General features: G+C 33.0%; 20 non-coding genes across 20 annotated transcripts; all 20 read left to right on the top strand.

Moving 5' to 3' along the window:
• The first annotated feature begins 2373 nt into the window (after positions 1-2373).
• Positions 2374-2492, top strand: LOC137235942 (5S ribosomal RNA). The gene has a single exon (XR_010948144.1). It is a non-coding gene; the product is annotated as a 5S ribosomal RNA (ribosomal RNA).
• A 3156-nt stretch (positions 2493-5648) lies between these two features.
• Positions 5649-5767, top strand: LOC137235941 (5S ribosomal RNA). Its single transcript, XR_010948143.1, has one exon. It is a non-coding gene; the product is annotated as a 5S ribosomal RNA (ribosomal RNA).
• A 4979-nt stretch (positions 5768-10746) lies between these two features.
• Positions 10747-10865, top strand: LOC137235940 (5S ribosomal RNA). Its single transcript, XR_010948142.1, has one exon. It is a non-coding gene; the product is annotated as a 5S ribosomal RNA (ribosomal RNA).
• A 5411-nt stretch (positions 10866-16276) lies between these two features.
• LOC137235939 (5S ribosomal RNA) lies at positions 16277-16395 on the top strand. The gene has a single exon (XR_010948141.1). It is a non-coding gene; the product is annotated as a 5S ribosomal RNA (ribosomal RNA).
• A 5410-nt stretch (positions 16396-21805) lies between these two features.
• LOC137235937 (5S ribosomal RNA) lies at positions 21806-21924 on the top strand. Its single transcript, XR_010948139.1, has one exon. It is a non-coding gene; the product is annotated as a 5S ribosomal RNA (ribosomal RNA).
• A 5424-nt stretch (positions 21925-27348) lies between these two features.
• On the top strand, positions 27349-27467 carry LOC137235936 (5S ribosomal RNA). The gene has a single exon (XR_010948138.1). It is a non-coding gene; the product is annotated as a 5S ribosomal RNA (ribosomal RNA).
• Positions 27468-32878: 5411 nt separating this feature from the next.
• LOC137235935 (5S ribosomal RNA) lies at positions 32879-32997 on the top strand. The gene has a single exon (XR_010948137.1). It is a non-coding gene; the product is annotated as a 5S ribosomal RNA (ribosomal RNA).
• A 5406-nt stretch (positions 32998-38403) lies between these two features.
• LOC137235934 (5S ribosomal RNA) lies at positions 38404-38522 on the top strand. Its single transcript, XR_010948136.1, has one exon. It is a non-coding gene; the product is annotated as a 5S ribosomal RNA (ribosomal RNA).
• A 5407-nt stretch (positions 38523-43929) lies between these two features.
• Positions 43930-44048, top strand: LOC137235933 (5S ribosomal RNA). The gene has a single exon (XR_010948135.1). It is a non-coding gene; the product is annotated as a 5S ribosomal RNA (ribosomal RNA).
• Positions 44049-49472: 5424 nt separating this feature from the next.
• On the top strand, positions 49473-49591 carry LOC137235932 (5S ribosomal RNA). The gene has a single exon (XR_010948134.1). It is a non-coding gene; the product is annotated as a 5S ribosomal RNA (ribosomal RNA).
• A 5424-nt stretch (positions 49592-55015) lies between these two features.
• Positions 55016-55134, top strand: LOC137235931 (5S ribosomal RNA). The gene has a single exon (XR_010948133.1). It is a non-coding gene; the product is annotated as a 5S ribosomal RNA (ribosomal RNA).
• A 5411-nt stretch (positions 55135-60545) lies between these two features.
• Positions 60546-60664, top strand: LOC137235930 (5S ribosomal RNA). Its single transcript, XR_010948132.1, has one exon. It is a non-coding gene; the product is annotated as a 5S ribosomal RNA (ribosomal RNA).
• A 5394-nt stretch (positions 60665-66058) lies between these two features.
• LOC137235929 (5S ribosomal RNA) lies at positions 66059-66177 on the top strand. The gene has a single exon (XR_010948131.1). It is a non-coding gene; the product is annotated as a 5S ribosomal RNA (ribosomal RNA).
• Positions 66178-71474: 5297 nt separating this feature from the next.
• On the top strand, positions 71475-71593 carry LOC137235928 (5S ribosomal RNA). Its single transcript, XR_010948130.1, has one exon. It is a non-coding gene; the product is annotated as a 5S ribosomal RNA (ribosomal RNA).
• Positions 71594-76987: 5394 nt separating this feature from the next.
• Positions 76988-77106, top strand: LOC137235926 (5S ribosomal RNA). Its single transcript, XR_010948128.1, has one exon. It is a non-coding gene; the product is annotated as a 5S ribosomal RNA (ribosomal RNA).
• A 5280-nt stretch (positions 77107-82386) lies between these two features.
• LOC137235925 (5S ribosomal RNA) lies at positions 82387-82505 on the top strand. The gene has a single exon (XR_010948127.1). It is a non-coding gene; the product is annotated as a 5S ribosomal RNA (ribosomal RNA).
• Positions 82506-87929: 5424 nt separating this feature from the next.
• On the top strand, positions 87930-88048 carry LOC137235924 (5S ribosomal RNA). Its single transcript, XR_010948126.1, has one exon. It is a non-coding gene; the product is annotated as a 5S ribosomal RNA (ribosomal RNA).
• Positions 88049-93472: 5424 nt separating this feature from the next.
• Positions 93473-93591, top strand: LOC137235923 (5S ribosomal RNA). The gene has a single exon (XR_010948125.1). It is a non-coding gene; the product is annotated as a 5S ribosomal RNA (ribosomal RNA).
• A 5407-nt stretch (positions 93592-98998) lies between these two features.
• On the top strand, positions 98999-99117 carry LOC137235922 (5S ribosomal RNA). Its single transcript, XR_010948124.1, has one exon. It is a non-coding gene; the product is annotated as a 5S ribosomal RNA (ribosomal RNA).
• A 5420-nt stretch (positions 99118-104537) lies between these two features.
• LOC137235920 (5S ribosomal RNA) lies at positions 104538-104656 on the top strand. The gene has a single exon (XR_010948122.1). It is a non-coding gene; the product is annotated as a 5S ribosomal RNA (ribosomal RNA).
• Positions 104657-107903: the final 3247 nt, after the last annotated feature.

Genomic DNA, 107903 nt, shown 5'->3' with positions numbered 1-107903 from the left:
ATGAATATTTGCAATAACTTTAATATGTGAATTTTAATTAATTTATTAAGATGAAAAGTTTATCAAATGTAAATGGTACGTAGCACTGAAATGAAAACATTTGTCATCCATCTTTTCGCTGCGCTTCTCAAATTTTAAACAGAGTATCGCATTCTATGCGCTTGTATAAAAAAGTATAAATAGTGAGTTTGTGCTTTGTGTGCTTAAATTGATAAATATTTTCAAGTGTTAATAAAAGTTTAAATAAAATAATTAAGTGAAAATGTCTGACACAATCGCTGTTGCAAATGTTAGCTCACCAGTAGCTGCTTCTGCTGCTGTTGCTGAGAAGAAAGTTGCTGCTAAAAAAGCAACTAAACCCAAAAAACCATCGGTTGCTCCCACTCATCCACCAACTCAACAAATGGTAGATGCATCGATTAAGAATTTGAAGGAACGTGGTGGCTCATCACTTTTGGCAATTAAGAAATATATTAGTGCAACATATAAATGTGACGCCCAAAAATTGGCACCATTTATTAAGCGCTATTTGAAATCGGCTGTTACTAGTGGAAAATTGATTCAAACCAAAGGAAAGGGGGCATCTGGTTCATTTAAATTATCAGCTGCAGCCACTAAATCAGGTGATGGTAAGTCAAAATCGGTTGATAAATCAAAAGCCAAAAAAGATAGTGCAACATTAAAGAAAAAATCGTCGAGTGGTGTTAAAAAGGCAAGTGGTGAGAAAAAAGTGAAAAAAGCTGTTGCCACTAAGAAAACCGCCGAAAAAAAGAAAAGTGAGAAATCTAAGGCTAAAGGCGCAAAAAAGACTGGCGCCGTTAAAGCCAAGCCAACCAAGTCGAAATCTGCCACCGCTAAGTCAAAGGCAACAAAAGCAAAAGCAACTGCTACCAAACCAAAAAAAGCTGCGACTAAAAAGCCAGCTGCAAAAAAGGCATCAGCTAAAAAATAAATATGCTGCGTTTTTTGTGATAATTTACAAGGACACAACATTCATTAAATGTTGAATTATCAATAAGCCCTTTTCAGGGCTACAAAATATACAAACAAAAAGATCAAAAATGTACGCAATACGTCTGACTACAGCGTTGCTTCGCCATAATAATTAACCGCTCTAGTGTCTGACACTGTAAGTCAGCCCTACCATGCTGACCAATTTTAAAATTGATGTTTCAATTGCAAAACAAAATTAAAAATTTTCATCGACTTAGAAAAATTCATATCTCTTTGTTAATTTATATTTTGTGGCCCTGAAAAGCGCCTTTTTGTTAATATTTTTTGATGTTTCAATTGCAAAACAAAATTAAAAATTTTCATCGACTTAGAAAAATTCATATCTCTTTGTTAATTTATATTTTGTGGCCCTGAAAAGGGCCTTTTTGTTAACATTTTTCACTTTTATACATATTTTCCTCAGTCGCACAAATTACTTGGAGCTTGTGTATTTGGTAACAGCCTTAGTACCCTCACTCACGGCATGCTTAGCCAATTCACCAGGCAACAATAGGCGTACGGCAGTTTGAATTTCGCGACTAGTAATTGTTGAACGTTTAAAAAAAGTGCTAAATAGAAAAAATGACTGGTCGTGGCAAAGGTGGAAAAGGATTAGGTAAAGGTGGCGCCAAACGTCATCGCAAAGTTTTACGTGATAACATCCAAGGTATCACAAAGCCAGCTATTCGACGTTTAGCACGTCGTGGTGGCGTAAAACGTATATCTGGTTTAATATATGAAGAAACTCGTGGTGTTTTAAAAGTATTTTTGGAAAATGTTATCCGTGATGCAGTCACTTATACTGAACATGCTAAAAGGAAAACAGTTACGGCTATGGATGTTGTATATGCATTGAAGAGGCAGGGTCGTACATTGTATGGTTTCGGCGGTTAAATTCATTTTTACGGACATATTAACACAAAATAAATATACATTCAAACAAACGGTCCTTTTCAGGACCACAATATTTTTTAACAAAGATTTCAAAATTTCTCTAATACAATACATAACAGAAAGATATGTTATTAAGATGTACATGCATATGTAGTATGTATGAATGTTCGTTTAAACTAAGTAGCATACGTATGTATGCATAATGAAAACTCATGCAAATGAATATACCCCGACACAAGCCAAGCGATATAAATATGTCTATAATAGCAGGCTTATTTTCAAAAATGGCATAAGTTCATTTTTGTAAAAAAATAAACTTAATCTGATTTTAGTAGCAAGAGTATCTGAATACACTAAACTATAAAGTATATAACAAAATTTACTTAAATCGACTTATATCATTTAAAAAAAAAAAGGACAAATTCACAGCTGCGAGTATACACATTAAAATAGCCATACTTATACCAATTTAGGCAAACAAATTTTGCCAACGACCATACCACGCTGAATACATCGGTTCTCGTCCGATCACCGAAATTAAGCAGCGTCGGGCGCGGTTAGTACTTAGATGGGGGACCGCTTGGGAACACCGCGTGTTGTTGGCATATCCAACTTTTTCTTTTATTTTATGTATATATATGTACATAAATATTTTTTTTATTAAATTGCATTTAATTGAATAAATACTTGGAATACAATTTAATATTTCTATAGATTCAATGGAAAAATTTCATACGCGCGCATACATTTACGTGCATAATAATATTAGTTATAATTTTTTACCATATCAATTATTGATTTAAAGCTTATAAGCATTCATCATATAAATACAAAATGAATCTGCATAGTACAAATTCATACTCATCCACCTATTATAGTACTTAAAATGGACGCTGATGTCCGATTATGTTCAGATATGTATATTATAATCATATTGATAATTAATAAGCATTCAATGAGAATTTTTTTTATTTTTTTTTTTTGAATGTCATGAAATTTCATTTAATTATACATATAAGTTGTAGACGTCCAATATCAATAATCAATTCAGACTAAAATTCCAAACTTTAGATGCCTTTAAGTGAAGCCATATAGGGTTACTCTAGTGTTGCAATAGAAATATTTAAAAAATTTTTTAAAATAAAATAATGTTGTTAAAACTCAACGAAGATAAGTTTTTTGATTTCTAATTTAACATATTTTATATATCCGAATTAAAATTTTGATTAGTACAAATATATTTTAAGAAATTTCACTTAATTGAGAAAAAATTCGATTTTATCAGTGCAAACTTTTGATTAAAATGCCTGACACTCCGAAAATATGAAATTCATCAATTTAAATGAATTCGTATATCAAACTAACACATTTCAGTTATCTATTTTTACATGAATATTTGCAATAACTTTAATATGTGAATTTTAATTAATTTATTAAGATGAAAAGTTTATCAAATGTAAATGGTACGTAGCACTGAAATGAAAACATTTGTCATCCATCTTTTCGCTGCGCTTCTCAAATTTTAAACAGAGTATCGCATTCTATGCGCTTGTATAAAAAAGTATAAATAGTGAGTTTGTGCTTTGTGTGCTTAAATTGATAAATATTTTCAAGTGTTAATAAAAGTTTAAATAAAATAATTAAGTGAAAATGTCTGACACAATCGCTGTTGCAAATGTTAGCTCACCAGTAGCTGCTTCTGCTGCTGTTGCTGAGAAGAAAGTTGCTGCTAAAAAAGCAACTAAACCCAAAAAACCATCGGTTGCTCCCACTCATCCACCAACTCAACAAATGGTAGATGCATCGATTAAGAATTTGAAGGAACGTGGTGGCTCATCACTTTTGGCAATTAAGAAATATATTAGTGCAACATATAAATGTGACGCCCAAAAATTGGCACCATTTATTAAGCGCTATTTGAAATCGGCTGTTACTAGTGGAAAATTGATTCAAACCAAAGGAAAGGGGGCATCTGGTTCATTTAAATTATCAGCTGCAGCCACTAAATCAGGTGATGGTAAGTCAAAATCGGTTGATAAATCAAAAGCCAAAAAAGATAGTGCAACATTAAAGAAAAAATCGTCGAGTGGTGTTAAAAAGGCAAGTGGTGAGAAAAAAGTGAAAAAAGCTGTTGCCACTAAGAAAACCGCCGAAAAAAAGAAAAGTGAGAAATCTAAGGCTAAAGACGCAAAAAAGACTGGCGCCGTTAAAGCCAAGCCAACCAAGTCGAAATCTGCCACCGCTAAGTCAAAGGCAACAAAAGCAAAAGCAACTGCTACCAAACCAAAAAAAGCTGCGACTAAAAAGCCAGCTGCAAAAAAGGCATCAGCTAAAAAATAAATATGCTGCGTTTTTTGTGATAATTTACAAGGACACAACATTCATTAAATGTTGAATTATCAATAAGCCCTTTTCAGGGCTACAAAATATACAAACAAAAAGATCAAAAATGTACGCAATACGTCTGACTACAGCGTTGCTTCGCCATAATAATTAACCGCTCTAGTGTCTGACACTGTAAGTCAGCCCTACCATGCTGACCAATTTTAAAATTGATGTTTCAATTGCAAAACAAAATTAAAAATTTTCATCGACTTAGAAAAATTCATATCTCTTTGTTAATTTATATTTTGTGGCCCTGAAAAGCGCCTTTTTGTTAATATTTTTTGATGTTTCAATTGCAAAACAAAATTAAAAATTTTCATCGACTTAGAAAAATTCATATCTCTTTGTTAATTTATATTTTGTGGCCCTGAAAAGGGCCTTTTTGTTAACATTTTTCACTTTTATACATATTTTCCTCAGTCGCACAAATTACTTGGAGCTTGTGTATTTGGTAACAGCCTTAGTACCCTCACTCACGGCATGCTTAGCCAATTCACCAGGCAACAATAGGCGTACGGCAGTTTGAATTTCGCGACTAGTAATTGTTGAACGTTTAAAAAAAGTGCTAAATAGAAAAAATGACTGGTCGTGGCAAAGGTGGAAAAGGATTAGGTAAAGGTGGCGCCAAACGTCATCGCAAAGTTTTACGTGATAACATCCAAGGTATCACAAAGCCAGCTATTCGACGTTTAGCACGTCGTGGTGGCGTAAAACGTATATCTGGTTTAATATATGAAGAAACTCGTGGTGTTTTAAAAGTATTTTTGGAAAATGTTATCCGTGATGCAGTCACTTATACTGAACATGCTAAAAGGAAAACAGTTACGGCTATGGATGTTGTATATGCATTGAAGAGGCAGGGTCGTACATTGTATGGTTTCGGCGGTTAAATTCATTTTTACGGACATATTAACACAAAATAAATATACATTCAAACAAACGGTCCTTTTCAGGACCACAATATTTTTTAACAAAGATTTCAAAATTTCTCTAATACAATACATAACAGAAAGATATGTTATTAAGATGTACATGCATATGTAGTATGTATGAATGTTCGTTTAAACTAAGTAGCATACGTATGTATGCATAATGAAAACTCATGCAAATGAATATACCCCGACACAAGCCAAGCGATATAAATATGTCTATAATAGCAGGCTTATTTTCAAAAATGGCATAAGTTCATTTTTGTAAAAAAATAAACTTAATCTGATTTTAGTAGCAAGAGTATCTGAATACACTAAACTATAAAGTATATAACAAAATTTACTTAAATCGACTTATATCATTTAAAAAAAAAAAGGACAAATTCACAGCTGCGAGTATACACATTAAAATAGCCATACTTATACCAATTTAGGCAAACAAATTTTGCCAACGACCATACCACGCTGAATACATCGGTTCTCGTCCGATCACCGAAATTAAGCAGCGTCGGGCGCGGTTAGTACTTAGATGGGGGACCGCTTGGGAACACCGCGTGTTGTTGGCATATCCAACTTTTTCTTTTATTTTATGTATATATATGTACATAAATATTTTTTTTATTAAATTGCATTTAATTGAATAAATACTTGGAATACAATTTAATATTTCTATAGATTCAATGGAAAAATTTCATACGCGCGCATACATTTACGTGCATAATAATATTAGTTATAATTTTTTACCATATCAATTATTGATTTAAAGCTTATAAGCATTCATCATATAAATACAAAATGAATCTGCATAGTACAAATTCATACTCATCCACCTATTATAGTACTTAAAATGGACGCTGATGTCCGATTATGTTCAGATATGTATATTATAATCATATTGATAATTAATAAGCATTCAATGAGAATTTTTTTTATTTTTTTTTTTGAATGTCATGAAATTTCATTTAATTATACATATAAGTTGTAGACGTCCAATATCAATAATCAATTCAGACTAAAATTCCAAACTTTAGATGCCTTTAAGTGAAGCCATATAGGGTTACTCTAGTGTTGCAATAGAAATATTTAAAAAATTTTTTAAAATAAAATAATGTTGTTAAAACTCAACGAAGATAAGTTTTTTGATTTCTAATTTAACATATTTTATATATCCGAATTAAAATTTTGATTAGTACAAATATATTTTAAGAAATTTCACTTAATTGAGAAAAAATTCGATTTTATCAGTGCAAACTTTTGATTAAAATGCCTGACACTCCGAAAATATGAAATTCATCAATTTAAATGAATTCGTATATCAAACTAACACATTTCAGTTATCTATTTTTACATGAATATTTGCAATAACTTTAATATGTGAATTTTAATTAATTTATTAAGATGAAAAGTTTATCAAATGTAAATGGTACGTAGCACTGAAATGAAAACATTTGTCATCCATCTTTTCGCTGCGCTTCTCAAATTTTAAACAGAGTATCGCATTCTATGCGCTTGTATAAAAAAGTATAAATAGTGAGTTTGTGCTTTGTGTGCTTAAATTGATAAATATTTTCAAGTGTTAATAAAAGTTTAAATAAAATAATTAAGTGAAAATGTCTGACACAATCGCTGTTGCAAATGTTAGCTCACCAGTAGCTGCTTCTGCTGCTGTTGCTGAGAAGAAAGTTGCTGCTAAAAAAGCAACTAAACCCAAAAAACCATCGGTTGCTCCCACTCATCCACCAACTCAACAAATGGTAGATGCATCGATTAAGAATTTGAAGGAACGTGGTGGCTCATCACTTTTGGCAATTAAGAAATATATTAGTGCAACATATAAATGTGACGCCCAAAAATTGGCACCATTTATTAAGCGCTATTTGAAATCGGCTGTTACTAGTGGAAAATTGATTCAAACCAAAGGAAAGGGGGCATCTGGTTCATTTAAATTATCAGCTGCAGCCACTAAATCAGGTGATGGTAAGTCAAAATCGGTTGATAAATCAAAAGCCAAAAAAGATAGTGCAACATTAAAGAAAAAATCGTCGAGTGGTGTTAAAAAGGCAAGTGGTGAGAAAAAAGTGAAAAAAGCTGTTGCCACTAAGAAAACCGCCGAAAACATCGACTTAGAAAAATTCATATCTCTTTGTTAATTTATATTTTGTGGCCCTGAAAAGCGCCTTTTTGTTAACATTTTTTGATGTTTCAATTGCAAAACAAAATTAAAAATTTTCATCGACTTAGAAAAATTCATATCTCTTTGTTAATTTATATTTTGTGGCCCTGAAAAGGGCCTTTTTGTTAACATTTTTCACTTCCTCAGTCGCACAAATTACTTGGAGCTTGTGTATTTGGTAACAGCCTTAGTACCCTCACTCACGGCATGCTTAGCCAATTCACCAGGCAACAATAGGCGTACGGCAGTTTGAATTTCGCGACTAGTAATTGTTGAACGTTTATTGTAATGAGCTAAACGTGATGCTTCAGCAGCAATACGTTCAAAAATGTCATTAACAAAACTGTTCATGATACTCATTGCTTTCGACGATATACCAGTATCAGGATGTACTTGTTTCAACACTTTATAAATGTAGATGGCATAACTTTCCTTCCTCTTACGCTTCTTCTTCTTGTCGTTTTTAGTAATATTCTTCTGAGCCTTACCGGCCTTCTTAGCTGCTTTACCACTAGTTTTAGGAGGCATATTTAATTTTCACAAAATCACTTCACTATCACTCACACTTTTTAATAATTTTCCAAGTGTCAAAATGCGCACCTTTAAGTGTATTTTTTCCGACAAACCATTCAACCTGTTCGTAACGATTCGCTAAATATTGCCGGCATTAATTTGAAAACATGCGATTGGGGTTGCTCAATGTACAATCGAAAAAGTATATAAGCGCAGCACAAATTGCGTTTAGGAAATAAAGTGCCCAAGCTATTCAGCTAGTGTGTGTATTTGTGAAAAAGTGTATTAAGTGAAATATATAACAACAATGTCTGGCCGTGGTAAAGGTGGTAAAGTAAAGGGAAAGGCAAAGTCACGTTCAAACCGTGCTGGTCTTCAATTCCCTGTCGGTCGTATTCATCGCTTGTTACGTAAAGGCAATTATGCTGAACGTGTTGGTGCCGGTGCTCCAGTATATTTAGCTGCTGTTATGGAATATTTGGCAGCTGAAGTTCTTGAATTGGCTGGTAATGCTGCACGTGATAATAAAAAAACTAGAATTATTCCACGTCATTTACAATTGGCTATTCGTAACGATGAAGAATTGAATAAACTATTGTCTGGAGTTACCATAGCTCAAGGTGGTGTTTTACCAAATATTCAAGCTGTACTTTTACCAAAGAAGACCGAAAAGAAAGCATAAGTGATGTAATCGCCGATTTACATATATTCTTAGACGCCAAATTTAAAACCGTCCTTTTCAGGACGACAAAATATATATACAAAGAGATTAATTATATTGTCATATATATGTATTTATCTATTTTAAAACCTATTAAAACACTTTTTGAAAGAAAAATTTAAAAGGTCATAAGTACACTTTTGGAAAATTTATTTTTTTAACGAAATCTGCGTTAACAACTACTTCAATTAATAAAATAGTGTTTGAAAATATTCATAAAAAAGTTGACTTACATCATTTTCCAGAAGAAAAAAAACTGAGCAACATTAAAAAAGTACAGCATGCAAGCTACTACATATTGTATGTATATATGTACATATGTATGTTTGTATGAGCATCTCGACAAAGGCGCAAAAAGTTGTGGCGTGTATTCATACGTACCAAAGGTACAAACACACAACCGTGCATACATATTAATGTATGTGTTTAGCAAATAAATGTGTATATACTCGTGAGTAGGTATACACACCATATTAAGGGTAAAACTACAGCTGCTACTATCAAAATACGAATTTTCATTAACAGTTGCTTCAGTTATTTTTGATCTTTTTTGTTTAAAAAAATTTGTGGTCCTGAAAAGGACCGTTTATAATATTTATTAAAATATGGAATTAAGCACGTTCACCACGTATACGTCTAGCCAATTGAATATCTTTTGGCATAATTGTGACACGTTTTGCATGAATGGCACACAAATTTGTATCTTCGAACAAACCAACTAAATATGCTTCACTTGCTTCTTGTAATGCCATAACAGCTGAACTCTGGAAACGTAAATCAGTTTTAAAATCTTGAGCAATTTCACGCACCAAACGTTGGAATGGCAATTTACGAATCAACAGTTCGGTACTCTTCTGATAACGACGAATTTCACGCAAAGCGACTGTACCTGGGCGATAACGATGTGGCTTCTTCACTCCACCAGTTGCCGGCGCACTTTTGCGAGCAGCTTTAGTGGCCAATTGTTTACGTGGCGCTTTACCACCAGTCGATTTACGGGCTGTTTGCTTTGTACGAGCCATTTCTCACTTTTATTTTTCACAATTCAAAATAAACACTGATCACTGAACACTTCACTTAATAAACCTAATTTTTATAAATGTGGAAATACATATAATAAAATACACAAAAACGTTTCATTTGTCCATTTTTTTAGGGTTGCAATATTGTGCGAGTTAAAATGAGATAGAAATATTTATGCCACATAATGGTAGCTCACTCAATGTTGTGGATTTTTGTATAAATAGCAGCTACGTTCGGTAACCAAGCTATTAGTTGTGAAGTGAAGTGATCAAGTGAAGTGTTCTTGTGAAAGCTAAAAAAAGTGCTAAATAGAAAAAATGACTGGTCGTGGCAAAGGTGGAAAAGGATTAGGTAAAGGTGGCGCCAAACGTCATCGCAAAGTTTTACGTGATAACATCCAAGGTATCACAAAGCCAGCTATTCGACGTTTAGCACGTCGTGGTGGCGTAAAACGTATATCTGGTTTAATATATGAAGAAACTCGTGGTGTTTTAAAAGTATTTTTGGAAAATGTTATCCGTGATGCAGTCACTTATACTGAACATGCTAAAAGGAAAACAGTTACGGCTATGGATGTTGTATATGCATTGAAGAGGCAGGGTCGTACATTGTATGGTTTCGGCGGTTAAATTCATTTTTACGGACATATTAACACAAAATAAATATACATTCAAACAAACGGTCCTTTTCAGGACCACAATATTTTTTAACAAAGATTTCAAAATTTCTCTAATACAATACATAACAGAAAGATATGTTATTAAGATGTACATGCATATGTAGTATGTATGAATGTTCGTTTAAACTAAGTAGCATACGTATGTATGCATAATGAAAACTCATGCAAATGAATATACCCCGACACAAGCCAAGCGATATAAATATGTCTATAATAGCAGGCTTATTTTCAAAAATGGCATAAGTTCATTTTTGTAAAAAAATAAACTTAATCTGATTTTAGTAGCAAGAGTATCTGAATACACTAAACTATAAAGTATATAACAAAATTTACTTAAATCGACTTATATCATTTAAAAAAAAAAAGGACAAATTCACAGCTGCGAGTATACACATTAAAATAGCCATACTTATACCAATTTAGGCAAACAAATTTTGCCAACGACCATACCACGCTGAATACATCGGTTCTCGTCCGATCACCGAAATTAAGCAGCGTCGGGCGCGGTTAGTACTTAGATGGGGGACCGCTTGGGAACACCGCGTGTTGTTGGCATATCCAACTTTTTCTTTTATTTTATGTATATATATGTACATAAATATTTTTTTTATTAAATTGCATTTAATTGAATAAATACTTGGAATACAATTTAATATTTCTATAGATTCAATGGAAAAATTTCATACGCGCGCATACATTTACGTGCATAATAATATTAGTTATAATTTTTTACCATATCAATTATTGATTTAAAGCTTATAAGCATTCATCATATAAATACAAAATGAATCTGCATAGTACAAATTCATACTCATCCACCTATTATAGTACTTAAAATGGACGCTGATGTCCGATTATGTTCAGATATGTATATTATAATCATATTGATAATTAATAAGCATTCAATGAGAATTTTTTTTATTTTTTTTTTTGAATGTCATGAAATTTCATTTAATTATACATATAAGTTGTAGACGTCCAATATCAATAATCAATTCAGACTAAAATTCCAAACTTTAGATGCCTTTAAGTGAAGCCATATAGGGTTACTCTAGTGTTGCAATAGAAATATTTAAAAAATTTTTTAAAATAAAATAATGTTGTTAAAACTCAACGAAGATAAGTTTTTTGATTTCTAATTTAACATATTTTATATATCCGAATTAAAATTTTGATTAGTACAAATATATTTTAAGAAATTTCACTTAATTGAGAAAAAATTCGATTTTATCAGTGCAAACTTTTGATTAAAATGCCTGACACTCCGAAAATATGAAATTCATCAATTTAAATGAATTCGTATATCAAACTAACACATTTCAGTTATCTATTTTTACATGAATATTTGCAATAACTTTAATATGTGAATTTTAATTAATTTATTAAGATGAAAAGTTTATCAAATGTAAATGGTACGTAGCACTGAAATGAAAACATTTGTCATCCATCTTTTCGCTGCGCTTCTCAAATTTTAAACAGAGTATCGCATTCTATGCGCTTGTATAAAAAAGTATAAATAGTGAGTTTGTGCTTTGTGTGCTTAAATTGATAAATATTTTCAAGTGTTAATAAAAGTTTAAATAAAATAATTAAGTGAAAATGTCTGACACAATCGCTGTTGCAAATGTTAGCTCACCAGTAGCTGCTTCTGCTGCTGTTGCTGAGAAGAAAGTTGCTGCTAAAAAAGCAACTAAACCCAAAAAACCATCGGTTGCTCCCACTCATCCACCAACTCAACAAATGGTAGATGCATCGATTAAGAATTTGAAGGAACGTGGTGGCTCATCACTTTTGGCAATTAAGAAATATATTAGTGCAACATATAAATGTGACGCCCAAAAATTGGCACCATTTATTAAGCGCTATTTGAAATCGGCTGTTACTAGTGGAAAATTGATTCAAACCAAAGGAAAGGGGGCATCTGGTTCATTTAAATTATCAGCTGCAGCCACTAAATCAGGTGATGGTAAGTCAAAATCGGTTGATAAATCAAAAGCCAAAAAAGATAGTGCAACATTAAAGAAAAAATCGTCGAGTGGTGTTAAAAAGGCAAGTGGTGAGAAAAAAGTGAAAAAAGCTGTTGCCACTAAGAAAACCGCCGAAAAAAAGAAAAGTGAGAAATCTAAGGCTAAAGACGCAAAAAAGACTGGCGCCGTTAAAGCCAAGCCAACCAAGTCGAAATCTGCCACCGCTAAGTCAAAGGCAACAAAAGCAAAAGCAACTGCTACCAAACCAAAAAAGGCTGCGACTAAAAAGCCAGCTGCAAAAAAGGCATCAGCTAAAAAATAAATATGCTGCGTTTTTTGTGATAATTTACAAGGACACAACATTCATTAAATGTTGAATTATCAATAAGCCCTTTTCAGGGCTACAAAATATACAAACAAAAAGATCAAAAATGTACGCAATACGTCTGACTACAGCGTTGCTTCGCCATAATAATTAACCGCTCTAGTGTCTGACACTGTAAGTCAGCCCTACCATGCTGACCAATTTTAAAATTGATGTTTCAATTGCAAAACAAAATTAAAAATTTTCATCGACTTAGAAAAATTCATATCTCTTTGTTAATTTATATTTTGTGGCCCTGAAAAGCGCCTTTTTGTTAACATTTTTTGATGTTTCAATTGCAAAACAAAATTAAAAATTTTCATCGACTTAGAAAAATTCATATCTCTTTGTTAATTTATATTTTGTGGCCCTGAAAAGGGCCTTTTTGTTAACATTTTTCACTTCCTCAGTCGCACAAATTACTTGGAGCTTGTGTATTTGGTAACAGCCTTAGTACCCTCACTCACGGCATGCTTAGACAATTCACCAGGCAACAATAGGCGTACGGCAGTTTGAATTTCGCGACTAGTAATTGTTGAACGTTTATTGTAATGAGCTAAACGTGATGCTTCAGCAGCAATACGTTCAAAAATGTCATTAACAAAACTGTTCATGATACTCATTGCTTTCGACGATATACCAGTATCAGGATGTACTTGTTTCAACACTTTATAAATGTAGATGGCATAACTTTCCTTCCTCTTACGCTTCTTCTTCTTGTCGTTTTTAGTAATATTCTTCTGAGCCTTACCGGCCTTCTTAGCTGCTTTACCACTAGTTTTAGGAGGCATATTTAATTTTCACAAAATCACTTCACTATCACTCACACTTTTTAATAATTTTCCAAGTGTCAAAATGCGCACCTTTAAGTGTATTTTTTCCGACAAACCATTCAACCTGTTCGTAACGATTCGCTAAATATTGCCGGCATTAATTTGAAAACATGCGATTGGGGTTGCTCAATGTACAAACGAAAAAGTATATAAGCGCAGCACAAATTGCGTTTAGGAAATAAAGTGCCCAAGCTATTCAGCTAGTGTGTGTATTTGTGAAAAAGTGTATTAAGTGAAATATATAACAACAATGTCTGGCCGTGGTAAAGGTGGTAAAGTAAAGGGAAAGGCAAAGTCACGTTCAAACCGTGCTGGTCTTCAATTCCCTGTCGGTCGTATTCATCGCTTGTTACGTAAAGGCAATTATGCTGAACGTGTTGGTGCCGGTGCTCCAGTATATTTAGCTGCTGTTATGGAATATTTGGCAGCTGAAGTTCTTGAATTGGCTGGTAATGCTGCACGTGATAATAAAAAAACTAGAATTATTCCACGTCATTTACAATTGGCTATTCGTAACGATGAAGAATTGAATAAACTATTGTCTGGAGTTACCATAGCTCAAGGTGGTGTTTTACCAAATATTCAAGCTGTACTTTTACCAAAGAAGACCGAAAAGAAAGCATAAGTGATGTAATCGCCGATTTACATATATTCTTAGACGCCAAATTTAAAACCGTCCTTTTCAGGACGACAAAATATATATACAAAGAGATTAATTATATTGTCATATATATGTATTTATCTATTTTAAAACCTATTAAAACACTTTTTGAAAGAAAAATTTAAAAGGTCATAAGTACACTTTTGGAAAATTTATTTTTTTAACGAAATCTGCGTTAACAACTACTTCAATTAATAAAATAGTGTTTGAAAATATTCATAAAAAAGTTGACTTACATCATTTTCCAGAAGAAAAAAAACTGAGCAACATTAAAAAAGTACAGCATGCAAGCTACTACATATTGTATGTATATATGTACATATGTATGTTTGTATGAGCATCTCGACAAAGGCGCAAAAAGTTGTGGCGTGTATTCATACGTACCAAAGGTACAAACACACAACCGTGCATACATATTAATGTATGTGTTTAGCAAATAAATGTGTATATACTCGTGAGTAGGTATACACACCATATTAAGGGTAAAACTACAGCTGCTACTATCAAAATACGAATTTTCATTAACAGTTGCTTCAGTTATTTTTGATCTTTTTTGTTTAAAAAAATTTGTGGTCCTGAAAAGGACCGTTTATAATATTTATTAAAATATGGAATTAAGCACGTTCACCACGTATACGTCTAGCCAATTGAATATCTTTTGGCATAATTGTGACACGTTTTGCATGAATGGCACACAAATTTGTATCTTCGAACAAACCAACTAAATATGCTTCACTTGCTTCTTGTAATGCCATAACAGCTGAACTCTGGAAACGTAAATCAGTTTTAAAATCTTGAGCAATTTCACGCACCAAACGTTGGAATGGCAATTTACGAATCAACAGTTCGGTACTCTTCTGATAACGACGAATTTCACGCAAAGCGACTGTACCTGGGCGATAACGATGTGGCTTCTTCACTCCACCAGTTGCCGGCGCACTTTTGCGAGCAGCTTTAGTGGCCAATTGTTTACGTGGCGCTTTACCACCAGTCGATTTACGGGCTGTTTGCTTTGTACGAGCCATTTCTCACTTTTATTTTTCACAATTCAAAATAAACACTGATCACTGAACACTTCACTTAATAAACCTAATTTTTATAAATGTGGAAATACATATAATAAAATACACAAAAACGTTTCATTTGTCCATTTTTTTAGGGTTGCAATATTGTGCGAGTTAAAATGAGATAGAAATATTTATGCCACATAATGGTAGCTCACTCAATGTTGTGGATTTTTGTATAAATAGCAGCTACGTTCGGTAACCAAGCTATTAGTTGTGAAGTGAAGTGATCAAGTGAAGTGTTCTTGTGAAAGCTAAAAAAAGTGCTAAATAGAAAAAATGACTGGTCGTGGCAAAGGTGGAAAAGGATTAGGTAAAGGTGGCGCCAAACGTCATCGCAAAGTTTTACGTGATAACATCCAAGGTATCACAAAGCCAGCTATTCGACGTTTAGCACGTCGTGGTGGCGTAAAACGTATATCTGGTTTAATATATGAAGAAACTCGTGGTGTTTTAAAAGTATTTTTGGAAAATGTTATCCGTGATGCAGTCACTTATACTGAACATGCTAAAAGGAAAACAGTTACGGCTATGGATGTTGTATATGCATTGAAGAGGCAGGGTCGTACATTGTATGGTTTCGGCGGTTAAATTCATTTTTACGGACATATTAACACAAAATAAATATACATTCAAACAAACGGTCCTTTTCAGGACCACAATATTTTTTAACAAAGATTTCAAAATTTCTCTAATACAATACATAACAGAAAGATATGTTATTAAGATGTACATGCATATGTAGTATGTATGAATGTTCGTTTAAACTAAGTAGCATACGTATGTATGCATAATGAAAACTCATGCAAATGAATATACCCCGACACAAGCCAAGCGATATAAATATGTCTATAATAGCAGGCTTATTTTCAAAAATGGCATAAGTTCATTTTTGTAAAAAAATAAACTTAATCTGATTTTAGTAGCAAGAGTATCTGAATACACTAAACTATAAAGTATATAACAAAATTTACTTAAATCGACTTATATCATTTAAAAAAAAAAAGGACAAATTCACAGCTGCGAGTATACACATTAAAATAGCCATACTTATACCAATTTAGGCAAACAAATTTTGCCAACGACCATACCACGCTGAATACATCGGTTCTCGTCCGATCACCGAAATTAAGCAGCGTCGGGCGCGGTTAGTACTTAGATGGGGGACCGCTTGGGAACACCGCGTGTTGTTGGCATATCCAACTTTTTCTTTTATTTTATGTATATATATGTACATAAATATTTTTTTTATTAAATTGCATTTAATTGAATAAATACTTGGAATACAATTTAATATTTCTATAGATTCAATGGAAAAATTTCATACGCGCGCATACATTTACGTGCATAATAATATTAGTTATAATTTTTTACCATATCAATTATTGATTTAAAGCTTATAAGCATTCATCATATAAATACAAAATGAATCTGCATAGTACAAATTCATACTCATCCACCTATTATAGTACTTAAAATGGACGCTGATGTCCGATTATGTTCAGATATGTATATTATAATCATATTGATAATTAATAAGCATTCAATGAGAATTTTTTTTATTTTTTTTTTGAATGTCATGAAATTTCATTTAATTATACATATAAGTTGTAGACGTCCAATATCAATAATCAATTCAGACTAAAATTCCAAACTTTAGATGCCTTTAAGTGAAGCCATATAGGGTTACTCTAGTGTTGCAATAGAAATATTTAAAAAATTTTTTAAAATAAAATAATGTTGTTAAAACTCAACGAAGATAAGTTTTTTGATTTCTAATTTAACATATTTTATATATCCGAATTAAAATTTTGATTAGTACAAATATATTTTAAGAAATTTCACTTAATTGAGAAAAAATTCGATTTTATCAGTGCAAACTTTTGATTAAAATGCCTGACACTCCGAAAATATGAAATTCATCAATTTAAATGAATTCGTATATCAAACTAACACATTTCAGTTATCTATTTTTACATGAATATTTGCAATAACTTTAATATGTGAATTTTAATTAATTTATTAAGATGAAAAGTTTATCAAATGTAAATGGTACGTAGCACTGAAATGAAAACATTTGTCATCCATCTTTTCGCTGCGCTTCTCAAATTTTAAACAGAGTATCGCATTCTATGCGCTTGTATAAAAAAGTATAAATAGTGAGTTTGTGCTTTGTGTGCTTAAATTGATAAATATTTTCAAGTGTTAATAAAAGTTTAAATAAAATAATTAAGTGAAAATGTCTGACACAATCGCTGTTGCAAATGTTAGCTCACCAGTAGCTGCTTCTGCTGCTGTTGCTGAGAAGAAAGTTGCTGCTAAAAAAGCAACTAAACCCAAAAAACCATCGGTTGCTCCCACTCATCCACCAACTCAACAAATGGTAGATGCATCGATTAAGAATTTGAAGGAACGTGGTGGCTCATCACTTTTGGCAATTAAGAAATATATTAGTGCAACATATAAATGTGACGCCCAAAAATTGGCACCATTTATTAAGCGCTATTTGAAATCGGCTGTTACTAGTGGAAAATTGATTCAAACCAAAGGAAAGGGGGCATCTGGTTCATTTAAATTATCAGCTGCAGCCACTAAATCAGGTGATGGTAAGTCAAAATCGGTTGATAAATCAAAAGCCAAAAAAGATAGTGCAACATTAAAGAAAAAATCGTCGAGTGGTGTTAAAAAGGCAAGTGGTGAGAAAAAAGTGAAAAAAGCTGTTGCCACTAAGAAAACCGCCGAAAAAAAGAAAAGTGAGAAATCTAAGGCTAAAGACGCAAAAAAGACTGGCGCCGTTAAAGCCAAGCCAACCAAGTCGAAATCTGCCACCGCTAAGTCAAAGGCAACAAAAGCAAAAGCAACTGCTACCAAACCAAAAAAGGCTGCGACTAAAAAGCCAGCTGCAAAAAAGGCATCAGCTAAAAAATAAATATGCTGCGTTTTTTGTGATAATTTACAAGGACACAACATTCATTAAATGTTGAATTATCAATAAGCCCTTTTCAGGGCTACAAAATATACAAACAAAAAGATCAAAAATGTACGCAATACGTCTGACTACAGCGTTGCTTCGCCATAATAATTAACCGCTCTAGTGTCTGACACTGTAAGTCAGCCCTACCATGCTGACCAATTTTAAAATTGATGTTTCAATTGCAAAACAAAATTAAAAATTTTCATCGACTTAGAAAAATTCATATCTCTTTGTTAATTTATATTTTGTGGCCCTGAAAAGCGCCTTTTTGTTAACATTTTTTGATGTTTCAATTGCAAAACAAAATTAAAAATTTTCATCGACTTAGAAAAATTCATATCTCTTTGTTAATTTATATTTTGTGGCCCTGAAAAGGGCCTTTTTGTTAACATTTTTCACTTCCTCAGTCGCACAAATTACTTGGAGCTTGTGTATTTGGTAACAGCCTTAGTACCCTCACTCACGGCATGCTTAGACAATTCACCAGGCAACAATAGGCGTACGGCAGTTTGAATTTCGCGACTAGTAATTGTTGAACGTTTATTGTAATGAGCTAAACGTGATGCTTCAGCAGCAATACGTTCAAAAATGTCATTAACAAAACTGTTCATGATACTCATTGCTTTCGACGATATACCAGTATCAGGATGTACTTGTTTCAACACTTTATAAATGTAGATGGCATAACTTTCCTTCCTCTTACGCTTCTTCTTCTTGTCGTTTTTAGTAATATTCTTCTGAGCCTTACCGGCCTTCTTAGCTGCTTTACCACTAGTTTTAGGAGGCATATTTAATTTTCACAAAATCACTTCACTATCACTCACACTTTTTAATAATTTTCCAAGTGTCAAAATGCGCACCTTTAAGTGTATTTTTTCCGACAAACCATTCAACCTGTTCGTAACGATTCGCTAAATATTGCCGGCATTAATTTGAAAACATGCGATTGGGGTTGCTCAATGTACAAACGAAAAAGTATATAAGCGCAGCACAAATTGCGTTTAGGAAATAAAGTGCCCAAGCTATTCAGCTAGTGTGTGTATTTGTGAAAAAGTGTATTAAGTGAAATATATAACAACAATGTCTGGCCGTGGTAAAGGTGGTAAAGTAAAGGGAAAGGCAAAGTCACGTTCAAACCGTGCTGGTCTTCAATTCCCTGTCGGTCGTATTCATCGCTTGTTACGTAAAGGCAATTATGCTGAACGTGTTGGTGCCGGTGCTCCAGTATATTTAGCTGCTGTTATGGAATATTTGGCAGCTGAAGTTCTTGAATTGGCTGGTAATGCTGCACGTGATAATAAAAAAACTAGAATTATTCCACGTCATTTACAATTGGCTATTCGTAACGATGAAGAATTGAATAAACTATTGTCTGGAGTTACCATAGCTCAAGGTGGTGTTTTACCAAATATTCAAGCTGTACTTTTACCAAAGAAGACCGAAAAGAAAGCATAAGTGATGTAATCGCCGATTTACATATATTCTTAGACGCCAAATTTAAAACCGTCCTTTTCAGGACGACAAAATATATATACAAAGAGATTAATTATATTGTCATATATATGTATTTATCTATTTTAAAACCTATTAAAACACTTTTTGAAAGAAAAATTTAAAAGGTCATAAGTACACTTTTGGAAAATTTATTTTTTTAACGAAATCTGCGTTAACAACTACTTCAATTAATAAAATAGTGTTTGAAAATATTCATAAAAAAGTTGACTTACATCATTTTCCAGAAGAAAAAAAACTGAGCAACATTAAAAAAGTACAGCATGCAAGCTACTACATATTGTATGTATATATGTACATATGTATGTTTGTATGAGCATCTCGACAAAGGCGCAAAAAGTTGTGGCGTGTATTCATACGTACCAAAGGTACAAACACACAACCGTGCATACATATTAATGTATGTGTTTAGCAAATAAATGTGTATATACTCGTGAGTAGGTATACACACCATATTAAGGGTAAAACTACAGCTGCTACTATCAAAATACGAATTTTCATTAACAGTTGCTTCAGTTATTTTTGATCTTTTTTGTTTAAAAAAATTTGTGGTCCTGAAAAGGACCGTTTATAATATTTATTAAAATATGGAATTAAGCACGTTCACCACGTATACGTCTAGCCAATTGAATATCTTTTGGCATAATTGTGACACGTTTTGCATGAATGGCACACAAATTTGTATCTTCGAACAAACCAACTAAATATGCTTCACTTGCTTCTTGTAATGCCATAACAGCTGAACTCTGGAAACGTAAATCAGTTTTAAAATCTTGAGCAATTTCACGCACCAAACGTTGGAATGGCAATTTACGAATCAACAGTTCGGTACTCTTCTGATAACGACGAATTTCACGCAAAGCGACTGTACCTGGGCGATAACGATGTGGCTTCTTCACTCCACCAGTTGCCGGCGCACTTTTGCGAGCAGCTTTAGTGGCCAATTGTTTACGTGGCGCTTTACCACCAGTCGATTTACGGGCTGTTTGCTTTGTACGAGCCATTTCTCACTTTTATTTTTCACAATTCAAAATAAACACTGATCACTGAACACTTCACTTAATAAACCTAATTTTTATAAATGTGGAAATACATATAATAAAATACACAAAAACGTTTCATTTGTCCATTTTTTTAGGGTTGCAATATTGTGCGAGTTAAAATGAGATAGAAATATTTATGCCACATAATGGTAGCTCACTCAATGTTGTGGATTTTTGTATAAATAGCAGCTACGTTCGGTAACCAAGCTATTAGTTGTGAAGTGAAGTGATCAAGTGAAGTGTTCTTGTGAAAGCTAAAAAAAGTGCTAAATAGAAAAAATGACTGGTCGTGGCAAAGGTGGAAAAGGATTAGGTAAAGGTGGCGCCAAACGTCATCGCAAAGTTTTACGTGATAACATCCAAGGTATCACAAAGCCAGCTATTCGACGTTTAGCACGTCGTGGTGGCGTAAAACGTATATCTGGTTTAATATATGAAGAAACTCGTGGTGTTTTAAAAGTATTTTTGGAAAATGTTATCCGTGATGCAGTCACTTATACTGAACATGCTAAAAGGAAAACAGTTACGGCTATGGATGTTGTATATGCATTGAAGAGGCAGGGTCGTACATTGTATGGTTTCGGCGGTTAAATTCATTTTTACGGACATATTAACACAAAATAAATATACATTCAAACAAACGGTCCTTTTCAGGACCACAATATTTTTTAACAAAGATTTCAAAATTTCTCTAATACAATACATAACAGAAAGATATGTTATTAAGATGTACATGCATATGTAGTATGTATGAATGTTCGTTTAAACTAAGTAGCATACGTATGTATGCATAATGAAAACTCATGCAAATGAATATACCCCGACACAAGCCAAGCGATATAAATATGTCTATAATAGCAGGCTTATTTTCAAAAATGGCATAAGTTCATTTTTGTAAAAAAATAAACTTAATCTGATTTTAGTAGCAAGAGTATCTGAATACACTAAACTATAAAGTATATAACAAAATTTACTTAAATCGACTTATATCATTTAAAAAAAAAAAGGACAAATTCACAGCTGCGAGTATACACATTAAAATAGCCATACTTATACCAATTTAGGCAAACAAATTTTGCCAACGACCATACCACGCTGAATACATCGGTTCTCGTCCGATCACCGAAATTAAGCAGCGTCGGGCGCGGTTAGTACTTAGATGGGGGACCGCTTGGGAACACCGCGTGTTGTTGGCATATCCAACTTTTTCTTTTATTTTATGTATATATATGTACATAAATATTTTTTTTATTAAATTGCATTTAATTGAATAAATACTTGGAATACAATTTAATATTTCTATAGATTCAATGGAAAAATTTCATACGCGCGCATACATTTACGTGCATAATAATATTAGTTATAATTTTTTACCATATCAATTATTGATTTAAAGCTTATAAGCATTCATCATATAAATACAAAATGAATCTGCATAGTACAAATTCATACTCATCCACCTATTATAGTACTTAAAATGGACGCTGATGTCCGATTATGTTCAGATATGTATATTATAATCATATTGATAATTAATAAGCATTCAATGAGAATTTTTTTTATTTTTTTTTTTGAATGTCATGAAATTTCATTTAATTATACATATAAGTTGTAGACGTCCAATATCAATAATCAATTCAGACTAAAATTCCAAACTTTAGATGCCTTTAAGTGAAGCCATATAGGGTTACTCTAGTGTTGCAATAGAAATATTTAAAAAATTTTTTAAAATAAAATAATGTTGTTAAAACTCAACGAAGATAAGTTTTTTGATTTCTAATTTAACATATTTTATATATCCGAATTAAAATTTTGATTAGTACAAATATATTTTAAGAAATTTCACTTAATTGAGAAAAAATTCGATTTTATCAGTGCAAACTTTTGATTAAAATGCCTGACACTCCGAAAATATGAAATTCATCAATTTAAATGAATTCGTATATCAAACTAACACATTTCAGTTATCTATTTTTACATGAATATTTGCAATAACTTTAATATGTGAATTTTAATTAATTTATTAAGATGAAAAGTTTATCAAATGTAAATGGTACGTAGCACTGAAATGAAAACATTTGTCATCCATCTTTTCGCTGCGCTTCTCAAATTTTAAACAGAGTATCGCATTCTATGCGCTTGTATAAAAAAGTATAAATAGTGAGTTTGTGCTTTGTGTGCTTAAATTGATAAATATTTTCAAGTGTTAATAAAAGTTTAAATAAAATAATTAAGTGAAAATGTCTGACACAATCGCTGTTGCAAATGTTAGCTCACCAGTAGCTGCTTCTGCTGCTGTTGCTGAGAAGAAAGTTGCTGCTAAAAAAGCAACTAAACCCAAAAAACCATCGGTTGCTCCCACTCATCCACCAACTCAACAAATGGTAGATGCATCGATTAAGAATTTGAAGGAACGTGGTGGCTCATCACTTTTGGCAATTAAGAAATATATTAGTGCAACATATAAATGTGACGCCCAAAAATTGGCACCATTTATTAAGCGCTATTTGAAATCGGCTGTTACTAGTGGAAAATTGATTCAAACCAAAGGAAAGGGGGCATCTGGTTCATTTAAATTATCAGCTGCAGCCACTAAATCAGGTGATGGTAAGTCAAAATCGGTTGATAAATCAAAAGCCAAAAAAGATAGTGCAACATTAAAGAAAAAATCGTCGAGTGGTGTTAAAAAGGCAAGTGGTGAGAAAAAAGTGAAAAAAGCTGTTGCCACTAAGAAAACCGCCGAAAAAAAGAAAAGTGAGAAATCTAAGGCTAAAGACGCAAAAAAGACTGGCGCCGTTAAAGCCAAGCCAACCAAGTCGAAATCTGCCACCGCTAAGTCAAAGGCAACAAAAGCAAAAGCAACTGCTACCAAACCAAAAAAAGCTGCGACTAAAAAGCCAGCTGCAAAAAAGGCATCAGCTAAAAAATAAATATGCTGCGTTTTTTGTGATAATTTACAAGGACACAACATTCATTAAATGTTGAATTATCAATAAGCCCTTTTCAGGGCTACAAAATATACAAACAAAAAGATCAAAAATGTACGCAATACGTCTGACTACAGCGTTGCTTCGCCATAATAATTAACCGCTCTAGTGTCTGACACTGTAAGTCAGCCCTACCATGCTGACCAATTTTAAAATTGATGTTTCAATTGCAAAACAAAATTAAAAATTTTCATCGACTTAGAAAAATTCATATCTCTTTGTTAATTTATATTTTGTGGCCCTGAAAAGCGCCTTTTTGTTAATATTTTTTGATGTTTCAATTGCAAAACAAAATTAAAAATTTTCATCGACTTAGAAAAATTCATATCTCTTTGTTAATTTATATTTTGTGGCCCTGAAAAGGGCCTTTTTGTTAACATTTTTCACTTTTATACATATTTTCCTCAGTCGCACAAATTACTTGGAGCTTGTGTATTTGGTAACAGCCTTAGTACCCTCACTCACGGCATGCTTAGCCAATTCACCAGGCAACAATAGGCGTACGGCAGTTTGAATTTCGCGACTAGTAATTGTTGAACGTTTATTGTAATGAGCTAAACGTGATGCTTCAGCAGCAATACGTTCAAAAATGTCATTAACAAAACTGTTCATGATACTCATTGCTTTCGACGATATACCAGTATCAGGATGTACTTGTTTCAACACTTTATAAATGTAGATGGCATAACTTTCCTTCCTCTTACGCTTCTTCTTCTTGTCGTTTTTAGTAATATTCTTCTGAGCCTTACCGGCCTTCTTAGCTGCTTTACCACTAGTTTTAGGAGGCATATTTAATTTTCACAAAATCACTTCACTATCACTCACACTTTTTAATAATTTTCTAAGTGTCAAAATGCGCACCTTTAAGTGTATTTTTTCCGACAAACCATTCAACCTGTTCGTAACGATTCGCTAAATATTGCCGGCATTAATTTGAAAACATGCGATTGGGGTTGCTCAATGTACAAACGAAAAAGTATATAAGCGCAGCACAAATTGCGTTTAGGAAATAAAGTGCCCAAGCTATTCAGCTAGTGTGTGTATTTGTGAAAAAGTGTATTAAGTGAAATATATAACAACAATGTCTGGCCGTGGTAAAGGTGGTAAAGTAAAGGGAAAGGCAAAGTCACGTTCAAACCGTGCTGGTCTTCAATTCCCTGTCGGTCGTATTCATCGCTTGTTACGTAAAGGCAATTATGCTGAACGTGTTGGTGCCGGTGCTCCAGTATATTTAGCTGCTGTTATGGAATATTTGGCAGCTGAAGTTCTTGAATTGGCTGGTAATGCTGCACGTGATAATAAAAAAACTAGAATTATTCCACGTCATTTACAATTGGCTATTCGTAACGATGAAGAATTGAATAAACTATTGTCTGGAGTTACCATAGCTCAAGGTGGTGTTTTACCAAATATTCAAGCTGTACTTTTACCAAAGAAGACCGAAAAGAAAGCATAAGTGATGTAATCGCCGATTTACATATATTCTTAGACGCCAAATTTAAAACCGTCCTTTTCAGGACGACAAAATATATATACAAAGAGATTAATTATATTGTCATATATATGTATTTATCTATTTTAAAACCTATTAAAACACTTTTTGAAAGAAAAATTTAAAAGGTCATAAGTACACTTTTGGAAAATTTATTTTTTTAACGAAATCTGCGTTAACAACTACTTCAATTAATAAAATAGTGTTTGAAAATATTCATAAAAAAGTTGACTTACATCATTTTCCAGAAGAAAAAAAACTGAGCAACATTAAAAAAGTACAGCATGCAAGCTACTACATATTGTATGTATATATGTACATATGTATGTTTGTATGAGCATCTCGACAAAGGCGCAAAAAGTTGTGGCGTGTATTCATACGTACCAAAGGTACAAACACACAACCGTGCATACATATTAATGTATGTGTTTAGCAAATAAATGTGTATATACTCGTGAGTAGGTATACACACCATATTAAGGGTAAAACTACAGCTGCTACTATCAAAATACGAATTTTCATTAACAGTTGCTTCAGTTATTTTTGATCTTTTTTGTTTAAAAAAATTTGTGGTCCTGAAAAGGACCGTTTATAATATTTATTAAAATATGGAATTAAGCACGTTCACCACGTATACGTCTAGCCAATTGAATATCTTTTGGCATAATTGTGACACGTTTTGCATGAATGGCACACAAATTTGTATCTTCGAACAAACCAACTAAATATGCTTCACTTGCTTCTTGTAATGCCATAACAGCTGAACTCTGGAAACGTAAATCAGTTTTAAAATCTTGAGCAATTTCACGCACCAAACGTTGGAATGGCAATTTACGAATCAACAGTTCGGTACTCTTCTGATAACGACGAATTTCACGCAAAGCGACTGTACCTGGGCGATAACGATGTGGCTTCTTCACTCCACCAGTTGCCGGCGCACTTTTGCGAGCAGCTTTAGTGGCCAATTGTTTACGTGGCGCTTTACCACCAGTCGATTTACGGGCTGTTTGCTTTGTACGAGCCATTTCTCACTTTTATTTTTCACAATTCAAAATAAACACTGATCACTGAACACTTCACTTAATAAACCTAATTTTTATAAATGTGGAAATACATGTAATAAAATACACAAAAACGTTTCATTTGTCCATTTTTTTAGGGTTGCAATATTGTGCGAGTTAAAATGAGATAGAAATATTTATGCCACATAATGGTAGCTCACTCAATGTTGTGGATTTTTGTATAAATAGCAGCTACGTTCGGTAACCAAGCTATTAGTTGTGAAGTGAAGTGATCAAGTGAAGTGTTCTTGTGAAAGCTAAAAAAAGTGCTAAATAGAAAAAATGACTGGTCGTGGCAAAGGTGGAAAAGGATTAGGTAAAGGTGGCGCCAAACGTCATCGCAAAGTTTTACGTGATAACATCCAAGGTATCACAAAGCCAGCTATTCGACGTTTAGCACGTCGTGGTGGCGTAAAACGTATATCTGGTTTAATATATGAAGAAACTCGTGGTGTTTTAAAAGTATTTTTGGAAAATGTTATCCGTGATGCAGTCACTTATACTGAACATGCTAAAAGGAAAACAGTTACGGCTATGGATGTTGTATATGCATTGAAGAGGCAGGGTCGTACATTGTATGGTTTCGGCGGTTAAATTCATTTTTACGGACATATTAACACAAAATAAATATACATTCAAACAAACGGTCCTTTTCAGGACCACAATATTTTTTAACAAAGATTTCAAAATTTCTCTAATACAATACATAACAGAAAGATATGTTATTAAGATGTACATGCATATGTAGTATGTATGAATGTTCGTTTAAACTAAGTAGCATACGTATGTATGCATAATGAAAACTCATGCAAATGAATATACCCCGACACAAGCCAAGCGATATAAATATGTCTATAATAGCAGGCTTATTTTCAAAAATGGCATAAGTTCATTTTTGTAAAAAAATAAACTTAATCTGATTTTAGTAGCAAGAGTATCTGAATACACTAAACTATAAAGTATATAACAAAATTTACTTAAATCGACTTATATCATTTAAAAAAAAAAAGGACAAATTCACAGCTGCGAGTATACACATTAAAATAGCCATACTTATACCAATTTAGGCAAACAAATTTTGCCAACGACCATACCACGCTGAATACATCGGTTCTCGTCCGATCACCGAAATTAAGCAGCGTCGGGCGCGGTTAGTACTTAGATGGGGGACCGCTTGGGAACACCGCGTGTTGTTGGCATATCCAACTTTTTCTTTTATTTTATGTATATATATGTACATAAATATTTTTTTTATTAAATTGCATTTAATTGAATAAATACTTGGAATACAATTTAATATTTCTATAGATTCAATGGAAAAATTTCATACGCGCGCATACATTTACGTGCATAATAATATTAGTTATAATTTTTTACCATATCAATTATTGATTTAAAGCTTATAAGCATTCATCATATAAATACAAAATGAATCTGCATAGTACAAATTCATACTCATCCACCTATTATAGTACTTAAAATGGACGCTGATGTCCGATTATGTTCAGATATGTATATTATAATCATATTGATAATTAATAAGCATTCAATGAGAATTTTTTTTATTTTTTTTTTTGAATGTCATGAAATTTCATTTAATTATACATATAAGTTGTAGACGTCCAATATCAATAATCAATTCAGACTAAAATTCCAAACTTTAGATGCCTTTAAGTGAAGCCATATAGGGTTACTCTAGTGTTGCAATAGAAATATTTAAAAAATTTTTTAAAATAAAATAATGTTGTTAAAACTCAACGAAGATAAGTTTTTTGATTTCTAATTTAACATATTTTATATATCCGAATTAAAATTTTGATTAGTACAAATATATTTTAAGAAATTTCACTTAATTGAGAAAAAATTCGATTTTATCAGTGCAAACTTTTGATTAAAATGCCTGACACTCCGAAAATATGAAATTCATCAATTTAAATGAATTCGTATATCAAACTAACACATTTCAGTTATCTATTTTTACATGAATATTTGCAATAACTTTAATATGTGAATTTTAATTAATTTATTAAGATGAAAAGTTTATCAAATGTAAATGGTACGTAGCACTGAAATGAAAACATTTGTCATCCATCTTTTCGCTGCGCTTCTCAAATTTTAAACAGAGTATCGCATTCTATGCGCTTGTATAAAAAAGTATAAATAGTGAGTTTGTGCTTTGTGTGCTTAAATTGATAAATATTTTCAAGTGTTAATAAAAGTTTAAATAAAATAATTAAGTGAAAATGTCTGACACAATCGCTGTTGCAAATGTTAGCTCACCAGTAGCTGCTTCTGCTGCTGTTGCTGAGAAGAAAGTTGCTGCTAAAAAAGCAACTAAACCCAAAAAACCATCGGTTGCTCCCACTCATCCACCAACTCAACAAATGGTAGATGCATCGATTAAGAATTTGAAGGAACGTGGTGGCTCATCACTTTTGGCAATTAAGAAATATATTAGTGCAACATATAAATGTGACGCCCAAAAATTGGCACCATTTATTAAGCGCTATTTGAAATCGGCTGTTACTAGTGGAAAATTGATTCAAACCAAAGGAAAGGGGGCATCTGGTTCATTTAAATTATCAGCTGCAGCCACTAAATCAGGTGATGGTAAGTCAAAATCGGTTGATAAATCAAAAGCCAAAAAAGATAGTGCAACATTAAAGAAAAAATCGTCGAGTGGTGTTAAAAAGGCAAGTGGTGAGAAAAAAGTGAAAAAAGCTGTTGCCACTAAGAAAACCGCCGAAAAAAAGAAAAGTGAGAAATCTAAGGCTAAAGACGCAAAAAAGACTGGCGCCGTTAAAGCCAAGCCAACCAAGTCGAAATCTGCCACCGCTAAGTCAAAGGCAACAAAAGCAAAAGCAACTGCTACCAAACCAAAAAAAGCTGCGACTAAAAAGCCAGCTGCAAAAAAGGCATCAGCTAAAAAATAAATATGCTGCGTTTTTTGTGATAATTTACAAGGACACAACATTCATTAAATGTTGAATTATCAATAAGCCCTTTTCAGGGCTACAAAATATACAAACAAAAAGATCAAAAATGTACGCAATACGTCTGACTACAGCGTTGCTTCGCCATAATAATTAACCGCTCTAGTGTCTGACACTGTAAGTCAGCCCTACCATGCTGACCAATTTTAAAATTGATGTTTCAATTGCAAAACAAAATTAAAAATTTTCATCGACTTAGAAAAATTCATATCTCTTTGTTAATTTATATTTTGTGGCCCTGAAAAGCGCCTTTTTGTTAACATTTTTTGATGTTTCAATTGCAAAACAAAATTAAAAATTTTCATCGACTTAGAAAAATTCATATCTCTTTGTTAATTTATATTTTGTGGCCCTGAAAAGGGCCTTTTTGTTAACATTTTTCACTTCCTCAGTCGCACAAATTACTTGGAGCTTGTGTATTTGGTAACAGCCTTAGTACCCTCACTCACGGCATGCTTAGCCAATTCACCAGGCAACAATAGGCGTACGGCAGTTTGAATTTCGCGACTAGTAATTGTTGAACGTTTATTGTAATGAGCTAAACGTGATGCTTCAGCAGCAATACGTTCAAAAATGTCATTAACAAAACTGTTCATGATACTCATTGCTTTCGACGATATACCAGTATCAGGATGTACTTGTTTCAACACTTTATAAATGTAGATGGCATAACTTTCCTTCCTCTTACGCTTCTTCTTCTTGTCGTTTTTAGTAATATTCTTCTGAGCCTTACCGGCCTTCTTAGCTGCTTTACCACTAGTTTTAGGAGGCATATTTAATTTTCACAAAATCACTTCACTATCACTCACACTTTTTAATAATTTTCTAAGTGTCAAAATGCGCACCTTTAAGTGTATTTTTTCCGACAAACCATTCAACCTGTTCGTAACGATTCGCTAAATATTGCCGGCATTAATTTGAAAACATGCGATTGGGGTTGCTCAATGTACAAACGAAAAAGTATATAAGCGCAGCACAAATTGCGTTTAGGAAATAAAGTGCCCAAGCTATTCAGCTAGTGTGTGTATTTGTGAAAAAGTGTATTAAGTGAAATATATAACAACAATGTCTGGCCGTGGTAAAGGTGGTAAAGTAAAGGGAAAGGCAAAGTCACGTTCAAACCGTGCTGGTCTTCAATTCCCTGTCGGTCGTATTCATCGCTTGTTACGTAAAGGCAATTATGCTGAACGTGTTGGTGCCGGTGCTCCAGTATATTTAGCTGCTGTTATGGAATATTTGGCAGCTGAAGTTCTTGAATTGGCTGGTAATGCTGCACGTGATAATAAAAAAACTAGAATTATTCCACGTCATTTACAATTGGCTATTCGTAACGATGAAGAATTGAATAAACTATTGTCTGGAGTTACCATAGCTCAAGGTGGTGTTTTACCAAATATTCAAGCTGTACTTTTACCAAAGAAGACCGAAAAGAAAGCATAAGTGATGTAATCGCCGATTTACATATATTCTTAGACGCCAAATTTAAAACCGTCCTTTTCAGGACGACAAAATATATATACAAAGAGATTAATTATATTGTCATATATATGTATTTATCTATTTTAAAACCTATTAAAACACTTTTTGAAAGAAAAATTTAAAAGGTCATAAGTACACTTTTGGAAAATTTATTTTTTTAACGAAATCTGCGTTAACAACTACTTCAATTAATAAAATAGTGTTTGAAAATATTCATAAAAAAGTTGACTTACATCATTTTCCAGAAGAAAAAAAACTGAGCAACATTAAAAAAGTACAGCATGCAAGCTACTACATATTGTATGTATATATGTACATATGTATGTTTGTATGAGCATCTCGACAAAGGCGCAAAAAGTTGTGGCGTGTATTCATACGTACCAAAGGTACAAACACACAACCGTGCATACATATTAATGTATGTGTTTAGCAAATAAATGTGTATATACTCGTGAGTAGGTATACACACCATATTAAGGGTAAAACTACAGCTGCTACTATCAAAATACGAATTTTCATTAACAGTTGCTTCAGTTATTTTTGATCTTTTTTGTTTAAAAAAATTTGTGGTCCTGAAAAGGACCGTTTATAATATTTATTAAAATATGGAATTAAGCACGTTCACCACGTATACGTCTAGCCAATTGAATATCTTTTGGCATAATTGTGACACGTTTTGCATGAATGGCACACAAATTTGTATCTTCGAACAAACCAACTAAATATGCTTCACTTGCTTCTTGTAATGCCATAACAGCTGAACTCTGGAAACGTAAATCAGTTTTAAAATCTTGAGCAATTTCACGCACCAAACGTTGGAATGGCAATTTACGAATCAACAGTTCGGTACTCTTCTGATAACGACGAATTTCACGCAAAGCGACTGTACCTGGGCGATAACGATGTGGCTTCTTCACTCCACCAGTTGCCGGCGCACTTTTGCGAGCAGCTTTAGTGGCCAATTGTTTACGTGGCGCTTTACCACCAGTCGATTTACGGGCTGTTTGCTTTGTACGAGCCATTTCTCACTTTTATTTTTCACAATTCAAAATAAACACTGATCACTGAACACTTCACTTAATAAACCTAATTTTTATAAATGTGGAAATACATGTAATAAAATACACAAAAACGTTTCATTTGTCCATTTTTTTAGGGTTGCAATATTGTGCGAGTTAAAATGAGATAGAAATATTTATGCCACATAATGGTAGCTCACTCAATGTTGTGGATTTTTGTATAAATAGCAGCTACGTTCGGTAACCAAGCTATTAGTTGTGAAGTGAAGTGATCAAGTGAAGTGTTCTTGTGAAAGCTAAAAAAAGTGCTAAATAGAAAAAATGACTGGTCGTGGCAAAGGTGGAAAAGGATTAGGTAAAGGTGGCGCCAAACGTCATCGCAAAGTTTTACGTGATAACATCCAAGGTATCACAAAGCCAGCTATTCGACGTTTAGCACGTCGTGGTGGCGTAAAACGTATATCTGGTTTAATATATGAAGAAACTCGTGGTGTTTTAAAAGTATTTTTGGAAAATGTTATCCGTGATGCAGTCACTTATACTGAACATGCTAAAAGGAAAACAGTTACGGCTATGGATGTTGTATATGCATTGAAGAGGCAGGGTCGTACATTGTATGGTTTCGGCGGTTAAATTCATTTTTACGGACATATTAACACAAAATAAATATACATTCAAACAAACGGTCCTTTTCAGGACCACAATATTTTTTAACAAAGATTTCAAAATTTCTCTAATACAATACATAACAGAAAGATATGTTATTAAGATGTACATGCATATGTAGTATGTATGAATGTTCGTTTAAACTAAGTAGCATACGTATGTATGCATAATGAAAACTCATGCAAATGAATATACCCCGACACAAGCCAAGCGATATAAATATGTCTATAATAGCAGGCTTATTTTCAAAAATGGCATAAGTTCATTTTTGTAAAAAAATAAACTTAATCTGATTTTAGTAGCAAGAGTATCTGAATACACTAAACTATAAAGTATATAACAAAATTTACTTAAATCGACTTATATCATTTAAAAAAAAAAAGGACAAATTCACAGCTGCGAGTATACACATTAAAATAGCCATACTTATACCAATTTAGGCAAACAAATTTTGCCAACGACCATACCACGCTGAATACATCGGTTCTCGTCCGATCACCGAAATTAAGCAGCGTCGGGCGCGGTTAGTACTTAGATGGGGGACCGCTTGGGAACACCGCGTGTTGTTGGCATATCCAACTTTTTCTTTTATTTTATGTATATATATGTACATAAATATTTTTTTTATTAAATTGCATTTAATTGAATAAATACTTGGAATACAATTTAATATTTCTATAGATTCAATGGAAAAATTTCATACGCGCGCATACATTTACGTGCATAATAATATTAGTTATAATTTTTTACCATATCAATTATTGATTTAAAGCTTATAAGCATTCATCATATAAATACAAAATGAATCTGCATAGTACAAATTCATACTCATCCACCTATTATAGTACTTAAAATGGACGCTGATGTCCGATTATGTTCAGATATGTATATTATAATCATATTGATAATTAATAAGCATTCAATGAGAATTTTTTTTATTTTTTTTTTTGAATGTCATGAAATTTCATTTAATTATACATATAAGTTGTAGACGTCCAATATCAATAATCAATTCAGACTAAAATTCCAAACTTTAGATGCCTTTAAGTGAAGCCATATAGGGTTACTCTAGTGTTGCAATAGAAATATTTAAAAAATTTTTTAAAATAAAATAATGTTGTTAAAACTCAACGAAGATAAGTTTTTTGATTTCTAATTTAACATATTTTATATATCCGAATTAAAATTTTGATTAGTACAAATATATTTTAAGAAATTTCACTTAATTGAGAAAAAATTCGATTTTATCAGTGCAAACTTTTGATTAAAATGCCTGACACTCCGAAAATATGAAATTCATCAATTTAAATGAATTCGTATATCAAACTAACACATTTCAGTTATCTATTTTTACATGAATATTTGCAATAACTTTAATATGTGAATTTTAATTAATTTATTAAGATGAAAAGTTTATCAAATGTAAATGGTACGTAGCACTGAAATGAAAACATTTGTCATCCATCTTTTCGCTGCGCTTCTCAAATTTTAAACAGAGTATCGCATTCTATGCGCTTGTATAAAAAAGTATAAATAGTGAGTTTGTGCTTTGTGTGCTTAAATTGATAAATATTTTCAAGTGTTAATAAAAGTTTAAATAAAATAATTAAGTGAAAATGTCTGACACAATCGCTGTTGCAAATGTTAGCTCACCAGTAGCTGCTTCTGCTGCTGTTGCTGAGAAGAAAGTTGCTGCTAAAAAAGCAACTAAACCCAAAAAACCATCGGTTGCTCCCACTCATCCACCAACTCAACAAATGGTAGATGCATCGATTAAGAATTTGAAGGAACGTGGTGGCTCATCACTTTTGGCAATTAAGAAATATATTAGTGCAACATATAAATGTGACGCCCAAAAATTGGCACCATTTATTAAGCGCTATTTGAAATCGGCTGTTACTAGTGGAAAATTGATTCAAACCAAAGGAAAGGGGGCATCTGGTTCATTTAAATTATCAGCTGCAGCCACTAAATCAGGTGATGGTAAGTCAAAATCGGTTGATAAATCAAAAGCCAAAAAAGATAGTGCAACATTAAAGAAAAAATCGTCGAGTGGTGTTAAAAAGGCAAGTGGTGAGAAAAAAGTGAAAAAAGCTGTTGCCACTAAGAAAACCGCCGAAAAAAAGAAAAGTGAGAAATCTAAGGCTAAAGACGCAAAAAAGACTGGCGCCGTTAAAGCCAAGCCAACCAAGTCGAAATCTGCCACCGCTAAGTCAAAGGCAACAAAAGCAAAAGCAACTGCTACCAAACCAAAAAAAGCTGCGACTAAAAAGCCAGCTGCAAAAAAGGCATCAGCTAAAAAATAAATATGCTGCGTTTTTTGTGATAATTTACAAGGACACAACATTCATTAAATGTTGAATTATCAATAAGCCCTTTTCAGGGCTACAAAATATACAAACAAAAAGATCAAAAATGTACGCAATACGTCTGACTACAGCGTTGCTTCGCCATAATAATTAACCGCTCTAGTGTCTGACACTGTAAGTCAGCCCTACCATGCTGACCAATTTTAAAATTGATGTTTCAATTGCAAAACAAAATTAAAAATTTTCATCGACTTAGAAAAATTCATATCTCTTTGTTAATTTATATTTTGTGGCCCTGAAAAGCGCCTTTTTGTTAACATTTTTTGATGTTTCAATTGCAAAACAAAATTAAAAATTTTCATCGACTTAGAAAAATTCATATCTCTTTGTTAATTTATATTTTGTGGCCCTGAAAAGGGCCTTTTTGTTAACATTTTTCACTTCCTCAGTCGCACAAATTACTTGGAGCTTGTGTATTTGGTAACAGCCTTAGTACCCTCACTCACGGCATGCTTAGCCAATTCACCAGGCAACAATAGGCGTACGGCAGTTTGAATTTCGCGACTAGTAATTGTTGAACGTTTATTGTAATGAGCTAAACGTGATGCTTCAGCAGCAATACGTTCAAAAATGTCATTAACAAAACTGTTCATGATACTCATTGCTTTCGACGATATACCAGTATCAGGATGTACTTGTTTCAACACTTTATAAATGTAGATGGCATAACTTTCCTTCCTCTTACGCTTCTTCTTCTTGTCGTTTTTAGTAATATTCTTCTGAGCCTTACCGGCCTTCTTAGCTGCTTTACCACTAGTTTTAGGAGGCATATTTAATTTTCACAAAATCACTTCACTATCACTCACACTTTTTAATAATTTTCTAAGTGTCAAAATGCGCACCTTTAAGTGTATTTTTTCCGACAAACCATTCAACCTGTTCGTAACGATTCGCTAAATATTGCCGGCATTAATTTGAAAACATGCGATTGGGGTTGCTCAATGTACAAACGAAAAAGTATATAAGCGCAGCACAAATTGCGTTTAGGAAATAAAGTGCCCAAGCTATTCAGCTAGTGTGTGTATTTGTGAAAAAGTGTATTAAGTGAAATATATAACAACAATGTCTGGCCGTGGTAAAGGTGGTAAAGTAAAGGGAAAGGCAAAGTCACGTTCAAACCGTGCTGGTCTTCAATTCCCTGTCGGTCGTATTCATCGCTTGTTACGTAAAGGCAATTATGCTGAACGTGTTGGTGCCGGTGCTCCAGTATATTTAGCTGCTGTTATGGAATATTTGGCAGCTGAAGTTCTTGAATTGGCTGGTAATGCTGCACGTGATAATAAAAAAACTAGAATTATTCCACGTCATTTACAATTGGCTATTCGTAACGATGAAGAATTGAATAAACTATTGTCTGGAGTTACCATAGCTCAAGGTGGTGTTTTACCAAATATTCAAGCTGTACTTTTACCAAAGAAGACCGAAAAGAAAGCATAAGTGATGTAATCGCCGATTTACATATATTCTTAGACGCCAAATTTAAAACCGTCCTTTTCAGGACGACAAAATATATATACAAAGAGATTAATTATATTGTCATATATATGTATTTATCTATTTTAAAACCTATTAAAACACTTTTTGAAAGAAAAATTTAAAAGGTCATAAGTACACTTTTGGAAAATTTATTTTTTTAACGAAATCTGCGTTAACAACTACTTCAATTAATAAAATAGTGTTTGAAAATATTCATAAAAAAGTTGACTTACATCATTTTCCAGAAGAAAAAAAACTGAGCAACATTAAAAAAGTACAGCATGCAAGCTACTACATATTGTATGTATATATGTACATATGTATGTTTGTATGAGCATCTCGACAAAGGCGCAAAAAGTTGTGGCGTGTATTCATACGTACCAAAGGTACAAACACACAACCGTGCATACATACTAATGTATGTGTTTAGCAAATAAATGTGTATATACTCGTGAGTAGGTATACACACCATATTAAGGGTAAAACTACAGCTGCTACTATCAAAATACGAATTTTCATTAACAGTTGCTTCAGTTATTTTTGATCTTTTTTGTTTAAAAAAATTTGTGGTCCTGAAAAGGACCGTTTATAATATTTATTAAAATATGGAATTAAGCACGTTCACCACGTATACGTCTAGCCAATTGAATATCTTTTGGCATAATTGTGACACGTTTTGCATGAATGGCACACAAATTTGTATCTTCGAACAAACCAACTAAATATGCTTCACTTGCTTCTTGTAATGCCATAACAGCTGAACTCTGGAAACGTAAATCAGTTTTAAAATCTTGAGCAATTTCACGCACCAAACGTTGGAATGGCAATTTACGAATCAACAGTTCGGTACTCTTCTGATAACGACGAATTTCACGCAAAGCGACTGTACCTGGGCGATAACGATGTGGCTTCTTCACTCCACCAGTTGCCGGCGCACTTTTGCGAGCAGCTTTAGTGGCCAATTGTTTACGTGGCGCTTTACCACCAGTCGATTTACGGGCTGTTTGCTTTGTACGAGCCATTTCTCACTTTTATTTTTCACAATTCAAAATAAACACTGATCACTGAACACTTCACTTAATAAACCTAATTTTTATAAATGTGGAAATACATATAATAAAATACACAAAAACGTTTCATTTGTCCATTTTTTTAGGGTTGCAATATTGTGCGAGTTAAAATGAGATAGAAATATTTATGCCACATAATGGTAGCTCACTCAATGTTGTGGATTTTTGTATAAATAGCAGCTACGTTCGGTAACCAAGCTATTAGTTGTGAAGTGAAGTGATCAAGTGAAGTGTTCTTGTGAAAGCTAAAAAAAGTGCTAAATAGAAAAAATGACTGGTCGTGGCAAAGGTGGAAAAGGATTAGGTAAAGGTGGCGCCAAACGTCATCGCAAAGTTTTACGTGATAACATCCAAGGTATCACAAAGCCAGCTATTCGACGTTTAGCACGTCGTGGTGGCGTGTATATCTGGTTTAATATATGAAGAAACTCGTGGTGTTTTAAAAGTATTTTTGGAAAATGTTATCCGTGATGCAGTCACTTATACTGAACATGCTAAAAGGAAAACAGTTACGGCTATGGATGTTGTATATGCATTGAAGAGGCAGGGTCGTACATTGTATGGTTTCGGCGGTTAAATTCATTTTTACGGACATATTAACACAAAATAAATATACATTCAAACAAACGGTCCTTTTCAGGACCACAATATTTTTTAACAAAGATTTCAAAATTTCTCTAATACAATACATAACAGAAAGATATGTTATTAAGATGTACATGCATATGTAGTATGTATGAATGTTCGTTTAAACTAAGTAGCATACGTATGTATGCATAATGAAAACTCATGCAAATGAATATACCCCGACACAAGCCAAGCGATATAAATATGTCTATAATAGCAGGCTTATTTTCAAACATGGCATAAGTTCATTTTTGTAAAAAAATAAACTTAATCTGATTTTAGTAGCAAGAGTATCTGAATACACTAAACTATAAAGTATATAACAAAATTTACTTAAATCGACTTATATCATTTAAAAAAAAAAAGGACAAATTCACAGCTGCGAGTATACACATTAAAATAGCCATACTTATACCAATTTAGGCAAACAAATTTTGCCAACGACCATACCACGCTGAATACATCGGTTCTCGTCCGATCACCGAAATTAAGCAGCGTCGGGCGCGGTTAGTACTTAGATGGGGGACCGCTTGGGAACACCGCGTGTTGTTGGCATATCCAACTTTTTCTTTTATTTTATGTATATATATGTACATAAATATTTTTTTTATTAAATTGCATTTAATTGAATAAATACTTGGAATACAATTTAATATTTCTATAGATTCAATGGAAAAATTTCATACGCGCGCATACATTTACGTGCATAATAATATTAGTTATAATTTTTTACCATATCAATTATTGATTTAAAGCTTATAAGCATTCATCATATAAATACAAAATGAATCTGCATAGTACAAATTCATACTCATCCACCTATTATAGTACTTAAAATGGACGCTGATGTCCGATTATGTTCAGATATGTATATTATAATCATATTGATAATTAGAATTTTTTTTATTTTTTTTTGAATGTCATGAAATTTCATTTAATTATACATATAAGTTGTAGACGTCCAATATCAATAATCAATTCAGACTAAAATTCCAAACTTTAGATGCCTTTAAGTGAAGCCATATAGGGTTACTCTAGTGTTGCAATAGAAATATTTAAAAAATTTTTTAAAATAAAATAATGTTGTTAAAACTCAACGAAGATAAGTTTTTTGATTTCTAATTTAACATATTTTATATATCCGAATTAAAATTTTGATTAGTACAAATATATTTTAAGAAATTTCACTTAATTGAGAAAAAATTCGATTTTATCAGTGCAAACTTTTGATTAAAATGCCTGACACTCCGAAAATATGAAATTCATCAATTTAAATGAATTCGTATATCAAACTAACACATTTCAGTTATCTATTTTTACATGAATATTTGCAATAACTTTAATATGTGAATTTTAATTAATTTATTAAGATGAAAAGTTTATCAAATGTAAATGGTACGTAGCACTGAAATGAAAACATTTGTCATCCATCTTTTCGCTGCGCTTCTCAAATTTTAAACAGAGTATCGCATTCTATGCGCTTGTATAAAAAAGTATAAATAGTGAGTTTGTGCTTTGTGTGCTTAAATTGATAAATATTTTCAAGTGTTAATAAAAGTTTAAATAAAATAATTAAGTGAAAATGTCTGACACAATCGCTGTTGCAAATGTTAGCTCACCAGTAGCTGCTTCTGCTGCTGTTGCTGAGAAGAAAGTTGCTGCTAAAAAAGCAACTAAACCCAAAAAACCATCGGTTGCTCCCACTCATCCACCAACTCAACAAATGGTAGATGCATCGATTAAGAATTTGAAGGAACGTGGTGGCTCATCACTTTTGGCAATTAAGAAATATATTAGTGCAACATATAAATGTGACGCCCAAAAATTGGCACCATTTATTAAGCGCTATTTGAAATCGGCTGTTACTAGTGGAAAATTGATTCAAACCAAAGGAAAGGGGGCATCTGGTTCATTTAAATTATCAGCTGCAGCCACTAAATCAGGTGATGGTAAGTCAAAATCGGTTGATAAATCAAAAGCCAAAAAAGATAGTGCAACATTAAAGAAAAAATCGTCGAGTGGTGTTAAAAAGGCAAGTGGTGAGAAAAAAGTGAAAAAAGCTGTTGCCACTAAGAAAACCGCCGAAAAAAAGAAAAGTGAGAAATCTAAGGCTAAAGACGCAAAAAAGACTGGCGCCGTTAAAGCCAAGCCAACCAAGTCGAAATCTGCCACCGCTAAGTCAAAGGCAACAAAAGCAAAAGCAACTGCTACCAAACCAAAAAAGGCTGCGACTAAAAAGCCAGCTGCAAAAAAGGCATCAGCTAAAAAATAAATATGCTGCGTTTTTTGTGATAATTTACAAGGACACAACATTCATTAAATGTTGAATTATCAATAAGCCCTTTTCAGGGCTACAAAATATACAAACAAAAAGATCAAAAATGTACGCAATACGTCTGACTACAGCGTTGCTTCGCCATAATAATTAACCGCTCTAGTGTCTGACACTGTAAGTCAGCCCTACCATGCTGACCAATTTTAAAATTGATGTTTCAATTGCAAAACAAAATTAAAAATTTTCATCGACTTAGAAAAATTCATATCTCTTTGTTAATTTATATTTTGTGGCCCTGAAAAGCGCCTTTTTGTTAACATTTTTTGATGTTTCAATTGCAAAACAAAATTAAAAATTTTCATCGACTTAGAAAAATTCATATCTCTTTGTTAATTTATATTTTGTGGCCCTGAAAAGGGCCTTTTTGTTAACATTTTTCACTTTTATACATATTTTCCTCAGTCGCACAAATTACTTGGAGCTTGTGTATTTGGTAACAGCCTTAGTACCCTCACTCACGGCATGCTTAGCCAATTCACCAGGCAACAATAGGCGTACGGCAGTTTGAATTTCGCGACTAGTAATTGTTGAACGTTTATTGTAATGAGCTAAACGTGATGCTTCAGCAGCAATACGTTCAAAAATGTCATTAACAAAACTGTTCATGATACTCATTGCTTTCGACGATATACCAGTATCAGGATGTACTTGTTTCAACACTTTATAAATGTAGATGGCATAACTTTCCTTCCTCTTACGCTTCTTCTTCTTGTCGTTTTTAGTAATATTCTTCTGAGCCTTACCGGCCTTCTTAGCTGCTTTACCACTAGTTTTAGGAGGCATATTTAATTTTCACAAAATCACTTCACTATCACTCACACTTTTTAATAATTTTCCAAGTGTCAAAATGCGCACCTTTAAGTGTATTTTTTCCGACAAACCATTCAACCTGTTCGTAACGATTCGCTAAATATTGCCGGCATTAATTTGAAAACATGCGATTGGGGTTGCTCAATGTACAAACGAAAAAGTATATAAGCGCAGCACAAATTGCGTTTAGGAAATAAAGTGCCCAAGCTATTCAGCTAGTGTATGTATTTGTGAAAAAGTGTATTAAGTGAAATATATAACAACAATGTCTGGCCGTGGTAAAGGTGGTAAAGTAAAGGGAAAGGCAAAGTCACGTTCAAACCGTGCTGGTCTTCAATTCCCTGTCGGTCGTATTCATCGCTTGTTACGTAAAGGCAATTATGCTGAACGTGTTGGTGCCGGTGCTCCAGTATATTTAGCTGCTGTTATGGAATATTTGGCAGCTGAAGTTCTTGAATTGGCTGGTAATGCTGCACGTGATAATAAAAAAACTAGAATTATTCCACGTCATTTACAATTGGCTATTCGTAACGATGAAGAATTGAATAAACTATTGTCTGGAGTTACCATAGCTCAAGGTGGTGTTTTACCAAATATTCAAGCTGTACTTTTACCAAAGAAGACCGAAAAGAAAGCATAAGTGATGTAATCGCCGATTTACATATATTCTTAGACGCCAAATTTAAAACCGTCCTTTTCAGGACGACAAAATATATATACAAAGAGATTAATTATATTGTCATATATATGTATTTATCTATTTTAAAACCTATTAAAACACTTTTTGAAAGAAAAATTTAAAAGGTCATAAGTACACTTTTGGAAAATTTATTTTTTTAACGAAATCTGCGTTAACAACTACTTCAATTAATAAAATAGTGTTTGAAAATATTCATAAAAAAGTTGACTTACATCATTTTCCAGAAGAAAAAAAACTGAGCAACATTAAAAAAGTACAGCATGCAAGCTACTACATATTGTATGTATATATGTACATATGTATGTTTGTATGAGCATCTCGACAAAGGCGCAAAAAGTTGTGGCGTGTATTCATACGTACCAAAGGTACAAACACACAACCGTGCATACATATTAATGTATGTGTTTAGCAAATAAATGTGTATATACTCGTGAGTAGGTATACACACCATATTAAGGGTAAAACTACAGCTGCTACTATCAAAATACGAATTTTCATTAACAGTTGCTTCAGTTATTTTTGATCTTTTTTGTTTAAAAAAATTTGTGGTCCTGAAAAGGACCGTTTATAATATTTATTAAAATATGGAATTAAGCACGTTCACCACGTATACGTCTAGCCAATTGAATATCTTTTGGCATAATTGTGACACGTTTTGCATGAATGGCACACAAATTTGTATCTTCGAACAAACCAACTAAATATGCTTCACTTGCTTCTTGTAATGCCATAACAGCTGAACTCTGGAAACGTAAATCAGTTTTAAAATCTTGAGCAATTTCACGCACCAAACGTTGGAATGGCAATTTACGAATCAACAGTTCGGTACTCTTCTGATAACGACGAATTTCACGCAAAGCGACTGTACCTGGGCGATAACGATGTGGCTTCTTCACTCCACCAGTTGCCGGCGCACTTTTGCGAGCAGCTTTAGTGGCCAATTGTTTACGTGGCGCTTTACCACCAGTCGATTTACGGGCTGTTTGCTTTGTACGAGCCATTTCTCACTTTTATTTTTCACAATTCAAAATAAACACTGATCACTGAACACTTCACTTAATAAACCTAATTTTTATAAATGTGGAAATACATGTAATAAAATACACAAAAACGTTTCATTTGTCCATTTTTTTAGGGTTGCAATATTGTGCGAGTTAAAATGAGATAGAAATATTTATGCCACATAATGGTAGCTCACTCAATGTTGTGGATTTTTGTATAAATAGCAGCTACGTTCGGTAACCAAGCTATTAGTTGTGAAGTGAAGTGATCAAGTGAAGTGTTCTTGTGAAAGCTAAAAAAAGTGCTAAATAGAAAAAATGACTGGTCGTGGCAAAGGTGGAAAAGGATTAGGTAAAGGTGGCGCCAAACGTCATCGCAAAGTTTTACGTGATAACATCCAAGGTATCACAAAGCCAGCTATTCGACGTTTAGCACGTCGTGGTGGCGTAAAACGTATATCTGGTTTAATATATGAAGAAACTCGTGGTGTTTTAAAAGTATTTTTGGAAAATGTTATCCGTGATGCAGTCACTTATACTGAACATGCTAAAAGGAAAACAGTTACGGCTATGGATGTTGTATATGCATTGAAGAGGCAGGGTCGTACATTGTATGGTTTCGGCGGTTAAATTCATTTTTACGGACATATTAACACAAAATAAATATACATTCAAACAAACGGTCCTTTTCAGGACCACAATATTTTTTAACAAAGATTTCAAAATTTCTCTAATACAATACATAACAGAAAGATATGTTATTAAGATGTACATGCATATGTAGTATGTATGAATGTTCGTTTAAACTAAGTAGCATACGTATGTATGCATAATGAAAACTCATGCAAATGAATATACCCCGACACAAGCCAAGCGATATAAATATGTCTATAATAGCAGGCTTATTTTCAAAAATGGCATAAGTTCATTTTTGTAAAAAAATAAACTTAATCTGATTTTAGTAGCAAGAGTATCTGAATACACTAAACTATAAAGTATATAACAAAATTTACTTAAATCGACTTATATCATTTAAAAAAAAAAAGGACAAATTCACAGCTGCGAGTATACACATTAAAATAGCCATACTTATACCAATTTAGGCAAACAAATTTTGCCAACGACCATACCACGCTGAATACATCGGTTCTCGTCCGATCACCGAAATTAAGCAGCGTCGGGCGCGGTTAGTACTTAGATGGGGGACCGCTTGGGAACACCGCGTGTTGTTGGCATATCCAACTTTTTCTTTTATTTTATGTATATATATGTACATAAATATTTTTTTTATTAAATTGCATTTAATTGAATAAATACTTGGAATACAATTTAATATTTCTATAGATTCAATGGAAAAATTTCATACGCGCGCATACATTTACGTGCATAATAATATTAGTTATAATTTTTTACCATATCAATTATTGATTTAAAGCTTATAAGCATTCATCATATAAATACAAAATGAATCTGCATAGTACAAATTCATACTCATCCACCTATTATAGTACTTAAAATGGACGCTGATGTCCGATTATGTTCAGATATGTATATTATAATCATATTGATAATTAATAAGCATTCAATGAGAATTTTTTTTATTTTTTTTTTTGAATGTCATGAAATTTCATTTAATTATACATATAAGTTGTAGACGTCCAATATCAATAATCAATTCAGACTAAAATTCCAAACTTTAGATGCCTTTAAGTGAAGCCATATAGGGTTACTCTAGTGTTGCAATAGAAATATTTAAAAAATTTTTTAAAATAAAATAATGTTGTTAAAACTCAACGAAGATAAGTTTTTTGATTTCTAATTTAACATATTTTATATATCCGAATTAAAATTTTGATTAGTACAAATATATTTTAAGAAATTTCACTTAATTGAGAAAAAATTCGATTTTATCAGTGCAAACTTTTGATTAAAATGCCTGACACTCCGAAAATATGAAATTCATCAATTTAAATGAATTCGTATATCAAACTAACACATTTCAGTTATCTATTTTTACATGAATATTTGCAATAACTTTAATATGTGAATTTTAATTAATTTATTAAGATGAAAAGTTTATCAAATGTAAATGGTACGTAGCACTGAAATGAAAACATTTGTCATCCATCTTTTCGCTGCGCTTCTCAAATTTTAAACAGAGTATCGCATTCTATGCGCTTGTATAAAAAAGTATAAATAGTGAGTTTGTGCTTTGTGTGCTTAAATTGATAAATATTTTCAAGTGTTAATAAAAGTTTAAATAAAATAATTAAGTGAAAATGTCTGACACAATCGCTGTTGCAAATGTTAGCTCACCAGTAGCTGCTTCTGCTGCTGTTGCTGAGAAGAAAGTTGCTGCTAAAAAAGCAACTAAACCCAAAAAACCATCGGTTGCTCCCACTCATCCACCAACTCAACAAATGGTAGATGCATCGATTAAGAATTTGAAGGAACGTGGTGGCTCATCACTTTTGGCAATTAAGAAATATATTAGTGCAACATATAAATGTGACGCCCAAAAATTGGCACCATTTATTAAGCGCTATTTGAAATCGGCTGTTACTAGTGGAAAATTGATTCAAACCAAAGGAAAGGGGGCATCTGGTTCATTTAAATTATCAGCTGCAGCCACTAAATCAGGTGATGGTAAGTCAAAATCGGTTGATAAATCAAAAGCCAAAAAAGATAGTGCAACATTAAAGAAAAAATCGTCGAGTGGTGTTAAAAAGGCAAGTGGTGAGAAAAAAGTGAAAAAAGCTGTTGCCACTAAGAAAACCGCCGAAAAAAAGAAAAGTGAGAAATCTAAGGCTAAAGACGCAAAAAAGACTGGCGCCGTTAAAGCCAAGCCAACCAAGTCGAAATCTGCCACCGCTAAGTCAAAGGCAACAAAAGCAAAAGCAACTGCTACCAAACCAAAAAAGGCTGCGACTAAAAAGCCAGCTGCAAAAAAGGCATCAGCTAAAAAATAAATATGCTGCGTTTTTTGTGATAATTTACAAGGACACAACATTCATTAAATGTTGAATTATCAATAAGCCCTTTTCAGGGCTACAAAATATACAAACAAAAAGATCAAAAATGTACGCAATACGTCTGACTACAGCGTTGCTTCGCCATAATAATTAACCGCTCTAGTGTCTGACACTGTAAGTCAGCCCTACCATGCTGACCAATTTTAAAATTGATGTTTCAATTGCAAAACAAAATTAAAAATTTTCATCGACTTAGAAAAATTCATATCTCTTTGTTAATTTATATTTTGTGGCCCTGAAAAGCGCCTTTTTGTTAACATTTTTTGATGTTTCAATTGCAAAACAAAATTAAAAATTTTCATCGACTTAGAAAAATTCATATCTCTTTGTTAATTTATATTTTGTGGCCCTGAAAAGGGCCTTTTTGTTAACATTTTTCACTTTTATACATATTTTCCTCAGTCCCACAAATTACTTGGAGCTTGTGTATTTGGTAACAGCCTTAGTACCCTCACTCACGGCATGCTTAGCCAATTCACCAGGCAACAATAGGCGTACGGCAGTTTGAATTTCGCGACTAGTAATTGTTGAACGTTTATTGTAATGAGCTAAACGTGATGCTTCAGCAGCAATACGTTCAAAAATGTCATTAACAAAACTGTTCATGATACTCATTGCTTTCGACGATATACCAGTATCAGGATGTACTTGTTTCAACACTTTATAAATGTAGATGGCATAACTTTCCTTCCTCTTACGCTTCTTCTTCTTGTCGTTTTTAGTAATATTCTTCTGAGCCTTACCGGCCTTCTTAGCTGCTTTACCACTAGTTTTAGGAGGCATATTTAATTTTCACAAAATCACTTCACTATCACTCACACTTTTTAATAATTTTCCAAGTGTCAAAATGCGCACCTTTAAGTGTATTTTTTCCGACAAACCATTCAACCTGTTCGTAACGATTCGCTAAATATTGCCGGCATTAATTTGAAAACATGCGATTGGGGTTGCTCAATGTACAAACGAAAAAGTATATAAGCGCAGCACAAATTGCGTTTAGGAAATAAAGTGCCCAAGCTATTCAGCTAGTGTGTGTATTTGTGAAAAAGTGTATTAAGTGAAATATATAACAACAATGTCTGGCCGTGGTAAAGGTGGTAAAGTAAAGGGAAAGGCAAAGTCACGTTCAAACCGTGCTGGTCTTCAATTCCCTGTCGGTCGTATTCATCGCTTGTTACGTAAAGGCAATTATGCTGAACGTGTTGGTGCCGGTGCTCCAGTATATTTAGCTGCTGTTATGGAATATTTGGCAGCTGAAGTTCTTGAATTGGCTGGTAATGCTGCACGTGATAATAAAAAAACTAGAATTATTCCACGTCATTTACAATTGGCTATTCGTAACGATGAAGAATTGAATAAACTATTGTCTGGAGTTACCATAGCTCAAGGTGGTGTTTTACCAAATATTCAAGCTGTACTTTTACCAAAGAAGACCGAAAAGAAAGCATAAGTGATGTAATCGCCGATTTACATATATTCTTAGACGCCAAATTTAAAACCGTCCTTTTCAGGACGACAAAATATATATACAAAGAGATTAATTATATTGTCATATATATGTATTTATCTATTTTAAAACCTATTAAAACACTTTTTGAAAGAAAAATTTAAAAGGTCATAAGTACACTTTTGGAAAATTCATTTTTTTAACGAAATCTGCGTTAACAACTACTTCAATTAATAAAATAGTGTTTGAAAATATTCATAAAAAAGTTGACTTACATCATTTTCCAGAAGAAAAAAAACTGAGCAACATTAAAAAAGTACAGCATGCAAGCTACTACATATTGTATGTATATATGTACATATGTATGTTTGTATGAGCATCTCGACAAAGGCGCAAAAAGTTGTGGCGTGTATTCATACGTACCAAAGGTACAAACACACAACCGTGCATACATATTAATGTATGTGTTTAGCAAATAAATGTGTATATACTCGTGAGTAGGTATACACACCATATTAAGGGTAAAACTACAGCTGCTACTATCAAAATACGAATTTTCATTAACAGTTGCTTCAGTTATTTTTGATCTTTTTTGTTTAAAAAAATTTGTGGTCCTGAAAAGGACCGTTTATAATATTTATTAAAATATGGAATTAAGCACGTTCACCACGTATACGTCTAGCCAATTGAATATCTTTTGGCATAATTGTGACACGTTTTGCATGAATGGCACACAAATTTGTATCTTCGAACAAACCAACTAAATATGCTTCACTTGCTTCTTGTAATGCCATAACAGCTGAACTCTGGAAACGTAAATCAGTTTTAAAATCTTGAGCAATTTCACGCACCAAACGTTGGAATGGCAATTTACGAATCAACAGTTCGGTACTCTTCTGATAACGACGAATTTCACGCAAAGCGACTGTACCTGGGCGATAACGATGTGGCTTCTTCACTCCACCAGTTGCCGGCGCACTTTTGCGAGCAGCTTTAGTGGCCAATTGTTTACGTGGCGCTTTACCACCAGTCGATTTACGGGCTGTTTGCTTTGTACGAGCCATTTCTCACTTTTATTTTTCACAATTCAAAATAAACACTGATCACTGAACACTTCACTTAATAAACCTAATTTTTATAAATGTGGAAATACATGTAATAAAATACACAAAAACGTTTCATTTGTCCATTTTTTTAGGGTTGCAATATTGTGCGAGTTAAAATGAGATAGAAATATTTATGCCACATAATGGTAGCTCACTCAATGTTGTGGATTTTTGTATAAATAGCAGCTACGTTCGGTAACCAAGCTATTAGTTGTGAAGTGAAGTGATCAAGTGAAGTGTTCTTGTGAAAGCTAAAAAAAGTGCTAAATAGAAAAAATGACTGGTCGTGGCAAAGGTGGAAAAGGATTAGGTAAAGGTGGCGCCAAACGTCATCGCAAAGTTTTACGTGATAACATCCAAGGTATCACAAAGCCAGCTATTCGACGTTTAGCACGTCGTGGTGGCGTAAAACGTATATCTGGTTTAATATATGAAGAAACTCGTGGTGTTTTAAAAGTATTTTTGGAAAATGTTATCCGTGATGCAGTCACTTATACTGAACATGCTAAAAGGAAAACAGTTACGGCTATGGATGTTGTATATGCATTGAAGAGGCAGGGTCGTACATTGTATGGTTTCGGCGGTTAAATTCATTTTTACGGACATATTAACACAAAATAAATATACATTCAAACAAACGGTCCTTTTCAGGACCACAATATTTTTTAACAAAGATTTCAAAATTTCTCTAATACAATACATAACAGAAAGATATGTTATTAAGATGTACATGCATATGTAGTATGTATGAATGTTCGTTTAAACTAAGTAGCATACGTATGTATGCATAATGAAAACTCATGCAAATGAATATACCCCGACACAAGCCAAGCGATATAAATATGTCTATAATAGCAGGCTTATTTTCAAAAATGGCATAAGTTCATTTTTGTAAAAAAATAAACTTAATCTGATTTTAGTAGCAAGAGTATCTGAATACACTAAACTATAAAGTATATAACAAAATTTACTTAAATCGACTTATATCATTTAAAAAAAAAAAGGACAAATTCACAGCTGCGAGTATACACATTAAAATAGCCATACTTATACCAATTTAGGCAAACAAATTTTGCCAACGACCATACCACGCTGAATACATCGGTTCTCGTCCGATCACCGAAATTAAGCAGCGTCGGGCGCGGTTAGTACTTAGATGGGGGACCGCTTGGGAACACCGCGTGTTGTTGGCATATCCAACTTTTTCTTTTATTTTATGTATATATATGTACATAAATATTTTTTTTATTAAATTGCATTTAATTGAATAAATACTTGGAATACAATTTAATATTTCTATAGATTCAATGGAAAAATTTCATACGCGCGCATACATTTACGTGCATAATAATATTAGTTATAATTTTTTACCATATCAATTATTGATTTAAAGCTTATAAGCATTCATCATATAAATACAAAATGAATCTGCATAGTACAAATTCATACTCATCCACCTATTATAGTACTTAAAATGGACGCTGATGTCCGATTATGTTCAGATATGTATATTATAATCATATTGATAATTAATAAGCATTCAATGAGAATTTTTTTTATTTTTTTTTTTGAATGTCATGAAATTTCATTTAATTATACATATAAGTTGTAGACGTCCAATATCAATAATCAATTCAGACTAAAATTCCAAACTTTAGATGCCTTTAAGTGAAGCCATATAGGGTTACTCTAGTGTTGCAATAGAAATATTTAAAAAATTTTTTAAAATAAAATAATGTTGTTAAAACTCAACGAAGATAAGTTTTTTGATTTCTAATTTAACATATTTTATATATCCGAATTAAAATTTTGATTAGTACAAATATATTTTAAGAAATTTCACTTAATTGAGAAAAAATTCGATTTTATCAGTGCAAACTTTTGATTAAAATGCCTGACACTCCGAAAATATGAAATTCATCAATTTAAATGAATTCGTATATCAAACTAACACATTTCAGTTATCTATTTTTACATGAATATTTGCAATAACTTTAATATGTGAATTTTAATTAATTTATTAAGATGAAAAGTTTATCAAATGTAAATGGTACGTAGCACTGAAATGAAAACATTTGTCATCCATCTTTTCGCTGCGCTTCTCAAATTTTAAACAGAGTATCGCATTCTATGCGCTTGTATAAAAAAGTATAAATAGTGAGTTTGTGCTTTGTGTGCTTAAATTGATAAATATTTTCAAGTGTTAATAAAAGTTTAAATAAAATAATTAAGTGAAAATGTCTGACACAATCGCTGTTGCAAATGTTAGCTCACCAGTAGCTGCTTCTGCTGCTGTTGCTGAGAAGAAAGTTGCTGCTAAAAAAGCAACTAAACCCAAAAAACCATCGGTTGCTCCCACTCATCCACCAACTCAACAAATGGTAGATGCATCGATTAAGAATTTGAAGGAACGTGGTGGCTCATCACTTTTGGCAATTAAGAAATATATTAGTGCAACATATAAATGTGACGCCCAAAAATTGGCACCATTTATTAAGCGCTATTTGAAATCGGCTGTTACTAGTGGAAAATTGATTCAAACCAAAGGAAAGGGGGCATCTGGTTCATTTAAATTATCAGCTGCAGCCACTAAATCAGGTGATGGTAAGTCAAAATCGGTTGATAAATCAAAAGCCAAAAAAGATAGTGCAACATTAAAGAAAAAATCGTCGAGTGGTGTTAAAAAGGCAAGTGGTGAGAAAAAAGTGAAAAAAGCTGTTGCCACTAAGAAAACCGCCGAAAAAAAGAAAAGTGAGAAATCTAAGGCTAAAGACGCAAAAAAGACTGGCGCCGTTAAAGCCAAGCCAACCAAGTCGAAATCTGCCACCGCTAAGTCAAAGGCAACAAAAGCAAAAGCAACTGCTACCAAACCAAAAAAGGCTGCGACTAAAAAGCCAGCTGCAAAAAAGGCATCAGCTAAAAAATAAATATGCTGCGTTTTTTGTGATAATTTACAAGGACACAACATTCATTAAATGTTGAATTATCAATAAGCCCTTTTCAGGGCTACAAAATATACAAACAAAAAGATCAAAAATGTACGCAATACGTCTGACTACAGCGTTGCTTCGCCATAATAATTAACCGCTCTAGTGTCTGACACTGTAAGTCAGCCCTACCATGCTGACCAATTTTAAAATTGATGTTTCAATTGCAAAACAAAATTAAAAATTTTCATCGACTTAGAAAAATTCATATCTCTTTGTTAATTTATATTTTGTGGCCCTGAAAAGCGCCTTTTTGTTAACATTTTTTGATGTTTCAATTGCAAAACAAAATTAAAAATTTTCATCGACTTAGAAAAATTCATATCTCTTTGTTAATTTATATTTTGTGGCCCTGAAAAGGGCCTTTTTGTTAACATTTTTCACTTTTATACATATTTTCCTCAGTCGCACAAATTACTTGGAGCTTGTGTATTTGGTAACAGCCTTAGTACCCTCACTCACGGCATGCTTAGCCAATTCACCAGGCAACAATAGGCGTACGGCAGTTTGAATTTCGCGACTAGTAATTGTTGAACGTTTATTGTAATGAGCTAAACGTGATGCTTCAGCAGCAATACGTTCAAAAATGTCATTAACAAAACTGTTCATGATACTCATTGCTTTCGACGATATACCAGTATCAGGATGTACTTGTTTCAACACTTTATAAATGTAGATGGCATAACTTTCCTTCCTCTTACGCTTCTTCTTCTTGTCGTTTTTAGTAATATTCTTCTGAGCCTTACCGGCCTTCTTAGCTGCTTTACCACTAGTTTTAGGAGGCATATTTAATTTTCACAAAATCACTTCACTATCACTCACACTTTTTAATAATTTTCTAAGTGTCAAAATGCGCACCTTTAAGTGTATTTTTTCCGACAAACCATTCAACCTGTTCGTAACGATTCGCTAAATATTGCCGGCATTAATTTGAAAACATGCGATTGGGGTTGCTCAATGTACAAACGAAAAAGTATATAAGCGCAGCACAAATTGCGTTTAGGAAATAAAGTGCCCAAGCTATTCAGCTAGTGTGTGTATTTGTGAAAAAGTGTATTAAGTGAAATATATAACAACAATGTCTGGCCGTGGTAAAGGTGGTAAAGTAAAGGGAAAGGCAAAGTCACGTTCAAACCGTGCTGGTCTTCAATTCCCTGTCGGTCGTATTCATCGCTTGTTACGTAAAGGCAATTATGCTGAACGTGTTGGTGCCGGTGCTCCAGTATATTTAGCTGCTGTTATGGAATATTTGGCAGCTGAAGTTCTTGAATTGGCTGGTAATGCTGCACGTGATAATAAAAAAACTAGAATTATTCCACGTCATTTACAATTGGCTATTCGTAACGATGAAGAATTGAATAAACTATTGTCTGGAGTTACCATAGCTCAAGGTGGTGTTTTACCAAATATTCAAGCTGTACTTTTACCAAAGAAGACCGAAAAGAAAGCATAAGTGATGTAATCGCCGATTTACATATATTCTTAGACGCCAAATTTAAAACCGTCCTTTTCAGGACGACAAAATATATATACAAAGAGATTAATTATATTGTCATATATATGTATTTATCTATTTTAAAACCTATTAAAACACTTTTTGAAAGAAAAATTTAAAAGGTCATAAGTACACTTTTGGAAAATTTATTTTTTTAACGAAATCTGCGTTAACAACTACTTCAATTAATAAAATAGTGTTTGAAAATATTCATAAAAAAGTTGACTTACATCATTTTCCAGAAGAAAAAAAACTGAGCAACATTAAAAAAGTACAGCATGCAAGCTACTACATATTGTATGTATATATGTACATATGTATGTTTGTATGAGCATCTCGACAAAGGCGCAAAAAGTTGTGGCGTGTATTCATACGTACCAAAGGTACAAACACACAACCGTGCATACATATTAATGTATGTGTTTAGCAAATAAATGTGTATATACTCGTGAGTAGGTATACACACCATATTAAGGGTAAAACTACAGCTGCTACTATCAAAATACGAATTTTCATTAACAGTTGCTTCAGTTATTTTTGATCTTTTTTGTTTAAAAAAATTTGTGGTCCTGAAAAGGACCGTTTATAATATTTATTAAAATATGGAATTAAGCACGTTCACCACGTATACGTCTAGCCAATTGAATATCTTTTGGCATAATTGTGACACGTTTTGCATGAATGGCACACAAATTTGTATCTTCGAACAAACCAACTAAATATGCTTCACTTGCTTCTTGTAATGCCATAACAGCTGAACTCTGGAAACGTAAATCAGTTTTAAAATCTTGAGCAATTTCACGCACCAAACGTTGGAATGGCAATTTACGAATCAACAGTTCGGTACTCTTCTGATAACGACGAATTTCACGCAAAGCGACTGTACCTGGGCGATAACGATGTGGCTTCTTCACTCCACCAGTTGCCGGCGCACTTTTGCGAGCAGCTTTAGTGGCCAATTGTTTACGTGGCGCTTTACCACCAGTCGATTTACGGGCTGTTTGCTTTGTACGAGCCATTTCTCACTTTTATTTTTCACAATTCAAAATAAACACTGATCACTGAACACTTCACTTAATAAACCTAATTTTTATAAATGTGGAAATACATGTAATAAAATACACAAAAACGTTTCATTTGTCCATTTTTTTAGGGTTGCAATATTGTGCGAGTTAAAATGAGATAGAAATATTTATGCCACATAATGGTAGCTCACTCAATGTTGTGGATTTTTGTATAAATAGCAGCTACGTTCGGTAACCAAGCTATTAGTTGTGAAGTGAAGTGATCAAGTGAAGTGTTCTTGTGAAAGCTAAAAAAAGTGCTAAATAGAAAAAATGACTGGTCGTGGCAAAGGTGGAAAAGGATTAGGTAAAGGTGGCGCCAAACGTCATCGCAAAGTTTTACGTGATAACATCCAAGGTATCACAAAGCCAGCTATTCGACGTTTAGCACGTCGTGGTGGCGTAAAACGTATATCTGGTTTAATATATGAAGAAACTCGTGGTGTTTTAAAAGTATTTTTGGAAAATGTTATCCGTGATGCAGTCACTTATACTGAACATGCTAAAAGGAAAACAGTTACGGCTATGGATGTTGTATATGCATTGAAGAGGCAGGGTCGTACATTGTATGGTTTCGGCGGTTAAATTCATTTTTACGGACATATTAACACAAAATAAATATACATTCAAACAAACGGTCCTTTTCAGGACCACAATATTTTTTAACAAAGATTTCAAAATTTCTCTAATACAATACATAACAGAAAGATATGTTATTAAGATGTACATGCATATGTAGTATGTATGAATGTTCGTTTAAACTAAGTAGCATACGTATGTATGCATAATGAAAACTCATGCAAATGAATATACCCCGACACAAGCCAAGCGATATAAATATGTCTATAATAGCAGGCTTATTTTCAAAAATGGCATAAGTTCATTTTTGTAAAAAAATAAACTTAATCTGATTTTAGTAGCAAGAGTATCTGAATACACTAAACTATAAAGTATATAACAAAATTTACTTAAATCGACTTATATCATTTAAAAAAAAAAAGGACAAATTCACAGCTGCGAGTATACACATTAAAATAGCCATACTTATACCAATTTAGGCAAACAAATTTTGCCAACGACCATACCACGCTGAATACATCGGTTCTCGTCCGATCACCGAAATTAAGCAGCGTCGGGCGCGGTTAGTACTTAGATGGGGGACCGCTTGGGAACACCGCGTGTTGTTGGCATATCCAACTTTTTCTTTTATTTTATGTATATATATGTACATAAATATTTTTTTTATTAAATTGCATTTAATTGAATAAATACTTGGAATACAATTTAATATTTCTATAGATTCAATGGAAAAATTTCATACGCGCGCATACATTTACGTGCATAATAATATTAGTTATAATTTTTTACCATATCAATTATTGATTTAAAGCTTATAAGCATTCATCATATAAATACAAAATGAATCTGCATAGTACAAATTCATACTCATCCACCTATTATAGTACTTAAAATGGACGCTGATGTCCGATTATGTTCAGATATGTATATTATAATCATATTGATAATTAATAAGCATTCAATGAGAATTTTTTTTATTTTTTTTTTTGAATGTCATGAAATTTCATTTAATTATACATATAAGTTGTAGACGTCCAATATCAATAATCAATTCAGACTAAAATTCCAAACTTTAGATGCCTTTAAGTGAAGCCATATAGGGTTACTCTAGTGTTGCAATAGAAATATTTAAAAAATTTTTTAAAATAAAATAATGTTGTTAAAACTCAACGAAGATAAGTTTTTTGATTTCTAATTTAACATATTTTATATATCCGAATTAAAATTTTGATTAGTACAAATATATTTTAAGAAATTTCACTTAATTGAGAAAAAATTCGATTTTATCAGTGCAAACTTTTGATTAAAATGCCTGACACTCCGAAAATATGAAATTCATCAATTTAAATGAATTCGTATATCAAACTAACACATTTCAGTTATCTATTTTTACATGAATATTTGCAATAACTTTAATATGTGAATTTTAATTAATTTATTAAGATGAAAAGTTTATCAAATGTAAATGGTACGTAGCACTGAAATGAAAACATTTGTCATCCATCTTTTCGCTGCGCTTCTCAAATTTTAAACAGAGTATCGCATTCTATGCGCTTGTATAAAAAAGTATAAATAGTGAGTTTGTGCTTTGTGTGCTTAAATTGATAAATATTTTCAAGTGTTAATAAAAGTTTAAATAAAATAATTAAGTGAAAATGTCTGACACAATCGCTGTTGCAAATGTTAGCTCACCAGTAGCTGCTTCTGCTGCTGTTGCTGAGAAGAAAGTTGCTGCTAAAAAAGCAACTAAACCCAAAAAACCATCGGTTGCTCCCACTCATCCACCAACTCAACAAATGGTAGATGCATCGATTAAGAATTTGAAGGAACGTGGTGGCTCATCACTTTTGGCAATTAAGAAATATATTAGTGCAACATATAAATGTGACGCCCAAAAATTGGCACCATTTATTAAGCGCTATTTGAAATCGGCTGTTACTAGTGGAAAATTGATTCAAACCAAAGGAAAGGGGGCATCTGGTTCATTTAAATTATCAGCTGCAGCCACTAAATCAGGTGATGGTAAGTCAAAATCGGTTGATAAATCAAAAGCCAAAAAAGATAGTGCAACATTAAAGAAAAAATCGTCGAGTGGTGTTAAAAAGGCAAGTGGTGAGAAAAAAGTGAAAAAAGCTGTTGCCACTAAGAAAACCGCCGAAAAAAAGAAAAGTGAGAAATCTAAGGCTAAAGACGCAAAAAAGACTGGCGCCGTTAAAGCCAAGCCAACCAAGTCGAAATCTGCCACCGCTAAGTCAAAGGCAACAAAAGCAAAAGCAACTGCTACCAAACCAAAAAAGGCTGCGACTAAAAAGCCAGCTGCAAAAAAGGCATCAGCTAAAAAATAAATATGCTGCGTTTTTTGTGATAATTTACAAGGACACAACATTCATTAAATGTTGAATTATCAATAAGCCCTTTTCAGGGCTACAAAATATACAAACAAAAAGATCAAAAATGTACGCAATACGTCTGACTACAGCGTTGCTTCGCCATAATAATTAACCGCTCTAGTGTCTGACACTGTAAGTCAGCCCTACCATGCTGACCAATTTTAAAATTGATGTTTCAATTGCAAAACAAAATTAAAAATTTTCATCGACTTAGAAAAATTCATATCTCTTTGTTAATTTATATTTTGTGGCCCTGAAAAGCGCCTTTTTGTTAACATTTTTTGATGTTTCAATTGCAAAACAAAATTAAAAATTTTCATCGACTTAGAAAAATTCATATCTCTTTGTTAATTTATATTTTGTGGCCCTGAAAAGGGCCTTTTTGTTAACATTTTTCACTTCCTCAGTCGCACAAATTACTTGGAGCTTGTGTATTTGGTAACAGCCTTAGTACCCTCACTCACGGCATGCTTAGCCAATTCACCAGGCAACAATAGGCGTACGGCAGTTTGAATTTCGCGACTAGTAATTGTTGAACGTTTATTGTAATGAGCTAAACGTGATGCTTCAGCAGCAATACGTTCAAAAATGTCATTAACAAAACTGTTCATGATACTCATTGCTTTCGACGATATACCAGTATCAGGATGTACTTGTTTCAACACTTTATAAATGTAGATGGCATAACTTTCCTTCCTCTTACGCTTCTTCTTCTTGTCGTTTTTAGTAATATTCTTCTGAGCCTTACCGGCCTTCTTAGCTGCTTTACCACTAGTTTTAGGAGGCATATTTAATTTTCACAAAATCACTTCACTATCACTCACACTTTTTAATAATTTTCCAAGTGTCAAAATGCGCACCTTTAAGTGTATTTTTTCCGACAAACCATTCAACCTGTTCGTAACGATTCGCTAAATATTGCCGGCATTAATTTGAAAACATGCGATTGGGGTTGCTCAATGTACAAACGAAAAAGTATATAAGCGCAGCACAAATTGCGTTTAGGAAATAAAGTGCCCAAGCTATTCAGCTAGTGTGTGTATTTGTGAAAAAGTGTATTAAGTGAAATATATAACAACAATGTCTGGCCGTGGTAAAGGTGGTAAAGTAAAGGGAAAGGCAAAGTCACGTTCAAACCGTGCTGGTCTTCAATTCCCTGTCGGTCGTATTCATCGCTTGTTACGTAAAGGCAATTATGCTGAACGTGTTGGTGCCGGTGCTCCAGTATATTTAGCTGCTGTTATGGAATATTTGGCAGCTGAAGTTCTTGAATTGGCTGGTAATGCTGCACGTGATAATAAAAAAACTAGAATTATTCCACGTCATTTACAATTGGCTATTCGTAACGATGAAGAATTGAATAAACTATTGTCTGGAGTTACCATAGCTCAAGGTGGTGTTTTACCAAATATTCAAGCTGTACTTTTACCAAAGAAGACCGAAAAGAAAGCATAAGTGATGTAATCGCCGATTTACATATATTCTTAGACGCCAAATTTAAAACCGTCCTTTTCAGGACGACAAAATATATATACAAAGAGATTAATTATATTGTCATATATATGTATTTATCTATTTTAAAACCTATTAAAACACTTTTTGAAAGAAAAATTTAAAAGGTCATAAGTACACTTTTGGAAAATTTATTTTTTTAACGAAATCTGCGTTAACAACTACTTCAATTAATAAAATAGTGTTTGAAAATATTCATAAAAAAGTTGACTTACATCATTTTCCAGAAGAAAAAAAACTGAGCAACATTAAAAAAGTACAGCATGCAAGCTACTACATATTGTATGTATATATGTACATATGTATGTTTGTATGAGCATCTCGACAAAGGCGCAAAAAGTTGTGGCGTGTATTCATACGTACCAAAGGTACAAACACACAACCGTGCATACATATTAATGTATGTGTTTAGCAAATAAATGTGTATATACTCGTGAGTAGGTATACACACCATATTAAGGGTAAAACTACAGCTGCTACTATCAAAATACGAATTTTCATTAACAGTTGCTTCAGTTATTTTTGATCTTTTTTGTTTAAAAAAATTTGTGGTCCTGAAAAGGACCGTTTATAATATTTATTAAAATATGGAATTAAGCACGTTCACCACGTATACGTCTAGCCAATTGAATATCTTTTGGCATAATTGTGACACGTTTTGCATGAATGGCACACAAATTTGTATCTTCGAACAAACCAACTAAATATGCTTCACTTGCTTCTTGTAATGCCATAACAGCTGAACTCTGGAAACGTAAATCAGTTTTAAAATCTTGAGCAATTTCACGCACCAAACGTTGGAATGGCAATTTACGAATCAACAGTTCGGTACTCTTCTGATAACGACGAATTTCACGCAAAGCGACTGTACCTGGGCGATAACGATGTGGCTTCTTCACTCCACCAGTTGCCGGCGCACTTTTGCGAGCAGCTTTAGTGGCCAATTGTTTACGTGGCGCTTTACCACCAGTCGATTTACGGGCTGTTTGCTTTGTACGAGCCATTTCTCACTTTTATTTTTCACAATTCAAAATAAACACTGATCACTGAACACTTCACTTAATAAACCTAATTTTTATAAATGTGGAAATACATATAATAAAATACACAAAAACGTTTCATTTGTCCATTTTTTTAGGATTGCAATATTGTGCGAGTTAAAATGAGATAGAAATATTTATGCCACATAATGGTAGCTCACTCAATGTTGTGGATTTTTGTATAAATAGCAGCTACGTTCGGTAACCAAGCTATTAGTTGTGAAGTGAAGTGATCAAGTGAAGTGTTCTTGTGAAAGCTAAAAAAAGTGCTAAATAGAAAAAATGACTGGTCGTGGCAAAGGTGGAAAAGGATTAGGTAAAGGTGGCGCCAAACGTCATCGCAAAGTTTTACGTGATAACATCCAAGGTATCACAAAGCCAGCTATTCGACGTTTAGCACGTCGTGGTGGCGTAAAACGTATATCTGGTTTAATATATGAAGAAACTCGTGGTGTTTTAAAAGTATTTTTGGAAAATGTTATCCGTGATGCAGTCACTTATACTGAACATGCTAAAAGGAAAACAGTTACGGCTATGGATGTTGTATATGCATTGAAGAGGCAGGGTCGTACATTGTATGGTTTCGGCGGTTAAATTCATTTTTACGGACATATTAACACAAAATAAATATACATTCAAACAAACGGTCCTTTTCAGGACCACAATATTTTTTAACAAAGATTTCAAAATTTCTCTAATACAATACATAACAGAAAGATATGTTATTAAGATGTACATGCATATGTAGTATGTATGAATGTTCGTTTAAACTAAGTAGCATACGTATGTATGCATAATGAAAACTCATGCAAATGAATATACCCCGACACAAGCCAAGCGATATAAATATGTCTATAATAGCAGGCTTATTTTCAAAAATGGCATAAGTTCATTTTTGTAAAAAAATAAACTTAATCTGATTTTAGTAGCAAGAGTATCTGAATACACTAAACTATAAAGTATATAACAAAATTTACTTAAATCGACTTATATCATTTAAAAAAAAAAAGGACAAATTCACAGCTGCGAGTATACACATTAAAATAGCCATACTTATACCAATTTAGGCAAACAAATTTTGCCAACGACCATACCACGCTGAATACATCGGTTCTCGTCCGATCACCGAAATTAAGCAGCGTCGGGCGCGGTTAGTACTTAGATGGGGGACCGCTTGGGAACACCGCGTGTTGTTGGCATATCCAACTTTTTCTTTTATTTTATGTATATATATGTACATAAATATTTTTTTTATTAAATTGCATTTAATTGAATAAATACTTGGAATACAATTTAATATTTCTATAGATTCAATGGAAAAATTTCATACGCGCGCATACATTTACGTGCATAATAATATTAGTTATAATTTTTTACCATATCAATTATTGATTTAAAGCTTATAAGCATTCATCATATAAATACAAAATGAATCTGCATAGTACAAATTCATACTCATCCACCTATTATAGTACTTAAAATGGACGCTGATGTCCGATTATGTTCAGATATGTATATTATAATCATATTGATAATTAGAATTTTTTTTATTTTTTTTTGAATGTCATGAAATTTCATTTAATTATACATATAAGTTGTAGACGTCCAATATCAATAATCAATTCAGACTAAAATTCCAAACTTTAGATGCCTTTAAGTGAAGCCATATAGGGTTACTCTAGTGTTGCAATAGAAATATTTAAAAAATTTTTTAAAATAAAATAATGTTGTTAAAACTCAACGAAGATAAGTTTTTTGATTTCTAATTTAACATATTTTATATATCCGAATTAAAATTTTGATTAGTACAAATATATTTTAAGAAATTTCACTTAATTGAGAAAAAATTCGATTTTATCAGTGCAAACTTTTGATTAAAATGCCTGACACTCCGAAAATATGAAATTCATCAATTTAAATGAATTCGTATATCAAACTAACACATTTCAGTTATCTATTTTTACATGAATATTTGCAATAACTTTAATATGTGAATTTTAATTAATTTATTAAGATGAAAAGTTTATCAAATGTAAATGGTACGTAGCACTGAAATGAAAACATTTGTCATCCATCTTTTCGCTGCGCTTCTCAAATTTTAAACAGAGTATCGCATTCTATGCGCTTGTATAAAAAAGTATAAATAGTGAGTTTGTGCTTTGTGTGCTTAAATTGATAAATATTTTCAAGTGTTAATAAAAGTTTAAATAAAATAATTAAGTGAAAATGTCTGACACAATCGCTGTTGCAAATGTTAGCTCACCAGTAGCTGCTTCTGCTGCTGTTGCTGAGAAGAAAGTTGCTGCTAAAAAAGCAACTAAACCCAAAAAACCATCGGTTGCTCCCACTCATCCACCAACTCAACAAATGGTAGATGCATCGATTAAGAATTTGAAGGAACGTGGTGGCTCATCACTTTTGGCAATTAAGAAATATATTAGTGCAACATATAAATGTGACGCCCAAAAATTGGCACCATTTATTAAGCGCTATTTGAAATCGGCTGTTACTAGTGGAAAATTGATTCAAACCAAAGGAAAGGGGGCATCTGGTTCATTTAAATTATCAGCTGCAGCCACTAAATCAGGTGATGGTAAGTCAAAATCGGTTGATAAATCAAAAGCCAAAAAAGATAGTGCAACATTAAAGAAAAAATCGTCGAGTGGTGTTAAAAAGGCAAGTGGTGAGAAAAAAGTGAAAAAAGCTGTTGCCACTAAGAAAACCGCCGAAAAAAAGAAAAGTGAGAAATCTAAGGCTAAAGACGCAAAAAAGACTGGCGCCGTTAAAGCCAAGCCAACCAAGTCGAAATCTGCCACCGCTAAGTCAAAGGCAACAAAAGCAAAAGCAACTGCTACCAAACCAAAAAAGGCTGCGACTAAAAAGCCAGCTGCAAAAAAGGCATCAGCTAAAAAATAAATATGCTGCGTTTTTTGTGATAATTTACAAGGACACAACATTCATTAAATGTTGAATTATCAATAAGCCCTTTTCAGGGCTACAAAATATACAAACAAAAAGATCAAAAATGTACGCAATACGTCTGACTACAGCGTTGCTTCGCCATAATAATTAACCGCTCTAGTGTCTGACACTGTAAGTCAGCCCTACCATGCTGACCAATTTTAAAATTGATGTTTCAATTGCAAAACAAAATTAAAAATTTTCATCGACTTAGAAAAATTCATATCTCTTTGTTAATTTATATTTTGTGGCCCTGAAAAGCGCCTTTTTGTTAACATTTTTTGATGTTTCAATTGCAAAACAAAATTAAAAATTTTCATCGACTTAGAAAAATTCATATCTCTTTGTTAATTTATATTTTGTGGCCCTGAAAAGGGCCTTTTTGTTAACATTTTTCACTTCCTCAGTCGCACAAATTACTTGGAGCTTGTGTATTTGGTAACAGCCTTAGTACCCTCACTCACGGCATGCTTAGCCAATTCACCAGGCAACAATAGGCGTACGGCAGTTTGAATTTCGCGACTAGTAATTGTTGAACGTTTATTGTAATGAGCTAAACGTGATGCTTCAGCAGCAATACGTTCAAAAATGTCATTAACAAAACTGTTCATGATACTCATTGCTTTCGACGATATACCAGTATCAGGATGTACTTGTTTCAACACTTTATAAATGTAGATGGCATAACTTTCCTTCCTCTTACGCTTCTTCTTCTTGTCGTTTTTAGTAATATTCTTCTGAGCCTTACCGGCCTTCTTAGCTGCTTTACCACTAGTTTTAGGAGGCATATTTAATTTTCACAAAATCACTTCACTATCACTCACACTTTTTAATAATTTTCCAAGTGTCAAAATGCGCACCTTTAAGTGTATTTTTTCCGACAAACCATTCAACCTGTTCGTAACGATTCGCTAAATATTGCCGGCATTAATTTGAAAACATGCGATTGGGGTTGCTCAATGTACAAACGAAAAAGTATATAAGCGCAGCACAAATTGCGTTTAGGAAATAAAGTGCCCAAGCTATTCAGCTAGTGTGTGTATTTGTGAAAAAGTGTATTAAGTGAAATATATAACAACAATGTCTGGCCGTGGTAAAGGTGGTAAAGTAAAGGGAAAGGCAAAGTCACGTTCAAACCGTGCTGGTCTTCAATTCCCTGTCGGTCGTATTCATCGCTTGTTACGTAAAGGCAATTATGCTGAACGTGTTGGTGCCGGTGCTCCAGTATATTTAGCTGCTGTTATGGAATATTTGGCAGCTGAAGTTCTTGAATTGGCTGGTAATGCTGCACGTGATAATAAAAAAACTAGAATTATTCCACGTCATTTACAATTGGCTATTCGTAACGATGAAGAATTGAATAAACTATTGTCTGGAGTTACCATAGCTCAAGGTGGTGTTTTACCAAATATTCAAGCTGTACTTTTACCAAAGAAGACCGAAAAGAAAGCATAAGTGATGTAATCGCCGATTTACATATATTCTTAGACGCCAAATTTAAAACCGTCCTTTTCAGGACGACAAAATATATATACAAAGAGATTAATTATATTGTCATATATATGTATTTATCTATTTTAAAACCTATTAAAACACTTTTTGAAAGAAAAATTTAAAAGGTCATAAGTACACTTTTGGAAAATTTATTTTTTTAACGAAATCTGCGTTAACAACTACTTCAATTAATAAAATAGTGTTTGAAAATATTCATAAAAAAGTTGACTTACATCATTTTCCAGAAGAAAAAAAACTGAGCAACATTAAAAAAGTACAGCATGCAAGCTACTACATATTGTATGTATATATGTACATATGTATGTTTGTATGAGCATCTCGACAAAGGCGCAAAAAGTTGTGGCGTGTATTCATACGTACCAAAGGTACAAACACACAACCGTGCATACATATTAATGTATGTGTTTAGCAAATAAATGTGTATATACTCGTGAGTAGGTATACACACCATATTAAGGGTAAAACTACAGCTGCTACTATCAAAATACGAATTTTCATTAACAGTTGCTTCAGTTATTTTTGATCTTTTTTGTTTAAAAAAATTTGTGGTCCTGAAAAGGACCGTTTATAATATTTATTAAAATATGGAATTAAGCACGTTCACCACGTATACGTCTAGCCAATTGAATATCTTTTGGCATAATTGTGACACGTTTTGCATGAATGGCACACAAATTTGTATCTTCGAACAAACCAACTAAATATGCTTCACTTGCTTCTTGTAATGCCATAACAGCTGAACTCTGGAAACGTAAATCAGTTTTAAAATCTTGAGCAATTTCACGCACCAAACGTTGGAATGGCAATTTACGAATCAACAGTTCGGTACTCTTCTGATAACGACGAATTTCACGCAAAGCGACTGTACCTGGGCGATAACGATGTGGCTTCTTCACTCCACCAGTTGCCGGCGCACTTTTGCGAGCAGCTTTAGTGGCCAATTGTTTACGTGGCGCTTTACCACCAGTCGATTTACGGGCTGTTTGCTTTGTACGAGCCATTTCTCACTTTTATTTTTCACAATTCAAAATAAACACTGATCACTGAACACTTCACTTAATAAACCTAATTTTTATAAATGTGGAAATACATATAATAAAATACACAAAAACGTTTCATTTGTCCATTTTTTTAGGATTGCAATATTGTGCGAGTTAAAATGAGATAGAAATATTTATGCCACATAATGGTAGCTCACTCAATGTTGTGGATTTTTGTATAAATAGCAGCTACGTTCGGTAACCAAGCTATTAGTTGTGAAGTGAAGTGATCAAGTGAAGTGTTCTTGTGAAAGCTAAAAAAAGTGCTAAATAGAAAAAATGACTGGTCGTGGCAAAGGTGGAAAAGGATTAGGTAAAGGTGGCGCCAAACGTCATCGCAAAGTTTTACGTGATAACATCCAAGGTATCACAAAGCCAGCTATTCGACGTTTAGCACGTCGTGGTGGCGTAAAACGTATATCTGGTTTAATATATGAAGAAACTCGTGGTGTTTTAAAAGTATTTTTGGAAAATGTTATCCGTGATGCAGTCACTTATACTGAACATGCTAAAAGGAAAACAGTTACGGCTATGGATGTTGTATATGCATTGAAGAGGCAGGGTCGTACATTGTATGGTTTCGGCGGTTAAATTCATTTTTACGGACATATTAACACAAAATAAATATACATTCAAACAAACGGTCCTTTTCAGGACCACAATATTTTTTAACAAAGATTTCAAAATTTCTCTAATACAATACATAACAGAAAGATATGTTATTAAGATGTACATGCATATGTAGTATGTATGAATGTTCGTTTAAACTAAGTAGCATACGTATGTATGCATAATGAAAACTCATGCAAATGAATATACCCCGACACAAGCCAAGCGATATAAATATGTCTATAATAGCAGGCTTATTTTCAAAAATGGCATAAGTTCATTTTTGTAAAAAAATAAACTTAATCTGATTTTAGTAGCAAGAGTATCTGAATACACTAAACTATAAAGTATATAACAAAATTTACTTAAATCGACTTATATCATTTAAAAAAAAAAAGGACAAATTCACAGCTGCGAGTATACACATTAAAATAGCCATACTTATACCAATTTAGGCAAACAAATTTTGCCAACGACCATACCACGCTGAATACATCGGTTCTCGTCCGATCACCGAAATTAAGCAGCGTCGGGCGCGGTTAGTACTTAGATGGGGGACCGCTTGGGAACACCGCGTGTTGTTGGCATATCCAACTTTTTCTTTTATTTTATGTATATATATGTACATAAATATTTTTTTTATTAAATTGCATTTAATTGAATAAATACTTGGAATACAATTTAATATTTCTATAGATTCAATGGAAAAATTTCATACGCGCGCATACATTTACGTGCATAATAATATTAGTTATAATTTTTTACCATATCAATTATTGATTTAAAGCTTATAAGCATTCATCATATAAATACAAAATGAATCTGCATAGTACAAATTCATACTCATCCACCTATTATAGTACTTAAAATGGACGCTGATGTCCGATTATGTTCAGATATGTATATTATAATCATATTGATAATTAGAATTTTTTTTATTTTTTTTTGAATGTCATGAAATTTCATTTAATTATACATATAAGTTGTAGACGTCCAATATCAATAATCAATTCAGACTAAAATTCCAAACTTTAGATGCCTTTAAGTGAAGCCATATAGGGTTACTCTAGTGTTGCAATAGAAATATTTAAAAAATTTTTTAAAATAAAATAATGTTGTTAAAACTCAACGAAGATAAGTTTTTTGATTTCTAATTTAACATATTTTATATATCCGAATTAAAATTTTGATTAGTACAAATATATTTTAAGAAATTTCACTTAATTGAGAAAAAATTCGATTTTATCAGTGCAAACTTTTGATTAAAATGCCTGACACTCCGAAAATATGAAATTCATCAATTTAAATGAATTCGTATATCAAACTAACACATTTCAGTTATCTATTTTTACATGAATATTTGCAATAACTTTAATATGTGAATTTTAATTAATTTATTAAGATGAAAAGTTTATCAAATGTAAATGGTACGTAGCACTGAAATGAAAACATTTGTCATCCATCTTTTCGCTGCGCTTCTCAAATTTTAAACAGAGTATCGCATTCTATGCGCTTGTATAAAAAAGTATAAATAGTGAGTTTGTGCTTTGTGTGCTTAAATTGATAAATATTTTCAAGTGTTAATAAAAGTTTAAATAAAATAATTAAGTGAAAATGTCTGACACAATCGCTGTTGCAAATGTTAGCTCACCAGTAGCTGCTTCTGCTGCTGTTGCTGAGAAGAAAGTTGCTGCTAAAAAAGCAACTAAACCCAAAAAACCATCGGTTGCTCCCACTCATCCACCAACTCAACAAATGGTAGATGCATCGATTAAGAATTTGAAGGAACGTGGTGGCTCATCACTTTTGGCAATTAAGAAATATATTAGTGCAACATATAAATGTGACGCCCAAAAATTGGCACCATTTATTAAGCGCTATTTGAAATCGGCTGTTACTAGTGGAAAATTGATTCAAACCAAAGGAAAGGGGGCATCTGGTTCATTTAAATTATCAGCTGCAGCCACTAAATCAGGTGATGGTAAGTCAAAATCGGTTGATAAATCAAAAGCCAAAAAAGATAGTGCAACATTAAAGAAAAAATCGTCGAGTGGTGTTAAAAAGGCAAGTGGTGAGAAAAAAGTGAAAAAAGCTGTTGCCACTAAGAAAACCGCCGAAAAAAAGAAAAGTGAGAAATCTAAGGCTAAAGACGCAAAAAAGACTGGCGCCGTTAAAGCCAAGCCAACCAAGTCGAAATCTGCCACCGCTAAGTCAAAGGCAACAAAAGCAAAAGCAACTGCTACCAAACCAAAAAAGGCTGCGACTAAAAAGCCAGCTGCAAAAAAGGCATCAGCTAAAAAATAAATATGCTGCGTTTTTTGTGATAATTTACAAGGACACAACATTCATTAAATGTTGAATTATCAATAAGCCCTTTTCAGGGCTACAAAATATACAAACAAAAAGATCAAAAATGTACGCAATACGTCTGACTACAGCGTTGCTTCGCCATAATAATTAACCGCTCTAGTGTCTGACACTGTAAGTCAGCCCTACCATGCTGACCAATTTTAAAATTGATGTTTCAATTGCAAAACAAAATTAAAAATTTTCATCGACTTAGAAAAATTCATATCTCTTTGTTAATTTATATTTTGTGGCCCTGAAAAGGGCCTTTTTGTTAACATTTTTCACTTCCTCAGTCGCACAAATTACTTGGAGCTTGTGTATTTGGTAACAGCCTTAGTACCCTCACTCACGGCATGCTTAGCCAATTCACCAGGCAACAATAGGCGTACGGCAGTTTGAATTTCGCGACTAGTAATTGTTGAACGTTTATTGTAATGAGCTAAACGTGATGCTTCAGCAGCAATACGTTCAAAAATGTCATTAACAAAACTGTTCATGATACTCATTGCTTTCGACGATATACCAGTATCAGGATGTACTTGTTTCAACACTTTATAAATGTAGATGGCATAACTTTCCTTCCTCTTACGCTTCTTCTTCTTGTCGTTTTTAGTAATATTCTTCTGAGCCTTACCGGCCTTCTTAGCTGCTTTACCACTAGTTTTAGGAGGCATATTTAATTTTCACAAAATCACTTCACTATCACTCACACTTTTTAATAATTTTCCAAGTGTCAAAATGCGCACCTTTAAGTGTATTTTTTCCGACAAACCATTCAACCTGTTCGTAACGATTCGCTAAATATTGCCGGCATTAATTTGAAAACATGCGATTGGGGTTGCTCAATGTACAAACGAAAAAGTATATAAGCGCAGCACAAATTGCGTTTAGGAAATAAAGTGCCCAAGCTATTCAGCTAGTGTGTGTATTTGTGAAAAAGTGTATTAAGTGAAATATATAACAACAATGTCTGGCCGTGGTAAAGGTGGTAAAGTAAAGGGAAAGGCAAAGTCACGTTCAAACCGTGCTGGTCTTCAATTCCCTGTCGGTCGTATTCATCGCTTGTTACGTAAAGGCAATTATGCTGAACGTGTTGGTGCCGGTGCTCCAGTATATTTAGCTGCTGTTATGGAATATTTGGCAGCTGAAGTTCTTGAATTGGCTGGTAATGCTGCACGTGATAATAAAAAAACTAGAATTATTCCACGTCATTTACAATTGGCTATTCGTAACGATGAAGAATTGAATAAACTATTGTCTGGAGTTACCATAGCTCAAGGTGGTGTTTTACCAAATATTCAAGCTGTACTTTTACCAAAGAAGACCGAAAAGAAAGCATAAGTGATGTAATCGCCGATTTACATATATTCTTAGACGCCAAATTTAAAACCGTCCTTTTCAGGACGACAAAATATATATACAAAGAGATTAATTATATTGTCATATATATGTATTTATCTATTTTAAAACCTATTAAAACACTTTTTGAAAGAAAAATTTAAAAGGTCATAAGTACACTTTTGGAAAATTTATTTTTTTAACGAAATCTGCGTTAACAACTACTTCAATTAATAAAATAGTGTTTGAAAATATTCATAAAAAAGTTGACTTACATCATTTTCCAGAAGAAAAAAAACTGAGCAACATTAAAAAAGTACAGCATGCAAGCTACTACATATTGTATGTATATATGTACATATGTATGTTTGTATGAGCATCTCGACAAAGGCGCAAAAAGTTGTGGCGTGTATTCATACGTACCAAAGGTACAAACACACAACCGTGCATACATATTAATGTATGTGTTTAGCAAATAAATGTGTATATACTCGTGAGTAGGTATACACACCATATTAAGGGTAAAACTACAGCTGCTACTATCAAAATACGAATTTTCATTAACAGTTGCTTCAGTTATTTTTGATCTTTTTTGTTTAAAAAAATTTGTGGTCCTGAAAAGGACCGTTTATAATATTTATTAAAATATGGAATTAAGCACGTTCACCACGTATACGTCTAGCCAATTGAATATCTTTTGGCATAATTGTGACACGTTTTGCATGAATGGCACACAAATTTGTATCTTCGAACAAACCAACTAAATATGCTTCACTTGCTTCTTGTAATGCCATAACAGCTGAACTCTGGAAACGTAAATCAGTTTTAAAATCTTGAGCAATTTCACGCACCAAACGTTGGAATGGCAATTTACGAATCAACAGTTCGGTACTCTTCTGATAACGACGAATTTCACGCAAAGCGACTGTACCTGGGCGATAACGATGTGGCTTCTTCACTCCACCAGTTGCCGGCGCACTTTTGCGAGCAGCTTTAGTGGCCAATTGTTTACGTGGCGCTTTACCACCAGTCGATTTACGGGCTGTTTGCTTTGTACGAGCCATTTCTCACTTTTATTTTTCACAATTCAAAATAAACACTGATCACTGAACACTTCACTTAATAAACCTAATTTTTATAAATGTGGAAATACATGTAATAAAATACACAAAAACGTTTCATTTGTCCATTTTTTTAGGGTTGCAATATTGTGCGAGTTAAAATGAGATAGAAATATTTATGCCACATAATGGTAGCTCACTCAATGTTGTGGATTTTTGTATAAATAGCAGCTACGTTCGGTAACCAAGCTATTAGTTGTGAAGTGAAGTGATCAAGTGAAGTGTTCTTGTGAAAGCTAAAAAAAGTGCTAAATAGAAAAAATGACTGGTCGTGGCAAAGGTGGAAAAGGATTAGGTAAAGGTGGCGCCAAACGTCATCGCAAAGTTTTACGTGATAACATCCAAGGTATCACAAAGCCAGCTATTCGACGTTTAGCACGTCGTGGTGGCGTAAAACGTATATCTGGTTTAATATATGAAGAAACTCGTGGTGTTTTAAAAGTATTTTTGGAAAATGTTATCCGTGATGCAGTCACTTATACTGAACATGCACTTATACTGAACATGCTAAAAGGAAAACAGTTACGGCTATGGATGTTGTATATGCATTGAAGAGGCAGGGTCGTACATTGTATGGTTTCGGCGGTTAAATTCATTTTTACGGACATATTAACACAAAATAAATATACATTCAAACAAACGGTCCTTTTCAGGACCACAATATTTTTTAACAAAGATTTCAAAATTTCTCTAATACAATACATAACAGAAAGATATGTTATTAAGATGTACATGCATATGTAGTATGTATGAATGTTCGTTTAAACTAAGTAGCATACGTATGTATGCATAATGAAAACTCATGCAAATGAATATACCCCGACACAAGCCAAGCGATATAAATATGTCTATAATAGCAGGCTTATTTTCAAAAATGGCATAAGTTCATTTTTGTAAAAAAATAAACTTAATCTGATTTTAGTAGCAAGAGTATCTGAATACACTAAACTATAAAGTATATAACAAAATTTACTTAAATCGACTTATATCATTTAAAAAAAAAAAGGACAAATTCACAGCTGCGAGTATACACATTAAAATAGCCATACTTATACCAATTTAGGCAAACAAATTTTGCCAACGACCATACCACGCTGAATACATCGGTTCTCGTCCGATCACCGAAATTAAGCAGCGTCGGGCGCGGTTAGTACTTAGATGGGGGACCGCTTGGGAACACCGCGTGTTGTTGGCATATCCAACTTTTTCTTTTATTTTATGTATATATATGTACATAAATATTTTTTTTATTAAATTGCATTTAATTGAATAAATACTTGGAATACAATTTAATATTTCTATAGATTCAATGGAAAAATTTCATACGCGCGCATACATTTACGTGCATAATAATATTAGTTATAATTTTTTACCATATCAATTATTGATTTAAAGCTTATAAGCATTCATCATATAAATACAAAATGAATCTGCATAGTACAAATTCATACTCATCCACCTATTATAGTACTTAAAATGGACGCTGATGTCCGATTATGTTCAGATATGTATATTATAATCATATTGATAATTAGAATTTTTTTTATTTTTTTTTGAATGTCATGAAATTTCATTTAATTATACATATAAGTTGTAGACGTCCAATATCAATAATCAATTCAGACTAAAATTCCAAACTTTAGATGCCTTTAAGTGAAGCCATATAGGGTTACTCTAGTGTTGCAATAGAAATATTTAAAAAATTTTTTAAAATAAAATAATGTTGTTAAAACTCAACGAAGATAAGTTTTTTGATTTCTAATTTAACATATTTTATATATCCGAATTAAAATTTTGATTAGTACAAATATATTTTAAGAAATTTCACTTAATTGAGAAAAAATTCGATTTTATCAGTGCAAACTTTTGATTAAAATGCCTGACACTCCGAAAATATGAAATTCATCAATTTAAATGAATTCGTATATCAAACTAACACATTTCAGTTATCTATTTTTACATGAATATTTGCAATAACTTTAATATGTGAATTTTAATTAATTTATTAAGATGAAAAGTTTATCAAATGTAAATGGTACGTAGCACTGAAATGAAAACATTTGTCATCCATCTTTTCGCTGCGCTTCTCAAATTTTAAACAGAGTATCGCATTCTATGCGCTTGTATAAAAAAGTATAAATAGTGAGTTTGTGCTTTGTGTGCTTAAATTGATAAATATTTTCAAGTGTTAATAAAAGTTTAAATAAAATAATTAAGTGAAAATGTCTGACACAATCGCTGTTGCAAATGTTAGCTCACCAGTAGCTGCTTCTGCTGCTGTTGCTGAGAAGAAAGTTGCTGCTAAAAAAGCAACTAAACCCAAAAAACCATCGGTTGCTCCCACTCATCCACCAACTCAACAAATGGTAGATGCATCGATTAAGAATTTGAAGGAACGTGGTGGCTCATCACTTTTGGCAATTAAGAAATATATTAGTGCAACATATAAATGTGACGCCCAAAAATTGGCACCATTTATTAAGCGCTATTTGAAATCGGCTGTTACTAGTGGAAAATTGATTCAAACCAAAGGAAAGGGGGCATCTGGTTCATTTAAATTATCAGCTGCAGCCACTAAATCAGGTGATGGTAAGTCAAAATCGGTTGATAAATCAAAAGCCAAAAAAGATAGTGCAACATTAAAGAAAAAATCGTCGAGTGGTGTTAAAAAGGCAAGTGGTGAGAAAAAAGTGAAAAAAGCTGTTGCCACTAAGAAAACCGCCGAAAAAAAGAAAAGTGAGAAATCTAAGGCTAAAGACGCAAAAAAGACTGGCGCCGTTAAAGCCAAGCCAACCAAGTCGAAATCTGCCACCGCTAAGTCAAAGGCAACAAAAGCAAAAGCAACTGCTACCAAACCAAAAAAGGCTGCGACTAAAAAGCCAGCTGCAAAAAAGGCATCAGCTAAAAAATAAATATGCTGCGTTTTTTGTGATAATTTACAAGGACACAACATTCATTAAATGTTGAATTATCAATAAGCCCTTTTCAGGGCTACAAAATATACAAACAAAAAGATCAAAAATGTACGCAATACGTCTGACTACAGCGTTGCTTCGCCATAATAATTAACCGCTCTAGTGTCTGACACTGTAAGTCAGCCCTACCATGCTGACCAATTTTAAAATTGATGTTTCAATTGCAAAACAAAATTAAAAATTTTCATCGACTTAGAAAAATTCATATCTCTTTGTTAATTTATATTTTGTGGCCCTGAAAAGCGCCTTTTTGTTAACATTTTTTGATGTTTCAATTGCAAAACAAAATTAAAAATTTTCATCGACTTAGAAAAATTCATATCTCTTTGTTAATTTATATTTTGTGGCCCTGAAAAGGGCCTTTTTGTTAACATTTTTCACTTCCTCAGTCGCACAAATTACTTGGAGCTTGTGTATTTGGTAACAGCCTTAGTACCCTCACTCACGGCATGCTTAGCCAATTCACCAGGCAACAATAGGCGTACGGCAGTTTGAATTTCGCGACTAGTAATTGTTGAACGTTTATTGTAATGAGCTAAACGTGATGCTTCAGCAGCAATACGTTCAAAAATGTCATTAACAAAACTGTTCATGATACTCATTGCTTTCGACGATATACCAGTATCAGGATGTACTTGTTTCAACACTTTATAAATGTAGATGGCATAACTTTCCTTCCTCTTACGCTTCTTCTTCTTGTCGTTTTTAGTAATATTCTTCTGAGCCTTACCGGCCTTCTTAGCTGCTTTACCACTAGTTTTAGGAGGCATATTTAATTTTCACAAAATCACTTCACTATCACTCACACTTTTTAATAATTTTCCAAGTGTCAAAATGCGCACCTTTAAGTGTATTTTTTCCGACAAACCATTCAACCTGTTCGTAACGATTCGCTAAATATTGCCGGCATTAATTTGAAAACATGCGATTGGGGTTGCTCAATGTACAAACGAAAAAGTATATAAGCGCAGCACAAATTGCGTTTAGGAAATAAAGTGCCCAAGCTATTCAGCTAGTGTGTGTATTTGTGAAAAAGTGTATTAAGTGAAATATATAACAACAATGTCTGGCCGTGGTAAAGGTGGTAAAGTAAAGGGAAAGGCAAAGTCACGTTCAAACCGTGCTGGTCTTCAATTCCCTGTCGGTCGTATTCATCGCTTGTTACGTAAAGGCAATTATGCTGAACGTGTTGGTGCCGGTGCTCCAGTATATTTAGCTGCTGTTATGGAATATTTGGCAGCTGAAGTTCTTGAATTGGCTGGTAATGCTGCACGTGATAATAAAAAAACTAGAATTATTCCACGTCATTTACAATTGGCTATTCGTAACGATGAAGAATTGAATAAACTATTGTCTGGAGTTACCATAGCTCAAGGTGGTGTTTTACCAAATATTCAAGCTGTACTTTTACCAAAGAAGACCGAAAAGAAAGCATAAGTGATGTAATCGCCGATTTACATATATTCTTAGACGCCAAATTTAAAACCGTCCTTTTCAGGACGACAAAATATATATACAAAGAGATTAATTATATTGTCATATATATGTATTTATCTATTTTAAAACCTATTAAAACACTTTTTGAAAGAAAAATTTAAAAGGTCATAAGTACACTTTTGGAAAATTTATTTTTTTAACGAAATCTGCGTTAACAACTACTTCAATTAATAAAATAGTGTTTGAAAATATTCATAAAAAAGTTGACTTACATCATTTTCCAGAAGAAAAAAAACTGAGCAACATTAAAAAAGTACAGCATGCAAGCTACTACATATTGTATGTATATATGTACATATGTATGTTTGTATGAGCATCTCGACAAAGGCGCAAAAAGTTGTGGCGTGTATTCATACGTACCAAAGGTACAAACACACAACCGTGCATACATATTAATGTATGTGTTTAGCAAATAAATGTGTATATACTCGTGAGTAGGTATACACACCATATTAAGGGTAAAACTACAGCTGCTACTATCAAAATACGAATTTTCATTAACAGTTGCTTCAGTTATTTTTGATCTTTTTTGTTTAAAAAAATTTGTGGTCCTGAAAAGGACCGTTTATAATATTTATTAAAATATGGAATTAAGCACGTTCACCACGTATACGTCTAGCCAATTGAATATCTTTTGGCATAATTGTGACACGTTTTGCATGAATGGCACACAAATTTGTATCTTCGAACAAACCAACTAAATATGCTTCACTTGCTTCTTGTAATGCCATAACAGCTGAACTCTGGAAACGTAAATCAGTTTTAAAATCTTGAGCAATTTCACGCACCAAACGTTGGAATGGCAATTTACGAATCAACAGTTCGGTACTCTTCTGATAACGACGAATTTCACGCAAAGCGACTGTACCTGGGCGATAACGATGTGGCTTCTTCACTCCACCAGTTGCCGGCGCACTTTTGCGAGCAGCTTTAGTGGCCAATTGTTTACGTGGCGCTTTACCACCAGTCGATTTACGGGCTGTTTGCTTTGTACGAGCCATTTCTCACTTTTATTTTTCACAATTCAAAATAAACACTGATCACTGAACACTTCACTTAATAAACCTAATTTTTATAAATGTGGAAATACATATAATAAAATACACAAAAACGTTTCATTTGTCCATTTTTTTAGGATTGCAATATTGTGCGAGTTAAAATGAGATAGAAATATTTATGCCACATAATGGTAGCTCACTCAATGTTGTGGATTTTTGTATAAATAGCAGCTACGTTCGGTAACCAAGCTATTAGTTGTGAAGTGAAGTGATCAAGTGAAGTGTTCTTGTGAAAGCTAAAAAAAGTGCTAAATAGAAAAAATGACTGGTCGTGGCAAAGGTGGAAAAGGATTAGGTAAAGGTGGCGCCAAACGTCATCGCAAAGTTTTACGTGATAACATCCAAGGTATCACAAAGCCAGCTATTCGACGTTTAGCACGTCGTGGTGGCGTAAAACGTATATCTGGTTTAATATATGAAGAAACTCGTGGTGTTTTAAAAGTATTTTTGGAAAATGTTATCCGTGATGCAGTCACTTATACTGAACATGCTAAAAGGAAAACAGTTACGGCTATGGATGTTGTATATGCATTGAAGAGGCAGGGTCGTACATTGTATGGTTTCGGCGGTTAAATTCATTTTTACGGACATATTAACACAAAATAAATATACATTCAAACAAACGGTCCTTTTCAGGACCACAATATTTTTTAACAAAGATTTCAAAATTTCTCTAATACAATACATAACAGAAAGATATGTTATTAAGATGTACATGCATATGTAGTATGTATGAATGTTCGTTTAAACTAAGTAGCATACGTATGTATGCATAATGAAAACTCATGCAAATGAATATACCCCGACACAAGCCAAGCGATATAAATATGTCTATAATAGCAGGCTTATTTTCAAAAATGGCATAAGTTCATTTTTGTAAAAAAATAAACTTAATCTGATTTTAGTAGCAAGAGTATCTGAATACACTAAACTATAAAGTATATAACAAAATTTACTTAAATCGACTTATATCATTTAAAAAAAAAAAGGACAAATTCACAGCTGCGAGTATACACATTAAAATAGCCATACTTATACCAATTTAGGCAAACAAATTTTGCCAACGACCATACCACGCTGAATACATCGGTTCTCGTCCGATCACCGAAATTAAGCAGCGTCGGGCGCGGTTAGTACTTAGATGGGGGACCGCTTGGGAACACCGCGTGTTGTTGGCATATCCAACTTTTTCTTTTATTTTATGTATATATATGTACATAAATATTTTTTTTATTAAATTGCATTTAATTGAATAAATACTTGGAATACAATTTAATATTTCTATAGATTCAATGGAAAAATTTCATACGCGCGCATACATTTACGTGCATAATAATATTAGTTATAATTTTTTACCATATCAATTATTGATTTAAAGCTTATAAGCATTCATCATATAAATACAAAATGAATCTGCATAGTACAAATTCATACTCATCCACCTATTATAGTACTTAAAATGGACGCTGATGTCCGATTATGTTCAGATATGTATATTATAATCATATTGATAATTAGAATTTTTTTTATTTTTTTTTGAATGTCATGAAATTTCATTTAATTATACATATAAGTTGTAGACGTCCAATATCAATAATCAATTCAGACTAAAATTCCAAACTTTAGATGCCTTTAAGTGAAGCCATATAGGGTTACTCTAGTGTTGCAATAGAAATATTTAAAAAATTTTTTAAAATAAAATAATGTTGTTAAAACTCAACGAAGATAAGTTTTTTGATTTCTAATTTAACATATTTTATATATCCGAATTAAAATTTTGATTAGTACAAATATATTTTAAGAAATTTCACTTAATTGAGAAAAAATTCGATTTTATCAGTGCAAACTTTTGATTAAAATGCCTGACACTCCGAAAATATGAAATTCATCAATTTAAATGAATTCGTATATCAAACTAACACATTTCAGTTATCTATTTTTACATGAATATTTGCAATAACTTTAATATGTGAATTTTAATTAATTTATTAAGATGAAAAGTTTATCAAATGTAAATGGTACGTAGCACTGAAATGAAAACATTTGTCATCCATCTTTTCGCTGCGCTTCTCAAATTTTAAACAGAGTATCGCATTCTATGCGCTTGTATAAAAAAGTATAAATAGTGAGTTTGTGCTTTGTGTGCTTAAATTGATAAATATTTTCAAGTGTTAATAAAAGTTTAAATAAAATAATTAAGTGAAAATGTCTGACACAATCGCTGTTGCAAATGTTAGCTCACCAGTAGCTGCTTCTGCTGCTGTTGCTGAGAAGAAAGTTGCTGCTAAAAAAGCAACTAAACCCAAAAAACCATCGGTTGCTCCCACTCATCCACCAACTCAACAAATGGTAGATGCATCGATTAAGAATTTGAAGGAACGTGGTGGCTCATCACTTTTGGCAATTAAGAAATATATTAGTGCAACATATAAATGTGACGCCCAAAAATTGGCACCATTTATTAAGCGCTATTTGAAATCGGCTGTTACTAGTGGAAAATTGATTCAAACCAAAGGAAAGGGGGCATCTGGTTCATTTAAATTATCAGCTGCAGCCACTAAATCAGGTGATGGTAAGTCAAAATCGGTTGATAAATCAAAAGCCAAAAAAGATAGTGCAACATTAAAGAAAAAATCGTCGAGTGGTGTTAAAAAGGCAAGTGGTGAGAAAAAAGTGAAAAAAGCTGTTGCCACTAAGAAAACCGCCGAAAAAAAGAAAAGTGAGAAATCTAAGGCTAAAGACGCAAAAAAGACTGGCGCCGTTAAAGCCAAGCCAACCAAGTCGAAATCTGCCACCGCTAAGTCAAAGGCAACAAAAGCAAAAGCAACTGCTACCAAACCAAAAAAGGCTGCGACTAAAAAGCCAGCTGCAAAAAAGGCATCAGCTATACGTCTGACTACAGCGTTGCTTCGCCATAATAATTAACCGCTCTAGTGTCTGACACTGTAAGTCAGCCCTACCATGCTGACCAATTTTAAAATTGATGTTTCAATTGCAAAACAAAATTAAAAATTTTCATCGACTTAGAAAAATTCATATCTCTTTGTTAATTTATATTTTGTGGCCCTGAAAAGCGCCTTTTTGTTAATATTTTTTGATGTTTCAATTGCAAAACAAAATTAAAAATTTTCATCGACTTAGAAAAATTCATATCTCTTTGTTAATTTATATTTTGTGGCCCTGAAAAGGGCCTTTTTGTTAACATTTTTCACTTTTATACATATTTTCCTCAGTCGCACAAATTACTTGGAGCTTGTGTATTTGGTAACAGCCTTAGTACCCTCACTCACGGCATGCTTAGCCAATTCACCAGGCAACAATAGGCGTACGGCAGTTTGAATTTCGCGACTAGTAATTGTTGAACGTTTATTGTAATGAGCTAAACGTGATGCTTCAGCAGCAATACGTTCAAAAATGTCATTAACAAAACTGTTCATGATACTCATTGCTTTCGACGATATACCAGTATCAGGATGTACTTGTTTCAACACTTTATAAATGTAGATGGCATAACTTTCCTTCCTCTTACGCTTCTTCTTCTTGTCGTTTTTAGTAATATTCTTCTGAGCCTTACCGGCCTTCTTAGCTGCTTTACCACTAGTTTTAGGAGGCATATTTAATTTTCACAAAATCACTTCACTATCACTCACACTTTTTAATAATTTTCTAAGTGTCAAAATGCGCACCTTTAAGTGTATTTTTTCCGACAAACCATTCAACCTGTTCGTAACGATTCGCTAAATATTGCCGGCATTAATTTGAAAACATGCGATTGGGGTTGCTCAATGTACAAACGAAAAAGTATATAAGCGCAGCACAAATTGCGTTTAGGAAATAAAGTGCCCAAGCTATTCAGCTAGTGTGTGTATTTGTGAAAAAGTGTATTAAGTGAAATATATAACAACAATGTCTGGCCGTGGTAAAGGTGGTAAAGTAAAGGGAAAGGCAAAGTCACGTTCAAACCGTGCTGGTCTTCAATTCCCTGTCGGTCGTATTCATCGCTTGTTACGTAAAGGCAATTATGCTGAACGTGTTGGTGCCGGTGCTCCAGTATATTTAGCTGCTGTTATGGAATATTTGGCAGCTGAAGTTCTTGAATTGGCTGGTAATGCTGCACGTGATAATAAAAAAACTAGAATTATTCCACGTCATTTACAATTGGCTATTCGTAACGATGAAGAATTGAATAAACTATTGTCTGGAGTTACCATAGCTCAAGGTGGTGTTTTACCAAATATTCAAGCTGTACTTTTACCAAAGAAGACCGAAAAGAAAGCATAAGTGATGTAATCGCCGATTTACATATATTCTTAGACGCCAAATTTAAAACCGTCCTTTTCAGGACGACAAAATATATATACAAAGAGATTAATTATATTGTCATATATATGTATTTATCTATTTTAAAACCTATTAAAACACTTTTTGAAAGAAAAATTTAAAAGGTCATAAGTACACTTTTGGAAAATTTATTTTTTTAACGAAATCTGCGTTAACAACTACTTCAATTAATAAAATAGTGTTTGAAAATATTCATAAAAAAGTTGACTTACATCATTTTCCAGAAGAAAAAAAACTGAGCAACATTAAAAAAGTACAGCATGCAAGCTACTACATATTGTATGTATATATGTACATATGTATGTTTGTATGAGCATCTCGACAAAGGCGCAAAAAGTTGTGGCGTGTATTCATACGTACCAAAGGTACAAACACACAACCGTGCATACATATTAATGTATGTGTTTAGCAAATAAATGTGTATATACTCGTGAGTAGGTATACACACCATATTAAGGGTAAAACTACAGCTGCTACTATCAAAATACGAATTTTCATTAACAGTTGCTTCAGTTATTTTTGATCTTTTTTGTTTAAAAAAATTTGTGGTCCTGAAAAGGACCGTTTATAATATTTATTAAAATATGGAATTAAGCACGTTCACCACGTATACGTCTAGCCAATTGAATATCTTTTGGCATAATTGTGACACGTTTTGCATGAATGGCACACAAATTTGTATCTTCGAACAAACCAACTAAATATGCTTCACTTGCTTCTTGTAATGCCATAACAGCTGAACTCTGGAAACGTAAATCAGTTTTAAAATCTTGAGCAATTTCACGCACCAAACGTTGGAATGGCAATTTACGAATCAACAGTTCGGTACTCTTCTGATAACGACGAATTTCACGCAAAGCGACTGTACCTGGGCGATAACGATGTGGCTTCTTCACTCCACCAGTTGCCGGCGCACTTTTGCGAGCAGCTTTAGTGGCCAATTGTTTACGTGGCGCTTTACCACCAGTCGATTTACGGGCTGTTTGCTTTGTACGAGCCATTTCTCACTTTTATTTTTCACAATTCAAAATAAACACTGATCACTGAACACTTCACTTAATAAACCTAATTTTTATAAATGTGGAAATACATGTAATAAAATACACAAAAACGTTTCATTTGTCCATTTTTTTAGGGTTGCAATATTGTGCGAGTTAAAATGAGATAGAAATATTTATGCCACATAATGGTAGCTCACTCAATGTTGTGGATTTTTGTATAAATAGCAGCTACGTTCGGTAACCAAGCTATTAGTTGTGAAGTGAAGTGATCAAGTGAAGTGTTCTTGTGAAAGCTAAAAAAAGTGCTAAATAGAAAAAATGACTGGTCGTGGCAAAGGTGGAAAAGGATTAGGTAAAGGTGGCGCCAAACGTCATCGCAAAGTTTTACGTGATAACATCCAAGGTATCACAAAGCCAGCTATTCGACGTTTAGCACGTCGTGGTGGCGTAAAACGTATATCTGGTTTAATATATGAAGAAACTCGTGGTGTTTTAAAAGTATTTTTGGAAAATGTTATCCGTGATGCAGTCACTTATACTGAACATGCTAAAAGGAAAACAGTTACGGCTATGGATGTTGTATATGCATTGAAGAGGCAGGGTCGTACATTGTATGGTTTCGGCGGTTAAATTCATTTTTACGGACATATTAACACAAAATAAATATACATTCAAACAAACGGTCCTTTTCAGGACCACAATATTTTTTAACAAAGATTTCAAAATTTCTCTAATACAATACATAACAGAAAGATATGTTATTAAGATGTACATGCATATGTAGTATGTATGAATGTTCGTTTAAACTAAGTAGCATACGTATGTATGCATAATGAAAACTCATGCAAATGAATATACCCCGACACAAGCCAAGCGATATAAATATGTCTATAATAGCAGGCTTATTTTCAAAAATGGCATAAGTTCATTTTTGTAAAAAAATAAACTTAATCTGATTTTAGTAGCAAGAGTATCTGAATACACTAAACTATAAAGTATATAACAAAATTTACTTAAATCGACTTATATCATTTAAAAAAAAAAAGGACAAATTCACAGCTGCGAGTATACACATTAAAATAGCCATACTTATACCAATTTAGGCAAACAAATTTTGCCAACGACCATACCACGCTGAATACATCGGTTCTCGTCCGATCACCGAAATTAAGCAGCGTCGGGCGCGGTTAGTACTTAGATGGGGGACCGCTTGGGAACACCGCGTGTTGTTGGCATATCCAACTTTTTCTTTTATTTTATGTATATATATGTACATAAATATTTTTTTTATTAAATTGCATTTAATTGAATAAATACTTGGAATACAATTTAATATTTCTATAGATTCAATGGAAAAATTTCATACGCGCGCATACATTTACGTGCATAATAATATTAGTTATAATTTTTTACCATATCAATTATTGATTTAAAGCTTATAAGCATTCATCATATAAATACAAAATGAATCTGCATAGTACAAATTCATACTCATCCACCTATTATAGTACTTAAAATGGACGCTGATGTCCGATTATGTTCAGATATGTATATTATAATCATATTGATAATTAATAAGCATTCAATGAGAATTTTTTTTATTTTTTTTTTTGAATGTCATGAAATTTCATTTAATTATACATATAAGTTGTAGACGTCCAATATCAATAATCAATTCAGACTAAAATTCCAAACTTTAGATGCCTTTAAGTGAAGCCATATAGGGTTACTCTAGTGTTGCAATAGAAATATTTAAAAAATTTTTTAAAATAAAATAATGTTGTTAAAACTCAACGAAGATAAGTTTTTTGATTTCTAATTTAACATATTTTATATATCCGAATTAAAATTTTGATTAGTACAAATATATTTTAAGAAATTTCACTTAATTGAGAAAAAATTCGATTTTATCAGTGCAAACTTTTGATTAAAATGCCTGACACTCCGAAAATATGAAATTCATCAATTTAAATGAATTCGTATATCAAACTAACACATTTCAGTTATCTATTTTTACATGAATATTTGCAATAACTTTAATATGTGAATTTTAATTAATTTATTAAGATGAAAAGTTTATCAAATGTAAATGGTACGTAGCACTGAAATGAAAACATTTGTCATCCATCTTTTCGCTGCGCTTCTCAAATTTTAAACAGAGTATCGCATTCTATGCGCTTGTATAAAAAAGTATAAATAGTGAGTTTGTGCTTTGTGTGCTTAAATTGATAAATATTTTCAAGTGTTAATAAAAGTTTAAATAAAATAATTAAGTGAAAATGTCTGACACAATCGCTGTTGCAAATGTTAGCTCACCAGTAGCTGCTTCTGCTGCTGTTGCTGAGAAGAAAGTTGCTGCTAAAAAAGCAACTAAACCCAAAAAACCATCGGTTGCTCCCACTCATCCACCAACTCAACAAATGGTAGATGCATCGATTAAGAATTTGAAGGAACGTGGTGGCTCATCACTTTTGGCAATTAAGAAATATATTAGTGCAACATATAAATGTGACGCCCAAAAATTGGCACCATTTATTAAGCGCTATTTGAAATCGGCTGTTACTAGTGGAAAATTGATTCAAACCAAAGGAAAGGGGGCATCTGGTTCATTTAAATTATCAGCTGCAGCCACTAAATCAGGTGATGGTAAGTCAAAATCGGTTGATAAATCAAAAGCCAAAAAAGATAGTGCAACATTAAAGAAAAAATCGTCGAGTGGTGTTAAAAAGGCAAGTGGTGAGAAAAAAGTGAAAAAAGCTGTTGCCACTAAGAAAACCGCCGAAAAAAAGAAAAGTGAGAAATCTAAGGCTAAAGACGCAAAAAAGACTGGCGCCGTTAAAGCCAAGCCAACCAAGTCGAAATCTGCCACCGCTAAGTCAAAGGCAACAAAAGCAAAAGCAACTGCTACCAAACCAAAAAAGGCTGCGACTAAAAAGCCAGCTGCAAAAAAGGCATCAGCTAAAAAATAAATATGCTGCGTTTTTTGTGATAATTTACAAGGACACAACATTCATTAAATGTTGAATTATCAATAAGCCCTTTTCAGGGCTACAAAATATACAAACAAAAAGATCAAAAATGTACGCAATACGTCTGACTACAGCGTTGCTTCGCCATAATAATTAACCGCTCTAGTGTCTGACACTGTAAGTCAGCCCTACCATGCTGACCAATTTTAAAATTGATGTTTCAATTGCAAAACAAAATTAAAAATTTTCATCGACTTAGAAAAATTCATATCTCTTTGTTAATTTATATTTTGTGGCCCTGAAAAGCGCCTTTTTGTTAACATTTTTTGATGTTTCAATTGCAAAACAAAATTAAAAATTTTCATCGACTTAGAAAAATTCATATCTCTTTGTTAATTTATATTTTGTGGCCCTGAAAAGGGCCTTTTTGTTAACATTTTTCACTTTTATACATATTTTCCTCAGTCGCACAAATTACTTGGAGCTTGTGTATTTGGTAACAGCCTTAGTACCCTCACTCACGGCATGCTTAGCCAATTCACCAGGCAACAATAGGCGTACGGCAGTTTGAATTTCGCGACTAGTAATTGTTGAACGTTTATTGTAATGAGCTAAACGTGATGCTTCAGCAGCAATACGTTCAAAAATGTCATTAACAAAACTGTTCATGATACTCATTGCTTTCGACGATATACCAGTATCAGGATGTACTTGTTTCAACACTTTATAAATGTAGATGGCATAACTTTCCTTCCTCTTACGCTTCTTCTTCTTGTCGTTTTTAGTAATATTCTTCTGAGCCTTACCGGCCTTCTTAGCTGCTTTACCACTAGTTTTAGGAGGCATATTTAATTTTCACAAAATCACTTCACTATCACTCACACTTTTTAATAATTTTCTAAGTGTCAAAATGCGCACCTTTAAGTGTATTTTTTCCGACAAACCATTCAACCTGTTCGTAACGATTCGCTAAATATTGCCGGCATTAATTTGAAAACATGCGATTGGGGTTGCTCAATGTACAAACGAAAAAGTATATAAGCGCAGCACAAATTGCGTTTAGGAAATAAAGTGCCCAAGCTATTCAGCTAGTGTGTGTATTTGTGAAAAAGTGTATTAAGTGAAATATATAACAACAATGTCTGGCCGTGGTAAAGGTGGTAAAGTAAAGGGAAAGGCAAAGTCACGTTCAAACCGTGCTGGTCTTCAATTCCCTGTCGGTCGTATTCATCGCTTGTTACGTAAAGGCAATTATGCTGAACGTGTTGGTGCCGGTGCTCCAGTATATTTAGCTGCTGTTATGGAATATTTGGCAGCTGAAGTTCTTGAATTGGCTGGTAATGCTGCACGTGATAATAAAAAAACTAGAATTATTCCACGTCATTTACAATTGGCTATTCGTAACGATGAAGAATTGAATAAACTATTGTCTGGAGTTACCATAGCTCAAGGTGGTGTTTTACCAAATATTCAAGCTGTACTTTTACCAAAGAAGACCGAAAAGAAAGCATAAGTGATGTAATCGCCGATTTACATATATTCTTAGACGCCAAATTTAAAACCGTCCTTTTCAGGACGACAAAATATATATACAAAGAGATTAATTATATTGTCATATATATGTATTTATCTATTTTAAAACCTATTAAAACACTTTTTGAAAGAAAAATTTAAAAGGTCATAAGTACACTTTTGGAAAATTTATTTTTTTAACGAAATCTGCGTTAACAACTACTTCAATTAATAAAATAGTGTTTGAAAATATTCATAAAAAAGTTGACTTACATCATTTTCCAGAAGAAAAAAAACTGAGCAACATTAAAAAAGTACAGCATGCAAGCTACTACATATTGTATGTATATATGTACATATGTATGTTTGTATGAGCATCTCGACAAAGGCGCAAAAAGTTGTGGCGTGTATTCATACGTACCAAAGGTACAAACACACAACCGTGCATACATATTAATGTATGTGTTTAGCAAATAAATGTGTATATACTCGTGAGTAGGTATACACACCATATTAAGGGTAAAACTACAGCTGCTACTATCAAAATACGAATTTTCATTAACAGTTGCTTCAGTTATTTTTGATCTTTTTTGTTTAAAAAAATTTGTGGTCCTGAAAAGGACCGTTTATAATATTTATTAAAATATGGAATTAAGCACGTTCACCACGTATACGTCTAGCCAATTGAATATCTTTTGGCATAATTGTGACACGTTTTGCATGAATGGCACACAAATTTGTATCTTCGAACAAACCAACTAAATATGCTTCACTTGCTTCTTGTAATGCCATAACAGCTGAACTCTGGAAACGTAAATCAGTTTTAAAATCTTGAGCAATTTCACGCACCAAACGTTGGAATGGCAATTTACGAATCAACAGTTCGGTACTCTTCTGATAACGACGAATTTCACGCAAAGCGACTGTACCTGGGCGATAACGATGTGGCTTCTTCACTCCACCAGTTGCCGGCGCACTTTTGCGAGCAGCTTTAGTGGCCAATTGTTTACGTGGCGCTTTACCACCAGTCGATTTACGGGCTGTTTGCTTTGTACGAGCCATTTCTCACTTTTATTTTTCACAATTCAAAATAAACACTGATCACTGAACACTTCACTTAATAAACCTAATTTTTATAAATGTGGAAATACATGTAATAAAATACACAAAAACGTTTCATTTGTCCATTTTTTTAGGGTTGCAATATTGTGCGAGTTAAAATGAGATAGAAATATTTATGCCACATAATGGTAGCTCACTCAATGTTGTGGATTTTTGTATAAATAGCAGCTACGTTCGGTAACCAAGCTATTAGTTGTGAAGTGAAGTGATCAAGTGAAGTGTTCTTGTGAAAGCTAAAAAAAGTGCTAAATAGAAAAAATGACTGGTCGTGGCAAAGGTGGAAAAGGATTAGGTAAAGGTGGCGCCAAACGTCATCGCAAAGTTTTACGTGATAACATCCAAGGTATCACAAAGCCAGCTATTCGACGTTTAGCACGTCGTGGTGGCGTAAAACGTATATCTGGTTTAATATATGAAGAAACTCGTGGTGTTTTAAAAGTATTTTTGGAAAATGTTATCCGTGATGCAGTCACTTATACTGAACATGCTAAAAGGAAAACAGTTACGGCTATGGATGTTGTATATGCATTGAAGAGGCAGGGTCGTACATTGTATGGTTTCGGCGGTTAAATTCATTTTTACGGACATATTAACACAAAATAAATATACATTCAAACAAACGGTCCTTTTCAGGACCACAATATTTTTTAACAAAGATTTCAAAATTTCTCTAATACAATACATAACAGAAAGATATGTTATTAAGATGTACATGCATATGTAGTATGTATGAATGTTCGTTTAAACTAAGTAGCATACGTATGTATGCATAATGAAAACTCATGCAAATGAATATACCCCGACACAAGCCAAGCGATATAAATATGTCTATAATAGCAGGCTTATTTTCAAAAATGGCATAAGTTCATTTTTGTAAAAAAATAAACTTAATCTGATTTTAGTAGCAAGAGTATCTGAATACACTAAACTATAAAGTATATAACAAAATTTACTTAAATCGACTTATATCATTTAAAAAAAAAAAGGACAAATTCACAGCTGCGAGTATACACATTAAAATAGCCATACTTATACCAATTTAGGCAAACAAATTTTGCCAACGACCATACCACGCTGAATACATCGGTTCTCGTCCGATCACCGAAATTAAGCAGCGTCGGGCGCGGTTAGTACTTAGATGGGGGACCGCTTGGGAACACCGCGTGTTGTTGGCATATCCAACTTTTTCTTTTATTTTATGTATATATATGTACATAAATATTTTTTTTATTAAATTGCATTTAATTGAATAAATACTTGGAATACAATTTAATATTTCTATAGATTCAATGGAAAAATTTCATACGCGCGCATACATTTACGTGCATAATAATATTAGTTATAATTTTTTACCATATCAATTATTGATTTAAAGCTTATAAGCATTCATCATATAAATACAAAATGAATCTGCATAGTACAAATTCATACTCATCCACCTATTATAGTACTTAAAATGGACGCTGATGTCCGATTATGTTCAGATATGTATATTATAATCATATTGATAATTAATAAGCATTCAATGAGAATTTTTTTTATTTTTTTTTTTGAATGTCATGAAATTTCATTTAATTATACATATAAGTTGTAGACGTCCAATATCAATAATCAATTCAGACTAAAATTCCAAACTTTAGATGCCTTTAAGTGAAGCCATATAGGGTTACTCTAGTGTTGCAATAGAAATATTTAAAAAATTTTTTAAAATAAAATAATGTTGTTAAAACTCAACGAAGATAAGTTTTTTGATTTCTAATTTAACATATTTTATATATCCGAATTAAAATTTTGATTAGTACAAATATATTTTAAGAAATTTCACTTAATTGAGAAAAAATTCGATTTTATCAGTGCAAACTTTTGATTAAAATGCCTGACACTCCGAAAATATGAAATTCATCAATTTAAATGAATTCGTATATCAAACTAACACATTTCAGTTATCTATTTTTACATGAATATTTGCAATAACTTTAATATGTGAATTTTAATTAATTTATTAAGATGAAAAGTTTATCAAATGTAAATGGTACGTAGCACTGAAATGAAAACATTTGTCATCCATCTTTTCGCTGCGCTTCTCAAATTTTAAACAGAGTATCGCATTCTATGCGCTTGTATAAAAAAGTATAAATAGTGAGTTTGTGCTTTGTGTGCTTAAATTGATAAATATTTTCAAGTGTTAATAAAAGTTTAAATAAAATAATTAAGTGAAAATGTCTGACACAATCGCTGTTGCAAATGTTAGCTCACCAGTAGCTGCTTCTGCTGCTGTTGCTGAGAAGAAAGTTGCTGCTAAAAAAGCAACTAAACCCAAAAAACCATCGGTTGCTCCCACTCATCCACCAACTCAACAAATGGTAGATGCATCGATTAAGAATTTGAAGGAACGTGGTGGCTCATCACTTTTGGCAATTAAGAAATATATTAGTGCAACATATAAATGTGACGCCCAAAAATTGGCACCATTTATTAAGCGCTATTTGAAATCGGCTGTTACTAGTGGAAAATTGATTCAAACCAAAGGAAAGGGGGCATCTGGTTCATTTAAATTATCAGCTGCAGCCACTAAATCAGGTGATGGTAAGTCAAAATCGGTTGATAAATCAAAAGCCAAAAAAGATAGTGCAACATTAAAGAAAAAATCGTCGAGTGGTGTTAAAAAGGCAAGTGGTGAGAAAAAAGTGAAAAAAGCTGTTGCCACTAAGAAAACCGCCGAAAAAAAGAAAAGTGAGAAATCTAAGGCTAAAGACGCAAAAAAGACTGGCGCCGTTAAAGCCAAGCCAACCAAGTCGAAATCTGCCACCGCTAAGTCAAAGGCAACAAAAGCAAAAGCAACTGCTACCAAACCAAAAAAGGCTGCGACTAAAAAGCCAGCTGCAAAAAAGGCATCAGCTAAAAAATAAATATGCTGCGTTTTTTGTGATAATTTACAAGGACACAACATTCATTAAATGTTGAATTATCAATAAGCCCTTTTCAGGGCTACAAAATATACAAACAAAAAGATCAAAAATGTACGCAATACGTCTGACTACAGCGTTGCTTCGCCATAATAATTAACCGCTCTAGTGTCTGACACTGTAAGTCAGCCCTACCATGCTGACCAATTTTAAAATTGATGTTTCAATTGCAAAACAAAATTAAAAATTTTCATCGACTTAGAAAAATTCATATCTCTTTGTTAATTTATATTTTGTGGCCCTGAAAAGCGCCTTTTTGTTAACATTTTTTGATGTTTCAATTGCAAAACAAAATTAAAAATTTTCATCGACTTAGAAAAATTCATATCTCTTTGTTAATTTATATTTTGTGGCCCTGAAAAGGGCCTTTTTGTTAACATTTTTCACTTTTATACATATTTTCCTCAGTCGCACAAATTACTTGGAGCTTGTGTATTTGGTAACAGCCTTAGTACCCTCACTCACGGCATGCTTAGCCAATTCACCAGGCAACAATAGGCGTACGGCAGTTTGAATTTCGCGACTAGTAATTGTTGAACGTTTATTGTAATGAGCTAAACGTGATGCTTCAGCAGCAATACGTTCAAAAATGTCATTAACAAAACTGTTCATGATACTCATTGCTTTCGACGATATACCAGTATCAGGATGTACTTGTTTCAACACTTTATAAATGTAGATGGCATAACTTTCCTTCCTCTTACGCTTCTTCTTCTTGTCGTTTTTAGTAATATTCTTCTGAGCCTTACCGGCCTTCTTAGCTGCTTTACCACTAGTTTTAGGAGGCATATTTAATTTTCACAAAATCACTTCACTATCACTCACACTTTTTAATAATTTTCTAAGTGTCAAAATGCGCACCTTTAAGTGTATTTTTTCCGACAAACCATTCAACCTGTTCGTAACGATTCGCTAAATATTGCCGGCATTAATTTGAAAACATGCGATTGGGGTTGCTCAATGTACAAACGAAAAAGTATATAAGCGCAGCACAAATTGCGTTTAGGAAATAAAGTGCCCAAGCTATTCAGCTAGTGTGTGTATTTGTGAAAAAGTGTATTAAGTGAAATATATAACAACAATGTCTGGCCGTGGTAAAGGTGGTAAAGTAAAGGGAAAGGCAAAGTCACGTTCAAACCGTGCTGGTCTTCAATTCCCTGTCGGTCGTATTCATCGCTTGTTACGTAAAGGCAATTATGCTGAACGTGTTGGTGCCGGTGCTCCAGTATATTTAGCTGCTGTTATGGAATATTTGGCAGCTGAAGTTCTTGAATTGGCTGGTAATGCTGCACGTGATAATAAAAAAACTAGAATTATTCCACGTCATTTACAATTGGCTATTCGTAACGATGAAGAATTGAATAAACTATTGTCTGGAGTTACCATAGCTCAAGGTGGTGTTTTACCAAATATTCAAGCTGTACTTTTACCAAAGAAGACCGAAAAGAAAGCATAAGTGATGTAATCGCCGATTTACATATATTCTTAGACGCCAAATTTAAAACCGTCCTTTTCAGGACGACAAAATATATATACAAAGAGATTAATTATATTGTCATATATATGTATTTATCTATTTTAAAACCTATTAAAACACTTTTTGAAAGAAAAATTTAAAAGGTCATAAGTACACTTTTGGAAAATTTATTTTTTTAACGAAATCTGCGTTAACAACTACTTCAATTAATAAAATAGTGTTTGAAAATATTCATAAAAAAGTTGACTTACATCATTTTCCAGAAGAAAAAAAACTGAGCAACATTAAAAAAGTACAGCATGCAAGCTACTACATATTGTATGTATATATGTACATATGTATGTTTGTATGAGCATCTCGACAAAGGCGCAAAAAGTTGTGGCGTGTATTCATACGTACCAAAGGTACAAACACACAACCGTGCATACATATTAATGTATGTGTTTAGCAAATAAATGTGTATATACTCGTGAGTAGGTATACACACCATATTAAGGGTAAAACTACAGCTGCTACTATCAAAATACGAATTTTCATTAACAGTTGCTTCAGTTATTTTTGATCTTTTTTGTTTAAAAAAATTTGTGGTCCTGAAAAGGACCGTTTATAATATTTATTAAAATATGGAATTAAGCACGTTCACCACGTATACGTCTAGCCAATTGAATATCTTTTGGCATAATTGTGACACGTTTTGCATGAATGGCACACAAATTTGTATCTTCGAACAAACCAACTAAATATGCTTCACTTGCTTCTTGTAATGCCATAACAGCTGAACTCTGGAAACGTAAATCAGTTTTAAAATCTTGAGCAATTTCACGCACCAAACGTTGGAATGGCAATTTACGAATCAACAGTTCGGTACTCTTCTGATAACGACGAATTTCACGCAAAGCGACTGTACCTGGGCGATAACGATGTGGCTTCTTCACTCCACCAGTTGCCGGCGCACTTTTGCGAGCAGCTTTAGTGGCCAATTGTTTACGTGGCGCTTTACCACCAGTCGATTTACGGGCTGTTTGCTTTGTACGAGCCATTTCTCACTTTTATTTTTCACAATTCAAAATAAACACTGATCACTGAACACTTCACTTAATAAACCTAATTTTTATAAATGTGGAAATACATATAATAAAATACACAAAAACGTTTCATTTGTCCATTTTTTTAGGGTTGCAATATTGTGCGAGTTAAAATGAGATAGAAATATTTATGCCACATAATGGTAGCTCACTCAATGTTGTGGATTTTTGTATAAATAGCAGCTACGTTCGGTAACCAAGCTATTAGTTGTGAAGTGAAGTGATCAAGTGAAGTGTTCTTGTGAAAGCTAAAAAAAGTGCTAAATAGAAAAAATGACTGGTCGTGGCAAAGGTGGAAAAGGATTAGGTAAAGGTGGCGCCAAACGTCATCGCAAAGTTTTACGTGATAACATCCAAGGTATCACAAAGCCAGCTATTCGACGTTTAGCACGTCGTGGTGGCGTAAAACGTATATCTGGTTTAATATATGAAGAAACTCGTGGTGTTTTAAAAGTATTTTTGGAAAATGTTATCCGTGATGCAGTCACTTATACTGAACATGCTAAAAGGAAAACAGTTACGGCTATGGATGTTGTATATGCATTGAAGAGGCAGGGTCGTACATTGTATGGTTTCGGCGGTTAAATTCATTTTTACGGACATATTAACACAAAATAAATATACATTCAAACAAACGGTCCTTTTCAGGACCACAATATTTTTTAACAAAGATTTCAAAATTTCTCTAATACAATACATAACAGAAAGATATGTTATTAAGATGTACATGCATATGTAGTATGTATGAATGTTCGTTTAAACTAAGTAGCATACGTATGTATGCATAATGAAAACTCATGCAAATGAATATACCCCGACACAAGCCAAGCGATATAAATATGTCTATAATAGCAGGCTTATTTTCAAAAATGGCATAAGTTCATTTTTGTAAAAAAATAAACTTAATCTGATTTTAGTAGCAAGAGTATCTGAATACACTAAACTATAAAGTATATAACAAAATTTACTTAAATCGACTTATATCATTTAAAAAAAAAAAGGACAAATTCACAGCTGCGAGTATACACATTAAAATAGCCATACTTATACCAATTTAGGCAAACAAATTTTGCCAACGACCATACCACGCTGAATACATCGGTTCTCGTCCGATCACCGAAATTAAGCAGCGTCGGGCGCGGTTAGTACTTAGATGGGGGACCGCTTGGGAACACCGCGTGTTGTTGGCATATCCAACTTTTTCTTTTATTTTATGTATATATATGTACATAAATATTTTTTTTATTAAATTGCATTTAATTGAATAAATACTTGGAATACAATTTAATATTTCTATAGATTCAATGGAAAAATTTCATACGCGCGCATACATTTACGTGCATAATAATATTAGTTATAATTTTTTACCATATCAATTATTGATTTAAAGCTTATAAGCATTCATCATATAAATACAAAATGAATCTGCATAGTACAAATTCATACTCATCCACCTATTATAGTACTTAAAATGGACGCTGATGTCCGATTATGTTCAGATATGTATATTATAATCATATTGATAATTAGAATTTTTTTTATTTTTTTTTGAATGTCATGAAATTTCATTTAATTATACATATAAGTTGTAGACGTCCAATATCAATAATCAATTCAGACTAAAATTCCAAACTTTAGATGCCTTTAAGTGAAGCCATATAGGGTTACTCTAGTGTTGCAATAGAAATATTTAAAAAATTTTTTAAAATAAAATAATGTTGTTAAAACTCAACGAAGATAAGTTTTTTGATTTCTAATTTAACATATTTTATATATCCGAATTAAAATTTTGATTAGTACAAATATATTTTAAGAAATTTCACTTAATTGAGAAAAAATTCGATTTTATCAGTGCAAACTTTTGATTAAAATGCCTGACACTCCGAAAATATGAAATTCATCAATTTAAATGAATTCGTATATCAAACTAACACATTTCAGTTATCTATTTTTACATGAATATTTGCAATAACTTTAATATGTGAATTTTAATTAATTTATTAAGATGAAAAGTTTATCAAATGTAAATGGTACGTAGCACTGAAATGAAAACATTTGTCATCCATCTTTTCGCTGCGCTTCTCAAATTTTAAACAGAGTATCGCATTCTATGCGCTTGTATAAAAAAGTATAAATAGTGAGTTTGTGCTTTGTGTGCTTAAATTGATAAATATTTTCAAGTGTTAATAAAAGTTTAAATAAAATAATTAAGTGAAAATGTCTGACACAATCGCTGTTGCAAATGTTAGCTCACCAGTAGCTGCTTCTGCTGCTGTTGCTGAGAAGAAAGTTGCTGCTAAAAAAGCAACTAAACCCAAAAAACCATCGGTTGCTCCCACTCATCCACCAACTCAACAAATGGTAGATGCATCGATTAAGAATTTGAAGGAACGTGGTGGCTCATCACTTTTGGCAATTAAGAAATATATTAGTGCAACATATAAATGTGACGCCCAAAAATTGGCACCATTTATTAAGCGCTATTTGAAATCGGCTGTTACTAGTGGAAAATTGATTCAAACCAAAGGAAAGGGGGCATCTGGTTCATTTAAATTATCAGCTGCAGCCACTAAATCAGGTGATGGTAAGTCAAAATCGGTTGATAAATCAAAAGCCAAAAAAGATAGTGCAACATTAAAGAAAAAATCGTCGAGTGGTGTTAAAAAGGCAAGTGGTGAGAAAAAAGTGAAAAAAGCTGTTGCCACTAAGAAAACCGCCGAAAAAAAGAAAAGTGAGAAATCTAAGGCTAAAGACGCAAAAAAGACTGGCGCCGTTAAAGCCAAGCCAACCAAGTCGAAATCTGCCACCGCTAAGTCAAAGGCAACAAAAGCAAAAGCAACTGCTACCAAACCAAAAAAGGCTGCGACTAAAAAGCCAGCTGCAAAAAAGGCATCAGCTAAAAAATAAATATGCTGCGTTTTTTGTGATAATTTACAAGGACACAACATTCATTAAATGTTGAATTATCAATAAGCCCTTTTCAGGGCTACAAAATATACAAACAAAAAGATCAAAAATGTACGCAATACGTCTGACTACAGCGTTGCTTCGCCATAATAATTAACCGCTCTAGTGTCTGACACTGTAAGTCAGCCCTACCATGCTGACCAATTTTAAAATTGATGTTTCAATTGCAAAACAAAATTAAAAATTTTCATCGACTTAGAAAAATTCATATCTCTTTGTTAATTTATATTTTGTGGCCCTGAAAAGCGCCTTTTTGTTAACATTTTTTGATGTTTCAATTGCAAAACAAAATTAAAAATTTTCATCGACTTAGAAAAATTCATATCTCTTTGTTAATTTATATTTTGTGGCCCTGAAAAGGGCCTTTTTGTTAACATTTTTCACTTTTATACATATTTTCCTCAGTCGCACAAATTACTTGGAGCTTGTGTATTTGGTAACAGCCTTAGTACCCTCACTCACGGCATGCTTAGCCAATTCACCAGGCAACAATAGGCGTACGGCAGTTTGAATTTCGCGACTAGTAATTGTTGAACGTTTATTGTAATGAGCTAAACGTGATGCTTCAGCAGCAATACGTTCAAAAATGTCATTAACAAAACTGTTCATGATACTCATTGCTTTCGACGATATACCAGTATCAGGATGTACTTGTTTCAACACTTTATAAATGTAGATGGCATAACTTTCCTTCCTCTTACGCTTCTTCTTCTTGTCGTTTTTAGTAATATTCTTCTGAGCCTTACCGGCCTTCTTAGCTGCTTTACCACTAGTTTTAGGAGGCATATTTAATTTTCACAAAATCACTTCACTATCACTCACACTTTTTAATAATTTTCTAAGTGTCAAAATGCGCACCTTTAAGTGTATTTTTTCCGACAAACCATTCAACCTGTTCGTAACGATTCGCTAAATATTGCCGGCATTAATTTGAAAACATGCGATTGGGGTTGCTCAATGTACAAACGAAAAAGTATATAAGCGCAGCACAAATTGCGTTTAGGAAATAAAGTGCCCAAGCTATTCAGCTAGTGTGTGTATTTGTGAAAAAGTGTATTAAGTGAAATATATAACAACAATGTCTGGCCGTGGTAAAGGTGGTAAAGTAAAGGGAAAGGCAAAGTCACGTTCAAACCGTGCTGGTCTTCAATTCCCTGTCGGTCGTATTCATCGCTTGTTACGTAAAGGCAATTATGCTGAACGTGTTGGTGCCGGTGCTCCAGTATATTTAGCTGCTGTTATGGAATATTTGGCAGCTGAAGTTCTTGAATTGGCTGGTAATGCTGCACGTGATAATAAAAAAACTAGAATTATTCCACGTCATTTACAATTGGCTATTCGTAACGATGAAGAATTGAATAAACTATTGTCTGGAGTTACCATAGCTCAAGGTGGTGTTTTACCAAATATTCAAGCTGTACTTTTACCAAAGAAGACCGAAAAGAAAGCATAAGTGATGTAATCGCCGATTTACATATATTCTTAGACGCCAAATTTAAAACCGTCCTTTTCAGGACGACAAAATATATATACAAAGAGATTAATTATATTGTCATATATATGTATTTATCTATTTTAAAACCTATTAAAACACTTTTTGAAAGAAAAATTTAAAAGGTCATAAGTACACTTTTGGAAAATTTATTTTTTTAACGAAATCTGCGTTAACAACTACTTCAATTAATAAAATAGTGTTTGAAAATATTCATAAAAAAGTTGACTTACATCATTTTCCAGAAGAAAAAAAACTGAGCAACATTAAAAAAGTACAGCATGCAAGCTACTACATATTGTATGTATATATGTACATATGTATGTTTGTATGAGCATCTCGACAAAGGCGCAAAAAGTTGTGGCGTGTATTCATACGTACCAAAGGTACAAACACACAACCGTGCATACATATTAATGTATGTGTTTAGCAAATAAATGTGTATATACTCGTGAGTAGGTATACACACCATATTAAGGGTAAAACTACAGCTGCTACTATCAAAATACGAATTTTCATTAACAGTTGCTTCAGTTATTTTTGATCTTTTTTGTTTAAAAAAATTTGTGGTCCTGAAAAGGACCGTTTATAATATTTATTAAAATATGGAATTAAGCACGTTCACCACGTATACGTCTAGCCAATTGAATATCTTTTGGCATAATTGTGACACGTTTTGCATGAATGGCACACAAATTTGTATCTTCGAACAAACCAACTAAATATGCTTCACTTGCTTCTTGTAATGCCATAACAGCTGAACTCTGGAAACGTAAATCAGTTTTAAAATCTTGAGCAATTTCACGCACCAAACGTTGGAATGGCAATTTACGAATCAACAGTTCGGTACTCTTCTGATAACGACGAATTTCACGCAAAGCGACTGTACCTGGGCGATAACGATGTGGCTTCTTCACTCCACCAGTTGCCGGCGCACTTTTGCGAGCAGCTTTAGTGGCCAATTGTTTACGTGGCGCTTTACCACCAGTCGATTTACGGGCTGTTTGCTTTGTACGAGCCATTTCTCACTTTTATTTTTCACAATTCAAAATAAACACTGATCACTGAACACTTCACTTAATAAACCTAATTTTTATAAATGTGGAAATACATATAATAAAATACACAAAAACGTTTCATTTGTCCATTTTTTTAGGGTTGCAATATTGTGCGAGTTAAAATGAGATAGAAATATTTATGCCACATAATGGTAGCTCACTCAATGTTGTGGATTTTTGTATAAATAGCAGCTACGTTCGGTAACCAAGCTATTAGTTGTGAAGTGAAGTGATCAAGTGAAGTGTTCTTGTGAAAGCTAAAAAAAGTGCTAAATAGAAAAAATGACTGGTCGTGGCAAAGGTGGAAAAGGATTAGGTAAAGGTGGCGCCAAACGTCATCGCAAAGTTTTACGTGATAACATCCAAGGTATCACAAAGCCAGCTATTCGACGTTTAGCACGTCGTGGTGGCGTAAAACGTATATCTGGTTTAATATATGAAGAAACTCGTGGTGTTTTAAAAGTATTTTTGGAAAATGTTATCCGTGATGCAGTCACTTATACTGAACATGCTAAAAGGAAAACAGTTACGGCTATGGATGTTGTATATGCATTGAAGAGGCAGGGTCGTACATTGTATGGTTTCGGCGGTTAAATTCATTTTTACGGACATATTAACACAAAATAAATATACATTCAAACAAACGGTCCTTTTCAGGACCACAATATTTTTTAACAAAGATTTCAAAATTTCTCTAATACAATACATAACAGAAAGATATGTTATTAAGATGTACATGCATATGTAGTATGTATGAATGTTCGTTTAAACTAAGTAGCATACGTATGTATGCATAATGAAAACTCATGCAAATGAATATACCCCGACACAAGCCAAGCGATATAAATATGTCTATAATAGCAGGCTTATTTTCAAAAATGGCATAAGTTCATTTTTGTAAAAAAATAAACTTAATCTGATTTTAGTAGCAAGAGTATCTGAATACACTAAACTATAAAGTATATAACAAAATTTACTTAAATCGACTTATATCATTTAAAAAAAAAAAGGACAAATTCACAGCTGCGAGTATACACATTAAAATAGCCATACTTATACCAATTTAGGCAAACAAATTTTGCCAACGACCATACCACGCTGAATACATCGGTTCTCGTCCGATCACCGAAATTAAGCAGCGTCGGGCGCGGTTAGTACTTAGATGGGGGACCGCTTGGGAACACCGCGTGTTGTTGGCATATCCAACTTTTTCTTTTATTTTATGTATATATATGTACATAAATATTTTTTTTATTAAATTGCATTTAATTGAATAAATACTTGGAATACAATTTAATATTTCTATAGATTCAATGGAAAAATTTCATACGCGCGCATACATTTACGTGCATAATAATATTAGTTATAATTTTTTACCATATCAATTATTGATTTAAAGCTTATAAGCATTCATCATATAAATACAAAATGAATCTGCATAGTACAAATTCATACTCATCCACCTATTATAGTACTTAAAATGGACGCTGATGTCCGATTATGTTCAGATATGTATATTATAATCATATTGATAATTAATAAGCATTCAATGAGAATTTTTTTTATTTTTTTTTTTGAATGTCATGAAATTTCATTTAATTATACATATAAGTTGTAGACGTCCAATATCAATAATCAATTCAGACTAAAATTCCAAACTTTAGATGCCTTTAAGTGAAGCCATATAGGGTTACTCTAGTGTTGCAATAGAAATATTTAAAAAATTTTTTAAAATAAAATAATGTTGTTAAAACTCAACGAAGATAAGTTTTTTGATTTCTAATTTAACATATTTTATATATCCGAATTAAAATTTTGATTAGTACAAATATATTTTAAGAAATTTCACTTAATTGAGAAAAAATTCGATTTTATCAGTGCAAACTTTTGATTAAAATGCCTGACACTCCGAAAATATGAAATTCATCAATTTAAATGAATTCGTATATCAAACTAACACATTTCAGTTATCTATTTTTACATGAATATTTGCAATAACTTTAATATGTGAATTTTAATTAATTTATTAAGATGAAAAGTTTATCAAATGTAAATGGTACGTAGCACTGAAATGAAAACATTTGTCATCCATCTTTTCGCTGCGCTTCTCAAATTTTAAACAGAGTATCGCATTCTATGCGCTTGTATAAAAAAGTATAAATAGTGAGTTTGTGCTTTGTGTGCTTAAATTGATAAATATTTTCAAGTGTTAATAAAAGTTTAAATAAAATAATTAAGTGAAAATGTCTGACACAATCGCTGTTGCAAATGTTAGCTCACCAGTAGCTGCTTCTGCTGCTGTTGCTGAGAAGAAAGTTGCTGCTAAAAAAGCAACTAAACCCAAAAAACCATCGGTTGCTCCCACTCATCCACCAACTCAACAAATGGTAGATGCATCGATTAAGAATTTGAAGGAACGTGGTGGCTCATCACTTTTGGCAATTAAGAAATATATTAGTGCAACATATAAATGTGACGCCCAAAAATTGGCACCATTTATTAAGCGCTATTTGAAATCGGCTGTTACTAGTGGAAAATTGATTCAAACCAAAGGAAAGGGGGCATCTGGTTCATTTAAATTATCAGCTGCAGCCACTAAATCAGGTGATGGTAAGTCAAAATCGGTTGATAAATCAAAAGCCAAAAAAGATAGTGCAACATTAAAGAAAAAATCGTCGAGTGGTGTTAAAAAGGCAAGTGGTGAGAAAAAAGTGAAAAAAGCTGTTGCCACTAAGAAAACCGCCGAAAAAAAGAAAAGTGAGAAATCTAAGGCTAAAGACGCAAAAAAGACTGGCGCCGTTAAAGCCAAGCCAACCAAGTCGAAATCTGCCACCGCTAAGTCAAAGGCAACAAAAGCAAAAGCAACTGCTACCAAACCAAAAAAAGCTGCGACTAAAAAGCCAGCTGCAAAAAAGGCATCAGCTAAAAAATAAATATGCTGCGTTTTTTGTGATAATTTACAAGGACACAACATTCATTAAATGTTGAATTATCAATAAGCCCTTTTCAGGGCTACAAAATATACAAACAAAAAGATCAAAAATGTACGCAATACGTCTGACTACAGCGTTGCTTCGCCATAATAATTAACCGCTCTAGTGTCTGACACTGTAAGTCAGCCCTACCATGCTGACCAATTTTAAAATTGATGTGTCAATTGCAAAACAAAATTAAAAATTTTCATCGACTTAGAAAAATTCATATCTCTTTGTTAATTTATATTTTGTGGCCCTGAAAAGCGCCTTTTTGTTAATATTTTTTGATGTTTCAATTGCAAAACAAAATTAAAAATTTTCATCGACTTAGAAAAATTCATATCTCTTTGTTAATTTATATTTTGTGGCCCTGAAAAGGGCCTTTTTGTTAACATTTTTCACTTTTATACATATTTTCCTCAGTCGCACAAATTACTTGGAGCTTGTGTATTTGGTAACAGCCTTAGTACCCTCACTCACGGCATGCTTAGCCAATTCACCAGGCAACAATAGGCGTACGGCAGTTTGAATTTCGCGACTAGTAATTGTTGAACGTTTATTGTAATGAGCTAAACGTGATGCTTCAGCAGCAATACGTTCAAAAATGTCATTAACAAAACTGTTCATGATACTCATTGCTTTCGACGATATACCAGTATCAGGATGTACTTGTTTCAACACTTTATAAATGTAGATGGCATAACTTTCCTTCCTCTTACGCTTCTTCTTCTTGTCGTTTTTAGTAATATTCTTCTGAGCCTTACCGGCCTTCTTAGCTGCTTTACCACTAGTTTTAGGAGGCATATTTAATTTTCACAAAATCACTTCACTATCACTCACACTTTTTAATAATTTTCTGTCAAAATGCGCACCTTTAAGTGTATTTTTTCCGACAAACCATTCAACCTGTTCGTAACGATTCGCTAAATATTGCCGGCATTAATTTGAAAACATGCGATTGGGGTTGCTCAATGTACAAACGAAAAAGTATATAAGCGCAGCACAAATTGCGTTTAGGAAATAAAGTGCCCAAGCTATTCAGCTAGTGTGTGTATTTGTGAAAAAGTGTATTAAGTGAAATATATAACAACAATGTCTGGCCGTGGTAAAGGTGGTAAAGTAAAGGGAAAGGCAAAGTCACGTTCAAACCGTGCTGGTCTTCAATTCCCTGTCGGTCGTATTCATCGCTTGTTACGTAAAGGCAATTATGCTGAACGTGTTGGTGCCGGTGCTCCAGTATATTTAGCTGCTGTTATGGAATATTTGGCAGCTGAAGTTCTTGAATTGGCTGGTAATGCTGCACGTGATAATAAAAAAACTAGAATTATTCCACGTCATTTACAATTGGCTATTCGTAACGATGAAGAATTGAATAAACTATTGTCTGGAGTTACCATAGCTCAAGGTGGTGTTTTACCAAATATTCAAGCTGTACTTTTACCAAAGAAGACCGAAAAGAAAGCATAAGTGATGTAATCGCCGATTTACATATATTCTTAGACGCCAAATTTAAAACCGTCCTTTTCAGGACGACAAAATATATATACAAAGAGATTAATTATATTGTCATATATATGTATTTATCTATTTTAAAACCTATTAAAACACTTTTTGAAAGAAAAATTTAAAAGGTCATAAGTACACTTTTGGAAAATTTATTTTTTTAACGAAATCTGCGTTAACAACTACTTCAATTAATAAAATAGTGTTTGAAAATATTCATAAAAAAGTTGACTTACATCATTTTCCAGAAGAAAAAAAACTGAGCAACATTAAAAAAGTACAGCATGCAAGCTACTACATATTGTATGTATATATGTACATATGTATGTTTGTATGAGCATCTCGACAAAGGCGCAAAAAGTTGTGGCGTGTATTCATACGTACCAAAGGTACAAACACACAACCGTGCATACATATTAATGTATGTGTTTAGCAAATAAATGTGTATATACTCGTGAGTAGGTATACACACCATATTAAGGGTAAAACTACAGCTGCTACTATCAAAATACGAATTTTCATTAACAGTTGCTTCAGTTATTTTTGATCTTTTTTGTTTAAAAAAATTTGTGGTCCTGAAAAGGACCGTTTATAATATTTATTAAAATATGGAATTAAGCACGTTCACCACGTATACGTCTAGCCAATTGAATATCTTTTGGCATAATTGTGACACGTTTTGCATGAATGGCACACAAATTTGTATCTTCGAACAAACCAACTAAATATGCTTCACTTGCTTCTTGTAATGCCATAACAGCTGAACTCTGGAAACGTAAATCAGTTTTAAAATCTTGAGCAATTTCACGCACCAAACGTTGGAATGGCAATTTACGAATCAACAGTTCGGTACTCTTCTGATAACGACGAATTTCACGCAAAGCGACTGTACCTGGGCGATAACGATGTGGCTTCTTCACTCCACCAGTTGCCGGCGCACTTTTGCGAGCAGCTTTAGTGGCCAATTGTTTACGTGGCGCTTTACCACCAGTCGATTTACGGGCTGTTTGCTTTGTACGAGCCATTTCTCACTTTTATTTTTCACAATTCAAAATATACACTGATCACTGAACACTTCACTTAATAAACCTAATTTTTATAAATGTGGAAATACATATAATAAAATACACAAAAACGTTTCATTTGTCCATTTTTTTAGGGTTGCAATATTGTGCGAGTTAAAATGAGATAGAAATATTTATGCCACATAATGGTAGCTCACTCAATGTTGTGGATTTTTGTATAAATAGCAGCTACGTTCGGTAACCAAGCTATTAGTTGTGAAGTGAAGTGATCAAGTGAAGTGTTCTTGTGAAAGCTAAAAAAAGTGCTAAATAGAAAAAATGACTGGTCGTGGCAAAGGTGGAAAAGGATTAGGTAAAGGTGGCGCCAAACGTCATCGCAAAGTTTTACGTGATAACATCCAAGGTATCACAAAGCCAGCTATTCGACGTTTAGCACGTCGTGGTGGCGTAAAACGTATATCTGGTTTAATATATGAAGAAACTCGTGGTGTTTTAAAAGTATTTTTGGAAAATGTTATCCGTGATGCAGTCACTTATACTGAACATGCTAAAAGGAAAACAGTTACGGCTATGGATGTTGTATATGCATTGAAGAGGCAGGGTCGTACATTGTATGGTTTCGGCGGTTAAATTCATTTTTACGGACATATTAACACAAAATAAATATACATTCAAACAAACGGTCCTTTTCAGGACCACAATATTTTTTAACAAAGATTTCAAAATTTCTCTAATACAATACATAACAGAAAGATATGTTATTAAGATGTACATGCATATGTAGTATGTATGAATGTTCGTTTAAACTAAGTAGCATACGTATGTATGCATAATGAAAACTCATGCAAATGAATATACCCCGACACAAGCCAAGCGATATAAATATGTCTATAATAGCAGGCTTATTTTCAAAAATGGCATAAGTTCATTTTTGTAAAAAAATAAACTTAATCTGATTTTAGTAGCAAGAGTATCTGAATACACTAAACTATAAAGTATATAACAAAATTTACTTAAATCGACTTATATCATTTAAAAAAAAAAAGGACAAATTCACAGCTGCGAGTATACACATTAAAATAGCCATACTTATACCAATTTAGGCAAACAAATTTTGCCAACGACCATACCACGCTGAATACATCGGTTCTCGTCCGATCACCGAAATTAAGCAGCGTCGGGCGCGGTTAGTACTTAGATGGGGGACCGCTTGGGAACACCGCGTGTTGTTGGCATATCCAACTTTTTCTTTTATTTTATGTATATATATGTACATAAATATTTTTTTTATTAAATTGCATTTAATTGAATAAATACTTGGAATACAATTTAATATTTCTATAGATTCAATGGAAAAATTTCATACGCGCGCATACATTTACGTGCATAATAATATTAGTTATAATTTTTTACCATATCAATTATTGATTTAAAGCTTATAAGCATTCATCATATAAATACAAAATGAATCTGCATAGTACAAATTCATACTCATCCACCTATTATAGTACTTAAAATGGACGCTGATGTCCGATTATGTTCAGATATGTATATTATAATCATATTGATAATTAATAAGCATTCAATGAGAATTTTTTTTATTTTTTTTTTTGAATGTCATGAAATTTCATTTAATTATACATATAAGTTGTAGACGTCCAATATCAATAATCAATTCAGACTAAAATTCCAAACTTTAGATGCCTTTAAGTGAAGCCATATAGGGTTACTCTAGTGTTGCAATAGAAATATTTAAAAAATTTTTTAAAATAAAATAATGTTGTTAAAACTCAACGAAGATAAGTTTTTTGATTTCTAATTTAACATATTTTATATATCCGAATTAAAATTTTGATTAGTACAAATATATTTTAAGAAATTTCACTTAATTGAGAAAAAATTCGATTTTATCAGTGCAAACTTTTGATTAAAATGCCTGACACTCCGAAAATATGAAATTCATCAATTTAAATGAATTCGTATATCAAACTAACACATTTCAGTTATCTATTTTTACATGAATATTTGCAATAACTTTAATATGTGAATTTTAATTAATTTATTAAGATGAAAAGTTTATCAAATGTAAATGGTACGTAGCACTGAAATGAAAACATTTGTCATCCATCTTTTCGCTGCGCTTCTAAAATTTTAAACAGAGTATCGCATTCTATGCGCTTGTATAAAAAAGTATAAATAGTGAGTTTGTGCTTTGTGTGCTTAAATTGATAAATATTTTCAAGTGTTAATAAAAGTTTAAATAAAATAATTAAGTGAAAATGTCTGACACAATCGCTGTTGCAAATGTTAGCTCACCAGTAGCTGCTTCTGCTGCTGTTGCTGAGAAGAAAGTTGCTGCTAAAAAAGCAACTAAACCCAAAAAACCATCGGTTGCTCCCACTCATCCACCAACTCAACAAATGGTAGATGCATCGATTAAGAATTTGAAGGAACGTGGTGGCTCATCACTTTTGGCAATTAAGAAATATATTAGTGCAACATATAAATGTGACGCCCAAAAATTGGCACCATTTATTAAGCGCTATTTGAAATCGGCTGTTACTAGTGGAAAATTGATTCAAACCAAAGGAAAGGGGGCATCTGGTTCATTTAAATTATCAGCTGCAGCCACTAAATCAGGTGATGGTAAGTCAAAATCGGTTGATAAATCAAAAGCCAAAAAAGATAGTGCAACATTAAAGAAAAAATCGTCGAGTGGTGTTAAAAAGGCAAGTGGTGAGAAAAAAGTGAAAAAAGCTGTTGCCACTAAGAAAACCGCCGAAAAAAAGAAAAGTGAGAAATCTAAGGCTAAAGACGCAAAAAAGACTGGCGCCGTTAAAGCCAAGCCAACCAAGTCGAAATCTGCCACCGCTAAGTCAAAGGCAACAAAAGCAAAAGCAACTGCTACCAAACCAAAAAAGGCTGCGACTAAAAAGCCAGCTGCAAAAAAGGCATCAGCTAAAAAATAAATATGCTGCGTTTTTTGTGATAATTTACAAGGACACAACATTCATTAAATGTTGAATTATCAATAAGCCCTTTTCAGGGCTACAAAATATACAAACAAAAAGATCAAAAATGTACGCAATACGTCTGACTACAGCGTTGCTTCGCCATAATAATTAACCGCTCTAGTGTCTGACACTGTAAGTCAGCCCTACCATGCTGACCAATTTTAAAATTGATGTTTCAATTGCAAAACAAAATTAAAAATTTTCATCGACTTAGAAAAATTCATATCTCTTTGTTAATTTATATTTTGTGGCCCTGAAAAGCGCCTTTTTGTTAACATTTTTTGATGTTTCAATTGCAAAACAAAATTAAAAATTTTCATCGACTTAGAAAAATTCATATCTCTTTGTTAATTTATATTTTGTGGCCCTGAAAAGGGCCTTTTTGTTAACATTTTTCACTTTTATACATATTTTCCTCAGTCGCACAAATTACTTGGAGCTTGTGTATTTGGTAACAGCCTTAGTACCCTCACTCACGGCATGCTTAGCCAATTCACCAGGCAACAATAGGCGTACGGCAGTTTGAATTTCGCGACTAGTAATTGTTGAACGTTTATTGTAATGAGCTAAACGTGATGCTTCAGCAGCAATACGTTCAAAAATGTCATTAACAAAACTGTTCATGATACTCATTGCTTTCGACGATATACCAGTATCAGGATGTACTTGTTTCAACACTTTATAAATGTAGATGGCATAACTTTCCTTCCTCTTACGCTTCTTCTTCTTGTCGTTTTTAGTAATATTCTTCTGAGCCTTACCGGCCTTCTTAGCTGCTTTACCACTAGTTTTAGGAGGCATATTTAATTTTCACAAAATCACTTCACTATCACTCACACTTTTTAATAATTTTCTAAGTGTCAAAATGCGCACCTTTAAGTGTATTTTTTCCGACAAACCATTCAACCTGTTCGTAACGATTCGCTAAATATTGCCGGCATTAATTTGAAAACATGCGATTGGGGTTGCTCAATGTACAAACGAAAAAGTATATAAGCGCAGCACAAATTGCGTTTAGGAAATAAAGTGCCCAAGCTATTCAGCTAGTGTGTGTATTTGTGAAAAAGTGTATTAAGTGAAATATATAACAACAATGTCTGGCCGTGGTAAAGGTGGTAAAGTAAAGGGAAAGGCAAAGTCACGTTCAAACCGTGCTGGTCTTCAATTCCCTGTCGGTCGTATTCATCGCTTGTTACGTAAAGGCAATTATGCTGAACGTGTTGGTGCCGGTGCTCCAGTATATTTAGCTGCTGTTATGGAATATTTGGCAGCTGAAGTTCTTGAATTGGCTGGTAATGCTGCACGTGATAATAAAAAAACTAGAATTATTCCACGTCATTTACAATTGGCTATTCGTAACGATGAAGAATTGAATAAACTATTGTCTGGAGTTACCATAGCTCAAGGTGGTGTTTTACCAAATATTCAAGCTGTACTTTTACCAAAGAAGACCGAAAAGAAAGCATAA

Source organism: Eurosta solidaginis, unplaced genomic scaffold (assembly GCF_040869045.1).
Source record: "Eurosta solidaginis isolate ZX-2024a unplaced genomic scaffold, ASM4086904v1 ctg00001140.1, whole genome shotgun sequence".
Lineage (NCBI taxonomy): Eukaryota > Metazoa > Arthropoda > Insecta > Diptera > Tephritidae > Eurosta > Eurosta solidaginis.
This window is presented reverse-complemented; position numbering and strand designations above follow the sequence as displayed.